The sequence below is a fragment of the Misgurnus anguillicaudatus genome, chromosome 9 (assembly GCF_027580225.2).
Source record: "Misgurnus anguillicaudatus chromosome 9, ASM2758022v2, whole genome shotgun sequence".
Lineage (NCBI taxonomy): Eukaryota > Metazoa > Chordata > Actinopteri > Cypriniformes > Cobitidae > Misgurnus > Misgurnus anguillicaudatus.
In genome coordinates this window covers 34832132-34944960 of record NC_073345.2, presented here as the reverse complement: position 1 = coordinate 34944960, position 112829 = coordinate 34832132, and the positions used below count along the sequence as shown (strand labels likewise).

Here is a 112829-nt window from a genome sequence, read left to right as displayed (position 1 = left end):
ACTAGTCTAATCCCTGTCTGGGAAACCACACCTAGAAGTTAAAAGTTAAATCTTGAGGACTGACATTGTGGATGTTTGGAAGTCATGTACGAGTTAATAAATATTGATGTAATGAAAATGTTTTTTCTTTAAGATTGTTCCTTTAATGTTTTATTAAATGCACACCTTTCCATTTTAGTTTTTGAAAATAAATAATTTCTATTAACTTGTATTTTTGAAAATGAAAATAATTGTTTGATTAAACATTTCTCTTTGATTGGATAAAGCAAATAATTGTTAATGCATATTATATTTGAAATAAAAAAAAATACTTGATTTAATTTATATCTATTCGATTTGAAAAAACTAAATAAACTTAATACATAGAATTTCTTAAAATAAACTTTTTGTTTTAATTGAATCAATATATTTTTGTTTTGATCAAAAATAGAATTTAAATATATTTACTTTTTTCAACAAGAAAAATATACTTTGTGCCAAGTTTTATAAAATAGTTTTTACAGACATAGTAAATATTGTTTAGGGCAAGTTATTTATTTTTCATTGGCTGAAGTAAAAAAATATAGATGTGAATCATTACCCTAAATTTTTTTAATTGGTTGAACGAAAAACTTTTTACAGTGTATGTTTAGGCTGAAATTAAATACAAAAGGCGTATTATTCCTCCCATCAGTTGGAGTAAAATAACTTTAGTATGATAGAGAAAAAATTCATTTTTCCTCTGTAAGCTGGCAATTGCTGGAATCAAACAAAACTGTCTGCTGGTTTTGTTACCACTCAGGGCCAGAGTTATACACTTTTAAAGACAGACTTTAAAAAAAAAACATCAAAAAGCGCCTATTTATTTTTGTGTTTATTAGAGGACTGACAACACATACAACCATGTTGAGCAGTTTTAACAGTGTTTTATGTCATTTCAAAGGGTTTCCTGTAAAATGATACCAAACTTTTGTATGTTGTTTTTCACTTGTATTGAAATTGTAATTTTTTTATTAAAACCTTTGAAACCCGTCATGGAAGTAAAAAAGCAGGCTTTTAGTTGCTTTAAATGTATGGCTATCCAATATCATCAAAAAATAATTTACAAGTATGTAAGATAAGGTTTGTACTCTAAAAATACTTTATTTGTAACAAACAGGAGATAAAGAATGTACAAACAGCTCTCCGCACGTTTCAGCACTTTGGACAGCGTTTTTTTAGCAAAGAGTTTTTTTAAGCATTACTTAAAAATGTTTCTCATCTCACCATATCCACAGGTACAGAGTAGCATTAAAAAAAAAACATTTAAAAACATGTTTAAAGCAAAGCATTTATTTACTTGCAGGCTGCAGGTGAAGCAGCTCTTTGTGCCTTCTAACGTTTCATAATTAGTCCTCATTTATGTCCAAGAGACTCAATAATAATCTTTTACATTCAGCATTTTTGTGCTGCTGCGCATTCATGTACTTTGTGATAAGCAAACCCGCGTTGTCCTCCTAGGCGCATATTACTTATGCGCTCTTTAACCCTTGTGCATCAATTAAAAAAAGTTACACATAGGTTCACAGGGGACAAAAATGTCCATGTCCAAAAAGTGTCATAAAAATATTATAGATTTATATTTTTTTCCACTTTCACTGATGCCATTTTTTTTACCAGCATCAGCTCTAATCAATGACCAAACATTCATTAATTTTCAGAATTTTAACCCTTTAAATGCTGGTTTGTTTACACAATGCCACTGCTGTTTTTTATGAAAAAAAAAAGAAAAATTTTAATTATTTTCAATTTACTAAATGCTAAGCAGATTTTTTTTTCTTTGAGTATTACAGCCTTGGATATGTCAATGATTAACAACAACATTAATTTTTATGCATTCATATTTTTTATGCAGTATCAGATTTAAAAAAAAGTTACCTCTCAGGTCCATAAAGGACAAAAATATCCATTTCAAAAAAGTGTCATAAAAATATTATAGATTAATATTTTTTTCCACTTTCACTGATGCCATTTTTTTTAACCAGCATCAGCTCTAATCACAATGACCAAACATTCATTAATTTTCAGAATTTTAACCTTTCAAATGGCTGGTTTGTTTACACAATGCCACTGTTGTTTTTTATGAAAAAAACGACACCTCCTTTGCAGCGGTTGTAGTCTTGGGATTTCCAGTACAATATTTTTTTTTCATTCAAACTGTTCACACACGCACACACACGCACGCTCACGCACACACACGCACATTCTGGTTTGCATGTTTTGTGGGGACATTTCATATACGTAATGCATTTTGTACCATACAAACTGTATATTCTATTCCCCTTACCTACCCCATTCTCTAACCCCAACCATAACAGAAACCATTCTACTACTTCACATTTTCAAGAAACATCATTCTGTTTGATTTATAAGCTGGTTTTCTCATGGGGACCTCAGAAGATGCGTATAAATAGCACGAAGTGTAAAACTCGTGCAATACATACGCCAAATTCCACTTTGGTGTGCATATGATACGCCAGTCCTTCCCATTCACTTAAACGGTGCATCTTTGGTTTATGGTTTAAAAAATGGTTTAAAAAACAAACAAAAAAATGAGAAACCAATAAATAAAATGACAAAAAAAGATGTCCCGTTTAAGTGAATGGGAAGGACTTGCATATAATATGCACGCCAAAGTAGAATTTGGCGTATGTATTGCACGAGTTTTACACTTCGTGCTATTTATACGCATCCTCAGGAGACTGGGTAGGAAAATGTCCCCACAAGGTCACAAAAATACTGGTATTCCTATCTTTGTGGGGACAATTGGTCACCACAACGTGATAATTACCAGGTACACACACACACATAAAATTTTCAGTACAGACATACAAACCACACTCTGACATCCATACCAACACACCCACACAATTATAGCTTCATAATATATCTAATTGGCTCTATAATATGCATAAGCAGAAAACAACAATAAAGCGATAATTTGCTTTATATGCCAAACCTAAAAAAATGACACCATCTGGTAAAAAATAGTAAAAATTAAAATTTTGAAGCCTTGCCAACAGAATGAAAGCCTGTTAACAAAGATTGCATCATTTTATAGTTGAATAGCAACGGGATTAAAAATTGCAGTTTTAATGGGTTTCAATTGGGACATTTTTGTCCAAAAGGTCCTGAGAGGAAGTATTTTGTGTACCTAGTAGAAAATAGATTTTTTAAAGGAAATGAAGGTGAAATATTAAAATTCCAATAAAAATGCACAACTGTGGCAAATGTTATGCAGTTAGCATTAACGCAGGCAAAGTTATCAAAAAACCAAACTGAAAAAGACAAAAATGTCCTCAAGGATGCACAAGGGTTAAATAACATAAAACATATTGCGCCATTGACTTTAGACTTTAGAGCAGGTTTTTGTTGGTCAATGGCGTAGTCTATTTTAGTTGCCTCAAAATATCAACGCGCCAACAATGCGCCTGAACACACCTCGTTTTCAGACCAGAACGCCCATGGGTGCAAAAGGGGGCGCAAATGCATTTGCTATTTAAACAACGCGGCGCTAAACGTGAAAATTAGGGTGGAAACTAGCGAAAGACACTTGTGTCGCGCATTGCGCCGGATGTAAGATAGAGCCCAATATGTTTTGTGAAATACCTGTTTTTTTTTTATTGTGATTTGCTCTGAATGTATTCCAACAGATTCCAAAGCACTGTTCTCATTGTTCTTTCAAATGTGATATACCCTGTCGGCACTTTTGACATAAAGGTTCTTTACTGTGTCTATTTTTTACATTCACACATAAATAACACCAGTAGTCTAAAGCTTCTTGTCCATAAAAATCACAAAGAGGTTAAAAGGTTAAAATTGTCTTAATGCTGGGTTGTTTTAACCCAAATTTGGCCATTATGGGTCAAAAATAACCCAGCCATTTTTTAAATATTTTAAAGCATACATTTGAAAGATAAATAAGCTTTTTTCAAAATTGGAATTTCTCAAAAATTTTAATTTCTATAACCAAAATTCATCAAACATCTGATATGGCCTAACTCAGTCATATGAAAGATATGAAGATAATATTTTCACCAAATATTCTTTACTTTGTATAGAAAGATTTTATTTCGAAAAAAACGTAAATGATCAAAAAAATGTGTCACAAAAACTCCCGGACTTAACAAAATCAACCGAATTGAAAGTTTTACTACCTTAAATCTTAAAATTGTAGGCCTATGTTATTTCCTGGATAATAAATGATCATAATCAAACAATTATAATATTGCAATAAGAATATTGCATATTTTATTGCACAGAAACTAAAATATGCAACCGAAATAGTGCATTTACTACCAACTACTGTGAGCATAGATTATAGACATATAGGCCTACCAACTTGTTTGTAACACATATCCTCAGGGCCGGTTTTTGCTATGGGCAATGTGGGCGAACGCCCAGGGCGCAATCTATGTGAGGGCGCACGAGCGCCCTAAAAAAAAAAAAAACTATATCAAAACCGCTCATTTCCATGTCAAGTTAGTGCTGAGAAACACAGTTGTGTGCGTGTCAGAAGAGGCACGAATGAGGGGGGCGGGGAATCAACATGCGACTGCAAGTCCCTCGCTCGCCTTAAGGGGGGCGAGCGAGGGATTGACTGATCCCAGGCCACACAACACAAACTGCTGCGTCTGCTTCCAAGTAAATTGTATTTTTCATTCCTAAAATTAACATAGACCCATATACCTACGAACATGTAATTAATTGGGTTATGTGAAAAAAATTCTGTAGAGTCATCCCAGCAAACATTGGTCCGACCGCAACGTCGTGTCCCTGGCCAATAATAGTCGCGGTATGACGGCACAAATCGGTGAAAATATGTAACACAGAACATTTCATAAAAATGCATTCAGATACATTTGTACATGTCTATAGTTCTATGGGGTTGCATGTATAATTGTTACTTTGACTTTTACTACGCGTGCTTCAATATTTATACCCTGTTGTGAATCGGTTGTAAGAGGACGTCACTAGGTGACGTCTTTTACACGTGCATTTATAGTCCATCATGACCCTCTATAAAAAATCATAAACCTTCTATAAAGTCATTGTGAAATATGCAAATATGTGCTTACACCTTGGTTAATACTGCAATAATTAATTTAAGTGCAAAAAGTAGGTTTTTAAGAGGTTGTGAATAGACGTCCACTGACGTCTTTTACACGGCTAGACTAGACTAGTAGGAAAAAAACAAAATAATCTTTATGAAATACACGATTTGTATACAAAGTAAATATATTAACTTTATCTTGTTTAAATAAATTATAATCACAAAGTGCCCAGTGTGATTGCAAAGCCACACTGCATTTTAGTCATTATTTCAACCTGTTTTATTATTGAATGTATGCATATAAATGTAAAACAGATACATATCCGGTCACCATTTAGGTCTGAGTTGGATGTAATTTCAAAAACTGTGCTTCCAATATTATTTTAAGAAATATATTACAAAATCCCGCGATATGACAGATCTCGCGAGACAGTGGTCACGTCACGCGTTCTTCCGGAAGTTCACATTCAAACACGAGGAGCGATTACGATGGAGTTTTGTCTATATATCATTCAAAATCTACTGTTGGGTAAGTACATTGTGTATTATTTGATTAACGTGCTTAAGTTTTACTTGTTTGACACGAAGGCTCCGAAATAAACGTTGCCAGAATTGTCCACACTGATCATTGCAAAAATTAGCTAGAAGGCTAAAAGCTAACGTACTTTGAACTTATACATGGTATAAAGTATGTTTAAGGATACAGTCAAAGTAACTTATTAATGTAGCCTCTTGAAAGTCTCTTTCAGAAAGTAAATTATCTGAAAAATAAAAGTTATTTGGCATGAATGGAATTACAATGATTTGATTGCCTAAACATTGCACATGCAAAATATTAAATACTGTTTTGCATTAAAAGTTTAGCAGAAGTGTTTGTTTGATTAACTTCCTTTGCTTTTGTTTTGTACAAAGGAAAAGCAAAACCTCATCCAAATAAAAATAAACAAGCTGTTAAAGGCACTGTGTCCTACACAGACCCTCCAAAATATAACCACCCAAAACCCAAGTCAGGTAAATGCCTCAGTTTGAAAATACATTAACAAATTGGAGTTGTTATTGTGGAGTTAATATCATTAATTACAATTTCGTTTTATTTACAGTTGAAGGTCAACACAAACCAAATAAAGATGTGCATTCTACAAACAAACAAAAAAGGTATGGAAAACTGTAGATATGAATTTTTGTAGATATGGCTTAAACAGTCTACACATTTGTTAATGTTCTAATGTTTCATATGTCCTTGTTTGTGCTAAAGATCAAGTTTTGTGTCCACCACACTTAGATGAGGCGTGCCCGACCCCTGACTTTGTCTACCCTACATTAAGTTGTAAGTTTTTGACTGCTTTGCTTAATACTACGAAAAAACATGATTCTTTCAAAAATGACTTTTATATATTTTGATATGAAACTCAAAAATGTAAATAAATTGTTTTGGAGTATTTTGTTTACACAGGCACACTTCGTGACAGTAAACATCGGTATCACAATGGTGTGATTGATCTAGCAGTGACACTATGAGACGTACGTGCTACTGATGCTTTTTTTCGGTGAATTCCCACACTATACAAACACATTGCTTGGCTCCTAAGTGCATACACTTTTGCCTTTATAATGTCATTCTCATTTTTAGGTAAAAATGTATTTCATGAGTCAGGGTTTTGCCTGAATGTCAACATAATATCCAAAAACTTTGATATAAAAAGTGATTTATTTTAATATTTTACACTACTATGTATTTTTTAAAATACATTGTGCATGTGTATGTTTATTGTACTTAATGAAATTACATGCAAGGTGTCATTTGTGTCGCAGGGTCACATAATGAACAGCCATCTTACAGACAATCGAAAGAGGCATAGTATTCTTTTCTTGTTTCTTGTCTATTGTCATACACCTAAAGAGGATTTTTGTAATCGTACAATTATGGTGTTATTCATTCATTAATGTGTCCTACCTTAAATAACTTATTCGTTTTCACTACTTTTGTTTTTAATGTCTATATAGTATTGTCTACAATCCCAAATTCTGGATTGACGCCCCAATCCCAGAGGGCACCCCAATCCCAGAGGGCACCCCAATCCCAGAGAGCATCCATCTGAAACCAGGTGATGGTGATTTACTACTAATCAAGGAACTGGCTTTACTGACGAGATGCGCATGATATCACATGCGATTTATCGTGCATCACAAGATTTTACATTAGTGACAACACAGCTAGGAGTATAAACATTTACATTTTTCTGAATCTGAGTTAATAGTTACAAATACAGAGCTTATAATATCTGTCATTGCTCAACCACAAAGACCTAAAAGTACAGCCAGCTGATTTCATAACTAATGCAGTATTACACTGTGAAGTGATTTACTGTTAATATTTTACATTATCATATAATTAACACTATTTGTACAGGTGAGGTAACACAACGAAAAAATTACCGGATGGAGACTACCTGATTCTTCACCTATGGCCTCAGCTTCAAATGCAAGAAGTAAGAAATGCTATATGACTGTGTATTTTGCATTATGATAATGAATACATCAAAGATGTTGATAACAAGTTGATCTGCGTAAATTGTGACATAAAGAATATGTATTTATAATTCCATCTATCTTTCTATAACATTATTTCCATTGTTTAGGTCCAGCAACTGTCTGAGTTGGTGGATATTCTGTCAGAGACTGCGTGAACAACGTTATGAACAGGTATGTATTTCTCTTGATTTGTGTAATCCTGCATAATATTTAAGGAATATATATTGATTACCACCATAATTAACCCAGCTATTTATATTACTTCAATTCAGGATTTAATCTGTCACACATCACTTGTTCAGAAGTTTTAATGTTCGTAGTGATTTAAACAGTCAGCCATACTGAAAACAAGAAATCAAAACATAATTTCAGTGTAAGCCATTACTTGTCACCCAAACTTATGGATGAGGATATAGTTCATAGCACTTGTTAAATGGTAAATGAAACAAGTGAAGTTGTGAAGTGTTAACACATAGTGTATGTTTGGACATTGTATACAATTGCTCATTACTGTTAATTGTGATTTATTGACCTTTTAGGTTTTTTGTCTAAGGTGAAGTAATCTTACATTTCTTTCACAGAATGATGTCAAATTGTCTTATGGCAAAGTTCAATATGAGGGGTGGTGGACATCTGGAAAATAAGTCTTTTAAAGGCACACCTTTGTATTATGTTATTCAAGGTAATTTGGGGAATGTTGATCTTAAAAAACTTGTTCTTGTATATTGATGTAATTTTTATTGTTATGCTTGATCTATTCAGGGGACATCACAGCTCACCTGTCTTTATCAGAAATATCCTGTTCATTTTTTGACAATTACACACCTAGTTAAGGGTCTTTCTCAAGGGCACCACAGTGGTTTTGTAAAGGGAGGGGACAAATGCTGTTTCCCCCACAACTGATCTAACACTTATTTAAAGCAGAACATATTTTGTAGAAAAATATATATAATATTAATATATCATTTTAGCTGTAGACCATAAAGATTTTGAAAGTAAGTGCATGTCATTTACCTCCAAATTTTAATTGTATTTATTTTAAAAAGAAACATTCTTCTCTTCCTTCAGATGCTGTGAAGAGGTGGAGCCCAAATGCCAGAGACTCGGAAATAGATGCAGCTATGGCAGATCACCTCAAGCACGCTCCAGGAAGAGCTGGGGGTGGTGGATACAAAAAAGCCAAACAGCTGTGATGTGTTAGAGAGAGTTCACCAAAAAATGAAAATTCTTATAATTTTCTTATCCACATGTTTCAAACATGTATACCTTTCTATTTTTTGCTGAACACAAAGATTGAAGAATGTTTGTAACTTCACAACCCATTAACTGTCAATTTTTTTTACAATTGTAGTAATGGGTTGTGAGATCTGCTTTGTTAAAAACATTCTTTCAAATATCTTTGTGTTCAGCAGAACATAGAAAGGTAAGGTATACAGGTTTGAAACATGAGAGGGAAAAAAAGACTAAATATTAATTTTTGGGTGAACTATCCCTTTATAGAAAGTGTTTTGAAATTGTTATTATAGTTAAATGGTTAAAAAAATAAAAAGTGCTAAATCAGAACATGCTTCTTTTTTGGTTATGGCCACAAATATTGTGTTCTTTACTGTGTTTGTGTAGTACACGTGGTTAAAACGTTTTATGGACGTTCAGGTCTGACTGGACCAATTTTGAACCTTTGTGAATATGTGTTAAACCTCAATACAATTGATTGCCTTTCACGATGTTACACAATGGGTGTATATTCATTTTATATGCATACATTTAAACTATGCAGCAACACATTTAAACATCCAGAAGACGGCACATTTAGACGTCCAGGGACAGGCAGAAAAGACGTGTAATTCACGGCCAAATGACGTCAAAGACGTCCGCTCAACTTTAATTTAGGATATTTTTCAACCGTGATGGGACGTGACGAAGGGACGTCTTTTCAACGGTCATAAAACGTCCACATGTTTGCTATATGGGGGCTTAAAACATATATTTAAACTATGCAGGGACACATTTAAACATCCAGAAGACGGCGCATTTAAACGTCCAGGGACGTGCAGAAAAGACGTGTAATTCACGGCCAGATGACGTCAAAGACGTCGGCTCAACTTTCATTTTGGATATATTTTTCAACGCGGACGGGACGTGACGAACGGACGTCTTTTCAACGGTCATCACACGTCCAAATGTTTGTTGGGATCTAACTTACGTGACTCACGTCACGTGACTCCGGTTGATTGACGGGTAAAACGGACGTTGTTGTTGGCAAAATGTAATGCAAAGTTAATGATGTCGAGTCTTCATCTTCATCATCATGGATCAAATTAAAAGACCAAAGTAGTCATCTCAGTTGCCCGGTTCAGGAAAAGAGGATGAGGAGAAACGGGCAAAAGATAAAGGTATGCCGATTTCTATGAGTGACAACGTGAGTGACGTGACAGTAGGATATTTATATTAGCCTCGCACTCTTGCTAATATGTTGCTATTAGCCACAGAAAACGATTGTATTGGGTTTTAGTTTTGCTGAACTAGCAACTATTAGAATTGAGGCATCATGTCATGCAACTAAATTCACTCTATAGGCAACACAGTCTAGTTTGTGTGTGCAACACAAAAAGTGCAAATTCACACAGACCTCCTGACTGTGTAATTTTTAATTGCTTTACGCTATATGTGTCAACTTAAATAACTTCTAATATACATTGACATGGCATTTTGTAAGCTACAGTGATATAGCTTTTTAAATAATTTGTAGTGTATGCTTATTTTATAGGATGTTAACAAATACTAATAAAATGTGTGTTATGGTCATTTTAATTGGGTAACTGATGCATGTGTGAAATAAGTGTATCTAACTTACATAATTGTATCTTAATTGTAAATTCAGGGGCACTTCTGAAATATTTTAGAGGTAGAGCACCCACTGGCCAAAATGAGGAGTCAGATACTTCCACAGCAGCAAGTGTGTGTGTGTGTGTGTGTGTGTGTGTGTGTGTGCGTGCGTGCGTGCGTGCGTGCGTGCATGAGTGGGTGTTTATACTGTATTACATGTTTTTCTCTGTTCTTGCTACCTTTTTGTATTTAAGATTATATATAACAAAATAATACATGTTGGTGGCGGGTTTGGGGGTAATTCTTTTTTTTCTGGGGGCGGCCAAGGGATGGTTCGCCCAGGGCGTAAATCTAGCCAGGACCGCCACTGCATATCCTGATATGCTATGTAAAACATTAATTTACAATATTGTACTATTATTAAAGGCGGAGTCCACGATGTTTGAAAGCCAATGTTGATATTTGAAATCACCCAAACAAACATGCCCCTACCCCAATAGAATCTGGTCCTTCTGTTGATAGACCCGCCCCACACATACGCAACCCGGCATTTGATTTGATTTGATTGGCTATAAGTGTGTTTTGGTAGTTGGCCTGTCTCCTCTTCCAACGAATTTTTCAAACATCATGGACTCCGCCTTTAATACCGTAGTGTAAAAATCTTTTTTAAGTCATCATGCAGCCTTTGATTAGATTTTTTTAGATGCGTTTGATTAGGCTTGCAGCTGAACTTTGCAGGACAGCGCCCCCCCCCACCCCCGCCAAGGAATGCCCACCCCTGGAAATCCAAAGCAGCACAAAATCATTTTTATGGCACAAACGGACCATAAACGATTGAGACTATTTGGAGTGAATTTGGAGCATGTGGGGGCTGAGTGACTTCAGAATGACCAGTAGATTGTATCATTTTTAAAAAGCAGCACAAATGACTTTTTTACTGCACAAAAGGGATCACAAAACGATAGAATGGCCATCTGCTGGCCGTCCAGATTAATCACCGGTTTGTTGTTTAGCCCTCTTTCAACATGTTCAAGCTCTTATTGGCGTTTCCTGATGTCAGTCACGTGTTCTGCCCGGCGATTGGTCAGTGCGTGGTCTTGCGGCAGATCGCATACAGTAGCATCATTAGCGGCCGTGTCAGCGTTTAGCTTTTGCTGTAAAGGAGTCTTATATTGGTAAGATTCGCTCCTTCCTGAATGTAAATACTGTTATTATCATATAACTCAACTTTACTTTTATAATAAATAGACAAGCGTTTTTACTCTATTTTATTAATGATAAGGTTCACGCATATCACCTAGCTAGTACACTAGCATGCTAAGGTATATGCTAGTAAACACACAATCACAAATTGTTACTGTAGTTTTATGTCGGTTACTCATTGATGCCTTAAAAGTGTAAGTTATTTATTATTTATTTCGTTATGTAGATATAAAGATATTATCAAATACTCTCTGATTTATAAATGTAGGTCATGTTTAACAGTTAATCCCTTTGCTGCTTTAAATGTTTTTAATGACTGTTTATGACATATTATGATGCTGTATTTAAGCTATAATCTATTTAAATGTTTTTTGTTGCACAAGACATTAGTCATAAATTCTGGAAATCTGCTTCATGGTGCACGAGGGATTTTTCAGTTCATTGTCCTCTATTTTAATCAGGTTTTGGTTTTATTAAACACAAAATGAGTCAACAAGCAAAAAGTGCCAATGGTTTTGGTGAAATTGTCAATAAAAAATCTAGAAAGCCAGAAGGTTTTATTCCCATCTGACATATACTGTTTATTTTGACAGAGCGCTATGACGTCATTGGTAGTTAAACAGACATGTCTGTGTACCTAAACGTCTTAATTATATTTTGAATAGGCAGTGATATTTAAACATGTAAATATAACATTTCTGTTTACATGACATTTTTCTGTGTTTGTCATAGTGACTTTATATCAGAAATTACAAATAAAAAATCTTAATGTGATTGTGATACATGTGGCTGTTGTACTAACACCCAACATTTGTTTTTGTGTCAGTGGGAAGTCATGACCACGTTGGACGATAAGCTTCTAGGTGAGAAGCTGCAGTATTACTACAGCAGCAGTGAGGATGAAGAGAGCGACCACGAGGATGAGGAGAACCCTTCAAAAACCATCCGGGATCAGGAAGTGCAGGAGGTAGAAATTGACTACAGTGCAGATGGCAGTTCTGTCAATACTGGTACGTTTGCCATAGGAACACTGCCTCATCATAAAGCCTCTCATTGGATAACATATACATTATTCGGTTTTGTGTGTTTGTGTATATGCAAGTGTCTGCATCTTCTGCATCTACCTCATATGTATGAGACTTTTGGCTGATCTGAGGTTTGTGTCTCCTGTAGGGCCAAAGGGTGTCATCAATGACTGGCGTAAATATAAGCAGCTTGAGAACGAGCAGCGTGTGGAGCAGCAGAAAGAGATGGAGCGGCTGATCAAGAAACTTAGCATGACGTGCAAGTCACATTTGGAAGAGGAGGCCGACGAACAGAAACAGAAAGAGCTGCAGGATAAGATTGCAGGAAAAGTGAGAAACACGCAACATACAAAATCTTATAGCACTTTAATTATATATATATATATATATATATATATATATATTTGGAATTCAGGGCAGCTTTTATTTCACTCCATGATCACGTAAAGCACACACATTTGCACATTAAAACTGAAACATCAAGAATTTTATCTTTCACTATCATGGTTAACTATGTTGCATCGTAACCGGTCTATATCACACTTAAAAGTTTTCAAAACCAGAAGTTTCATGTTAATAAACCGTCATACCACCCTGTGGCTAATTATGGGCCATTCCACCAAATCGTTTTAATTTGCATATTATAGCATTTAACACCAAGGGGTGGTTTCCGGACAGGGTTTAGATTAATCTAGGACTAGGCCTTAGTTATTTTAGGACATTGAAGAAGTTTTTATAAACAAAATTTACAAAAACAATACTGGTGTACACCTTGAAACAAAACAATGGCACTGATATATGTTAAGTGTAAGGTGTTTTTAAATTAATGCAGCTCAAACATGCATTTTTGTCTGGGACTAGGATAAGTCCTGTCTGGGAAACCTTCCCTGAATCTTCTAATAACACAGAGATCATACATATATATTCAAAATGGTTATTCGTCAATCTAAAAAGGTACTACCTAGTGTTTTTATTACATAGTTCTCCAATGGAAGATGGGTGTATTTTAGTAACAGGACTGAGTTTTAGCATACATTTAGCAAATACATTAAATATAGGTGCATGGATTATGTGGTAATAACATGATGAGGCTGATGCTGATGCTGAGCAAATTTTAACGATTTACCGAAAATGTGTTTTTTTAATTTAAAACAAATAACATGTAAGGAATAATATGGGTAACAGGAAAATACATTAAGGTTGACCCTCACTGTTATAGCTACTTATAATAGCTATACAAACTATTATAATATTTTTTTAATAATATTTTTATTGAAAGAAAATATTTAAAACAAAGATAAGATATGGAGTCACACAAAATGCAAAATGAATAGATATCTGATTCTGAAGGATTTTATGCTTTATATGTGAAAGTAAAATATAGAGATAAAGAGCAACGACAGATAACAAATGCTAGTTTTTCAATGTTCTAGGTAGTATTTATTCATGTTTTAAATAACAGTTAAAATTTGGAGTTAGATGAATGTGCTAGATACTGTGATTAATACATTTTTCAAATTAAATCGCATTTAATTGTATGTATATAGCAATTTGCCTTTATCATTGACGTATACAATTCTATCTTTTTAATTTTCTGTCTCTCTTCCTCTCTCAGATGACAATTCGTGCTGATGAAGAGGAGGAGGATGATGACGACGAAGACTTTCTTCAGCAGTACCGCTTGCAGCGCATGGAGGAAATGAGGCGACAGCTGTGTGGTGGTCGGCGCTTTGAAAAGGTCATTGACATTTCGTCAGGGGAGGAGTTCCTGCGTGCTGTTGACGAAGAGGGCAAGAGCACTCTGGTCGTGGTCCACATCTACGAGCCGGAAGTGCCCGCCTGCCAGGCAATGGAGGGCAGTCTGCTGTGCCTGGCAGTGCAGTACCCAATGGTATCTAATAAAGATGTGTCTTTACGTTAGTATCAGATGAATGAAATATGAGTTACTGATATCTCTTTCCCTCTCTGTGACCCACAGGTGAAATTCTGTAAAGTCAAGGGTTCGGCCGTGGGTACGAGCGCTCTCTTTCGCACTTCAGCTTTGCCCGCTCTGTTGTTGTACCGAGGGGGAGAGCTGGTGGGAAATCTGGTTCGTGTGTCCGATCAGCTCGGAGATGATTTCTACGCTACAGACGTCGAAGCGCTCCTGCAGGAATACGGCCTGCTGCCGGAGAAATGCACACAGTCAAACACGCACTCGACTATTCGAAATGCAGCCGTCACTCACGGCAACGACTCAGACAGCGATCTGGATATAGATTAAATGCGTGTACACACACATAGACGTACATTTACATTAAGTGCAGTGCAGTGACCAAACACACAAAGCAGAAAATCTGGTACACACTACTGTAAATACTGCATCTGCTCAATATTCAATAACAGGTTATTTCTGGACCAAATGAACAGACATTCTCAGACTGTATGTAAAAAATCCTCTAGAATTCAGGAGTGTTTCTTTATGCAAAAACAAATGCAAAACCCTTCACAGATTCCTCCATTGATATTTCACTATTTATTATAGTTTAAAAACTATTTGTTTGTTTACTTGTGTGTTTTGTTTGTGCAATTTTAGTTTGCTTCACCCTTTGTTAGTTTCATACATTTTATAAACATTTCCATTAATGATATAAATGCAAATATACAAAACTTGATTCTGATTTTACTTTGTCTTGTAATATGTTTGTGGGTGTTTCTTTGCATTGTGTTTCTTTTCTTTTTGCAAGAAAGTGTTCATACAAAAATGAATAAAATCTCTTTCAAGCATGTATGTTTACTTTATTTGTACTACATGAAGTGTAACATTTCTTCCTCCTACCTTTTTGAGTATTTATTTGTTTAACATCTCAATCTCAGTGGTTAGTTAGACCTCAATTGCAAATTATTTATGTTTAAAAATGATATAAACATAGTACTCAAAAAAACATCACTTACATAAGGGTTTTGCGACTTTCAGTTTTTAAACTGAGGTGGTAAATAAAAATAATTTCACATTTTCAAAATGTAAATAAGAATCTGGCTTGTTTGTGTAATTTGATTTGACAATTGGATAAAAGAATAAAGACAAATAAAAAGAATTATGTTCAATTCATTGATATATATATTAGAAAAAGCCCTCGGAAAGTAGTGTTTTTAATCAATAATAATTTATGTTTTGTAACTTAAGACAGAGGCTTTCTATTTGGGGTCCCCAAAAAATAAAATATTTTTTTTATTTATTTATAAGGTATTAATCTCTCATTTCTTGCTACATAATTTACATTTAATAATAATAACTAATTTATATTTGTACTATTTTTCTTATTAGTTCCCTTTATCTTACTGGGGTTCGTACAGCAAAATGTATTGTAAAGCTGCTATGAAACAAGATTTGTTTGTAAAGTTGCTGCAGTCCAAATAAATATATTTGTTATAAAAAAATATGTAATTTTTTATATTAGATATAGATATTTTTGGAAGGGGTCCCTCACAAAAGGTTCATTATATTTGGGGGTCCTTGGCATTATAAAGTTTGAAAAACCCTGTCTTAAAGAAATAGTTTTTCTCATAATTTTCTAATACTCATATTTTTTTCTGATGAACACAGCAGAAGATATTTTGCTAATAAATGATGGTAAGCACACAGCTGATTGTAACCATTGACTTCCATAGTAGGAAAAACAAATACGATGGAATTCAGTGGTTACAATCAGCTTAAAATATATTATTTTTTGTTCATCAGAGTAAAGAAACTCATACAGGAGGATGAGAAAATGATGACAGAATTTAAATTTTTGGGTGAACTGTCCCTTTAAGATAGTAGACTGATTCAATTACACACTTGTATTACACACTTGTATCACAAGGGGGCGCATTACCTGCAGGCCAATCTGACAGGAATTAATTTGTCTCTACACTTTAACAATGCCGTACTATATTATAATGAAAATATTATCTTTTTAACAAAATTTACACCCGACCCTGCGCAAATTATGTCGGTTATGTAATTTTTACATGTTAATCTTATTACATCATGGGGGCGGAGCTAAGCGGGAATGATCGGTGTCGTCACATGTACACGTCGTCAAGCAGGACGCGATCGGCCAATATGGCGGACAAGTGTCAGTCGCGGTATCCTGCATTTTTCTGAAAACTCATCCCTAGACGCGCTTGTATCAAGTTTTGTTAGTGTCGGCACACCTCGATCGGGGGACAACGGGTAAGAGAATCCCGTTGCTTAGTATGTTTATGGTCAGAAAGATCTCTGGTTCAGGGGATTAACTGTAAGGGTTAGCATGCTAACAGCTAATGGCCCAGTCAGCTGTCATCTGCATCTTATATTTACATGTATATACAAGTTATTTTCTTATATTTATCCTCATGACATTACTTGCCCAGTTGTGTAGTTGTATTAGAAGGGTTAATGGGTGGTTAAAGAGTTTATTTGGGTTGTACGGTTGATTTTTGTCTCTTGTCTGTTTGGTTTGCATTGCTGCAAGATCCCCTGTGTTTTGTTTTGACAGTTTTGTCTCTTGATTTTAAGCACAAATCGTATTATTATGATGTCAGTACTGTTGCGTGTTTTGTTAACGTCGGAGTTTTATAAAGTACACATTTACTGATGGAGTCAATAAACGGGAATTAAAGAGCAGGACGTGACATCAGATCGCGTGGCAGTCCTGTAAGAGGCGCTGTGAGTGTCCGCCTTTGAGCCGGATATCATCAATCGTTTTATCCCAGTGTAATATTGGTTCACTAAAAGAAAAGACTGGTCTACATTAGAAAAACACGATGATCAAAGCTTTGTTTGATTAATTTGCATCACAAGAATATAACATAACTAAGATAGAAATGTCTAAAGCTGTACATCATCAAATTAAAGATCTTTCAAGTAGTGATTATTTACTTTAAAGAAGATGACGAAATAAAAGTTTTAATAGCCAGTTTGCACACTTTAAATACAGAAGTTTTCCCACTAGGATACATTTGTCAAACAGAAACTGTATCCATCACCTTTAGTGTAGATGAAGCTTACAGACACCTGCAGAAGTGAATACCCCTGTTTTTAAAAAATGAATGACAGACAGGTTTCAAAGTTCAATGTAACCTAAAGCAAGTTTCTCCCTTACACCCGACCTGCAACCTACTTGATATCAAGTTTCAGATTAGGGTGACTGTTTATATGTCAAGATAGTACCTACTGCCGTCCTGCTCCTTATAAAACATATGAATGCTAAGATTGTGTATTTTGTGTAATTTGCTGTCTGTCTCTAAACTTTCATGTACAGTCTGCATTATTGCTCTGTTAGGTGTACTTGAATAATTGCTTGAAAACTGGGAGATGGACTTAATGGTAACTTGCCATATAACCTGGCATGAACAATGTGCTATTGAACCTGTTATTGTTGTAATAATAATTATAGCCGTATTTTAGATCTGTTATCCCTAAACAGACCACTCTATGCTTATTTGTTTGTATTGGTGACATTATTGTGTGTTTGTTTTGTGTAGTTTTATAGAGGTGCCAAAGTATTAAAGGGGACATATCATGATAATCTGACTTTTTCCATGTTTAAGTGCTATAATTGGGTCCCCAGTGCTTCCATCAACATAGAAAATGTGAAAAGATCAACCCAGTAACTTAGTTTTTGTAAAACATTGTCCGTAAGCATGTGAAAAAATATGTAATTAAAATTTGCCTTCCCTGGTGATGTCAGAAGGGGATCTTATTATAATAATACCGCCCCTTAACCTGCACTATCCAACCATTTAGTGCAGAGAGAGAAAATAATTGACAGCACAATTGAGTTTCAATTTCAACCAACCACCATTATGGCAATCAGTGTTTTCATTTCATCGGCTCATTTCCATTTAAAAGGACACGCCCAAAAATGGCATTATGCATTAAGGCAATTGCAGGCACCATATAGCACGGACCTTGTTACTGGAGGCCACATATTTTAGTTCCAACCCCAATCAAACACATATGAACCTGCTAATCAAGTTGTTCTGGGCTACCCAAAATTAGAGGCAGGTGTGTTGGAGTAGGGTTGGAACTAAAATATGGAGGACAGGTGCCCTTCAGGAACAACATTGGAGACCCATGCTAGTGGCCTGTAGCTGTTAAATATCTGTATTTGTTCTCCCACATTTTCCCCTCATTCTGACCTCCTGCGACTTTCTCGCTTCGTGTTGCCCGTCTCTTTCAATGAGGCGTTTTAAAATCTGGTTATCATAACCAAATAAGTACCGTCCACTCCAGTAACTGTCAAGAGAAGGATGACGTTAACTCCACTGCTTCGCTCCCATTGGTAGTCGCTCCTGAAAATGGCTCATCATTTGGATAGTAAAAAGTTTAATTTACTCTCATCGCTGGACACGCCCATCTGGTCATCAATGGACACTTTCGCTCGTGTCACCGGAAGTCGCCAAGCTTCCATTGAAATGATTGAGATGACGTCGCTCTGCTATTCGGTCTGAACGGGGCCTTTATGGTTGTGGGTAGATAGGATACAGCAACTGCTAAAATCTTGTGAAATCTTGCCGAATGAGCCCTGTTTTATTCAAATCCTGCCACAAACCTAACCCTTAATCAAACATTTCACGGGATTTAGGCTGTAGCTGTATCCCATCTAGCCAAAACCTGCTTTTATCTAAAGCGACAGACAAAAGTGAGTGGTGTTGACCTATTGAAGGTAACTCAAAAAACCTGCATAAATTTGTCTTGTTCATCTTTATAGGGAGATCTCCAATAAGTGTAGAAGCTTTGAAGGCTTGTGAGAGTCACCTAAGATGCAGCCTCCTCCTCCTCGAACCACCCCGCCTGGAGCTGTTGGACCTCCACCTTCCTCCAGTGGGGCTAATGCCTTTAGAAGAAATAGACCCCACAAGCATGGGGCTGCAGCTGCTCTCCCACCCACCCAGCTAGTGACTGATCCTCTTGCCTTCGGTTGGTCTCCAATGGCTGGGGGCAGCCAAACTCCACACACAAACAGCAACCCACTTCCTATGCAAGCCCCGCCTATGGCAGGGTTCAACTCGACTGCTCCACCGCAAGGGCCACAACCAGGAGCACAGGCAGCCTCACCAGGGCCCCCACCAAGAATTTTTACCCCGCAACCACAACCTTTCCCCCAAGGTCCACCACCGGGGGCCAACCCTCCCTCTACAGAACCAGGATACTTTAATTCCCAAGAACCTATGCCCTACATTGCACAGTTGCCTAACCCATCCCCTCATTTAAATTTTAACCCATCACATCCTCCTTCCACAGCCCCAACACCCCCGGTTCAAACTGCAGCTCCATTCCAGTCCCAGCCCACACCGCCTGTTCACGGAAGCCGGCCACCTTCGGTTCAGAATTACTTTCAGCCAACCAGTGATCTGCCATCTCAGCCTTTTCAACCTCAGGCTCCACCCTCTGCACCCTCTCCACACATGGCTCCACCTTTGACACAACCTCAGAATCAAGGTATGCCAGCTCCACCAAATACGACTTGGCCGACTTCAACTCAGCAACAGAACTCCCTCGTCCCATCTCAAAGTTATTTCAGTCAGTCTGTTGGACCCTCAGAGCCATGGTTCAGTCAGAACCCATCTCAGCATGCCTACCCTGTGCCCTACCCTGAAGCCCCCAGTGACCCTGGAACCCTTTCAATGTTCTTTGGAGGTAATGATGTGGAAAACGAGGAGACCCTTTCAGGGGAGGGGCGTGTAAACGGGGTTACACACCCTTCCCATTCATCGGTAGAGTCGTCTGGTCCATATTTAAATGACAGTGGTAACATTCGAGCTGGGACAGGACCGTGCGATTCAGTGGAGAATTTGGAATGTGTACCAAACCAGGAAGTGCTGCCTAGTGAAGCACCACCAGGCCACGCCTTCGAGGCAGGGCCAAACTTGGAGACACCGGACACTGCTCCACGTCCAGCCCGCTCTGCCAGCGTGTCTTCCAGCTACAGCAATGTCAGTCACAGCAGTGGACATGGTCCTCACAGTGGCGGCCATGCCCCTCGGCGACAACAAGGTGTAGTGGGAACGTTTATCCAACAGGAGAGTCCTCGGCCACCAGATCATCCTCCCTTGCACCCCTCCACAGGTGGCTACTTTGAACAGATAGACTCAAACCCAGCTGCAGAGGCAAGTCCTACTTTTCCAACTCCTAGCCCTCCAAAACCAGTTGGTGTGTTCCAGGCAAGTGCAAACTCCTCTTTCGAGCCTGTTCGCTCGCATAGTGTAGGAGTTCGACCTGCTGAGGTCGATCGTGCACGTATGGTTGTGGAAAAAAGTGGACATGTAATGCATCCTGGCAACCTGGAACAACCCCCAGACAACTTGGAAACTATTTACTTAGCAGAACGTCGACCTTCATCTCGAGCTCATGTAGCACAACGCCCCAGTGAGAGCCCCGCTACTACGCTTTGGGCTCAAAACGACCCTGCCAATCTCAGTGCTAACATTCTTTTAGCTCCTGCAGCCCCCTCACTGGCTGCATCGTTCATCCCGGCTCATCCAGCCGAAGTCATCCAACCACCAGAGGATGGCCCTCTTGATTTACATTCAGCTAAGCCACACCCACAGCCTCCCTCTGAAAACTTGGAGAACCCACCAGACTCCAACTCTCAGGCAGGTTTGGGATACGCCTCCTTGCTAGTGGCCACACCCCCTGTGGAATCCTTAAACCAACCTGTGTTGATTGCCCCACCTTCCTCTAATTACAATTTGGTTTCCTCTCAAAATTCTTTACAACCATCCAATCAGATAAGTCCTCAAGAGACAGCCCCACCTGCTCACCCGCCATCTCAGTCTTCTGCGACCAATCAAATTCCTCAGAGTTCTCCTCCCACCAATCATCCGCAGCCTCTTTTCTCTCATACACCAGTAAATCTTAATCCTTCTGCTACTCAAGGTGTTTTAAATTTAGCACGAGAGGTAAAAGATGATCCGTTCTCTGTTCAAGCAGCCCGACCTGCTCTCTCTCGGGCAGAGTCTATTAAAGGTGATAGCCAGACTCTTCCACCGCCTGTTTCTCTAGCTCCACCTTCATCTGCTGCCACTAATCACAATCAACCTTCAAATTATGAACTGCTTGATTTTTCTATGCATCAGTCCACAAATCAGGTATCAGGCCCGGCCGTGTCTCAGTCAGTCCAGCCACTGGCCCCTGCAAATAACACACCTGGCTTTTACCTGCAGGTCACCAAAGATGCCCAGCAGAGTGGGCAACCTGACAGCGAGGCTCAGCCCCTTCAACAGATCTTGAACCCTTCAAGGCCCTCAAGCAATCAACCCAGCAGTGAGCCTGTTCGCCCCTCCCACCCACCTCAGTACCAACCTCTTCCACAGGTTCCACCCATTCACCCTGGAGCCCCCCCGACCGGAGCTGGATCTGTCCCGCCCTCTTCTTACCCACCGCAGTCTGTAAGCTCTGCTCCCCAGCCACCTCAAGAACCCCAGCGACCTCCTTCTGCTCTAAACAGTCAGCCTGGTTACGGTCTTACCCCCGCAGTGCCTCCTGGTCCCGGCTATCCCGGCTACTACCCAGGTGCCTACCCGGAGTACCAGGATGGAAGACTACCATATCCACCCCAGTACCCTGTGGACCCAAGAACTCAGAGCTACCCTCAGGTGCAGTAATCTAATGTTGGATGTATTTTCCCTCTAAGGAAACCAAATGTGACCCTGTCCTACTTAAAGTACATTCTGTGAAATTATAACCTTGATATCTTTAAAATTGACTAAGACCAGGTCAAAGACTGAAATCGATGTGAACAACTTAAATTAAACTTTAATTCTCCTAATCTCATAATACGATTGAAACTTTAGCCTGGATCTCACAGACAGGGTCACAAATATCAAGATAAATTCTGAATGATTTAATTGCACTTTCTAAAAGCAAAGACTGTTCTTATTGTCTTTGTTTTTTGTTTTGATAATTTGTTTGTTTGTTTGTTTGAATTTAGCAAGAAGATTTCTACCGTAGAGCAGATCCTCGATATGGCCGGTATGATGCTCAAAATTCCAGTTTCAGAGAAGCTGAGCGTCAACCAGAGAGGCCAAGTTCAAGGACCAGCCAGTACTCTGACAGACCCAACTCCAGGTGAGGGAGTAAACACTGAAGTTCATGTTCCACATTCACGGCGACATGCTGATGTGGCATTTGCTTGGTCTATAATGCCGTTTTGACACTGCATAGTACAGCTCGATACGGCTCACTTTTGGGGGTTCCACTGTTTATAGTACCAAGTACCTGTTTGTTTTTTACTTGTGAACGTGCACGAAAAGTCGAATGCACACCCTTGCAAAGCATAGTTTTGACTTGTATGCCAAGAAAACAAGTGATGTTTTCGTCTATGCTTTGTTGTACAGGTACTCCCTTTTTAGTGGTGACCTTAGCCGCTACAGTCTACATAGTGCACCTTTAACAAACCATTCTTAGAAATCAAATTCGGGTTTCCCGGACACGGCTTATCCTACTCCCAGATTAAAATGCATGTTTGAGATGGCTTAATTTAAAAAGACTTTGTACTGACATATCTTAACATATATCAGTGCCATTGTTTTGTCTCAAGATGAACACTAGAATTTATTTTTGTAAGATATGTTTGTAAAAACGACCTTAATGTTCTGATATTACTAAGGCCGAGTCCTGGATTAATCAAAACCAGGAAACCGCCCCTATAAATTGTAATGTTATTCTTGTAATTTTTATTTTAAGGCAGGGGTATCCAGAAGACTACTCTAGAACCAACCGTAGTGCCTATGATGAATACTATGCAAACTACTACAAGAGACAATATGAAGCCTATGGAGGTAAAAGCTGTTCTGCATAACGGTTGGCTTCTCTCTATGCTTTCAACGAGGTTTTAACTTTCTGTTTGCGTTTAGATAGGAGCAGGTGGTATGATCCAAATGCTGCGTATGATCCACGCTACAGAGCCTACTATGACCAGCTATATGGCTGGTACAACTATGACCTCGATGCTTACAGAAGCTACAACCAACAATATAACAGGTACGTACACTCTCACAAGTGACACAAAATAATTCACATCCCATCTCCCTAACCAATTGCCTGACTGTTCCATGCTAAGTGCTGCTAGGGGAAAAGAGGGGTATGACGATCAGTGGCGGTACTACCCCGGTTACGACACCAGCTTTGATGATGATTACCGTCGGCGTGAGCCGTATGCTGACGACTTCGACCGGCGTTCGGTGCACAGTGAGCAATCGGCACACAGCGTGCATTCGACACACAGTCGACGCAGCAGTTTTAGTTCACGGTCACAGCAGGTCAGTGCTTGTGTGTTTTTGTGTGTGTAGTGTGTGTATCTTGGTATTGTTTGACATTCTGTTTTTGGATTGTAATGCAGAGTCAGGTGTACAGGAGCCAGACAGACTTGGCCTATGATCCCACAGGAACGACTCTTCCTGTCGATTACACCTATAGCCAGTATCCAGATCCTTCAGATGCCAGTCAGATACCTTATAACCCAGCCGACACCACCTGGACGGCCCCAGAGCAACGTAAATATTGCACACAAACACACAAATGTTTAGGTATGGCACACATAACAGAATTTGATTTTGAGACCCTGGCGCCATTCTGCACCCCCCAGTTTAGGACCACCACCTTGGGCAAACTGCTAATGATTTTTTCTATTGTTTTGATGTAATTGTGAATTGTTTTTTTCATATAAAAGGGACCTGGGTAAAAAAAAGGTTTCTCATTCCATATTTGTATAAAAATGTACATGAACTTTCTGTGTTTCTCTCTCTCTCAGCTCCCCCAAGGCCGTTAACGCCTGAGAAGTATTCGATTCCTCATCGTTGCGCTCGGTTTGGTCCGGCCGGTCAGCTGATCCTTGTTCAACCAAACCTGCCTTCTGCTGGTCAGCCCACACTTGTGGAGATCCACAGCATAGAGGTGAAAAATATTCTTAGTTTGATTAGATTGGTACAATGCTGTATTGATAAATAGTCAGACTCAGTCAAATAAATCATGTCTGATGTCTTGGTTATGATGTCATTGCAGACGATTCTTCAGGACTCTTCAGAGCAGGCTGAACTGCGTTCCTTCCCTGGCCCACTTGCCAAGTAAGTAGAGTTTATCTGCTTTTACAAAGTGTTTGGACATAAATGTGTGTTAGCAATGTGTGAACACAACAACTCTTCAAAAAGATTTGTTTTAATCCCCATTAGACCAAAGCAGTCTCATTAGACATGCTGTTTTGATCCCTTGATAATGTGACATCACACTGATAAAGCTGGTTAATTCTACCCAAGCTTTTTGTTACCCAAAAATGTGTTTGTTAGCATGCTAATGCAGCTAAAGATGCTGTTGTCTCAGATTATATTCACAGAAATCTGATCTGTTTTTAACGAAAAGTGCTCATTGTCTGTAATGGAGGGAGGAGCTGTAGCTTATTTGCATTTAAAGGCGGGGTGCATGATCTCTGAAAGCCATTGTTGACATTTGAAATCACCTCAACGAACACACCCCTACCCCAATAGAAACTGGACCATCTTTTGATAGGCCTGTCCCACACATACGCAACCCAGGCAGTGATGTCAGTTGGTAGACACGCCCCTTACTGCTGATTTGCTACAAGTGTGTTTTGGTAGTCGGTCCGACCATAGACTGTAAAAAAGATGGACGTAGTGTCCGTGACATTACCTATTGGTTTCTAAAGATCGTTTTTGAAGCGTAAAGTAGGCATTGCCTGCCATCGCCATCTTTGCCCCGGGTCACCTGCACATCATTTCGCGGATATCCGAAAATGAGTAAAGAGGCAGGACATGGGTGAAGTTGAGAGGTGGCTGGATGCTGAAACCACGCCCACCTGGCTCGATTCTAGTGACAGCAGTGGCTATTCAGCCCTCACTTAAGTGGCCACGCCCTTAATTATGCAGAACTTTAAAGCTTTATATAATTTTAATGGAGGAGTTACAAAAAAATTCAACTCCCTCACAGTTGTCATGAAGGGCAAAATTAGCTATACAGACCAAAACCACTTTTTGTACCAGGCTGTAAACACATAATTTTCTACTGGAAAGTTGGCCATTTTAACATGGAGGTCTATGGAAATTGACTCCCTTTTGGTGCCTCTAGTGGCCAGTCGATGAATTGCAGTTTAAATCTCTTCAGTATTGGCTTTATCAGAGAGATCGGAAGGTTCCCCTTCGGGTCCGACTCCCTTTTCCAGAGTGTTTTTTAAAAATCATGCACCCCGCCTTTAAATAATGCCCAAATAAGTGCATTTTGGATATACTATAAAAAGTGATCTGTTGGGTATTTTTTATTAAAAATGGATATACTATATGCCATTTAATGCTGTACTGTGTCCTTTTAAAAGAAGGGTTTGATGTTGCCATCGTAAGTGAGCGAATATCCAAATATTTCATGAACTGATTTGCTAGCATTTGTCGCACACATGACATGACCTCTGAACTAAAACATGTTGTTAAATTTGTACACATGAATCTAGTCATCATCATGTATGTTTTTAGGGAGGAGACACATAAGGTGGATGTTATAAAGTTTGCTCAGAACAAGGCCCAAGAGTGTTTAAGAAATGATAACCTCATGGACAAAGACTCCGCCTACCTCATCTGGGAGTTCATCGTGCTGCTATGTCGCCAGAACGGGGTGAGTTTGGGTGTGAAGAGTGTGTACTGTATATTTACAATAAAGTTATTTCAAAGGTTAGTTTACTTGAGGGATGGTGAAACAGAATGAAGGTTTTTTTTTAAACTCACCATCTTATGCTATTAATTCAATCTTTTTGGCATTTTTCAGACGGTAGTGGGTACAGATATTGCTGACCTGTTGCTGAAGGAGCATCGCTCGGTCTGGTTGCCGGGTAAATCCCCCAATGAGGCGAATCTCATTGACTTCAACAATGAGGCAATAGAGCATGCCGAGCAAGACGAGGCGGGGCCAATATCTCTCCTATCAGACACTTACATGGGCGTTCCTGAGAATGTCGGCAAGGAAACGGAACGCTTCAGAGAACTACTGCTGTTCGGACGCAAGAAGGCACAACAACACACTGACACCTTCATATACGAGTCATGTATAAATCCTAATCATTTACTCACCCCATGTCATCAAAACTGAGAAATATTTGTATTGGTCTGTTAGGATGCTTTGGAGTCGGCTATGAAGAATGGGCTGTGGGGTCACGCTTTGCTACTGGCCAGTAAGATGGACAACAGAACCCATGCTCGTGTCATGACCAGGTAATCTGTACATCGTTACCCCTGTCTGCACAAGGCCTTTTTATAGCCACGAATAATGCTAACGTTATGTTTTTAATTTGTTTTCAGGTTTGCAAACAGCCTGCCTATTAATGATCCCTTACAGACGGTTTACCAGCTCATGTCAGGACGAATGCCAGCCGCTGCTACTGTAAGACAACAGATTGTGTGTGTTTGTTAATTGTGTTAGTATCTATGCTCATATCCGTTTCTTTCGCAGTGTTGTGGTGATGAGAAATGGGGCGATTGGCGGCCACATCTAGCCATGGTGTTGTCCAACCTCACGCACACTCTGGATCTCGACACGCGCACCATTTCGACCATGGGTGACACATTAGGTACATAAATACACATGCAAGTATTTATTTCATGTGTCAACCTTACATTTTTGCTAATGCATGTTGTAGATGCAGCTGCTGGTATAGTCTTTTGACTGGCACTATGTTTTTGTTACAGCTTCTAAAGGTTTGGTGGACGCAGCACATTTCTGTTATCTGATGGCTCAGGTGGGCTTTGGCGTTTTCACCAAGAAAAGCACCAAAATGGTCCTCATTGGCTCCAACCACAGGTGTGTATTATGACATGCAGAGGATCAGATCATCGAGCTACACTTCTTTGTGCTGCATACACACCAAACGCCAAGCATTGCGATCCTCGCTCTAGATTACTTGCAGAATTTAACTTTTCCGCTTGAGTTAAATATATTTTTAAATTGCACAGAAGATGCATTTGAAGCAAATAGCATAGGTTCGTTGCAATCGCACTGCCCAGTTCGCATCAAGCAAATGTAACTATTTGCGCAAGTAAATTACATACAAAGTCAGTGCAAAGTTGCGAATAAACACATAATTGGGCACCGTGATTGCCGCAAACACTCGCTATTTGCTTCAAACACATCTTTCGCGAAAGTTGAAAATATTCAAATCAAGTGAAAAATTAGCATGAGACGAAGTTAAATCCCGCAAGTAATCTAGACCGAGGAATGCAATGTTTCGCATTTGGTGCATACGCAGCATAACTGTCAAGTTGCTGTTTTGGAAATAAAATCAAATAAAAAAAATGTAACGAACTATACTGAAACTTTGTAACAAGGCCACACAGTCACACTGTGTGTAGAATGTTACATTTGTAGCATCATTAAATTGATCTCCATCTCACAAGCACGCACAATAAAAAAACACATATAGCACTAACATCACTGCAAAAAATGACTTTCTTACTTAGTATTTTTGTCCTTTTTTCAGTACAAATATCTACACATTTTTAAATTAAGATTTTTTCTTAACTCTTTAACCGCCAGCGTTTTTTAAAAAAGTTGCCAGCCAGCGCCAGCGTTTTTCATGATTTTCACAAAAGTTCAATGCCTTCCAGAAAATGTTCTTCTTCAAATATATAAACATACAATATACCAAATAAAAAGAACAGACCCTCTGCTTTCAAACAAAAAAAAAAAAACGTTTCATCCTACCTTTAGTTGTTCTTTTGTATTCAGCTTTTGAATATGGGTAGGTTTCTGCAAAAACACCACATTTTGAGCAAAAAGCAGAGATAATTCCATTTTTGTGACGGACTTTTCATAGTGATCCCATTCAGAGCGATCTTTAAAACAGACACGGACATGCAGCAGGTTGTCATAGGGCAATACTTCCGGGTTTAAAAAGTTGCGGAAGGGATAAGTGGATAATAGCGGTATTGCGGAAAGACGGAAAATCTCGTCATTGGCGGGAAAGCGTTTTCTCTTAATTGACGAGATATCTCGTCAATGGCGGGGAAAGAGTTAATGAGCAAAATGACCTAAGAAAATAAATTTAGTTTTTAGACCAAATGTATCAAATTTAAGGGAATTTGTGGTTAAAACAAGCAAAAAATCTGCCAATGGGGTAAGCAAATTTTTCTTGTATTTTTCTTGAATTAAGAAATAAGTTCAAGATTTTTTGCTTACCCCATTGGCAGAATTTTTGCTTGTTTAATCCACAAATTTACTTAAATTTGATATTTTTTGTCTTAAAACTAGACTTATTTAATAACTTGGGTTATTTTGCTAATCAAAAAAAAACAACATCTTCATTTAAGAACTTTTAGATATTTGTGCTTAAAACAATACAAAAATACTAACTAAGAAAGTCGTTTTTGCAGTAATTAAAGGGGACATATCATGAAAATCTGACTTTTCCATGTCCCCAGTGCTTCTATCAACCTAGAAATGTGAAAAGATCAACCCAGTAACTTAGTTTTGGTAAACCATTCTCTGCAAGCATATAAAAATAGGTCATTAAAATTTGGCTCCCCTTGTGATGTTAGAAGGGGATAATACTGACCCCTTAATCTGTACTATCCAACCACGACACTGCCATTTAGGAGAGAGAGAGAATAATTGACAGCACAATTGAGATTCAATTTCAACAAACCACCATTATGGTGATCAGTGTTTGCATTATCATCAGCTCATTTGCATTTAAAGGACACAACCAAAAACAGCACATTTTTGCTCACACCTACGAAGTGGCATTTTTAAGATGTTATAATTAATTATCTGTGGAGTATTTTGAGCTAAAACTTCATATATGTACTAATTTTTCTCTTACTCTTTCAGTTTGCCGTTTTTGAAGTTCTGCTCAACAGAGGCAATCCAGCGGACAGAATCGTACGAGTATGCTCAGTCCCTCGGCTCTCAGCCTCTCATACTTCCAAATTTCCAGGTTAGAAAGATGCATACACAGACCTCAGCGGTCAAGCAAATCAGATCTAGAGGTCACTATCTTTATCCTTTGACCCATACAGGTGTTCAAGTTCATCTACACGTGTCGCCTGGCAGAGTCGGGACTTTGTGCGCAAGCTTTCCATTACTGTGAGGTCATCTCTCGCACTCTGTTGAGTTTACCAGAGTACTACTCACCTGTGTTCATCAGTCAACTCATTCAGGTAAACAAGCACAACACAATACTTCAGTCTCTGATTAAGTTCACATTTTGTGATGTTTCATGTACTTGTCTTGTTCCAGATGTCTGTGAGGTTGCGGTTCTTTGATCCTCAATTGAAAGAGAGACCTGAGCAGGAGCTGTTCATAGAGCCTGACTGGTTACAGCATCTCCGACAACTGGATGGACAGATAAAGGTCTGTGTCTGTTTTATTTCACTACCACCCGATATAAGGTTTATAAAGAAATATTCATCAACACTAATCAATACAAATAAATAGAATGTATGTATATTATTGCCTTGTTCAGGATGGTGTGATAACTTATCGCCCGGACCGCTCCACACCACAGCTGTACCCCTGCAGTTCTCCCAGTATAGAAGACCACAACAGCCCACCAGATCACTCAACTTTAACCTCTGATCCCCACAATCCTCTCATGACCTCTCTCATGCCACCAGCAGGCGTTCAGCTCATGCCACCAGGTGCGTTTCGTGTGTAATGTAAGCTTTAAATTTCATAAAAAAAATTCTTTTTTGAGTTACCATGTACTTTGTGTCCTATAGCTCCTCCCACTATTCTTCAAGATGGAACAGTCCCACAGCCACAGGCTCCGCCTCCTACCGAAAGCGTTCCGTTCTACCCAGGGCCACCACAGCCAAACTATGTGGCACCGTACCAACCTGAAACTCAGGAGCAATATATGCCAGTGCCACCCCAACAACCGCCCACACAGATGCCACCTTATATGTCTCAAACAATGCCTGGTCAGATGCCTGGTCAGATGCAAACACAAATGCCTGGTCAGATGCCCCCACCAATGCCTGGTCAGATGCAGACACAAATGCCTGGTCAGATGCAGACACAAATGCCTGGTCAGATGCAGACACAAATGCCTGGTCAGATGCAGACACAAATGCCTGGTCAGATGCAGACACAAATGCCTGGTCAGATGCCCCCACCAATGCCTGGTCAGATGCAGACACAAATGCCTGGTCAGATGCCTCCGCCAATGCCTGGTCAGATGCCCCCACCAAGGCATAGGGCAGAATCTGGTTCTGGCCAGTCTTCTCCTCAGCAGTTCCCCCAGTCATCTCCAACATTCAGTGTCCCACCTCCTCTTCAGGGAAAGGACTTCTATGATGAGATGGCTCGCATGGTAAATTTAAAATAAAAAATTATGAAACTCAAAAAAAATATTATCGTAATGACTTTTTAATTGTATTTGTAGATAATTACTTAAAAAGTCACTTGGGTATAATGATGTAAATTTTAAAAGTAACACGACTTTACAAAACATAATCTGAGCACATGATGCATGTTACTCAACACTGGAAACAACTTGTTGGAGTGCTTTTCTGAAATGTTTCAACAAAGTGTTAAGTGGTGGTTCTTGTTGTTGTTTTCTTTAAAGGGTGCGGGCAGAAGATCTAGAACCACTTCACAATCATCATCAGTGCAAATGGTAAGGTTCCTCTATCTGTTCTACTTTTCTCTTCACACTTTTAAATAGGGCTGTCACAACGATTAAATAATCGTCTCATCGCAATTGTTTCACCTCATCGCGATGATTTCAGATCACCGCAATGATTGCACATCTCTCTAAAAAACACAAGGGGGAGCTGCAGCACCTGTATAAACAAGACCATATCAGATTACTTTTAAATATGTGTTATGTGTATTAATATTTACTGCCAGATAAACCTTGCAAAAGATTTAATATAAATAATCACAAATATGTTTAAAAATCATTTCATGAACAAACAAAAAATGTATGAGAATTAAATGTCTAAGCAATAAAACAGGCAATTAATCAACGCAATTTTACCGGCAGCCAACATTCATATTCGTGAATGCTCTACTTTTAAAACTCTAATTTTGTGTTTCAGGCTCCAGGCCGTCGTTCTCGCACCGTGTCCGAGTCGTCGAATCATTCAGGACGAGAGCGCAGCAGCTCCATAGTCAGTCAGTGCTCTCCACCTCCCCCTCCCATCCCAGAGTCTCCGCCCCAGGAAGAACCCAAGAAGATTAGGAAAGATTCTCCTCAAAAAGTCAGTACACACTTAAAATACACTTCAAACTGTTATTGAAAGGAAACATGTTGGCTAACAAGATACGGGCCAGAAAACCATTTTGAGAAAACAATTTGGGAATAATTACATATTTCTGCAACCTTTACATCACACATCGTCTATGAGCACAGTTCAAAATTTTAAATGGGACATATTATGAAAATCTGACTATTTCTATGTTTAAGTGCTATAATTGGGTCCCCAGTGCTTGTATCAACCTAGAAAATGTGAAAAAGATCAACCCAGTAACTTAGTTTTGGTAAACCATTTTCTGCAAGCATATAAAAAAATAGATCATTGATATTTGGCTCCCCTTGTGATGTCAGAAGGGGATAATACCGCCCCTTAATCTGCACTATCCAAACACAGCACTGACATTTAGTGCAGAGATCAGCTCATTTACATTTTAAAGGACACACCCCAAAATGGCACGTTTTTGCTCACACCTACAAAGTGTCAATTTTAACATGTTATATAATAAATTATCTGTACGATATTTTGAGCTAAACGTCACATAGGCACTCTGGGGACACCAAAGATTTATTTGTCATCTTAAAAAAGTCTTGTGCAATGTCCCCTTTTAAGCAAATTGAATTTCTAATCTTTCTCTCTTCTCTGTCAGGCTGGTGGTGGCGGATGGCTCACCTGGCTGTATCCAAAGCGTAAGAATGAGGCACATCTCCCAGATGACAAGAACAAATCCGTGAGACATTTGTAGTTCGTCTCCATAGCTGAATTCTGCTCATTCCTCTTCATGAGATTTAATATCTCACGTTTTTTTCCAGATTGTTTGGGATGAAAAGATGAAGAAGTGGATTAATCTGGATGAGCCAGAGGAAGAGGTACAGCGTAATATTGATTAGACATTGTATCCACGTTATGTTTGTATTGTATTGAATAACCTGTTTGTGTTTTTCAGAACAAACCACCTCCCCCTCCACCAACCAGTTTTCCCAAAGTCCCAATGGGCGGTCCAGGGGCAGGTCCACCAGTCGCAGGTGGTCCAGGGGCGGGTCCACCTGTTAATATGTTCTCTAGGAGAGCAGGTATGTCGTCATTTTGCAGTCACGCAGGATCCTTGACTCATTTATTGTCTGCAACAAGACCGTGAATACATCATTAATATTAAATATATCACTCGCATGTATGTGTGTGTTACAGGCACTAAAGGTCGTTATGTAGATGTGTTGAATCCTGGTCGTGGAGGTTCAAAACCCGCTGCTGCAGTACCGCCACCTGCCGACCTGTTCGCCCCGCTCGCGCCAATGACCATGCCCGCCACTCTCTTCACCCCAGCGGCAGGTATGTATCTGTATGTGCACATCACTGAGTTTGTGAGCATTAGTGTGTTTTTCATGGTGTCTAACTATCCGCTGTTCAGGCCCGGATGAGCAGCCGATGGAGGGAAGTGTTCCAGATGCCGGTGGAGAACAAACGGAGCAGACGAATGCCACGGTACCACAGGTAAACACACAAGCATACACAGACATGCACTGCAAAAATTGACATTCTTACTTTCTTGGTATATTTGTCTTGTGTTCAGTACAAATATAAATGTAAATATAATTTTTTTTTTGTGAATTTGTGATTAAAATGAGAAAAAATTGCTAATGGGTTAATGGGGCCTACACACCAAACATATCTTGCTTGGGGCGATTCGAATGACGCGATATGGGCGGTATGTTTGCCACGAAAACAAGCGCTATTCGCCTCAACGCGTCTTCACTCAAGTTGAAGAAATTCGCATGACATAAAGTTAAATCCCATGAGAAACGTGATGTCCTGCATTTGCATAACCAAATTGTTCTTGAATATTTTCTTAAATTAAGTGTTTAAAAAAAATTATTAAGCATAAATTCACTTAAATTGTATTTTTTTTTGTCTAAAAACGAGACTTATTTTCTAAGTATTTTCGTCTTGTTTTTAGTACAAATATCTAAAAATTCTTTAATCAAGATGTATTTTCTTTATTAGCAAGATGACCTAAGAAAATATACAATTTCAGTGAATTTAAGTGAAACAAGCAATATAACAGCAAAAATATTTGCCAGTAGGGTAAGAACATTTTTCTTGAATATTTCTTGGATTTAGTGTTTAAGAAAAAAGTTCAAGATTTTTTTTCTTACTCCATTGGCAGATTTTTATGCTTGTTTTATGCACAAAATCACTTAAATTTGATATTTTTGGTCTAAAAACTAGTCTTATTTTCTTGGGTTGTTTTGCTCATCAAGAAAAGAATCTTAATTTAAGAATTTTTAGATATTTTTACTGAAAAAAGACAAAAACTAAGAATTTTTTTTACTAAGAATTTTTTTTCTTAAATCATTTTTTGCAGTGTAAATATAGTAAAAGGGACATTCTGAAAATGTTACTTGTGCAGTGGATGTGAAAATTGGCAAAATAATTAGGAAGATAAAAAAGGGTATTCGGCCTTCGGTTGAGTTTTTAATTTTATTCAGCTTCAGCCAAGAATTTTCCTTTCGGTGCATCCCTTGTTTTTAGTACAAATATTAAGATGTATTTTCTTAATGAGCAAAATTACCTAAGAAAGAAAGGCATTTTTGCAGTGTTCTCCAAAACTTAATTTGTGTTTCATGGAGAGTAAACTGAGAAAGCCATAAATATTTCTATATCATCCAAGGAACTTTATTTTGAATTTTTATTTATTATTAAAATTCATTATACAGTCTAGAAAAAAATGCAGAAAACCATTTTGATTTTGTTCTTTATATTTGTACTTTAACAGGTTACAATAATATAGTGTATTGTTGACTTTGTTTATGTATTTAATGATAAAAAGTACAGAATACATAACTTTTGATTTGTACATTGTTTTAATGCACTTGCACTATAATGATGAGTGTGTTTTTCTGTCTAGATGTTTAATCCAAATGCTTTGCCTCCTGGTCCAGAGGGAAGCCAGTCAGGAGAGGTCAGATCTTTCTTTAAATATTTCCTTTAAGATTGCATCATTTCATATCCTGCTAATACACTTATAATGACACATGCTTGCATACACCCTTACTGTTTCTAAAGCAAACTCTTTATCTCTCTTGATCTTGCATTTCTGACTGTCTTCAGTTATTATGGGCTGTGATTATAATCTCACATCTTGTAACATTGGGCTATAAAGTGCATGACTGTGAGCCAGTATCAGTTATTAACTTTATTAAAACCAGGGGGTATTTTCAGGGACTTTTATGAAGTCATAGTTTTTTGGACAAAATAGTAAATTTACACTTGCACCAAGGTTGGCGCTGATAAATAAAATAATTGCCTCTTTAGATTATAATACCCGTTTTAAGATTTGGAGATGCTGGAATGGGACGCATACCAAAATAATGATTTTATGTTTAAAAAAGGTAAATCACAAAAAAGTTTTTTTTTACGAACTGGGTCACATATATGTCATGTCAGGTGGCTGGTTAACCAAAACCTGAGTCCTGGTTAATTTCTGACTCTGGTGTGTGTGATGCAATCCACTCTGATCGCCATGGAGACTACTAATGTGATGTAATGGTATTATAATGATTGACAGAGACTTGAGATGCACTGCATGGGATTAACTGGGGTTTGTGGTGTTTTTTGTTTGTTTGTTGTATTTATTCCCGCTGTTCTAGCTGTCACGTTCTAGCTCAATGAGTTCGCTGTCTCGAGAAGTGAGTCAGCACTTAAATCAGGTACCTTCAGCTGGTTATTATCTGAAACACACACACAATCATTTCCAATATTTCCAATAGCCACAGTCAGGACACACAAGCACGCTTACTATGCACATTTGCATGATTCTAACATTACAACTGATGGCCTAAAGCCACACCTCCAGCACGACACCTCATATTTCTCAGCCAATAGGAAGGGCTCTTGATGACTGCGGCTTTGCCACTTCTTGCTGCATGAACACGATAACCAGTGTGCTGCATGCTAATCGTGACTTTCATTAGGCATGGCTGTCTGTGTATCCATGGAGATGGTGGTGATGCTGCCCGTCTCTTGTTCCCATAGTAACCAGAGCTGTGTTCTCTTAGGTTCCTGCTCAGCCACCAGCGCAAGGAGCTCCACCCACAGGAGGCGTGACATTCTATAACCCCTCCCAGTTTGCACAGGTATGACTCCACCAACGTTGTGTTTTTGATTTCGGTTTTGCTCACCATCTAAAAGTGTTTTTCTTTTTCAGTCTGTTCCCCCAAGCCACGCTCGACCCGGTCGGCTGGGACAGAGAGGATACCCAACAGTGAAGTAACGATATCGCTTGTAGTTCTAGATCTAATTGCGGTCCTGTACCAAATCGGACTAACGTTTGGTTCCTGCTTGGATTCTGCAAGCCCTGGAAGCACCGGCATCTCTTGAAAACGTTGTCCTGCCATCATAATCATCGTAATTGTCATAATTTTTACATCTGTTCTGAACTTTGAGCGAATGGATTTGATCCAAATAGACTCAGCCTTTGATTCCCAGACATCATGCGGAAGAGCGGATCTCCGCTTCTCCTGCCGTACCCGTGACCTCTCACGAGGCTTATATAAAAACTGTTCACATTTCCTTAATGTGAGCGTTGTGATCACAAGTGCAATATCGCGATCGTACCCTGTGTAGTTTTATTCTCATAGTGTGTAGTGTGCTCATTTCAGCAGGGTGTGTATGAACGTGTGCTTGTGTGTGTGTATGGTGTGAATGAATGGCGGCCAGTGCATGTCAGGGGCGATCTGATCTGTTGTCATGGGAACAGGGCGGCATACCAGAATGTTTTAGATATTTATTGTGTTTCCTATCAAAATGAAAAAGTCGAAACAGACCTACTGTCACAGACAAGATCTGTATATCAGAATGAGTTTAAGCGTAGCCATTATGTGCAAACCGATCTCTTTTACTGACTTGTGGTCGCATTGATTTTGCCAATAGCAAAAAGGAATCATACATTTATATGATTTGATCGTTTGCGTGTCGCCGATTTTGCTCATTAAATATTATTATTGCTTTCTCGACTTCATCTCACTCTGATTTCGTTTCGTGTCTCGTAATCATCAAAATCGTTCCTTGCTGGTTTTGGGTTCTTGTTCCCATGGTAACAGCGGGATTTTGTAATTCCAAAGGACAGCTCTGTTTGAAGGAAGCTTGGACTTTTCCAATGTGTTTAGAAATTGACTGTACAATTCTTGATAAAGTGATAATAAAGATATTTTTGAGCTCTTTAACACTTTTAGGTTGTGGTTTTTACATGTATGTGATTATATGTGTGCACTTATTTGTATTAGGTCTTTTAAACCCTTTAAAACTTATAATTGGAGTTTTGTGGATGTTAGGTGTGCTAGTTTTGGATATTTAGTAATGACTCATGGATGTGACTCGTCCCATAACGGTCTGTTATAAATCTGTTTTAGGCCTTATAGGTCTATAATGAGATTTGGAGCATAAAAGTTTAATTTCATTCATTGATTTTAATCTTTGACTTGACCTTACTTGCTTAATATTAAAGATAGCAAGATTATACACTAGTCAACATTCAAGTGGATCAAAACCTTAAAACCATTCCCTAATACCCATTCTTGATAAACCTTTTTGATCCACTTCAAATGTTGACTAGTATATTTTCACAAAGTGTGACTCAACAACATTTTATAGGGTCAGAAATAGATCATTATATAATACAGTATGATTTGTTTTGTGGAAAAATGCGTTTAAACTATTTGCCATTTAAAATGGGACATATCATGAAAATTTGACGTTTTTCATGTTTAAGTAGTATAATTGCACTGCAAAAATTATTTTCGAGAAAAAATTCTTAGTATTTTTGTCTTGTTTTCAGTAAAAATATTTAAAAATTCTTAAATTAAGATGCTTTTTCTTGATGAGTAAAGTTTTTAGACCAAACATATCAAATTTAAGTGATTTTGTGCATAAAACAAAATCTGCCAAATTGGTAAGCAAATGCTTGTTTTAAAAAGTCAGTATTTAGAAAATCTAAATACTAAAAAAACTAAATTTCTTAGTAAACTTTACTAAGAAATTTAGTTTTTTTAGTATTTAGATTTTCTAAATACTGACTTTTTTCTTGAAAATCATTTTTTGCAGTGTGGGTCCCTGGTGCTTCTATCAAACTAGAAAATGTGAAAAAGATCAAACCGCACTGCAAAAAAAGACTCTTATATTTTTGTCTTTTTTTAAGCACAAATATCTAAAAATTCTCAAGTCAAGATGCATTTTCTTGATGAGCAAAATAACCTAAGAAAATAAGTCAAATGTAAGTAAATTTGTGGATTAAACAAGCAAATAAATCTTGAACGTTTTCTTAAACACTTAATTCAAGAATAAAATCAAATTTGTTTTTGTTTTTATCCACAATTTCACTTAAATGTGGTATTTTTGGTCTAACAACTGGACTTATTTTCTTAGGTCATTTTGCTCATCAAAAAGAAAGGCATCTTGATTTAAAAATATTTATATTTGTACTGAAAACAAGACAAATACATTTTTTTGCAGTGCAGTAACTTAGTTTTGGTAAACCATTCTCTGCAAGCATGTGTGAAAAATTGTCACTATCCAACCACGGCACTGCCATTTAGTGCAGAGATCAACTCATTTGCATTTTAAAGGACACACACAAAACGGCACATTTTTGCTCAAATCTACAAAGTGGCAATTTTAACTTGTTACTATAAATTATCTATGTGATATTTTGAGCTTAAACTTCACATACATAGGCTACTCTGGGGACAACAAAGATTTATTTGACATCTTAATACAGTTTTGTGAAATGTCCACTTAAAAATATTAATCTAAACAATTTGTTTTAATTATGTCAACTCATCACTAGATAAAAACTTAAAATAGTAGGTCGAATTGACTCCCCTAACCATTTTTTTACAGTGCGGCAATAGCTTTACCATCATACAGTTGAGGAACTATGGTAAATGTTTATAAGGGCTAAAACAATGTTTGAATGAACTGTATTTGTGGATCTGGACCTTCATGAATTATTGACCAAACTAGAATTCTTGTTCTCATGGTCACAGCTTTTTTGAAGCTTGCACTTTTCCATTGCGTTTAGAAATTAAAAGTACAGTCAGTTATCGATAAAGTTAACATGAAGATATGCCAAAAACATGCCAAACTGGCTTCTTATACATGACTTCAAATTCATGTCTGTAAGGATTAAGGCCGTGTATATACTTGTATAGGTAAAGAAAATGAAGTGCTTTAAACTATTTCATGGTGAATCTTTCATGGCTGAAACAATAATCTAATTCAAAATGACATAGGTGACATAATAATAAGACACATGTTGTCTGAATTGTATCCTGCAATTCCATTTGCTTACTTTATTAACAGAAAAAAATTAAATATTAAAATCTATAAAGACAGACAAGAATGAAGCTAATTACCATTTGAAATGTTCAAAAGCCCGGGGAATGTTCATGCAAGAGATGCAGGTTTCAATCTATCTATGTTGAATTTGCAGGCAAATTGTTTTGTTTTATTCTCTATGCATATACGGTCACGTAAACAGCGTCTTTAGTTGTGCAAAAAATCATACAGCAGTTTGGGCCCAAGAGTCCAAAGTCAAGTTTCTCTGACTATCCTGTATGTGCAGTCCTCTAGGCCACATGGTTTGTAGAGATGCAAAGCCTCATTTTGACATTTCTAATGGTCTTTGGCTTGCAGCACTCTCCTGTGAACACAGAACACACATATATATTTTTAACTTTGCTTAAAACAGTCCAACTTTTTCACCAACAGCTCTGAATGTGTGTTAATAGCTGCTTGGTGATTTCCAATTCACAAACCTCTGATAATACACATCACGTGTGAGTATGTTGTTGTACTGGCAGTGTTGGGATGACAATTTTAAGTCTCAAAATGAGATGCACACTATTGAGATAACAGTCTTAATAAAGAAAAGTTTGATGTAATGTACCAGTGCACTTTTTGCTTTTTTAACCGCAACCTCCAGCATGGTCCGGTTGGCCAGAATCTGTTGCAGCGTTCCAGAATCCATTTCCAGTAGCATCCCTACACACAAAAAGCTTTACATACTAACACAAACTGTATCTCACAGTATACGCCAAACTACTTACAGCCAAATGATGTAACTCAACTCACCTGTGATGTCAGCACAGTGGGCGGGGTCTAACTGCTGCACGACACTGAAAAGCGCCTCACCGATGTTTTCCACTTCCTCTGGGTCAGAGCCGTCACTCACGTCCGTCACCTCTTCACCCTGCCTACACCAGAAAACAACACACGTTATAAAACCTGGATTGTTCACTTTTCGTAATCTTTCACTTTCATAATTTTTTTCTAATTTCGCATAAGCATTTCACTGACTGCATGATGTATGATTTTGTATATGACAAATAAAATTGAACTTAATCATAAACTTTGAGAATGCTGTGATGACATTAAATATCAATGACGCAATCACCCTGCTCTTTTAAAGTTTTCAAAGCAATCTTGACTTGTTCCTCGAGGAGCGTCTGATTCGACAGGAGCCGAAGCACCGCATCCTTTTTCTGCTCTAATAACATACCTGCACAAATGTTATAGTAACAATATTACTGCATACTTTAAAGGGGACACATCATGAAAATGTAACTTTTTCCATGTTTATGTGCTATAATTGGGTCCCCAGTGCTTCTATCAAACTAGAAAATGTGGAAAAGATCAACCCAGTAACTTAGTTTTGGTAAACCATTCTCTGCAATCATGTGAAAAAATAGCTCATTGAAATGTGTCTCCCCCTGTGATGTCAGAAGGGGATAATACCACCCCTTAATCTGCACTATCCAAGCAGGACACTGCCATTTAGTGCAGAGATCAGCTCATTTGCATTTAAAAGGACATTGCATTTAAAATATCTTGTGAAATGTCCCCTTTAAATTCCCGCTTTTGGGAGGACAGACAGATTTACCTGTAATTTTCTGTGTGTGTCCCGTGTTTAGGAGGTCAATGAGGTCATACAGCTGTTCTCCCAAAGAATCTGAGGACACAGATGCTCCATCATCAGTCTGAGACACACCTTCACTGGGAAGAAAAATACAGATTAAACATATGCTGTGTTTATAAATGTATACTAGCATACTACCTATAATATCCTATTAAGAGTACATACTTAGTGTAAAAATAGTACAAGTAATATGGGAGTATGCTATTTGAACATCTGCAGATATTATCTGTGTGTGTGTGTGTGTGTGTGTGTGTGTGTGTGTGTGTGTGTGTGTGTGCGTACCTGTTGTCCGATGACGTCAGAGCATTCAGAGCTCTCTCTGTTGCTTTATTCAGCAGAGCTTCATCCTGTAGCATCTCATTCACTACAGAAGCAGGCAGCTCGAGCAACATACCTGCAGCCAATCAGAGAACAGAGAACTGCAGGCCAAAAAAATAATGATCCACAACACAGTCCATATTGAAATAGCCACACGCGTCACAAAAAAGTTACAAAATCCTGCACATATCACCTGTCAGTTTAGGTGTCATGTCTGTGTATTTGGGATGTAGGACATTATACAGTTTCTCTCCCAAAGTGTCCACATCTTCAATGTTGTCCATCACTGCAGAACGAATGATGATTTAATCATCCCAACGCCAAATTAAGAACTTCCCGTGCATGGGACTACAGTCAAATAGTTGAAAATAAAATGTATAAATAGTTAAAAATGTCCTAAGTTAGTTAAAGCATCATATCGCAACGTTTACAGCAGACGTCAATCTGCAGCTAAACTCTGTTGTGCTGAGCGAACACATGAAAATGACGTAGAACGCATAGTGTGAGTGACGTGACAAATCTCATCACTCGCGGTTGACCGCTTCATGTTCATCCGCACGGTCCTCAAAAATATAATCCTCTTTTGAAAACGCATTAAAATGCGTATTTTGGAAGAAACTATAAATAATTTGTACCAAAGTGTTCATTGAGACATTTCAAGCATGTTTTTCTTTATCTTAACACTGAAACTGATGGTTTTTTTTATCTTAACACTGAAACTGAATGTTACTAATCCTCATAGAGGCGTAAGAAACTACGTAAGCTCCGCCGGAACCGGGACTCCTTCCTTTCCCTCTCTCTTCCTCTGCTGAGAAGAGTAACGTGGTCGGCTTCTGTTACTTCTTCAACGCTCTGTTTAACAGTTTATAATATACACGTCGACATTAAATGTATATATAAGTGTATAAAACACGCTAGAAAGCAAGAGGGAGCTGTATGAACTGTTGTTCCGTGAATAAAAGCGCTAATATTTAGCAATGAGCGCTGTTGGCTGCGCGTCGCGAGGCCTTTAGTGAGGCAAACATCACATCTTATAACGTTAACGTTAGTCAGAATGACATTTTAAACTGCAAATAAAATACTTAAGCTCCATGATTCGTGTGAATGAAACAAAACATCGTATTAGTTATACAGCGAATGTTTATGTATGTTTATGTTTTATTGGGGTCTTGATATGCGGGTCTAATAACTCCAAGACTTGATTTGCAAATGTTTATATTCCTTACCATGCAAGAAGGACACGTGTTTGTGTGACTCGAGAGAATTATATCTTAAGTTTGGATTATTGTTGTCTGTATATAGGACAGTTATCATGGCTTCGTCTCATCTGCAGTGGATGGTTATCAGGAACAACTCATGTTTCTTAATCAAGAGGAACAAACAGACCTACAGTACTGTAAGTAAATGTTCACTAAAAATCTTGATTTAGTGAAATGATGTACTAAAATCTTAACAGTCTGCATGAGTGTTTTTATTTACACACTAAAGTAGGGCAACGTGTATGTTCTTATGTTTTATGCGTGTATATAAATATTGATTCAAGGAAAATAATAGATGTTACTACGAGCTTTGATCATTTCAGAAAGTTTGCAGGGTTAGAAATGTCAACAATGACTATAATTGATACAGTACACTAGTGGTCCTCAACATGTTGTCCTTTTTATGCATGTTAACATTTTAAACAATGATAAAACATATCAACAGGTAAAAAACAAGTACAACAAAACAGTTTTGAGTAGACTATATCAAAAAAGTAGCCCTCCACATTGTTTTGTACATATTGGCTCACAAAAGGTTGCAGACCCCTGCCGTACGCATTGACACTTTAGGATTAAGTTGCATGCAGGTTTGTAAGGTGAATTACTCTGATGTTTAATGTTGTTGTTTTTTACCTTAAGGAGCCAAACAACCTGAAGGCCAGGAATGCTTTCCGCTTCAATGGCCTCATTCATCGGAAGACTGTCGGCATCGAGCCGGCCGCTGATGGCAAGGGTGTGGTTGTAATCCTGAAGAAGCGTGCAGGTCAGGGGCTTAACTAAATTTCACTGATAAACTACATCACCTTCAGTGTGATGTTTGTCTTCTGAAATGTAAATTTGAGTTTTGTTCGTTTTATTGAAGCTGTTTCTGGGAGATGCCAGTCAGAATCTTGAAATCATTTGTTAGTGATGCGTTTTTATTAAAAGGTTGTCTGTGTTTCAGGTCAGCGTAAACCTGCCACCTCATTCGAGAAGATCACCATCAACAAGAACTCTCGTGCCACCCTCACCAGCATCAAAAACATCATCCGCAAAAATAAATACAGGCGGGATCTGGGCATGGTATGTTTACTCCTGCACTTCTATCACAAGTGTGACGCTTACACAACTGATTGTTTGTTATTTATTATTTCTACAGTTTACTGTGTAGCTTCAGACATTTTTCATTTGAAAACGTGACTAGCACAAAATGTAGTTTTTATGTAATTCATCAGGTCCTTAATTCTCTACAGTGGGTTTGGATACTTTTATTTTGAAATGTAAGTAAAGGGCTTTTAATGTTGTGTAAGTAATAATTGATCTCTCTTTGTCCTCCAGGCTGCTCTGAGACGCGCTAGTGTCATCTTGAAGAGCCAGAAGCCTGTGGTGGTTCGGAAGAAGCGCTCCAGGACTCCCAAGAGCTCATAAATTCAAGCAGCTTTTGACTTAATAAAGTGTTTTTGGTCAAACGTTATTTTCTGGTCTCAGGTTTCCTTTCTGGTTTCTGGTGATGTTTGGTGGATTTGTGATATGGAAAATGTATTTAGCATTTTGTACGATGAGTGTACATTAAATTAAACCCAGGGGCAAGTTAATCAAAATAATTTGATTTGGATCAAAATTAAAAATCCTATGTTTTTGCTATCCAGGATAAGGTATAACTGTTCTGGTTTTTTGAAGCAAGATTAGATTGATCATTCTGATCCAGATACACACTTGTTCAGATTAGCAAATCTGGATTACTAGTGTTTTAAATGGGATTTTTTTTAATGGGATAACATGTCAATGTTGACTTTTAGTTATGTAAATAATCAGCAGGTAGTTTGGTCAGTATGGGGTCACGAAGTGATTTTACTGGAAGTTAAAAAAAAAGTACACCACAACTGTCCCATAATTGTTTTATTTCAACTTTCAGTCTGTTCTTCTGGCCCACAAAAAATAATATAGATTATACACAACCACATGCATTTTAAGTCATAAAGAAGCTAAATGTACCATACATTTATAAAGATGTTAGTTGTTAAAACTGCTTTTGACTGGATGGTCTCTGAGGATTGATATTGTAATCAATATACTGTACAGTGCCGAATGACAGTTAAGCATTACTTTTGTTAAAAATAAATGTTAAATATTTATATAAGGGATTTATATGACTGGAAGGTTTAAATCAGAATTGCACAAACTAGGGACAAAGTTGGCCCGCAATGACCTTTAATTTAGCCTGTCATGCCATGCGAGATAAGGAAAAGGATAAATGTCATTGATGCAGATGTTCATATTTCTAATTAAACATTTTCTAACATGTAATTTGTTTTATTTGTACATTACAAAAATGTGAAACTTAAATTAAATGCAAAAAAAATAAAATTAATAAATTTTTTCTTAATGTACAAGCATACTTAAAAGTGTATAGCATGTGTTACAAAACTCAACAAATTCGGGTACTATAGGCTAATAATGGATTGGTTGAGACAGTGGCACACAAACAAAAGGAAATAAAAAAAATTGGCAAAAGGATTTCAGTTATCTTTGAAAATAAAACCGCATTAGTTATGCATAAACAAAGATGTTTGCTTATTGTTTTTTAAATATTAGAAAATTGTAGATTAGGAGAATCAGTGGAACTTTAATTTTATATAACACAGCAACACAGCCCTCAGTCAGGTTTGATTTTTTTGCCCTTGATAGGAAAAAGTTTGGGCACAGAAGTAAAAAAATGAATACATTTTACATGATAGAAATGTATTGTAGACTAACCAAATGTTTATAAGTTTTAGTACACTTTTAAAAAATATATATTACATTTTGTTTTTGAAATCCACCCTTATGCTGGGATCAGAATGGTCCTACATTTTTGGGATCAAACAAATCCCAATCTTACTAAAAAGTTTTGAACAGTGAAGAATACTTTTGAACAAATGGCCCAGGTGTTTGTCCACATAGTAGATTGGTGAATTGTAAATTAAATTTAAAGCAAAATCATCAGTGTACATTTAACAGTGATGATTTTGCTGTGCATAATTTCTAGAAATGAAAAGTTCACATGAAGTTTCTCATCATCTGAAGGCTGGATAATTAGGCTTTTGATGTATTGTTTGTAAGGATAGGAAAATATTGGATGAGATACAACTATCTGAAAATCTGGAATCTCAAAATCACCTTTAAAGTTGTGAAGTCCTTTGCAACACATATTACTAATGATAAATACACTGATATATTTATGGTAGGAAATTTACAAAATATCTTCATTGAACATGATCTTAATATCCTAATGATTTTGGCATTAAACAAAATGTATCATTTTGACCCATACAATGGCTATTGCTACAAATATACCTGTGCCCTTATTGTTACTGTTTGTAGTCAATGCTTGTCTAAGAAAAAAATAAGCCATGGTTTTTTGTGAATTGATTACTATTGGAAAAACCATGGTCAAGTTATTTAAGACTTTTTTAAGATGTCAAATAAATCTTTGGTGTCCCCAGAGTACCTATGTGAAGTTTTAGCTCAAAATACCATATAAATAATTTATAATAACATGTTAAGTGGTGTGAGCAAAAATATGCCGTTTTTGGTTTTGTCCACTTCTGACATCACAAGGGGAGCCACATTTTAATAATCTATTTTTTCACATGCTTGCAGAGAATGGTTTACCAAAACTAAGTTACTGGGTTTATCTTTATCACATTTTCTAGGTTTTTAAGGGTTTAAGCATTGTTTTCAGGGACCAATGTTGCTACATACTGCAAAAACTGACTTTCTTACTTAGTATTTTTGTCTTGTTTTCAGTAGAAATATCTAAAAATTCTTGAATCAAGATGTTTTTTCTTGATAAGCAATATGACCTAAGTAAGTAAGTATAGTTTATAGACACAAAATATACAATTTAAGTGAATTTGTGCTTAAAACAAGCAAAAAAATCTGCCAATGGGGTGAGAAAATAAATTGTGAAATAAGTCTTCTTTTTTCTTAAACACTTATTTCAAGGGTAATTTTCTCACCCCATTGGCAAATTTTTTTAAGCTTGTTTTAAGCACAAATTTACTTATATTGTATAGTTTGTGTCTATAAACTAGACTTATTTTCTAAGGTAATTTTGCTCATCAAAAAAAAAAAACACTTTAAGATTACTTTTTTTTCTAATGAAAAAAAAAACTAAGTAAGAAAGTCATTTTTTTGCAGTGCAAAATATACTCTTTACTTAAAGTCAGGTGCATGGCCTGCCCCATATAAACAATGATTAGATGTGATCTTAAACATTTTTTAAAGTGTTGTTTGTGTAAAACTGAATGCACCCTTTAAAAGTCTTAAACATTTATCCAGTTATGCTCAGCTTAATTTCACTCTCTAGTGTTCGTGGGATTTTTTGCACAGCTAAATTGATTTCACATCATTTCCACAAGCTTCAGTAGGTCAGCTGCTATTTCTGTCCTTTCACACAGACAGATTTTATGTATGAGCAAATTTAATACCAAATTACAATAAACAAACTTGTGCACCCACATTAAAGAGGGATTGCTGTATTAAATACTGCAATGTTGCCTGGGCAGTTTTCTCGTGACACATCACTCAGTGTAATCTATGAATGTTTGCACGTGCATGAGTTCACCCACTGCTTAATGATTGAATTGATCAGAACAGCTCTCGCTTTCTCTGTCAGTCTCTCTCTCTCTCTCTCCGTTTTTAATCCTCACACTGTATTAAATGGACAAATGTGCCCGGACAGGGTCTATCGCTGTGTGTTGGATGAAGATGCTATTATTTCTGATGTTGTGAGCTGTATACGTCCTCAAATGTGTGTGGATGATGCATCAGTCTCAGTGTTATGTGTACGTATTTGTGCTGCTGTGCGTTTGCTGTCAAGCCTTTGAGCTGCAGGACACGATACACGCGCTGATCGAGGAGAACATCCAGCTTCACGACCGGCTGGAGAACCTCACCAGAGCTCTCAGAGAACTTCGCCAGCTATTGTTTCACCACAGCGATGGTACAGAACCCATCAGGAACCCCTCCTGTGCTGGTCTACATCACTTTCTGCTCTTTAAATTCATTTTTATCACAATCTAATGTGATTTTGGGCTTTGTCAGTCTTTACTTTGTATAATTATTTAGAGGAATGATGTTTCACATTATGTTTCTTGTCATGAAATCAAACGATGATGTGTTTAATCTAGATCAACATCATGATCAAGATGAGGAACTTCAGCATCTCTGGGATGAATGGTCACAACATAGTGAGTCCCTCACTTTCTACCTTATTTACATCTTGAAAAATACTTTGAATTAAACAAATATGTTAATGTAGTTTAATTATTTAGGTTTTTAGCTCAATTTGGTCGTTTTAGCCCCGTTTGTAAATCAACAGTCTATATTGATTCACTGTGTAATGATGGAAAGAGTGGATACTGCTCATCAATAATGACAATAATGTTTTTCCTTTGACCATATAAGGATGAAAGGCATTGATTGGTTCTGTACTTAACACCCTGGCAAGACCATTTCAACATCTTTTTCTAGAATTGCTAAAATTAAACTGTTTTTGATACTTAGAAAATGACTGGATACCATTTACTAAATTAAACCAGTAATGTGATTAAGGTCAAGTGCCAACAAGGTTCCCAAACTGGGCTTCGTGAACCCCTTGCGGTTAGCGGGGGAATTGCAGGGGGCTCGTGAGCGAATCATTAATTACAATTAAATCATAAATGTAAATAATAATAAAACCCTACAAATTCGATCACTAACAGAAAATGTTTATATTTTATTTTTTGCTGCATGTCAGGTGATAACACTACAATAGACTCGCTTTATGTACCGATAAAAGAACAAAAATAGCTATTTACGTATTACTGATATAAACTTTAAAACGGATGAACAATAAATATTTGTGTAGTTAAACCTATGAGTTAAAAATGCAAATGTACTATTTAATCATTAAAATAAGTAAATAATTTAGGTCAAGGGGTTGAGCTGACAAAAAGCGTGCTGTCTTGTGCCTTTCCGCCTTGAGAGATATTGCTTTAATATATGGTAGCTAACAGGTAGAATATGAAAATAGATTTTTTTTAAGGATCTTAAAAGTTTTTAGTAATACCCATTGAGTCCAAATATGTATTATTATGCTTATGTGATGAAATGTTTGTTTGTATTACAGGCATAACACCCGAGACTCACCTGCTCTTGGAGCATGCGCTCTGCGGACATGACCTCCACGACTCCGCCCCCTCGAACTTCGGACGCGTGGATTATTTACTCTTTCTCTTAATTTTCCCAATGCTCGTACACTTTCTCAAATAAAGCACACGCAGAGAATTACATTTTCTGAATGTTTTAGTGGTTTTTTTTACAGTCTATGTTTTTTTACATTATGCGCTACAAGCATGTAGCCCCAAATCAAAATGTATAAGGAGTCAAGTGCGCAGGTTCTGCTGAGCAGTAATGCATTTGGTTTGTTTTTTTCTTCTAAAAGCTCAATTTGTAGAGCAATGTGTTAGATTGTGGGTTAAATCCGAGCAAACACATACACATACACGCTGGCGACACCTGCTGGTCAAAATGTTTAAAGGCAGTGATATTTAGGCCCAAACACTTTCTACAAAAAAACGCAAATATGTAATGCTTTCAATATCATTTATACATTATTAAATGTCATCAATTTTAGTTGTATTGTCAAGTGATTACATAGACCTAACAGTATTGGTTTAAACAAAAAAAGTCAGTGGTCAGTTACCCATTCAGTCCTCAGCAGGGGCAAGTTGAGCCACAAGAGCACTTTTTTTGAGAAGCCACCTTTTCAAAGCCATTTGTTATTAAGGAATTCTTATCATTTAATTTCACAGGAGACATCCTTAAATAAACTTTGCTGTTTTTGTTTGACTTCTCTGTCTCATTTTTTTATGCAGAGAAGGCAACATCAAAATCAACTCATCTTACCCCACTCTCCCCTATCATGAGCCTCAAGAGGATTGTTTCCTCCTCCTTATATTAAACTTGTGCATGCAAAATACCGCTGGAAAACAGACCAATCTCAACATAACAACAACTGTGATGCTACAGTCGAGATGTACGCCCAACATTAAATTAAATACAATGTTGTTACAATGCTAAAAACAAAGTTGTGACTGCTGAGTTAGCGCTATATGCTAGTTAATGCTATATGCAAACGTTAAGGCTGAAGTTCTACTTTTGACATTACAGCTACGTTTTGCAGGTCCATACTGAAAAAAACAAACAAACTTAGCACTCAGAAACATCCATTAACAATCTCCAAACAATTGATTATTCCTCAAAATCTGATACAGGCTCAAACATAAGATCTGTTTATACACACACAGAGCTGCTCTGAGAAACAGCCAATCAGAGCAGAGCTCAACATTATTATTCATGACCCTTTCTAATAAAGTAATAATAGACCATTTAATTCTAAAGGCAAATCCTAGGGTTATAAATGGACATGTTAAACCATCTCTTGATCATTTTTTGCACTTAATAAAGCCACAAACCTTCTGTGTAGATATCAGAGACAATTTAACAGATTATTACAATGCATTCTTTGGCACCTTTAAATTTACAATGTCACACCAAAGATTAAAAAAAGTACATTACAAAATTACAACAAATAGTTTTTTTTTTTGAGAAAGCATTTATTGATTTGTTGAATTAGAAAATACAAACTTTGTTGTAAGAATTTTTTATTGGGTATGTAAGCATTAATTCCAATTCTAAATCCACAAATTTAACCGAGTATTGAACAATGACGAAATACAACATTAAGTAAGACTTAGGACGGTGTTTTAAACATAAACCTCTTCCAAACTGACAGATATTACTGAACAATACAAACAAAACCGGCTGAGTATTGAGGTAATCGAAACTTCTGAGTGTTCACATGCTTTCCAAATAATGTTAAACACACACCTGTTACAGTACAACGTTAATGAATATAGACAAACTTAAACAAAAAGGATAGAAAAATAAAAACAGACTGAAAAAAGCAATATATCGTATTCTCTGAAAGCCCAAATTTACACATAAAATAGAAATCTATCAACTGTAAGAGCAGTTGAAATACAGATATTTAAGTTATCTGGAGAGACTCTGTTACAACAGAGAATTGGGTTAAAAGCGCGTTTTTTAACATTTAAATAATATTAAATTAGCAAGAGGAACTGTATACATCAAAGCCTGCAGAACTTTATACAGATCGTTGTGAAGAAACATCTTTTCTTCATTTCTTGTAGGGAACTCAGCATTTCATCCAAGAATGATCATTATTATTGTTGTTTAAATGTTATATTTACTTAAACACATATATCTACAAAAATGCTTCCCTTACAAACCCATCAGTTATTGTGTTGCTGTCATGAATGTTCTCTACCACAGCTGAAAGCACTTCTGCATGTTGCATTGAGCTTTAAAGATGTACATTTCATCAGATGTGTTTCAATGGCAGATCTACTGACCTTTAACCGATTGCATTGTAATAATGACTTCATGAGCACCTTCACAAATTCACAATAAAATCACAAGACACTTTACAACAGATTTAAATTAGCACCATTGTTACCCAAGAGTGAATCTCATGAAACCGCTCAAGAACATATATTTTAGGTCATATTTCACTCTTTAAACAAAAGAAAGATTTTTTTCAGTTTCAAAAGAAAATGAAAATGTATATATATTTCTTAGTCTTAAAGGTGCAGTGTGTAAATTTTAGAAGGATCTCTTGACAGAACCAATGGTGAGGCTTAACGACAAAGACAGGGTGACGCGGGAGTCAGGAAGTATATCGCTATCTGAAATATTGCCAAAGACGGCGTTACAGGAAGTATGGCAAGGGAGACGGAGCGTCTCGTTCACTTCTCAGGGAACAACAATTACATATGTAACCACAGACGTTTTCATGTGTCAAACACAATATGCAAAGAGCATTTTGGTATGAATCAACATTCACATACAGAAGATATAAACATTTAAAGCGAACAGTTTAGCACGTGTGCTTAAAAAGTCTAGAATTTTTATGATATTATCCTACACTACATTGGGAATAATATGGATTTTTTTTCCCAGAAAACTTCTTGTATAAAATAGATTCAGACTTCCCAGGGCCTTGAATTTTCCCCCAGGTTCACAAAATTTCAAAGATTTCAAGGACCTGTGGGAACCCTGTATAAAGACCTTACATAATGAATTGTATTGTTTTTATTAGCTAAGAATGAGACGTTTTTATCTACATACACCGCAGGTTCCCTTACACGGAAGTCGCCATTTTGCGCTGCCACATTTCTACAGTAGCCCTAAACGGACAAACTGCTCTACATTTTGTTATGATGTTGTCTCAGACAATAACGTGTTTGTCCTGTGGCAGCTACCGTAGCTTCACTATGAGGGGTAAGCTGAAAAAAGCGAGGGGTAAGCTGTGGACTGAGCCATTGGTTGCAATTCACAATCTCACCACTAGATGCCGCTAAAAGTCCCACATTGCACCTTTAATGGACCAGAAATATGCTCTTTAGGTGAAATATACTTTTTTATTTTAGTTTCCAGTAAAAGTGACCTGGACATGTTTTCGAGAGGGATTCACGCTTTATACACCTCTTTAAACAAGACACACCCATGCTAGCTAAGACACGCCCCCTCCCTTAAAGTGACAGGTGCACCTCAGTCGGGCCATGCATGTTGTGCACAGGTGTGTCTGTTTAGTGATGAATAAGACACCGGTTTAAAAACATACACACATACATATTCACAGTCCACTGTGATATACAAACACACACATTCACACAAACACACACACTTCCCTGTCTGATGGAGTGTTATAATGTATCTTTAGAAGGAAAACACTCCTGAAAAGCACACACTTTTTAGCAATATATAATCAATTAGCATTTTTCTTCGTTTTCTTATTGCACTTTTTTCTTTTTTTATATTTGAGAACATTACTGTATAAAAGATCAGATAAACATTAAGTATACAGCGAGTAAAATAAGTATTGCATTTGATTACATATAACTTCATTTTTTAAACTGATTTGTTTTGATTTCTTTGTATGTATGGATTATTTGGGTTGTTACGGACGTGTTCAATGATGACGTGTTTATTTTACCCGCTGTACACTCTCAGAAAAAAGGTACAAAAGTTATCACTGGGGCGGCTACCTAAAAGTTGCATACTGGTACCTCAAACCTTTGAAAAAAATATTGGGACCTTTTTAAAAGGTACCATCCCAGTGACAACTATTGTACCTTTTTTCTGATAGTGTATATATACATAAAATACCTCTCGATGATCTCTGCAATAAACCAATATATAAAAGTATTACAATAACTTATTATTTTTATAAATTTGACATAGCAAGCAAAGAAATATGCAGAACCGCTGAAAGACTGAAAGAGAGAATTCAAGACAAATTTTTCCCTGACCCGGATGTCCTGAGTGTTTGTCCCTGTGAGATGATTGGCTTAAAATGAGTCAAATCTGATTGGACATCCATGGCTGGTAGGGGCGGGATTTCTTTTAGACTGCTGGAGTCTTTAGTGCTAAATCCCCCTTAGCCCCACCCACAGCCCCTCTATCTGTTTCTGCAGTCCAATCAGTGGCTGATTACCGAGGGGGGCGGGGCAGGGGCGGAGTGTGTGGCGTGAGCCCAAAAGCAATCCACACACACGCGTGTGCTCGCACACACACTACAGGAAGCATACAGGTCCGACTTCTAGGTGAAAGCGTGATGTGGGTGTTGTCTTTGGTAGATTGCTCAAGCGTACAACAGGAAGTAGAGTTGGGTCCGACACCCGGAACAGGAAGTGAGCATTTTGCCAGCGTCCATTCAGTTGCTAAGCAACAAAAAATAAGCAACACACAATCAGGGGAAACAAGTGCATAAATATAAATGATGGGCATGCTTACTAGACTACAATTACACAAACTTTTATATTTTATTAAATAAATTGCCCATGCAAGGGTGCCTTATGTATGCTTCAGTAAATACCACATGTTTTGGGTATGTGCAAGGCATGCTTACCCAACAGGTATCTTCTATCACATCTGGCTCCAGCGTCTCGCCGCTCCAAGCGTGAAACCGAACGGCATTCTGGGATGGGGGTCGGGAAGGGGCGTGTCTCCAGATTGTCACGTTTAGGCAGTGTATAGTGATTCGCTGCTCAGCTCCTGAACTCAGCAGGTGTATGAAGTTCATCTGGACTCGCCTTACAGTGAACTCCAGCTGCAAGCGGCCAATCAATAATCAGTCATTGACAATAAATGAGTATTAGCTGTGTATCCCGAATGATTATTCGTCGGATGGATGAATGTTTTGAACCTTGGTGGTCGTGATGGGTCTGAGGCAGGTGCGTCCGCCTCCTGTGAAGTTGCACATCACTTCAATAGAGTCCGAGGAACAGCCCAGGTTGGGGTCGATCCAATAAGTGCCTAAAATACAACCCATAAAAATATTTACAACAGAAGCCTTGCATGCAATCTGGTTTACATTCTGCGTACAAGAGAGCGAAAAATAAGTATTGGTGGTCATTGAAATTTTCCTAAAACAACAAAGCTGGCAGTGGCCTAAGACTTGCATATGTATATTATACACACACACCATCGTGTAGTGTGTTCTCGCAGTTGTGCAGGTCCTTGCAAAGTCGAGCCGGGTGGTCTCGTGTGCCCAGTGGGTTCTTCAGGCTGTGGACCAAAGTACTCAAGTAATGAAGAGTCCTGAGGATCTCGGGTGCCTGATCTAACATGGGCATGTCCATCAGACCTCGACTCTGTAAAAGAGATTCAAACATTTATGAGAAACACAATGAATAACCTACATTAATAATAAGGCATGTTGGATGTGTGTTACGGTGTTTATTTGAATGCTCTCACCTCAATTGTCTGTGTATGTGTGTCTGTAAAAGCTGGAAGAGCCACACCGAGACCAACATGTTTCTGTTAAAGCATGCACATACATAAGAAAACTTATATAAAACAATAATTGTGTAGATACCATATTTGGCCCCAAAACTATTGGATAGCCATTGTATTAGATAATAAAACATTCAATCTATATATGTATTTTATCAGTATTAAATCTATCATTATTAGATAAAAATAATACGGTATTTAATGAAAAGGCATTCATGCATCAGTGACAAAAACAGTTTGGCAAGATAAGAAAAACTTGTTTTAAAAGCATGCATCAGGTTTATTCAATGCATATTGTGTATTTATGTTAAAAAATGACATTTGCACCATTTTTATGAAAGTTAAGAATGGACCATAAAATGTCAAATGGTGTAACCGCCAATTGCGCCAAAGAATGAGAAATATAAAATATTTTATCCACCTTGATGGCACGTAATCATAAAAAATCATTTTAAAATAACATTTTATTAGTTATTTCTAAATGTACATTTTAATGCTTTCTTTGTTGTAGTATTTGTCCTGGCATATGCTAAAAACAGCTCTGTTTTCTAAATAATCTTTGAAAAATGTTGTAAAAATGAATGTAAAAAAAGCATAGTCATTAAACTAGAAGATAATATTTTATTCCACATTTTTATGAATATATTTATATTTTAATTATAAAAAATACTAGTTACACCAATTGACACAAAATTATCCCCAAATATTCATTCAAAATTAAATAAAACCAGAATTTGGTCCTCAAAAAAGAGAATGTATGCAATTAATCAGCAAATTTATTTTAACCCTTTTATATTTAATTGAACCAAATGGACACAAAATAATTAACATCACGTCATTGACCCACATATTTGTAAATGTCATAAGGGGTCAAATACTTTTAAAACCAACTGAACATTGTTAGTAAAAATACTCACATAAGGGACTCTTGGTGGACCCTTCAAAGAAGGAAACAACAATCAATCAGCAACAATTAGATGGAGATTATAAAGAAATACTAAAGATTATAGAGTAAGCATGCATGTGTGTGTATGAGAGATAATGTTTGTGTTATACCGGAGCTCCAGGAGGGCCTCGTGGTCCAGGAGCACCCTGAAAAAACACAAACAGTGTAAAACAGGGCAATGTCTTTATAATAAAGCCAATATCTCAATGATTAGATGTTTAGCATCTGTATGAGTCAACACTTACTCTAGGACCCTGTACACCCTGTGGGGATAAAAAAGAAAACATTTATAAGAAATGATATTCTATGCAATTTAAAGTTTTGCCAAAGTAAGTAAAGTAATATCTCACCATTTCTCCTTTATTGCCAGTATCTCCTCTCAAGCCCTACAGAGAGACGTAAGTGAGAAATCAAAGATCAGACAGCAGTGTCACTATCACAACAGCTCTGTGTTAATGTCACATATACTCACTGGATTACCAATCGGGCCAATTACACCTACAGGTCCAGCTAAACCAGTCCTGCCCTGTAAACAACACATCAGCATATAAACAGATAGACAAGAAGATAGATAGTCAGACCGATAGACAGACAACCAAATAGACAATCAGATAAATAGACAGATGGACATACAAGTAGGGAGACAGATGTACAGGCAGACAGACAGATTGACAGATAGACATACAAGTAAAAAGACAAACAGATATATAGATAAACAGACAGACAGACAAGTACATAGGCAGACAGACAGACAGATAAGTAGAGAGATGGATAGTCAGACAGACAAGCAGAAACAGACAGATAATCAGACAGACAGATAAACAAACAAGTAGAGAGACTAACAGATAGATAATCAGATAGACAAGTAGACAGACAAAAGGACAGACAGACAGACAGACAGACAGACAGACAATTAAAGAGACATACAGTTAGACAGACAGACAGACATATAGATAGATAGATGGAAGGATTGGCAGACAGATGGATGGATAAGTAGAAAGACAAACAGACAGACAGACACACAGATGGATAGACAGGCAGACAAGTAGAGAGACAAACAGACAGACAGACGGATGGACGGACAGACATAAAGATAGAAAGACAGATATATAGACAGACTGGCAGACAGAAGGACAGATAAGTAGAGAGACAGACAGACGGATGGACGGACAGACAGAAGGATGGACGGACGGACGGACAGACAGACAGACAAGTAGAGAGACAGACAGATGGACGGACAGACATATAGATAGAAAGATGGACAGTTCGGCAGACAGATGGACGGACAGACAGAAGGATGGATGGACGGACAGATAGACAGACAAGTAGAAAGACAGACAGACAGATTGATTGACAGATGGGCATACAAGTAGAGAGACAAACAGATAGATAATCAGATAGACAAGTAGAGAGACAGAAGGAAAGATAGACAGACAGATGGACATACAAGTAGAGAGACAGACAGATAGATAATCAGATTGACAAGTAGAGAGACAGACGGACGGACACATATACAGACAGACAGACAGATGGACAAACAAGTAGAGAGACAGACAGATAGAAAAGACGGATGGACAGACAGACAGACAGACAGGCAGACAGACAGACATATAGATGGAAGGATTGGCAGACAGATGGATGGATAAGTAGAAAGACAAACAGACAGACACACAGACGGATGGGTGGATGGACAGACAGACAAGTAGAGAGACAAAAAGACAGACAGACAGACGGATGGACAGATAGTCATATAGATAGAAAGACAGATATATAGACAGATTGGCAGACAGATGAACAGATAAGTAGAGAGAGAGACAGATGGATGGACGGACAGACAGAAGGATGGACGGACGCACAGACAAGCAGAGAGACAGACAGATGGACGGACAGACATATAGATAGAAAGATGGACAGATTGGCAGACAGATGGACGGACAGACAGAAGGATGGATGGACGGACAGACAGACAGACAGACAGACAAGTAGAAAGACAGACAGACTGATTGATTGACAGATGGGCATACAAGTAGAGAGACAGATAGATACTCAGATAGACAAGTAAAGAGACAGACAGACAGACATACAAACAGACAGACAAGAAGAGAGACGGACAGATGGACAGACAATAGAGAGGCAAAAAGACAGACAGACAGACAGACAGACAGACAGAAAGATAGATAAACAGACAGACGGATGGACAGAAAAGTACAGACAGAAAAACAGATAATAGAAAAACAAAAATACCGACAGACAGACTCACCACGCTGCCCTGAGGTCCTTTAGGTCCCTGAATCCCCTTCGGTCCTAAGTCTCCTGATGGTCCCTAAATCAAACCCAAACAAATACAGCACTTTTAATATTAGCATTAATGCTTATTAATATTTATGTGTGTATCATCATCAACACATTTATGAGCTGGAACATTAAAGGACCAAAGACATCATAAACATATGAGGATATTTATAACTCCAGCACTGGTGGTCTTCTTTAATCCCCCTATAATTCTGCTTCAGCATCTAACAGTCAGTCTGTATGTATTAGGAGCAATGCCATAACCAAAGCAGACAAAAGACTCTTTATGTTTCTGTACAAATATATACCACAGCTACAGATGAATTATGATGCTCCTTGAGTGTGCGCATGAAAACAAGCTTCCCCAGAGATGGGATACAGTTTAATGAATGATAAATCCAAACCCTGTTTATTTATCTTGGGCACTCGCACTGCTGTTAATGGACTCACACCATGAAGACGCAGCCTAATCCATTACCTTCTGATGGGAAATAAAACTCACCTTTGGTCCAAACATTCCAAAGACCCCTGGAAAGCCGGTTTCTCCAACATCACCCTAAATCAAAACTTGAAATTAATGCTTTTCCAAAATCATTTCTGGCTCTTTGCTAAGCAGGATGTAGTTATAGTTCACTATGAAGATGAACAGTATTTGTGTTTTTGTTTGTGTGTAATACTCACAGGTTTTCCCTTTGCACCGCGGTTTCCCTGAGATCCAGGCAGGCCCATTCCACCCTTAAAACCTTTTTTTCCTGAAGGGCCAGGGTGACCAGGAAGACCCCTCTCACCCTATTCATGAAAATACAAACAGACACAAACATCAAGAAACATGGTATCATTTTAGTACCTTTTATAGTTACAGCATGCACCATACTACATATAAAAAGGTGTTACATTCATTGTCGGTGTCATTTTCTGACCTTTGCACCATATGAGCCCTGATCTCCTGGTAACCCGGGAACGCCAACTTTGCCAGGGGCACCTGGTTTACCGGGCAAACCAAACTCACCATCATCACCTTGATCACCCTGAAACAGAGAGATTCAGGTAACAGGTATGGTACTAGTTGATCATAGATCAAGAATATCAAAATCATTCTTAATTGATTAGTTTATTCTTACAGGTATTCCCGCACTTCCGTCTTTTCCCGGGACTCCATCTATGCCGGGAACACCCTCCTGTCCTTCTCGCCCAACCGTGCCTTTCGGCCCGGGTAACCCAACAACACCCTGATGAGACCAGATGATTCAGTCAGTTATTCAGTATGAAAGAGAAGATGTTTAGTTAAATGTGAAAAGGTACTACTGGGTGACTCATGAAAATAGTCAAAAAATCTCTGGTTCAGATTTCACAATAGCCTGGTTTTTATTACAGACTTGTGGAAAACTTTTGCGATATTTTCTAAATATTGATCAAAAAAACTTTAGCAAAATGATGTTTTCATTAACCAATGTTATGCGACTAAAATGTATGTGAAATCATCACAAAAATCTTGGTGAAGGATGTTAGAAGGTTTACTTATATCTCAGCTACGGCACTAGTCATTATTTTTAATCAAAGAGAGGCAGGCGTGTTATCCATGCACCAATGCTGAGGTAAGCACTTTATAATTGGGAGCAGTTCCATATGAGGTGTTTCTTATGGAAGCCCATTGCCGCCACATAAGAAAAAAATCATGCCCTGGTAAATCAGAATTATAAAATAAAAAGTTGAAATTATGACTTTAAAAGTCAAAATGATGAGATAAAAAAGTCAAAATTATGTCATTAATATAACTTTAACTTTTAAAGTCATAATTTCAACTTTTATCTTATGATTATGACTTTAAGTCATACTTTTGTCATTTTATCTCAAAATTATGACTTTAGAAAGTCGTCATAAAACAAAATCTGACTTTACGTATTTACAGTGTTCCCTTTAAATTGCCCAAATTGAAATTGCGAATTTAAAATACACCAAATGGAAATGCGTTAAATTTCACGCATTTCCATTTGCTGTATTTTAAATTCGCAATTTCAATTTGTGCAATTTAAAGGAAACACTGTAAATACGTAAAGTCAGATTTACTTAAAAAAATTATTTCAATTTGGTCAACATCTGATCAACACCTAAATAATGTATTTTTTACTTAAATTTTATCACTGAGTGACACAAAGATTTTTTAGGTGTTACCAATTGAAGTAATTTTTAAAAGTTTTTTCACCCTATTTTTCACTTAAAGTGAGAAAATGTAAGTTTATAAACGTTTACAATTTTTAAAGTAGATTCAACATTCACTTTTTTATAGTGTAATGGAAATGCAATGAATGTCAACCAAAACGTAAAAAAAAATATTATTGAGCAAGAAATTTAAAATATTGAGCTTTGAATAGTTTGAAAATTTCTCAAATTTCTCAAATCAAATTTCTACGATCTTTTTAAGATTATCAGAATTTTTTAAAAACTATTCATAATTTTGATTTTTCATTAACCTGTGAACCCTTGAATTACTTTAATGCTGAAAATTAAAATGCTTAATGCTTAGAAAAAAAAGTATTTTCTAAAATTCATTCTTCTTACGTATCAGTAACATCAATATGTTATTTTCTTTTACAATAATAGGAACTTTTGTTGCCTTTCACAATCATTATTTGTGACCCTGGATAGCCAACAATACATTGTATGGGTCAAAAAAAATTTTTTTTAATAAAAATCATTAGGATATAAGGTAAAGATCATGTTTCATGAAAACATTTCGTAAATGTATTATGGTAAATATTTAATAAACATATTTATCATTAGTAAAATGTGCTGCTAAGGACTTCATTTGGACAACTTTAAAGGTGATTTTCTCAATATTGATTTTTTTTTTTCAAATAGTTGTATCTCTGCGGAATATAGTCATATCCTAACCTGCCATACATCAATGGAAAGCTTATTTATTCAGCATTCAGTGATCTCAGTTTCAAGTTTTTTGTGAGACTTTGCTTCTAATCTAATGAACTGATGCTACATAGAAAGAGAAAGATGTTGTATTAGCTTACTGGTGCTCCTCTACTGCCACGTTCTCCTTCATGACCCTGTTTACCCTTCTGACCCTTTAAAACAGAGAATCACAGAAAGTATTTCAGAGACTGTAGGTTATGAAATCTGAATTAACTCTTAAAGGAATAGTCTACTCATTTTCAATATTAAAATATGTTATTACCTTAACTAAGAAGAGTTGATGCATCCCTCTATCATCTGTGCGCGTGCACATAAGCGCTGGAGCGTGCTGCGACGCTTCGATAGCATCTAGCCCAGCCCCATTCATTCAACGGCACCAATCAGAGACAAAGCCAGAAGTGACCAAACACATCAACGTTTTTCCTATTTAAGACGAGTAGTATTACGAGCAAGTTTGGTGGTACAAAATAAAATGTAGCGCTTTTCTAAGCGGATTTAAAAGAGTAACTATATTTTATGGCGCAACAGCACCTTTGGGAGCACCTCGACTCGGCGCAGTAACACTCTCCCTCTCCCATTATGAGAGTGAGAAGGGGAGCGGACTTTTCAGGCGAGTCGAAGCACTCCCAAAAGTGCTCTAAATGGCACCATTGAATGAACGGGGCCAAGCCAAATGCCACCGAAGCGTCGCAGCACGCTCCAGCGCCCACGTGCACGCACACAGACGACAGAGGGATGCATCAACAATTCTTAGTTAAGGTAATAACATATTTTAATATTGAAAATGAGTAGACTATTCCTTTAACACAATCTTAAATTGCAATCTCATCTTTACCCGTTCTCCTTTGGATCCTTTGTGTCCCTGTGTTCCACGTGGACCAGGATTACCCTTAATGCATTTAAAAAAAGTGTATGAGTTGAAGTTTATGCATTTTTGTAATATTTAATATGTCAATGTACTTACAGGTAATCCAGGAGCACCGGGTTTGCCTCGTAAACCATCGACACCTTGCTGACCCTGTATATGCACACAAAAGCTTTTAGCAAATCCATTGTGTTTTAAATCAATGTGTTTTCAATCAATTATAGGCTATAACAACACATACTACATGTTAAACAACAGTATACTTTAAAAATATCTCACCACATATCCTGGATCTCCGGGTTCACCTCTGTCTCCACGCTTTCCTGTTGGTCCCTGAATATACACAAACACACAAATATTTCCAAAGAGATCACGATGAAAACCACAGACGTGTTTAAAGAGCGAAGAGGACAGACTCACTATGATTCCTGGAGGACCGGCAGGACCCTCCACCTTCCCATCATCCCCATGTTCGCCCTAAAGCATTAAACATAATGCGAAACATTAGATGGTTACAGAGAAACCACAAAGCGTATCTGATTCAAAGGTGTGCATATGTATGTTTGCATGCACGTGTGTGTGTTATGTATTTGTCAACACCAAATATGTCCAGGAATTATGTACAGAAAATTCCCACATGTACGAATGCTTTGGATATAAGTGGCTGTCGAATGCATAAATGTAAATGTAGTATACAGTGCAGATCACATTTTAAAAAGAAAAGGTGAAGGGTTAGGTTACCTTTTCACCTTTTGGTCCCGGGGGTCCAATTGGACCCTGAGGTCCCTGGTGACCCTGATAGAAAAAGAGAGAAATAACACATCTTATAAATGCATCAAATGAAATGTGATAACAAGCATAACACATTTATGGAATGATATTGACGATTGACTTTCTCACCCCGTATCCTGAGATGCCTGGATCACCCTGAAGCCCCATTCGCCCGGGAGCACCCTGATGCAGATGAAGAGGATAATACAATGACTAAACGCCTTATTTATTACAATTTCTTAATTGTATTGTTAGCTCTATCTGTTTACCACATGTCCAACGGTTCCTCGCGAGCCCTTTGGTCCGGTGGTGCCAACTGGTCCGATCTTTCCCACGGCGCCGGTCTCACCCAGGTGACCAATGTTACCTTTGGCCCCCTACAGGTAACAAAGTGTCATCAATATGAGATAATTCATTTTTAACAAAGTTATGAAATACACACATACATGGACTACAAAACCTGTCATAAGTCGCATGGTTATATTTGTAGCAATAGTCAACAATACATTGTATGGGTCAAAATGATAGATTTTTTAAATGCCCAAAATGATCAGGATATTAAGTAAAGAACATGCTCCATGAAGATATTTATTTTGTAAACAATATAAAAATGTATTTATCATTAGTAATAAGTGTTGCTAAGGACTTTATTTAGACAACTTTCTCAATATTTGATTTGTATGCACCCTCAGATTCCAGATTTTCTAATTTTGAAAATATTTTAGATGATGTATAAATACCAATTTCAGAAAATTGACCCTCATGACCCTTATGGTTTTGTGGTCCAGTGTCACACATATATATGCATAACAGTCTATAAATGTAGTACATCTCACCTTAAACCCTGGTTTTCCTCTTTCACCATGTTTACCTGATTTTCCTTCAGGACCCTTAAAAAGATGAAAGACTTCAGCTGGTTTGCATCAGGTTTGCATTATCTACTACAATGTTTTATAAATAAAGATGAAGGACTAAAATACGAGTACTCACTCTGACACCGGTGAGTCCGGGGTCGCCCGGTGGCCCTTCTTTGCCTTTGATTCCAGGGTCACCTCTGACCCCCTGCTCACCCTCTGCACCCGTGTCACCTTTATCACCCTGTCCAAAAACATCAAATCAACATTAACATCAACAGCATCTCTTTGCATCCTAGTGGATATCTATCATCATGACGTCAGTAGATTGTAAGCGTCAGTTTTTGTTTTACCTTTGCACCATCAGGACCAGCTGGACCAGCCTCTCCTTCTAAACCCGGTTCTCCCTGTATCAAACAAACAAAAAGCTGTTTTGGTCCATTCATGGGTGTCACAGCAATGCTAATGTAATACTTATATATAGGTGTAGCAAACACACACACCCTTGTTCCGATAATTCCCGCCGCCCCAGCGTTCCCTGCCGGACCGAGTGACCCCTGCAGAAACAATGAAGAAATTCAGAGTCCAAACACATACACACTTTTATACTTTCTAGCAAGTTTAAGATCTTTTTAATTACACACGAATCCAGTTTGCCAACTTGCAATTATAACCAATGTTGTGTGACGGCATAACTGTGCCAAGCTCAGGGTGATATATTATCTTACTATAACAGCGCTCATTTAAACCAAATATACCTATAAACTTTTTCTTCTCAAGCTTGACAAAATATGCATTGTTTCTCGTTGAGCTGCTGATAGCATTTGTAGCAAAGGTTATTTTATGGAAAATTTATTTTACCTTCTCTCCCGGTTCTCCTGGAAGTCCGAGGTCACCGAGGTTTCCTGCAGGTCCCTATAAAAAAAGAGAAAAAGAGACAGACGGATGGAGAATAAAAATATCAGTATAAATAGCATTTAAACAGAATAATTTGAATTCAAGCATTAATAAATCAGAAGTGACAGGAAAATCTGGGAAATTAGTGGAAAATCTAAGATTTTTTTGTTTGATGAGTGTTTGTGTTTGTTACCATTGGCCCTGGATTTCCAGGGGGTCCGATTGTTCCCGGCGGCCCTGAAGGACCCTTATCCCAAACAAACAACATCAATTATCAGTAACACAATGATATAAACATAATTCACATACATTATAATTCATTTCCAATGATGAAAATGTACATAACCAGAAACATTCAACAAACTAAAACTGAATGTGTTTGGCCAGGAAATAAATATAAGCTGAAAACTTAAAATACACACTAAAATCACAAAGACAAACAATATTTACAAGACACAAGGCTGATATTTTATTTGATGAATATTTACTGAAATAATAAGATATAACTAACATAGTTTTACTTTATGTGCATGGAGAGAAATAAAGCATCACTTACAGGCTCTCCTGCTATTCCTTTGTCGCCTGTGGCCCCTGATGGTCCTTGAACTCCCTACAGACAGATTATTTCTCAAGTAAATTACACAGACTAATGAAAAATATTTTTTATAAAAGCAACATGTTAAAAATTATAAGCACCAATAATAATTCTATGTAGTTAATGCATAATAAATAATTACATATCAAAATAAATAAACCTTATTAGAATTGTTTAAATAATTCACATTAAAATTAGTACAATATAGATTTATTATTGTAATATATTCAAAAGAGTGACAAACCGTAAATCCTTTTGGCCCCGCCTCCCCAGGCTCCCCGATTTTTCCCTGCAAATTAGACATAGTGACTGTTACCATAGCAAACCAAAATTGAAGAAAAATAGTGACAGTTACCATAGCAGCACAACCAGACATTGAAAATACACAGTGACTGTTCCCATAGCAACGCAATTGAAGATCGAAAAAGACATAGTGACTGTTACCATAGCAGCACAACCAGATATTGAAATACACAGTGACAGTTACCATAGCAACCCAACAGAGATTAAAAATACATAGTGACTGTTACCATAGCAACCCAATTGGAGATTAAAAATACTTAGTGACAATTACCATAGCAACACAATCAGAGAATGAAAATACACAGTGACAATTACAATAGCAACCCAATCAGAGATTGAAATACCGTGACAGTTACCATAGCAACAAAATCAGAGATTGAAACAAAAAATAGTGACAGTTGCCATAGTAACACAATCAGAGATTTAAAATACAGAGTGACGGTTACTATAGCAACACAATTAGAGATAAAAGAAAAATAGTGACAGTTGCCATAGTAACACATTTAGAAAGAGATTGTCAAAGCAGTAAAGAGTTTTTACCCCTTGTCCTGGCAAGCCAGCTTTTCCTGGTGGACCATCAGGACCCTGTGAGGTGAAACAACATAAGACGAAATGAGACATATTAAAGTCAGATGGAAATGTGTACAGAATTTATCTGCGGACACCAGGATTGTGTTTCTTACCTTTTTACCTTCAGACCCGGGTTCACCTGTCACACCGTCTAAACCCCGAGGACCCTGTAGCAGAAGCATAAATACATTTACAAATCCTCAAAAAATAAAATAAAATGAAATCCTACTGCTTCCTGCACATAGAAATGGCTTAAAATAAACCTCACCACTAGAGGGAGCACCACAGGGTTTATATATGTGTGTGGAATAATCAGGAGAGTTATAATAGATATAAGGACTGTAAATGTTATTATAAGATTTGATACATAACCAAAATTATGTTGAAATAGCATAAAACAGTTTCCTATAGACAGATACAATACTACAGATTGATTTTGTACATAATGTATCTATCTACAGAATGTAAACGATGCAGAAAAACACAGCTGGTATTTTATTTGATGAACTTTCACTTAAAAGTTGGTTTAAAATCCATGTCGCTGTTTGGCTTGTCTATGGAGTTACTATGAATGAGAATAAATCACACAGACTTCATTAAGAACAGACAAATATTTGATTGCTTCAATTATTACACAAATATAAAGTGGGTGTCCAGACAGAATACATTAAACTGATGAAATAAAATCATTATAACTCTCTCTCTGTCTGTTTCTCTCTCTCTCTCTCTCTCTCTCTCTCTCTCACACACACACACAAACTGTTATACACACTTTATTACACAAGCACTGAGGTCACTCAGCAGATCCAATACCAATTATTGTTAAAAAATATTATGACTAGCATCCTTTAACATTCATAAAACATGACTAAATAAAGTGTTTCATTAGCCTTCAGTACCTAATAATGCTGTGATTTCATTATAATGGCACTTCGTTTTACAAGTCCCTTGTGTTGCTACTGAACCGAGTAAACTCAGCTTCTGTTCCTCGAATACATAAAAAAATATCCAAAATGACTTACAGTATACTTCAGGGCTTTTGTTTTATTGTGCATCAATGCCAAATGTTATGCTTATGTTCAGTAATTTCACTTTATTGGCAGTGAAAAGGTTATTAGTCAGTAATTGAAATGCCTTATTTTCAAAAATCTCACTTTAGTCATTTCATTTGTATTTGACTGCCTTTCACTGCAAAACCCTCTAAGTACATGCAAGCTGTTTTGCAAAAACCCCCACTTTTAAAAACATCCACTTCTTTGGACATAGTAAACAGTTACAAAATCACTAAAGATGCAACTAGAAAAATTGCAAATGATCAGTCAGAATGTAAAAACGAAGAAAATGATGCACACATTAGGGGGCGCTGTGATCCATGTCACTGACACATATGGGCTGTATTCAGGTCCATGTATTTAGAAGTTTGAATGTAATCCACATTCGTTTTGTGCACCATCATTTATCAATTTTTTTAAATTAAGCAGATTTGAAGCAAAAGTATTTGATGAACATTTAAAATGTGCTGAGAGCTTTTGTTAATATCATTTTTGATGAAGGAGGTGTTTAGCGGCTATTGCATCTGAGCTTCGCAACTGTAGCCCAACTTGGCCTGTATGATAAAATGTTTCTCAAAGATACCTTTAAGTATTTTTTAATAAACATACTCAATGATATCTGACTGGGTTCTTGTTTGTATGTCACCAGTAACACAAACTCTCTCTCTCTCTCTCTCTCTCTCTCTCTCTCTCTCTCTCTCTCTCTCTCTCTCTCTCTCTCTCTCTCATTTCAGTAAATGTGGTTAAGGAAATGAGGTTAAATGCTTCACTAACTCAATGAACCATTAACCTGTGATGTACAGAATCAGTGAGTCTGTAACAAAGTCCAGACAGCATCATAGACACGCATAGATTACTTGTTCACTTACTTTGTTAACCAGTGTGAGCATGTGAGCTAACACACAACCTGAATATGTGCTCACTGATCAAAAAACTAACAATGCTGATTTGATCCATGTACTGACACTTAAAACATCAACTAATTGACTGTTTACTCAAATACACTCACACACACGCGCACAATGTCTTACCCGTCTTCCCTTAGGTCCTTTTATGCCAATGGGTCCACGTGATCCCGGCGGGCCCTATAAAAACACACACCGTTAAGTACACACAAACACTTCAATGTCTGGGTCTCTTTGAACACACTGATGCTGATGGTTAACGACAGGGGAGACTGACTTCTGTGTGTGTTCAGACTAAAATCACAGAGGTGTAGGACAGATGACAGACAGAGGACTAATCTGACGACAGCGGGTGATGGAGGTTTACCAAAGCTACCGTTCTGTTACATGATCCACACACTGATGAAGACGTACCGGACTGCCGACTGGACCCGGGGGTCCGCTCTCTCCAGGGGTTCCTGGGTGTCCCTGTAAATGAATGGAAACAAATAAAAACTTTAATTCATCTACACACAATATAGGACACACAAGATATACATATTGTATAAAATAAATATTAAATATAAAGTTAACTGTTGTTTTATTTTTGTATCTGTTTGTAAATTGCTTTAATAATGTTTAAATAAATAATGTTTTGACACATTTTGTGCTCACAAATGAAATGTATATGATTTAAAAGGTGGTGTATCGTACCGTTGAGCCTTTCTCTCCCGGAGGCCCGGGTGAACCCGTCTCTCCGCGATCACCCTAAATCAATCACAAAACATTTACACGTTACATACATATACACGACTACAAGCCATTTTTATTTCTAGCTATTCATTTGTTACATAATCGTGACTTTAAATAAGTTTATTGTGTTGATTTTATTCTTACTGACTGACAGAAACATGTACAACAATCAAGAAGTAACAATATCAACAATAAAACTACTGAACACATCACCCTTCTCTCCAGCTACTCCGGCCTCTCCGGCAGGACCGATGAAACCAACAAGACCCTAAAAACACAACACAACCAGCATGAGGGTCAGACTGTGTGTTTGTGTCTGTGTGTGTGTGTGTGTGTACAGGAATAACTCATTCATGATGTACTTACTCTCTCGCCCATAGGCCCTGATTTTCCTGTGACACCCTGCTCGCCCTAAGACAGATCAGAGAGAGTTTGTTTCAGTGTGTGTGTGTTTAAGAGATTTGTGTGTGTTTATATTGTGTACAAATCTTACTTTGAGTCCTTCAGGTCCAGTGGCTCCAGGGAAACCCAAACTGCCCATCAAACCCTGATGCAAAGTAAAGACACTGTTATGTTTTGAGACAAATGAAAATGGCAGGCATCAGATTGTATATTTAAACACATAGACATTTCACACAAAAACATTATTTTGCATGATGTAGTTTAGGAGCGTAAAAGTCTTTACATTGTTACATTTTTATCTAGGCACATTTTCCTTATTACTGTAAAGAGAAAATATTTTTTTATTATTATTATTAAAAGCAAGAACCCAAATGAAAACATGTGGAAATTCTCACAAAAAAAGAGTCAGCAAGCGATTGAAATGAGTAAAACAGATACCTGTTTGAGGGAAAAAATGATGGAAAACATCCAGAAATGTTTGCAGTTTGTTCCAGAAATGCAGTGTGTTTAGTTAAACAAGAAAAGATGGAAAGAAAGGAAAAACTTTGGGAGATTGGAAAATGAGCCATGTTATGCAACATAGACTGTGCACAGGGGACCATAAAACTTTCTAGGAAAAATAAAGGTTTTCTTTTCTTCTGAAGAGAAGATGTCTTTCAGAAAACATCCCACAAATCTTTTGTAATAAAGATTCATTAAATCATAAACTAAAACTGTTTTAAATGAACGTCTTGCATTACGCCACCTAGTGGCCCACTTCGGAATTATACACTTTTCTACACTTACTGTAAATGTGCAAGTAAAGGTGACAAACATGAATGAATATGAATAGATGACATAAAATTGAAGATTATTTTTGCATTGTGACATAATTTTCATGACAATTTGTAATTTGTAATAACACATTACAATGAAAATGTGTGATGCATTACTTAACACATAATCCTCATACAGACTTTGTTTTATTAACTCTTTCCCCGCCATTGAGGAGTTATCTCATCAATTAAGAGAAAATGCCTCCCTGCCAATGAGGAGTTTTTACAGCGATCCATATTTCCACTATTATCCACAAGGAGGTGCTCTTACACAACTTATAAAACACTGAAGCATCCACTGATCCAAAAACAGTAAAAACTTTGTTTAGATCATCTTTCTGAATCTGATCTTTAAAAAAGTCCTTTACAAAAATGCAATGATCTCAGCTTTTTGCTCAAAATTTGGTATTTTTGAACAAAACTAGGGTCTGTTTTTTCACTTGATATTTTGTATGTTTTTATATTTCTAAAAAGTGTAATCATTTGTGAAAATCATAAAAAACGCTGGCGCTGGCTGGCATAAAACTTTTTTTAATAACGTTGGCGAGGAAAGAGTTGAGCAAACATCTTATTATATTTTTAGAGTCAAATTTAGTCAATAGAAATTAATATTTTGTTTAGTACTTTCCAAAACAAATTCCTTGAACCGCCAACAAAAACCCTACTTATAAACAGGTAACCATCCCATATACACACACAGAGACAATCGACAGTAAACGCTAACAGTTTTCATATGCAGTGTATTCTAACTTACCTCGAGTCCTGCGGGTCCTGGTGGTCCTAAAGGACCCTCGTCCCCCTAAAAATTAAAATGAGCCACATTTATTCATCACACTTCTTTTAGTCCAATAAAAGGCGTATCTCATAAAAAATACAAAAACAGACCTGACGGCCAGCTGCACCGCGAGGACCTGGCAACCCTCTGGCTCCGAGTTTGCCCTAAAAACAAAAAATGAAATCACACATACATGCTTGCACACATACAGAAAATAGTTAAAATGTTTGCATCTGTCACCTTTGGGCCTTCAGGTCCATTGTCTCCAGGTTTTCCGATGTCTCCGGGAAAACCCTGTAAAATCACAAATTAACCAATCAGCATCAGTTATAGTTGATTACATAACAGACCAGTACAAGTTTACACATTTAGACGTGAAGTTTTTTACGGTTTTAAAATGGTAATGAGATGTTAAGTTTTACCTCAGGTCCTGGCGGACCTGGCACTCCACTAGGCCCTCGTTCTCCTGGTTTGCCCTAGATAACACACAAAAACAGATATTATGCAAGCAAATACACAAATCATATAAACTAATATGGTATTGACAGCTTTTAAAATCTGGTACATGCATTACTCTTTACTGTTATAAGTAACACACATACTTTATTAAAATAAGAAATAAACAAAAACACACCTGTGGTCCTGGCTTTCCTCGAGGTCCTGGTAACCCTGGCAGACCCTGAATACCCTGAAACCAACACACAAACAGATACACAATTAGTAAACGTATTAGCAGAAACAGTCAAAGACTGTAACATACACATCAGGGTCATCCATTGTTCTGACAGGGTGTATATGTGTCTGTGATAGGGGTAACTTTTTAAGGGTACCTTGTCACCCTGAAACCCGATCTCGCCCTGCTCTCCAGGAAGCCCCACTTCACCCTGAGAGAAGGTGAAAGAGACACAAAGTCAGAAATGACAGAGAAGTTAATGAAGTGGTGAAAATACACAGTTAGGGAAAGTTCACATTTCGCGTCTTTTGCTGCACAAATACATTATCTTGAACGTAGACGCGCGGCAAGTGCACTCAAATAGAGAGCGGCATGGTCACGACGTGCTCTCTTTTTTCAGGCGTGGTTGAAAATACTTTCAACCTTTCGAAATGCCGCGTCAGATAGAAGAAGGAAGCGTTGTGGTCGCGGTTTTATATGCGAAATGTGAACCGCCCCTTAGAGAGGTTTATATAGTCAATTAAAAGAAAACATTTCTCCTCCAATGATGCTTTCCTGACAAGTTTTTACGGTATTCTGTAATTCTGCTATCATCCACTAGATGATGCTGTTACCCAATCAATTTTTTTTTTTTAAATCTGCCAATGGGCTAAGCAAAAAAATCTAAACACTAAATTCAAGAAAAATTTGCTTACCCCATTGGCGGATTTTTTTGTTTGTTTTATGCACAAAATCACTTAAATTTGATATTTTTGGTCTAAAAACTAGACTTATTTTCTTGGTTGTTTTGGTCATCAAGAAAAAGCATCTTATTTTAAGAATTTTTAGATATACTTACTGAAAACAAGACAAAAATACTAAGAACATTTTTCTTGAATTTAAATGTTTTTGATCATTGTTCTGAATCTGATCGCTAACAAAATTCCTTTCCAAAAAGGCAATTATTTCAGCTTTTTGCTCAAGAGGTAGAAGAAAATTTTCATGGAAGGCATTTTGTGAAAATCACAAAAAATGCTGATGGGTAACTTTAAAAAAAATTGTGCTTAAAACAAGCAAAAATATCTGCCAATAGGGTGAGAAGTTTAAGAAAAAAGAAAACTATCACCCCATTGGCAGATATTTTTGCTTGTTTTAAGCACAAATTCACTTCAATTGTATATTTTTTTTGTCTAAAAACTAGACTTATTTTCTTAGGTCATTTTGCACATCAAGAAAAGCATCTTAATTTAAAGCGTAACTAAACCCCTGGTCAGAGCGTGACTCCACCCACTGGCAATATTTTAAAAATGCAAGAAAAGCGGGCAGATCACAACGGAGAGAGAGGTTACGAACAAGTGTGTGGTGAGATCGTAACAAGGGCGTGGTGAGCTTGCTTCTGCTTTCGTCACGAGTCATTTTTTGGACCCAACATCCAATATGAAAATTCAACTTCAGTACCTACCGTTAAACCTGAAGAGGGCAGCACTTAGACGTTTTTACACCATATATTGCAGTTTTGAAACACTTTATATCCAAATGTCAAAAAACTGACTACAATCAATGACCAGCACTAACAAAGCATCATTCTTACAGATCATTAACTAAAAAAAGTTGGTTAAGGGTTTAGTTACTCTTTAACTCTTTCACCGCCAGCGTTTTTAAAAAAAGTTGCCAGCCAGCGCCAGCGTTTTTCATGATTTTCACCAAAGTTTAATGCCTTCCAGAAAATGTTCTTCTTTGAATATATAAACATACAATATACCAAATGAAAGAACAGACCCTCTGCTTTCAAACAAAAAAAAAAAACGTTTCTTCCTACCTTCAGTGGTTTTTTTTGTAATCAGCTTTTGAATATGGGTAGGTTTCTGCAAAAACACCACATTTTGAGCAAAAAGCTGAGATAATTCCATTTTTGTGACGGACTTTTCATAGAGATCCCATTCAGAGCGATCTTTAAAACAGACACGGACATGCAGCTGCTTGCCATAGGGCAATACTTCCGGGTTTAAAAGTTGCGGAAGTGCGCCACCTAGTGGATAATAGCGGTATTGCGGAAAGACGGAAAATCTCGTCATTGGCGGGGAAGCGTTTTCTCTTAATTGACGAGATATCTCGTCAATGGCGGGGAAAGAGTTAAGAATTTATAGATATTTCTACTAAAAACAAGTAAAAAATACTAAGTAATAAAGTCATTTTTTTGCAGTGCTCCAGCACACACACTGCAAAAATGATTTTCAAGAAAATAAAATCTTAGTATTTTTGTCTTGTTATCTAAAAATTCTTAAATTAAGATGCTTTTCTTGATGAGCAAAACGACCCAAGAAAATAAGTGTAATTTTTAGACCAAAAATATCAAATTTACGTGATTTTGTGCATAAAACAAGCAAAAAAAATCTGCCAATGGGGTAAGGAAATTTTTCTTGAATTTAGTGTTTAAGAAAAATTTTCACGATTTTTTTGCTTAATCAATTGGCAGATTTGTTTGCTTGTTTTATGCACAAAATCACTTAAATTTGATATTTTTGGTCTAAAAACAAGACTTATTTTCTTGGGTCATTTTGCTCATCAGGAAAAGCATCTTCATTTAAGAATGTTTTGATATTTTTACTTAAAAACAAGACAAAAAACTAAGAATTTTTTTTCTTGAAAATCATTTTTTTGCAGTGCTCATACTAAGACCTATTAATGCGTCTATTTAGCAAACACATTTAACGAAAAAGTGTGATTTTTATAACAATAGTGGCACCAAATGAAAACTGACTGTCTGTTTGTCTGAGAGGCCTAACATTAAAGTCAGTGACGTGAGTTTAGGTGGGACAACCTGTTCACCCAAACAGTAATTTCATAGACAAGGTGAGTTTTAAAACAGTCCTGTTTAAATGTTGTGATGCTGCTAATGTTACAGAAATGACACACACCTCATCTTTATGTGCTACTAAACAGTTAACACTTTAAAATGCATGCTTAACAGTGGCTGGCCAATGGGGAGAGAGAATTTCCATCACATGCTGCTGTATAACAGGCCAATAACAGAGCATTTAGATCACCTTATCACCTTTCAGACCGGGCTCGCCCATGTTTCCTGAGACACCCTGCAAAAAACACAGACATACACAGACTGAAATTGCCGGCGAGTGATTAAGTGATTTTATGCCGAAGGTCGGGTGGGGGGGTGACTTACTTTCAATCCGTTTGGACCTGGTAAGCCGATGATGCCAGCCGGGCCCATATCGCCCTGCAAAAGAGAAATGCATTACTATAATATTACACTAAAATCAGGTAATGACTTCATGATTTACTCACCCTCAGGCCATTCCTGATGTATATGATTATCTTTTTTCAGACGAACACAATCTGAGTTATATCAGAAAATTTCTTGGCTGTTTCAAGCTTTGTAATGGTAGTAAATGGTGCTTTTGATTTGAAGCCCAAAAACGCCCATCAATTCTTCACAGAAGTGATCTACAGGGGGTTAATAAAGGCCTTCTGAGGGCAACTGATGGGATTTTGTAAGAAAAATGCCTAAAAATATTTAAAACTTTACAAATTAAAATAACTAGATTTCGGTAACAATCGACGCACGTTCACGAGAGAGTGATTTTCCAGCGTATAATATAGTGTATGAGTATAGTATAGCGTACGAAGTGTAGGCAAAAAACCCTCAATGTCCTCTTGTCTAATATCAAAATCCTCTGAAATTTTCTTTTAAATCCCTGTTTTAGATTTCTGTTTCCTGACTGGTGTTTTGCTCTCTGCGCAACCGCGCTCATCCTTACGCCACTACGTCTTGTAGGCTATATTATACGCTAGAAACGCACGCACTCTCTCGTGAATGCCTGTCGGTCATTACTGGAAGCTACTTATTTTAGTTTTAAACTAAAATCACGTTGATTGCCCTTTATTAATCCCTCTGAAGCAGTGTTAATTACTTCTGTGAAGGATGGATGGACTTTTTTGAGCTTCAAAGCTTGCTTTCATTATAAAGCTTGGAACAGCCAGGACATTTTCTAATATAACTCAGGTTGTGATTGTGTTCGTCTGAGAAAAGATGATAGTATACATTGAGAATTGAGGGTGATCATGGGGTAATTTGTATTTTTGGGTGAACTATGACTTTAACCAAATTTAAAAAAAATGGTTGGTAAAACGTCTCAGCAGTTGCAAATTCAAATGTAGATTTTATATGAACAGCATTTGATCCGTACAAAAACTATACATTTGTTTCTAAGCACTATATATTTATATTTGAAGAGTTTCGTTGCAAAACGAGATTACCACCATTTTTTTAATTGTTCAGAAATCTCGTTTTTTGGTTGTGCATTCCAATTAATTTCAATGCAACTGCAGTTGGTTTGTTTTGATTTAAACCTTCATAACTTAAAAAATACAACTAAGTAGCACCATAAAACAAAATAATAACATGATAACATAATAATAAACATGTTTTGACAAAAATGTTAAAAAATGGATTTATCTCGTTTTGCAACGAATCTCTTCATTTATACCACGGGTCTGTTCAATTCTGCATTCTGATCAGAGCAATCAGAGGAATGTTTGTGGTAACTGTGGTATAGGTGGAATAATTGACTCTGGTCCTTTGAATTATTTGAAAATAATGCACACCCACGGTGTAGCCTTGCATTACCATCTTGGGTGTGTATTATTTTCTTATAATTCAATGGCCCGTCATCAATTATTCCTTACAAAAATTAGGGCTGGGCACTATTTACCATGCAATAGTATAAATGAGAAGAGCTTTTGATATACAGTGATCATCAATGGGTGAATATATTTGTCTCACAGAAATAAATTTTACTCACAATCAAACCAAGGACACCAGGTGGACCAGGAGCTCCAATAACACCCTGATAAAAACAAAACAAAATGACAGAAAGAGTGTTAACCTTTACTATATAATCCAATACTTTTCATACTTTGCAGCAGCACCAAATTGGACAACCTTATTTTAACTTTAGAAGGAGAACATGAAAAAAGAATAAATTGTTATAAATATTTGGGTATATGGTTCGTTTAAAAATATTAAACAAAGTTGCTTCCTCTCAGTTTTTGATTATGGTGATGTATATCATGCTGCCCTACGTTTTGTGATGGGTGCTTCTCTGCGCACTAACCATTGCACTGAAAAAAAAATGACTTTCTTACTTAGTATTTTTGTCTTGTTTTTCAGTACAAATATTTAAAAATTCTTAAATCAAGATGAATTTTCTTCATAAGCAAATGACCTTAGGAAATATGTCTAGTTTTTAGTGAAAAAAAAAATCAAATTTAAGTAAATTTGTGCTTAAAACAAGAAAATAAATCTGCCAATGGAGTAAGAAAAACGTTTTATTTTTTTCCTTTTATTTTTTTCTTAAAATTTCTTTTTTTTTTTGCTTGTTTTAAGCACAACTTCACTTAAATTGTATATTTATTTGTCTAAAAACTAGACTTTTTTCTTAGGTCTTTTGATCATCTTGATTTAAGAAGTTTTAGATATTTGTACTGAAGACAAGACAAAAATACTAAGTAAGAAAGTCATCTTTTGCAGTGTGTTTTTTATGATTTAGTGGGATGGACCTCTTGTCTCAAAGGAGAAAAGTAATACGCCTACAAACTTACTAGATAGTAAAAATAGAACAAACTTACAATGTACTAATTTAAAGGAAACATGTGAATGTTTTTAAAACTTACAATTTTTATTGTATTGATTTTGTTTATGTTTTTATGTGATTATGTTTTATGTGTAACTTTTTGTACTGCCATTTTGGCCAGGACTTTCTCCTTGGAAGGAGAAATTTTCTCAATGGGACTATCCTGGTTAAACAAATTAAAATAAAAAAATAAAACACAGTCTGTTCGAGAGTTCAAGAGTCAATATGCACTTCTAAATTTGGGTGTGGAATGTGTGGCGTTTATAATATTTGCTTTGTAAATGGCTCTTTTATAGATTTATAGATGTTAATCTGCCTGCACAAATGAGTGTTTTTGTAGAAACAGAGATGGTCTGTTGTTGGCTTCTCTATAGCGTTCGGGAATCATTTCCTCTCTTTCCCCTGGTGTGATGAAAGGATGAAAGAAGTATTTCACTCTTCTCTTCAGGACAGGGAACAGGAAATGAAGGGACTCATAACTTCCTGTTTTCACAGTTACACCGAGACTCACAGGTGAAAAGAGGCAAACTTTAACTTAAACCCTTGAAGGTAACCAATGAGAGATAGTGTTAGAAACATAATAATTTTTGAAGCACTGACTGTTCCTTTAAAAACAATAACGATGGCTTTACTCGAAATAAAACCACTTTACTATAGTTAACTCTTTCCCCGCCAATGATGAGTTATCTCGTCAATTAAGAGAAAACAATGACAAGTTTTTAGGGCAATCCGTATTTCCACTATTATCCACCAGGTGACGCTCTTACACAACTTATAAAACCCAGAAGCAACCCCTTAGGCTTAACAGTAAGGATGTGTATTAGTGCTAGGCAAAGATTAATCGCATACAAAATAAAAGTGCATTTTTGCGTAATATATGACTGTGTGCTGTGTGTAATTATTATGTATATATAAACACAAACACATACATACATATATACATTTCAGAACATTTTTATTTATATATAAACTTTTGTGTTATATATATATATAACAATATATATAGAATATATAAAAATATGTATACATACATGAATGTGTATGTATTTATACTGTATATACATAATAATTACACACATCACACACTCACATATTATACAAAAATGCACTTTTATTTTGTATGCAATTAATCGCAATTACCAAAAATTAACTATGGTTATGCTACAGTAACCATACATTAGTTTAACCATGGTTTTACAAATGTAGTCAACATGCCAAAAACATTGTTACTGCACTTTAACTATAATAAAGTCATTGCGAGACAAATTGGTCTAGTGTCCTGTTCAAGCTGGTCTTTTAACGGGATTAGGAGGTGTCCCAGCATGACTAGGTAACACGTACCGCCCTCAAACGCAGATTAGCCTGACTGCCAGTACTAACTATTAAACACAGGATTACTAGTAGACATTGACCCCTCAGCTTTGTGTGCATTCATGATAAATTCAATACGGCTCCATACCAGCCTAAAGAGAGAAATCTTAGGAAACCGTACACGATATTTAGCTGTTTGTGTGTTTACATGTGGTGCATGGAAAACTTTTGTAGAGCCAAGAAAAATTGTGGGTTTTACGCCGCACACATGCACATCTTCTTAAAAAATATGCAAACACACATGAGGTCATTCTTCGCAAACATAAACACAAATATAAAGAGAAAACATTTGACTCACAGGTTCTCCATCAAGTCCTGGTAGCCCTCTCTCTCCGAAATCACCAGGAAAGCCCTGACATAAGAGAGAGAGACATTAGAAAACTACATTAATGCAGTCATTTATGATTACAGATCAGTGCTTCTGAAGAACATGGGAGCGCTGCGTGGCCATAAAGTCGCCTCTCCATGATTCTCCATGAATCAGTCACATGATTTGAGGTATTATTTACTCCTGTAGCACAGATGATGTGGAACGAGTTATATACTATAAGTTTAATACTTAAGCATAACTTAACCACAAACTATATAACTAACCAATAATAACTATCCTGACATCGCTTGGGTAACATGCTGAGCTTTGCTAAGCACAACAGGATGTGTATGGGGTCAGAGGTCAAAGGTCATGGTGATTGAGGTCTGTGCGTAAGTCTATTGTGTCCCAAGGTTAAGGGGAAATGATCCATGATTAAATAAACCCTCTCTCTCTCTCTCTCTCTCTCTCTCTCTCACAGACACACAGACACACAGACACACACACACACACACACACACACACACACACACACACACACACACACACACACACACACACACACACACACACACACACACACACACACACACACACACACACACACACACACAGGCAAGCAAACTCACATCTGCATCTATAAAGTATGTTGAGACAAAACTTTACCGGCCTACCCATCTTGCCCCTCTTCCCTGGTGGACCAGGACTACCCTGAAAAAAGAAGAAACAAAAAGATAAAGACATTAATACACACAGTATTTAATTATAAAGTCAACATTAGAAAGGAAATACTGAGAAGACACTATGAGAGTTAGATCATTCAAAGCCCAACTCTGTGCGAGTTTGTGTGTGTTTGTGTACTCTGTTATCTTGTGACTCATCCAAACACACTCAGTTGAATGCCAGGTCCAGCTGGAAGCAGTTTCCACTTCCACAAGATCAAAACACACACACACACACACAGATGCTATAATGTCTCAATAATAGACGCTACTATCACACATTGACCAGCAGTGGGCAGCAATTGATTTAAAGTGAGCTGTGAGAGTCCACAAAAATGTCTTCCAAAATATTTACATTTATGCATTTAACTTTTATTTTAAGCTGCTTACAGTGGCATGATTTAATTGCAGTCTGCTTTTTAAAATGTTTTATTTTTTATTATTCATCATGATCACAAGATGTTAAAGTCCATAACAATATTATATTTTCTGAAAAAAAAGTCTTGTATAGTTGAAAATCATAATTTCCTGTTGTCCAAATTAGTAATTTCTGTTACTGTCAACTCTGTTACCAAGGTACTGTATAGTGTTGACAGTCATAACAAAACTAGCAGTAATACATACAATTTCCCTCTCTCTCTCTCTCTCTCTCTCTCTCTCTCTCTCTCTCTCTCACACACACACACACACACACACACACACACACACACACACACACACACACACACACAAACACTGTTAAAACTGTTAATACTATTACTCACGACTGTCAACACTGTTACTTGTGACTGTCAACACTCTTACTTGCGACTGTCAACACTCTTTCTCACGACTGTCAACATTGTTACTCGCGACTGTCGACACTATTACTCATGACTGTCAACACTGTTACTGAAAACTGTCAACACTGTTACACACAACTGTCAACACTTACTCATGACTGTCAACACTGTTACTGAATACTGCCAACATTGTTTCTCACGACTGTGAACACTGTTACTCGCGACTGTCAACACTGTTACTGAATACTGCCAACATTGTTTCTCACAACTGTGAACACTGTTACTCGCGACTGTCAACACTGTTACTCATGACTGTCAACACTGTTACTCATGACTGTCAACACTGTTAATGAAGACTGCCAACACTGTTACTCACGTCTGTCAATGCTGTTACTCACAACTGTTAACACTGTTACTTACAACTGCCAACAATGTTACTTGCGACTGTCAACACTGTTACTCATGACTTTCAACCCTCTTACTCATGACTGTCAACACTGTTACCCATGACTGTCAACACTGTTAATGAAGACTGTCAACACTGTTACTCACGACTGTCAACACTGTTAGGACTGTCAACACTGTAACACATGACTGTCAACACTGTTACTCACGACTGTCAACACTGTTAGGACTGTCAACACTGTAACACATGACTGTCAACACTGTTTCTCGCGACTGTCAACACTGTTACTCATGACTGTCAACACTTTTAATAAAGACTATCAACACAGTTACAACTGTCAACACTGTTACGCACGACTGTCAACACTGTTACGCACGACTGTCAACACTGTTACTCACCCACTTTGGAACAGAGTTTTACAGTAACAGACTTGACACTGACTAAACAGTATGATATTGTTATGTTCTGTAATATCTTGTGATCCATGAGGAGTACCAAATTATTGAAATAGTAAAAAATATTAGGAAAACAGAAAGAAATATAATTATTTGGATTTTATAAATCACCCATGTGCATTTTTCGGGACTTGCTGTGATGCAAACTCTACAAGTTGAGCTACAGGAAACATCAATTAAAGATCAGGACCATCCATTAATGGAAGTCTGCAGGATGTTTTCATCCATTTTATAGTCCGGCAGGCAGAAAATACAGCACAGCTCTTCCCAAGGATTTAAAGCATTAATCATCACAAGCGCTGTGGAGTTATGTGTTTGAAGTACATTAACCGCATTACACAAAGGCTGTTTGCTGGAAAATTAGTTCACTGAATGTGGTTGTGATCACATGATTGCTGATAACTGACTTCGTCATTGAGGTTACAGATAATTATTATATAATTACACTTAAAACTCACTCTTTCACCATCAGCTCCAGGTAAACCAAAAAGTCCAGGGATTCCAATGAAACCCTAGAAAGAGAGAGAGAAAGAGAGAGCGAGAGAGAAAGAGAGAGAGAGAGAAAGAACGAAAGAGAGAGAGAGAGAGAGAGAGAGAGAGAGACACAGAGAGATGTACTTATTTATTGAGCATAGTTTAGAAAAGAAACAAAAATTATCTCTTTAATAAACAGATATCTAATGGATCATTCTGTATCCCTCTATATTTCCTAAAAACCTTTTTAATAATCAAGCACTTCCTCATAATGTCTCAAACTGTGCTCAGTTTCACCAAGCTACGATAAAAGATTTTAACCCTTTCCCCGCCATTGACGAGTTATCTCGTCAATTAAGATAAAACATTTCCCTGTCAATGACGAGTTTTTATGGCAATCTATATTTTGCTGTTATCCACTAGATGGCGCTCTTACCCAATTTATAAAAAACTGAAGCATCAACTAATACAATAAAATTGTAAAATTCATGTATGTTTTGATCATCATTCTGAATGTGATCTCTAGCAAAATTCCTATACAAAAATGCAATTATTTCAGCTTTTTGTCAAACATTTGGTATTTTTGAAGAATGAAAATGAAAACAAATGAATATAGGGGATAGGGGACTTTTTTCATTTTTTGTTTGTTTGAAAGCAGATGGTCTGTTCTTTCATTTGATATATTTGTATGTTTATATATTTATAGAAGAAATTTTTCCTGAAAAGCATTTTGTGAAACGTTTGTGAAAAACTTTAAAAAAAGGCTGGCTATGAATTTCCATAGGACTCCCACATCTTAACTTTCCACAAATTTCTTATTACCTGGGTTCTGGCTTTTAAAAATAATTTCACAGTGAGTGTAAATAGAAACATACATTATGATTTTAATAATTTCCATGACTTCTCCAGGAAATCCCAATTTTCTTTAATTCCCAGTTTTCCATGTCCGCACAAATCTTCTCAAAAACCAAATGACATGAGCTATGCATATACCCCTATACTCTTAATGCATTTGTCAACACTGGACTATACAACATATTTATACGTTGATCCTAACATTACATTAAGTCTCCTTTACCATAAAAATCCAACATGTATGCAAAAAAAAAAAACATTCGTCCGGATGTGGTCGTCCTGATGTTAAGACAGATAATCATTAGCATCCAATGGTAGTCGTCCATGATTCACACACACAGATGAATGAAGATGAATGAACGGCGTCTTCGTGTTGATGCAGGCCATGAAGTAAGTGTATATGCCCATGGACTGCATGGTGCTGGCCTCCACAATGTAGTCCAAGGGCACATACGCTCACTTCAGGGAACAAGAGATGCACAGACAACATGCACATACAAAAAACACAACCGAGACACATGCATGTATGATAATGTGTGTGTGTTTGTGTGGTTAAAGACGGCAGGGCCTCAGTGTGATTTTAAACAGGAAATTCCAGACAAAAGGGGCGGGGCTTACCCCGATAAAGACCCTTTAATACTGCTCGACTACAAACGCGACAGCAAAGTAGCATAGGGGTTCATATATGTTTAGGGGAGGGTTTGTGTACGCTACTGTATATACCCTGATGCAGCTGTGATATAAATAGACCAAAAAGACAACAGGGTGATAAATGACAAATGTGTTTACGTGTGAACTTGCTAAAGTGACGGGAGGTGTCTAAACTCACACAGACACACACTTACGGCTCATGCTGCTGTCAACAGCAAATTCATCATGGTTATCAACGTATGCAAAGACATCTTAGATAATCACCAGACCATCACAAAACCGCAAGTTTCCTAGCTACTCAAACAGCTTTAATATAAAAATGACATGGTTGTAAGTTGACGTCCAAAATGCAAGATGATGAAACAGGTAGTTGTGTACACACCCGAGCACCTTTCGGTCCGGCAGGTCCTATTGGACCGGGCAAACCCTGGAAGAGCAAAACAGAGAGGGATCTTTAGTAAGTTTATAATCCATACACATTAATGGATCTCACGTTTGTAAATGATATAATAAAACAGGATAAATATCCAAACATATGCCCACAAGAACTAACATCCAAGCAGAAGTAATATTTACGGCTATATTTGGTTAAGTCAGTTTAGGCCAGACTGTACCGTAAAAGTAAACCTAAATCACACTTAAAAGGTTTGTTTTACAATAATGACTATCAGCTTATTTAATAAATAAAGGACATGAAATATGTTGAAAATGTTTTATTTTATGTGTGCAAAGGAACCGAAACTAGCATAAATTTGGTGGGAATCGGTCACAAATAGTAATACAGTTCAGAAATCATGATATAATAAATATGCAAATGCTTTAGGCCATCAAAATCAACTATTCCATCAAGATCTGTAATGAGTTCATATAGTTTACATAAGAAGCCGTGGAAAGAAATCATGGCTCGTGGCTACGTTTTTAAACGTATCGGTTGCGCTGATCAAGTTTTGGAACGAGTTTTTAAAACAATATGCCAATAAGCTCCGTTTCCATAACACAAACATTTTGCTTTTCAATCACGGTGGCCCCCAGATACCTTCAACAAGAGTCTGTATGTGTTCCAGGGCGACATGTTGCTAAATTAATGACATATTTTCCACGAACAATCAATGCAAAACGCAGCACAAAATCCACACGTATCCATAAACAATCACACGCACACACTTCACAGCAGAGCAAGATCTACTGCACCTGCCTGCCAGGATAGCCTTTGGCTCCAGCACTCCCTTCAGGTCCTTGTTCTCCCTGTCGAGAGAAAGATGCATTAACAACGTCACACTTGTAATTCGGCCGTAGACACAAAGCTACATGTAAAACCCCTGTGCTGATATATAGTAAAGTGATAAATACAGTATAATAATAATATGTAGGAGTGACGTGGTTGTGTGTACTGTAAGTGTGTGTTGGTGCATGATGTACATTGATATATTAACTACATTTGATGTATGCAGCACAAAACACGCAGTGTGTGTGTACTGCGGAGGACGCATTAATCGTATATTTTTCATCTTGACTGCATTTTTAGCAGTAATGGAAAAATCTGAAAGCCGTCCGTCATTTTGTCAGATAACACTGAAAGTGTTTTATTGTAACTTCACTGTAAAAAAAAGGAAAGTTGTAATGCTGCATGAAAGTTTAATCAAATACTATTTAATACTATTTAAAGTTTTTGACTGGTGATAAGTTGACAACTTATAAAACAAGTTGAAATTATTTAATTTATTAAGTTAAAGTAAAACAAAAACTTTTTGATATGACCGTATTGTTGTGTTGTTACTGTAATTCCCATCCATGTCCAGTTGGTGGTGATCGCGCATAATGATTAGCCAGTAGGTTTATGACTTCCCACAGCGCAGGCTGATCGTGTACGGTGTAAAAGTAGCGCGAGAGCAATTAGTAAGCATGGGCACAAAACGCTCTTACGATACTTCAGGTTCAGGTTATTTTTATGCGTTTTGTTCATATTTTAATCGTAACTGTATATTGTAGTTTTCTGTTGTTCATATTTGCCTGTTCAGGCAAAAAAGGTGTATTCTTCTGCATCATGTGATGTTAAACATGTAATGTGATGCACAGTTGGATTACAAATAAAAACGCATATTCTAGTCTATATGCTCAGCCTGTAAGTTTACAATTGAAATTGTAAATGTGAACGTAACAAGCTTTTTAAGGTCTTATCAGCATTAAAATATATTATACCACGGGTCTGTTGAATGCGGTATTCTGATTGGCTGAGAAATGTTCAGTGGGTATGCATTAATTTCTGATAACCGCACACCTAACTTGTCAAATGCCTTAAAAATAGGCACCAGAGCAATGTTTGTGGTAACTGTGGTATAAGATAAATAATTGACTCCAGTACTTTCAATGATTTGAAAATAATGCACACCCGCGGTGTAGCGGCACTCCGCTTCGCGTCCTGCCGCATTGCACCTTGGTTGTGCATTATTTTCTTATAATTCAATGGCCTGTTGTCAACTATTCCTTACTTATTTGGCCTGTAAAATCCAGGCTTAAAGGGGACATATCATATAAATCTGACTTTTGTCTATATTTAAGTGCTATAATTGGGTCCCCAGTGCTTCTATTAATCTAGAAAATGTGAAAAAGATCAATCCAGTAACTTAGTTTTGGTAAACCATTCTCTGCAAGCATGTGAACAAATAACTCATTGAAATTTGGCTCCCCTTGTGATGTCAGAAGGGGATCTTATTATAACACCACCCCTTAATCTGCACTATACAACCACAGCACTGACATTTAGTGCAGAGAGAGAAAATAATTGACAGCACAGTTGAGTTTCAATTTCAACAAACCACCATTATGGCGATCATTGTTTGCATTATCATCCGCTCATTTGCATTTAAAAGGACACAAAAACGAAAGGCCTTTTAAAAGAAAAACAAAACTGGCATATTTTTTGCCTGCAGAGTGGCAATTTTAACATGGTATAATAAATTATCTGTGTGGTATTTTGAGCTAAAACTTACATATATGCACATGCATATTTATTTTACATCTTAAAAAGGTTTTGTGAAATGTCCCCTTTAAGTCTCATAATCTAATGATGAGATTTGGAGCATCAAAGTCTGATTTCACATTAATTTCAATCTTTAACATGATCTTAGTCAATATTTAAAATATCAAGGTTATATTCTCACAGAAATTTCTTTACATTATGTAGGATGATTTTATGTAAAAACAGTAAATCACAAAAAATTACTTTAGCTGAGTTTTCACAGCCAGGTTAAAAACAGATTATGATTGAGATGTATTGGTTATCCGAAAGTTGAATAAATAAGTTTTCCATTGATGTATGGTTTGTTATGACAATATTTAGCCGAGGTTTGGATTGAAATGTAAAAATCTGAGGGTGCAAAAAATGTTAAATATTGAGAAAATCGCATTTAAAGTGGTCCAAATGATGTCCATAGCTACACATATTACTAATGATAAATACATTTCTGATACAAAATATCTTCATGGAGCATGATCTTTACTTAATTTCCTAATATTTTTTAGCATAAAAATCTATCATTTTGACCTTTACAGATATACAGATAAGTGTAACTTATGTCTGGTTTTGTGGTCCAGGGTCACACATTTCATTGCTTTAAGACAGCAACAATACGATTACTGTAGATGGAAAGCAATTTAAGATTTTGTTGAAGTCTGCTCCTTGCGAGTCTCCTTTAGTTTCAAATGAGATCTCAACAATGTCAATGATGAAGTCAACAACTGCGCTCTGAAGCAATGGACTTTTACTGAAAGTCAACCATTGTTTCACTTCTGTCCTTTTTTATTTCCCTTAAGGAATTTTAGGAGGTATCTGTTTTCCAAACAATGGAACATTGGGAAGTGTTCAGGAAAGATATATCTTCACAGTTTATTTTGATGAGACGAGAGTTATAAAAGAGCAGTATTTCAGCAAATAAACATCGCTCTGGGTGTTTGTATGTGCTTGCATTTACTCTCTCTAAACTTTGACGTCCAATTCACCTTAAAATCACCTTTAAATAACATTAAGCATTAATTAAGTTTTTTATATTTGAAAGCGAGTGTGTGTTTGAAAGATGAACGTGTGTGTACCTGTGTGTGTTTGATTGTTTGTTTGTGTAAAAGTGTTTGTATGTCTATTACTCACTGGTTCCCCAGGGAGGCCTGGTGGTCCTGGATGGCCTTTCTGCCCCTGTACAAAAGACGACACATGATGACTTAGTAAAAAAAGTTTTCACACAAACACACACGCATGCACGCATGTCTCCTGCAGAGTATCCGCGTTTTACAGATCCATTAATATAGACAAAATTCATCTGTAGTCAATCTGTAAACATTATCTATCATCTGCGTGTGTGTACATCTGTATAGTATGTTAAACTCAAGTTTGTGTCTGCATGCATGCATGTGTGTGTGTGTGTGTGTAGTAAGTGGGTTTCAATGACCAAGCGTATGCGTGTGTATATATGAAAGATATAAATGTTTTCCTGCTGGAGTCAAGCTCCCACGAGTAACACAGACACAATATTGTGCTGACTACAGCAAGACGTTTACACCGAACGGAAAATACGCATCAAAGGTGGAACAGAGAGCGAGAGACAGAGAGAGAAAGAGAGAGAGAGAGACCTTACAAGCAGGGCAGTAGACAGGAAAGAAAAAAAAGGATAAACTGAGAGAAAGAAAAAGAGGGAAGATTTTCCGTGTTGTGGTTACACACAAACCGCACTGTGGATTTGGTTCTTATTACAACAGTGATGTGCAGAACATGTATTAATCCAGCTATGTAGCTTTTACAGAGACAGACAGACAGACAGACAGACAGAAGGATTCATGGACAGACAGATAGAATTCACATTAAAACATAAAACTAACACTCAATAAAACACATGCTCTTCTCCCTGCCAAATGTGTGAAATCCTACCCGTCATACTCCATGTTACAGGGAAATCTGTTTCTTCCATTACATTTGTTTGTGGGAAATCCAAAACCCTAATTCTTACATTTACCCCCCTCCCATTCCAGTGAACAACCACAAACACGTTAGCATGCATGAATGCACACATCTACGGTTCAAAACAACTTACAAGTTAGTTCGTTTTGTATGTTATTATTTTGCATTTATAGGAATATTCCACTTTCGTAAAAAATACATTCTGATAATTTACTGACCCTCATTAAAAATTCCAGCATTTTCTCCATATAGTTGACTTTAATGATTTACATTTTCAATGCCACTTCAAAGGACTCTAAACGATCCCAACCAAGACATAAGGGTCTTATCTAGTTCAAGATTAAAGATAGTTAAAAGTCATTTTCGCCAAAAAATGTGTACTTTTAAACCACAACTTCTCGTGTGATGCGCCAGCGCAACCTTGCGTATTATGTAATCACATTGAAAGGTCACGCATGACGTATGCGAAAACTACCGCTCCAGTGTTTACAAGTGTGTTAAAAGAGGAGCGTTCAGACATTGTTGTATGTGGATTGATACTAATTCAGATACTAACCATTTAAAATGGTTGGCAAGAGTGCGTTTCACATGTGACGTCTGACCTTTTGACGTGATAACGTAATACGTAAAGTCGCACTGGTGCATCACACAGCTAGTGCAAGAAGAGAAGTTGTGATTTAAGAGTACATATTTTTATATATTTTTTCGGCAAATTTGTTTACAATTTATTTTTAAACCACAAGTTCTCGTCTTGCACTAGCTGCATGATGCGCCAGCACGACCTTATGTATTACATAATTACATTGAAAGGTCACGTATGACGTATGTGAAACTACCGCTCCAGTGTTTACAAGTATGTTAAAAGAGGAGCGTTCAGACGTTGTTGTATGTGGACCGATACTAATTAAGGTCTTTGCGTCGGTAAGTTGTTTAAAATGGTCCGCAAGAGTGCGTTTTACATGTGACGCGTGACCTTTCAATGTGATAACATAAGAAGTAAAGTTGCGCTGGTGCATGTTTTCCTCAAAAAAAGAATTTCTTTCAGGAAGAAAGACATAAACATCTTGGATGACATGGGGATGAGTAAATTATCAGGATTTTTTATGAAAGTGAAGTAATCCTTTAAGGGTCCTTTTAATTATTCATTTACTACTTGCATCATTTATCACATTGGTGTAGGGAAGAATCTGTGTGCTAAACCATTCTGACTTACTAACCCCGTTAAAGGGATAGTTCACACAATAAAGACTTTATTCAGCATTGTCTTCCCTTCCGCGTCTGTTGGGAAGGTCATGCGTGAGACTAAAGTCACGTGACTGCAGTGACGCGGACATCGTGTTATCCTCAGAACTGTTTGCAAAGGTTTTTATCCAGCTCCTTTTTTTGCGTCTTCCTCAGACTGTAAACGAAGCCCGGGCACACATAAAAACAAAGAAAGACAGCTGGGGCGCAACAGATAACACGTCAGCCACGTCATACGTCATCCACGTCACTGCAGTCACGTGACTTTAGTCTCGCGCATGCGCTCCACAACAGACGCGAAGAGCAGACAATGCTGAATAAAGTCATAATTTTTGTCATTTTTGGACCAAAATGTATTTTGGATGCTTCAATACATTCTAACTGACCCACTGATGTCACATGGACTACATTGATGATGTTTTATTACCTTTCTGGACATGGACAGTATACCATACATAGATTTTCAATGGAGGGTCAGAAAGCTCTCGGAATAAATCTAAAACATCTTAAACTGTGTTCTGAAGATGAACGGAGGTCTTACGAGTTTGGAACGACATGAGCGTAAGTCATTAATGATATTATTTTCATTTTTGGGTGAACTATCCCTTTACAGAGTTTGATTCCTCATGCTAAACATGGGCAAAGGTTAAAAAAGCAGTTGGACATGTTTTCTATGCCAAACACACTCCTCCTCTTTTCTACAAGTTTTTTTCTTTTCAACTTTTTAATCTGTTTTGTAACGAGTCCCGGGAGTACAGTGGAACTCCTTATACGGACACTTTAACCGGAATAGCACGCACACACGCACCAACCAAGAGCTGACAAGAAATTGAGGTTTTGTTCACAATCGGCACACTAGTGCATATATTGTAAACAACACGAACATGTCGTGAATCATAAATTATCTAGAGATAGTGGGATGAGCGTTTTGTGACTCAGGTTTATTTGGAAAGTATTGGTACAGTAGTGTTTTATAAATCTGATAAAACTAAACACGTCATTATACTCCATGTATAGTGTCATTGTAAACCACGTATACTAGCACACACACACACATCCATGGTAACACACAAGCTAAACACACATACACACACACACACACACAAAAGTGTGGCAGTCATTGTCAACCAGTCTAATTGATTATTACTGACTTTATCCATCAGTTGTTTTTAGCTCTAAAGGAAAACATGCTCATGACCTAATGCAATTGTTTACAGTTTTCTAGCAATCCTCCAACACAAACACACACAGATACACAAGAAACTGTAAGCAATGTTACAGTGAAACAGCTGAGTTTAAAACTACACTAATCATACACAGCTGAGATGCAAACACACACACAAACATAAATGAGCGTAACACAGTTACTCATAGTGCATCACTGTATGGTTTTCAATAGTCTAGTGTAATGTGTGTGTGTTTTAGTAAAACCATGTGATGGACGACTCATTGGGGATTCCCTATAGTATTTATACTGGGTTTCCATGGACAGAAGATTGGGTGGTTTTGAGTGTTTGTGTGGTCCTGTAAGCAAAAATCTAAGCAGGTTGTGTTTAAAATATGTGTGCAAAATGTAAAAAATAATGAAACCAAAATGAAAATCGAAGAGGATGATATTAGCAATGCATAATAATCTGAGTGTTTATTTATATTTTACCTTGCGGCCTTCCACACCAACTAAACCAACAGGACCGAGCAGACCAAGATCTCCCTGCAAACACATCAAAACACACAAAAATACATTAGGACCCTAAAAGAGGTGCTGCTGTTGTTTATGTCTTTGTTTGTGTGTGTGTGTGGTCCTGTCATATTCCTAAAGTTCAGCAAAGAACATTGGGTCTCATTCACTAATAATTGCGTATGTTTTCCTATTTATTTAACTTCTCACGAAAACTTTCAGCCTAATTCACAACACGTGCGTACGCACATGAACTTGTTCCTATACTCATTCTTACGTTAGTAAATTTGGACCGTTCAACATGAGTGCCCGCGCACCTGAGGTTGTCAATTTGCATAGAACACGCCCAAACCAGCTCCATATAAGGGCTTTCCGCAGCGCTGGCCCACAGAAAGTTTAAGTGCAGCTTGTCACCGAAGCCATTGTACCATTAAAGTATTGGATGCAATAACAAAGACATTTATTCATATGACATGTAATTAATATGACAGAAATCTGTATCTAAAATAAAACAGACGGGAGATCAAGTGGTTGATGTTTAGACTTTTCATTACATCTACATAACGTTTACATTAGGCATTAAGCAGCACTTTCATAAAGAGATTTAAAAAGTGAGGAAGGAAAGCGTGAAGATTTGTCATTACGCACATCTTCTTTTATAAGTAATATATATATAATAATGTATAATAGAAATGGAACTTGTCCAGACTGATAGTTGTAGGGGGCGGAGTTAACAGTGGCTCCGCCCAAGCTGTCTAGCTGACATCATCAGAGAAGGATCGCCACAAGAGGGCGGAAGTACATTTTCAGATTTTGATTAAAGATTATGAGAGCACATGAATTAAAAAAAGATTGATCGTACCAGTTTAAAACGGTAAAGGTGATTGTTAAAACAAGACTAGCTAAATACCAGTTTGGACTAGTTATAGGTGCAGTGTGTAATTTTTAGAAGGATCTCTTGAAAGAAATGCAAAATAATATACAAAACTATATTATCAGTGCTGTATAAAGACCTTTTAAAATGAACCATTATGTTTTGATTACCTTAGAATGAGATGTTTTTATCTACATACACAGAGGGTCCCCTTACATGGAAGTCATCATTTTGTGCCACCATGTTTCTACGGAAGCCCTTAACGGACAAACGTTTATACTAAGTTGTCTCTGACAATGAAATGTTTGTCCGGTGGTGGCTATTGTAGCTTCTTTATGCATTTCAAAAGTGAGGGTTGGGCAGTGGACTGAGCCTTTGGTTGCAATTTGCAACCTCACCACTAGATGTTGCTAAAATTTGCACACTGCACCTTTAAATCAGCTAGCATGTACTAAAACTCAGTGAGCGGCTTATACTGGACTTGCATATTTTTTTTAAAAAAAGTTGTAGTATAACAATCCCTTAACTAATGTTTCACAGGAGCTCATCTTTCATCATGTGTAAAAATAAACTTTAATATATTTCTAACTCGCTGACTATGACATTGTGGAACAAGTTTATGTGTTTTCTTACTTTTTCTCCCTTTGGTGCTTTTCCAGGAGAGAGTCCAGGGTCTCCTTTCTTCCCCTAAGATAATAATTGACAGAGAAAATAAGAGGAATACATCACAGAGCAAGACTTTTACAGTTTCTAAGCAAAATGAGTAATGATTGTCTGAAGTCTGGTGGATTTTTCATCTGTTTTTAAATGCTTGCAACTCTTATGACCTGAATTTGAAAAAAGTCGTATATATGTTATAATAAGTAAGAGTTTGTGTTTACATGTTGTAGCCGTGTTTGTCACAGACAAAAGATATGTTGAAGAGCATGTTGCAAGTTTAACCTTAGGCTGTTATACCTTAACCAGGTTAGTCTTTTAAGCCTGCCTGAAATAATGAATTGCAAACTCATACAGGCCTACTTGGCTGTTTACCAACTTTGTTTTATTTACAACCATGAATGGGTCGAAGCAAACGCCCAGCAGGACACTGCATGCTCAAATACACATACTTTTAGTGTAGTTGTCTTGGTTTATGGCCCCTCCTTAATATTATATCATCGGAAAGACTTTCCAGGGCCTGCTGGGTTTCTCTTAGGTCCAGATAAATCAACATATTTGCATGCAGGAGTGTTTGACTGATCTACTTTGTGTATAGGCCAACAGCAGCAGGTGATCATGTGATGAGTATAACAGAAACACACGGAGATAAGCAGGCCAATACAAAGGTTTATCTGACAGTAGGTGAGGTTTTCTACCTTAAGCCCTGGAGGACCTGATCGACCTGGCTTGCCATGTGGTCCTGGGGGTCCCTACAGGAAAAGACAAACAAACAAAACACATTTAAGAAGTAAACAAGCAACCAAACATGAAGGGTCTTTGATTCCACACACTTCATTTAGGAGTGACCCAAAACCAATAATTGTTATTCGAGATTTATACATCACCTAAAAGCTGAATAAATAAGCTTCCCATTAATGTATGGTTTGTTAGGATAGAACATTATTTGGATGAGATACAACAATTTGAAAACCTGGAATCTAATCAAAATATTGAGAAAATCGCATTTAAAGTTGTCCAAATAAAGCAACACATATTATTGGGAATTATGTTGTGAGTAAAGAAAATAAACTAAAGCTAGGTAATATTTTAGGATCTTTACTGTGGGTTCACACCAGCCGCGTTTGAGGTGTTAAATTTGCGTCTACAGCGTCTAGTTTGCCGCTTTAACATTTTACGTTTAATTCTAGTCATCGAGACATTCATACGGAAATTTGCGTCATGGAAGGGTATTCTGCGACTTCGCTCGCTTCCTGTAATCACGTCACTACTAGAGCAAGCTCCTGATAGACAAATGCGTCGCGTTTTTTTGGCAAAGTAAAAATTTTTCAACTCGCGCGTTAGCGGCGGCAACGCTCAATTCGCCATTCGAGCAAACTAGATGCACGAATGAGGCGGAATTACGTCTATCGTGCCGCGCTAAATGCCTCATTCGTGCCGCGAGACCTTCAGACGCACGTCAACTTCACATTGACTTTACATTGAAATCACTCGCGCTTTACGCATCTACCGCGGCTGGTGTGAACGCAGCATTAGAGTAGTCTGCCTTTGTTTAAGATTTGTAATAATGTTTACAGTACTGTGCAAAAGTCTTAGGCCTCAATGGACTTGTTGTTTTTGGTATAAATGAACATATTATTTCTCAGTCTCTTTATTAGAATACAATCAGAAAAATACTTGTTTGAAATAATAAAGGGCAAAATAAAATGATAAGCTAAAGTGTGAAGTATTTAATGTGAGCTTCTCTTACACTACACAATAGCATAAACCTGCAGGATCTCTTAAACCTAAATGAAATTAAATCCTAAGTTTTAATCGAATGACTTCTTAAAAAGCAGATGTGTTTAGTGCCAAGAAAGGTCAATACCAAACACTGACTTTTACCAGAGGACATTTTGTTAAAAACATATTGAACAGAGATCAGACTAGTCCTAGACTAAAATAAATGTAAGAGGTGTCCAAACTGAAATCAACTTGCACTGACCTATCTTAAAATACATCAGTGCACTTTGTTTTGCCTCAAAATGCACACAAGTAATGTTTTTAATAAGGTATGTTTGTTAAAACTAGTTATATCCTGGTTTAAGCTAATCTCTGTCCGGAAAACCACCCTTTTTTTACATTTTGGGTATATATGTCATGTGTTTTTGTTTGTATCTTCGTAAAGAAAGCGAAAAATAAATTTGAACAGTCATTAAAACCTTGCTAAGACAAAGAAGATGGTGGGGTGCAAGACTTTTGCACAATACTGTACTGTGCATACTTTAAATTTATTTAAGGAGTTCCCATTTGCTATTTTTTCTGCATTTCATCTTCGGTCCAAGTCAAGCATTTCTAAAACATTTGTCTACTATAAAATTTTGTTTGTAATGAAAGAAATAATGTTGGCACAATTATATTTTTCTATAAAACAAAATGTAAAACACATGCAAGTTTTAAATGCTGCATGCAAGTTTCATCAAATTGGTTTTGCAAGTCAACTGAACCTACAATTTTAAGTTTTTACTAGTATATAAAATATCTTTTAAACAAATGATTTAACTTAACTTGATACGTTAAAGTAAAACTTATGTTGTGTAGATGTAAAGATTTTTTAAAGATCATGAGTAACATTTCAGTCAAATGACCTACTATATACACATACATATACATACATACATGTTTGGGTGCTATGTTTTGTGCTTTAAAAGTGTTTTCATAATGTTTGTGGGTGTGTAAATGTGTGTGAGCCTGGCTTAGTCTTGGCTAACCCTACTGAAAGTCTTCTTTGTTTAACTAACAAGAACACACACAGACTAACGTATGCATTTAACGCGAGAAGGGTGCCGGCTGAACAAGGCCCTGCAGTCAGACTTTATAACACATGGTCTAAAATACTAACACACACTCATTCACACCTGCACACACACACACTACACAGAGAGATCTCACGGCGTTCCTTTGACGCGTGAACACTACATGCTGACTACGCTTGCTAAAACAACACTTCACATCCACACCATCCCATCAACAAAGGTCAAAGTCCATGCAAAGTCTCATGGGTCTACAGGGGTTTGCGTTTGATGATGCTAAAAGAAGATCCTTCTTAAATATACTCTCTACCAAATACTAAAAATCATCTATGTGAAATTAAATGACTACTCACATAATGCAAGGCTTTATACGACACACAGGTCATATGGACTTCATTGCATTATACGGAGCTTGTTGTAGTCACCGCCACCCACTTTGAATCATTTTGCGTGTCACTAAAAAGTTACAGCTGACACAAGGGTTGTTTTGTTTCTTTTCATCTGCCACCCAAGGGAGAAATGACAATAAAACCTCTTGACCACCACTTGACCTTGTCACATCTGGACACGGGTCTCTAAATAAATCTCATAGGAGTTTTCCCTGCTCCCATGTGGAAATCCCAAGTCAGCACATGATCAAAAGTGTAAACTAGAAAAGTAATTTTTTAAAGTTTACATTTATGTATTTGGCAGAGGTTTTGATCCAAAGTGACTTATTAAAGCAATAAGCCTCAAGAAGCAGTGGTATTACAGTGCATTTTACAACAGCTAAGAGGCGTTGTTAGGCATGATGCCAAGCGGAGTGCCTAAAACCCTCTTAGCTGTTATAAAATGCTCTGTAACACCACTGCTTCGTGGGGCTTATTGCTTTTATAAAACGGTTACTTCATATGCATAGCAGGATTTTATAAAATAAAACACAAATAAGTTGTAATTATATTTGTAAAAATATTACTCTTCCGCCAAATAAAGTAGTTCTCTTATTACCTCTCAAATTTTTATCTAAATGCTGAGATTCAATTTTTGTGAATAACTTTTGTAAGAGATCGGATTCAGAGCCATAATTCAAACTTACACAGTGTTTTTAGTGTTGAGTGAATGCGCAAGTTTTGAAGTTGGGTGAGATCGCCATCTAGTGGATAATAGCGGAAATACGGATTTGAGGTTAAAGAACAATAAAGAGAAGCGTTTTCTCTTTATTGACAAGATGACTCACCAATATTTATTGACATTTATCTGGATATCGCCATTAATTGTGCAATTGTAGAAATATTTAAAATATGATTAACGACTGTGGTGTTTATTTTCATAAATCAGTAGCCTACGTAGCAATAGTGGCGCAGTGATACTTATGTAATGCGGTCTGAACCGTGGGGTTACCAGGGTATTTTATCATGACTTAGAACGCGTTTCAACCAATCAGAATGAAGAACCAGAACTGCCCATTTTATAAAATGCATTACACTGTATATTTTAATCAGTATGTGTTCAAACCCCTGACCTTTTGCGCTGCTAATGCAATGCTCTACCACATATAGTCATACAGGACCAGTTTAAATTCAAGAGCAGGACAGAAAATAAATAAGAAACTGAACTAAACATAAAAATAGAGACAGACAGACTGGTTTGTGTTTCATTCATAGGTCAGTTTGACCTGCTAACCAGATCAAATCCAAACATACAGTAAAAAAGATCAATGAAACACAACATGTATACCGTGTGAGATGTTTTATAAGGGACAGCACTTTAAATACTTCCTGTTTATATCTCGAGGTCAAAGGTCAAGGCTGACACACACACTCACCCGAGGTCCTCTCTTGCCTGGCTGCCCTGGTTTTCCTGGAGGTCCCTGAATTCCCTGTGAAACACAAGAAGACTTATCATACACACTTTAATAGACCCACAAAAGATTGACTGTGTCTTGGTATAGGTGCACCAGCGCTGCAGGTCTCTGTTACTAAACATGGCAACAGGAAACAGGAAGTCATTGCAGGGAATTTCCTTTTTCGGATAATGCGCTATATACAGAGACACTGTATCCAACTGTGTGCGTTTAAAGGGACGTGGGGGGGTCTCTTTGGCCTATTTTTGCCTCAACCCATAAAAAGAAAAATCTCATCTATTTCTCCTCAACATCAAGGAGATGAAATAGAGAGCAAATGGAAACTTCGGCTTAAGTCTCTCCTGTATCTCAGATATTATACCCGAGTTGTAGAAAAGATCTCAACAACGAGCTCAACAACAAGTTTGCATTCAAAAGTCAATATTATTGAAGATTATAATAAGAGCTCAAACATTTCTCATCATATCCAGATTATTTAACCTATACAGTGTCACATTCATTATATATATTTCATTTCTTTTTAATGTTACTTCTCTTTACCAATTTTAGGAGCAACGTCCGCGATGACACTTAAAGGGGACATATCATGAGAATCTGACTTTTTTCCATGTTTAAGTGCTATAATTGGGTCCCCAGTGCTTCTATCAACATAGAAAATGTGAAAAAGATCAACCCAGTAACTTGGTTTTGGTAAACCACTGTCTGCAAGCATGTGAAAAAATAGGCCATTGAAATTTGGCTCCCCTTGTGATGTCAGAAGGGGATAATACTGCCCCTTAATCTGCACTATCCAACCAAGGCACTGCCATTTAGTGCAGATAAAGAGAGAGGGGTAAAATAATTGATAGCACAACTGAGTTTCAATTTCGACAAAACACCATTATGGCGATCAGTGTTTGCATTATCATCAGCTCATTTGCATTTTAAAGGACACACCCAAAAACAAGATTTTTTTTGCTCACACCTACAGTACAAAGTGGTAATTTTAACATGTTATAATAAATTATCTGTGCGGTATTTTGAGCTAAAATGTCACATATATGTACTCTGGGGACACCAAAGATTTATTTTTTCATCTTTAAAAAGTCTAGTAAAATAAAACACAGCTGTTCATTGAACATGATCAATGAAGAGCAACATCTGAGCAATAAAATTGGATATATTTACTTGATGTTATGGACTTTAAGCTAAACAATTACTATGGGAGTACTAGATGTTTGTATCTAATAATACAAAAATACGGTTGTAAATACATTATGTCATGAAAGTAAAATAGTGTTGGGCAACGATTAATCGCAATTAATCGTATACAAAACAAAAGTGAGTTTTTGCATAATATATGAGTGTGTGCTGTGTGTAACTATTATGTTAATATGAACACACACACGCACGCACACATTCATGTATGTATTTAAGAAACACTTGCATATATATTTAATTATATTTTTATATATTCTATATTATAAACATATTAAAACATTGATATATAAATAAAAACTCTGAAAAGTATTTGTGAAATATATTGTGTTTAAATATACATAATTATTACATACAAAAAACAACCAATACATTTATTTTATGAAAAAACTCCCACCACTATACTAACCAGATTTGTACTGTATTATATTGCATTCAACATTTTAAAGTTACCAGGCTTTTGACTGACCATTGCTCTAATTGAAAAATTATCATATGGCCCAGTCCTAACCAGTACACAATATATAAATATAGTTAAAAAATAGTCTCTCTCTGACCCCACCTCCACAGGCACAGGATGAAAGACTTCCATTGAGAACAGAAGATGTGTGAGAGAGCTTGTGTGTGTGTTTATGTTAAGAATCTCAAAAGTCTACAGTCGTGCCTCTGTTGATAGAGGAGGGGGGATGGAGGTTTCTCACCCACATATACATACACACCCACCCACCCACAGACCCCTATGTACGTGGACACATCCTCAAAGTGTTGAATGAACACTGAGATTCTCCCATGATGTAATATTGCTAATGTAGTATACACTTTTAAAAATAAAGGTGCTTCACGATGTCATAGAAGAGCCATGCATGGTTTCATATAGAAACTTTAACATATGAAGAACCTGAAGGATCCTTAAAGTGGAAAAGGTTTCTGACTAAAAACATTTTACTAGACTATACAATGTTAGGGAAGAAATTTGGAAACCAAATTTTTACCCCAAAGTGTATTACTCTTATTACATATATAGTAAGCAGCATGCTTAAAAGCACATGCTTGAACATATAAGTAGTACTATATGCCTTTTCATGTTGAGTAACCAGATTTGTACTGTATTATATTGCATTCAAAATAATGCTTACTAAAGCATGGAATAATATGTAAAATATGCACATTTTCTATATGGTTTAACATATTATTTTTGGCAAAATGTTGAAAATACGATAGAGATTTATCCTAAGTCCTTTCATTCCCTATGTGAGAAAAACTGGGAATGAATGCCATCTCTTCTTTACATTTTCTTGAGACTGCAAAGATTAGTTTTTTTGACACAAAATTGAAATAAAAATTACTGAATACTGTCAAGAGAAATGGTCAAAATATGTACCCCAGCTGTCACTGAGGCAGTACCCTTTCAAAAAGTACAGCTTTGGACCTAAAGAGTTCATATTAGTACCTCATAGGTACATACTGGTACCAAATCCATACATATTTGTACCAAACAGCAACTTTCTGGTCTTTCTCCAACACGGAAGTGACTTAAACTGCAATTCATCTATTGGCCACTAGAGGCAGGTTTCAAAAGGGAGTCAATCCCTTAAACCCCCATGTTAAAATGTCCAATTTTACAGCAAAAAAAATATGTATAGCCTGCCAAAATGGCGACATCCAGCTCCGCCCACTTTGGGCTTCAAATGCTACATATTCAAAAGGTACACTGTAAAAAATACTTTGCTGCCTTAAAATTTTTTGTTAAATCAACTCAGATTAACAAGTCATGTCAACAAAGATGATTTGTCACAACTTATAAAATATAGTTGAGAAAAGTCAACTTAATTTTATAAGTTATAACAACTCACCTGTAGTTATAACAACTCATCTCTAGTCAAGATAAATGATAGTAAGTTGAAATGACTTGTAAAGCCGAGTTAATTCAACAAAAAATTTTAAGGCAGCAAAGTATTTTTTACAGTGTACATATTAGTACCTTTTACTGCCGAGTTAGGGTGTATGTGACGGACAAAATGTTCAGTGCTTCCCCTGACCTTTAACCACACATAAAAAGCACAAAACTCAATGGATCTCTCACTGAAAGTAATGCAGGTATCTGTAGTAAATCCAAATAAATGATTCATCCTTTAGGGAACTGTTAAGACATCTGAAAACTGGACGCTGATGTGCTTGAATCAAGGCTGTAACCGCATCTTGAACATCGGAGAAAAATATTCAGGACTATATGAATGTATATTAACCCTTATGGGTTGTTGAGGCCATTTTGGGTTTTTATGTGTCTTAATTTGGCCACAACTTTCTCTGTGTTTTAGCAAATGGAATGATTTTTGGTGACAAGTAATTTTTTACAGTGTACATATTAGGACCTTTTACTGCCGAGTTAGGGTACAAATTTTGACAATTTTTTATGCAAAAAAGTTTATGAAAAGTCCAACATTTTTTGGTTAAAAATAAAGCAGTAAAAATCACAATTCAAAACTTTCCTCCTACCTTACCCTAATTCACAAACAGCAGTAAACTCATATTAACTCTTTCCCCGCCATTGACTAGTTATCTTGTCAATTAAGAGAAAACATTTCCCTGACAATGAAGCTTTCCTGACGAGTTTTTACGGTAAACTGTAATTCCGCTATTATCCACAATTTATAAAAAATGGAAGAACACATTTTAAACCCTGTGTATGTTTTGATTCTCGTTATGAATCTGATCTCTAACAAAATTCCTTTACAAAATGCAATTATTTCAGCTTCGAAAAATGTTGTATTTTCGAAGAAACCTATAACCTAAATGCAGATATGATGAAAGTTTTTTCCCGTTTTGTTTGTTTTTTTGTTTAAAAGCAGAGGGTCTGTTCTTTCATTTGATATACTTGTATGTTTATATATTTATAAAAGATATGCCTTTTCCTGAAAGGCATTTTGTGAAAATCACAACTTTTTTTAAAAAAGGCTGGCAGGGAATGAGTTAATAACTTTAAATCCGAGCTGTGTCTGGTACAATTTGGCAAGAAATCTCAGTTTGACTTCAACCTATGTAAAAAAAAATGAATCCGAGAGTAACATGCAATTTTATGTTTCAACACTGTTAACCCAGATATTGTCTTTACTTAAACAATCAAGTAAACATTACTTAATATTTTCTGTTTTGAAGCCAAAGCTTGAAAAGTTTAGTTGATTTAACTTTTAAGCTTCCAAAATCCATTAAACTAAAACATTAAAGTAAAATGAACTTAAAATTATTAGTTTATGTTGTGAGAAATACCCATAATCCTGAATATTTTGATTATTTACTGCTTTTTCAAAGAATAAGAACTGATAAGAACTTTTACTACTCAAATATTTGTTAATAAAATGTCATATAGGTTCAAGCTCTTATATTATTAATTTTGTTTTGTTGTAGTCACAGTTCAGGTGATCAGTGTTTCCGTACATGAACCCTGTTCAGAACATTTTATGGTATTTCTCTCCACAGTACCGACAATGTATGTCAAAAACACAGTTTTGTGTGTGTTTCTGTGGAGAATCACATTTATTCAATGATTGACTTAAAGTCAGTCATTCATTTTGTGTTATAATACCATTTATAACATCAAAAGTTATAAATCTAGTAATTTCAACTAATCCGGGTTAAGAGTGCAGGAATATTGGAAGAAATTAAAATATTAAGTCTATTCAACTTAAAATTGTTGTTAGAACAACTTATATGTTTAAGTTAACTTCACTTAAAGTTTAAAGTAATCATTACTTCAATTTTTTAAGGCAACGGCAACGAGTTACCTTCATTTTTTAAGTAAACTCAACTTATCCGGGCTTACAGTGAAACAGAGATGGTGATAGAGCAGCAAAAGTTACGGAGTGCAAAAAAATTGGCATGCAATGTAGATGACAGCATGCAATTTAAAGTATATACTGCGCTTGAACCAAAACATAGGTATCATGCAGCAAACAGTTTTTTGGTCACTGTAAAGTAAAGTAAAGCTAAAGATAACCATTACAACTCATTACCTGTGAGTAAATTGTGTCCTGCAGGGTTTAAGCTGTACATAATTGTAGACTAAACGTGTGTGTTTTCAGGGTATTTTAGTGAAGTACCTGCAGAATGAGTCTTTATGGTGGATGACAGCAGCTCGTGTGTTATTATCCTCTGCTAATAACAGAGAACAATCTGTGCTACACATACACACACATACCTGTGAGCACCCCGCCTAATTGCACACACGTTTAGACGCACACAGACACACACAGTGATTGTCTATGGCAGACGGTCACCACAGTGATGCCCCGATATAAACATACACAAGATAAAATAGCGTCATTGTTCGAGATTTCGTCTTCGTGCGGTCAAGTTTAGTCAGTTTTGGAAAATGCCCTCTAGAAGGTCTAAGCGTGTAAATGGTCATCATCATGACATCATCAAAGGCGTTCCCTTTGAACATCTGTTATTGAGATATCAGAACATCACCAAGATATTTCATCTCCCTATAGGAACTATGAAACTGTTTAAACATGTCTCGCACTTAACATGGGACTTGTAGTAACTCTCTTCTGCCTATTTGTTTTAGGGGTCAAAGGTGACTTCTTTTGAAATTCAGTTTCTTAAACAAGCAGGTTTAAGAGCTTTTCAATTCATCTGATTGAAATTCCATGCCTTGTTTTTCATAGATGAGACAGAATTCCGTGCCCGTAAACTTGTGTGTCTGTGACGGACAAAATGTTCACTGACCTTTAACCACACATAAAAAGCACAAAACTCACTGAAAGTAATGCAGGTATCTGTAGTAACTCCAAATAAATGATTCATCCTTTAGGGAACTATCAATTCATCTGAAAACTGGACACTGATGTGCTTGATTCAAGCTGCATCCTGAACATTGGAGAAAAACATTCAGGACTATATGAATGTATATTAACCCTTATGGGTTGTTGAGGCCATTTTTTTAATGTCTTAATTGGACCACAACTTTCTCTATGTTTTAGCAAATGGAATGATTTTTGGTGACACATCTTATATTGACACATACTTTGGGAAAATGCTTTGAAATTTTTCAAAGGGCAAATTTACTACCCTTTCGGGTTGTTCGTGTACAAAAAAGCCACTAAATTAAATGGATGTAAAAATTTATCAGATTAAAAATTTTTCCAATTATTTTTTTCATAAATCTGTTAATCACCTTCAGTACTAATCAAAACTACCAAATGCTTATAAAATTTCCATCATTTTAACTCTTTAATTGCCAAATTCATAAGTTGTGTCACTGATTTGATGACAAAAAACACACAAAATTACAGATTTTCAATATAAAAAGTGATTTTGGACTGGATTTTTTTTCCTTTTTCACAGTCCTTTAAATGCAAATGAGCTGATCTCTGCACTAACTGGCAGTGCTGTGGTTGGATAGTGCAGATTAAGGGGCGGTATTATTATAATAAGATCCCCTTCTGACATCACAAGGGGAGCCGGATTTCAATGACCTATTTCTTCACATGCCTGCAGAGAATGGTTTACCAAAACTAAGTTACTGGGTTGATCTTTTTCACATTTTCTAGGTTGATAGAAGCAATGGGGACCCAATTATAGCACTTAAACATGTCCCCTTTAAGAAAAAACAATCAGATATAATGCCAGCATCTGATAAAGCACACACGGGCACACATGCTGACACACAAAACCACACACAATCGTATATACACTACAATGGCTGCCATATATAGAAGAAGACTCCTACCATTGGCCCAAGATCTCCTTTTTGTCCAGGTGGCCCAATCAGACCCGAAACGAATGTTGGATCTGCCTCCAAACTCTGGAAATCCTCTAAAGATGGAGGGGTCACAGACTGGGTGGTAAACCTTGATGTTGCTGGTGTGACAATAGACGTTTTTTGTTTGTTGGGAATAATTTTTGGGGATGGCAAATTTTTCTGGAGTGTGTTTGGGGCGACGGTTGTGAAAAGTGTGGATTTGGGCGTTGAAAGGTTTTTTTTGGGCTTGTTTGGGGCAATGGTAGTTTTCAGGGTTGGCGTTGTGGTGTGGGGCGTGGATTTGGGTTGAAGTGGCTTTTTGGTTGGTGGTGTTGAGGGTCTTTTGGAGGCGGTTGGATCCAGTTTAAGAATACCGTTTTGTTTCTTGTCAGGTTTACCAGATGGAGTAGATGTTTTATTGGTTGGGTTAATTTTGGTGTTTACTTGCAACGTAGACTTTGGTTTGTTCACCGTGGGTTTCACGACTGTCGGCTTTGCAGTTGTGGGTTTGACGGGCTTCGTAGGGGCAGGTGTTTTTAAACTTCCGGGTCTAGATGTCGGTCTGGCGATGGTGGGCTTTGGAACGGAAGACTTTGTCGTAGTTTTTCCCGGAGTGGGTTTGGGTTCACTTGGTTTAGTGGGGGAAGGCAAGACCTTTGCAGGCTTTGAGGCAGTCGGGTTGGGGCTTTTGGGTGTCCTGAGTGTAGGTTTGGGGGTGATGGAATTTAAATTTCTCTGAGATAAAGAAGGTCCTGTTTGTATCAAGGAAAGGGGTGGAGGTGTGGCAGAGAAGGGCTTAGATCTTAACCCTTGTACACCGTCACTCACTTTAACAGCAGAAGACCCTCCTGGCCCCACACTTATGGACGTCCAAATGAAACTAGTGGGAGTGGGTGTGAAAGTGCGATTAGGCGATATCGTTTGAGCCAATAGTGGTGGGGCATGTCTGGGTGGAAGAGGAACGATAGCAGGGGCGGGCGCCGGCCTATACGTATCGTTTTCTCTGCACTGCCGCCGAATGGCACTGCAGAAATTCTGCTGCGCCTGCGCCGAGGGCACCACGTCAAACTGGCAAACCGCCCCCTCGAAGGGTACTGCCCCCGGGAGCAAAGCGCTGCTACCACCCAAGCGGAACGTTCCGCGGGGATTCAGGCGTTCTGGAAGTACGGAGAGTTTTTGCGTAACTCCCTTGTCGCTCTCCGAGCAGGGAGAACGTAAGGTCACCGACAGCCCATTTAGAACGAAAGCTAGATGGTGCCAGCGTCCGTCGTGGAGGTCATAAGGGAAGGTGGCCACATTCCCAGGCCCGGCATGAAGCTTTAGCTTGCCCGGCGAAATTTCCAGCCCAAGCTGAATCCGATTCCCAGACAGAACGGAGAAGAGGAAGGCTGAGTTCAAACGGTGGGATCGGACGCTCAGGACTATAGTGTAGTTCCGAAAGAGTTCCGATGGGAACACGGAGCGCGTCGCCTTGGTAACTCGTGCTCCCGTTGTGAGGATGACGCCAGAGCGGAGGGAGATAACACCAGCTGGAACGGCACGAGAACCCAGCTCGGAGCGCAGAGCCAAACGCTGCAACACGTCCACATCTGCGACATAAACACCAAAAAAGTCTAAGTTATATTACATTATTTAAAATGGCAGTAACACATTGAGATAAATAATTCAATATCTGACTAGTCTATTAAATGACCATCATGCTTTTTTAATCATTATTAAAAAAAATTATCTTCTCTTATTTCTGTTACAATGATGCATTTGCTGCAGTTTATACTCAAGGTTCGTGTCTTCCCATTACATCATTCAAATCTGTTTTATACCATATGTGTTCAATTCCACCATGAACCAAACATCCTTTGAGACTGTAGGCAACTATTGAACTAAGAAAGCCTATGTTTAATGCCAAGACTCTTCAGTGCCAAGACGTGTCTTTTAACAAGGAAAATGTAGAGAAATCGCATGTATATGTGCGTATGCGTTCATTATTGGCTTCATAATGCCGGGGCAGAGCCAAAAGAATGAGAGCAGCCCCAAAAACTCCTTCATTCACACCGAACCCGACGGGACAGCCCCGAACGATAAATTTGCACATAAAACTGGGATAAGAAAAGATCCTTGAAATCCAGCTTCCAAGACAGCATACAAACTGTCAAAGAAGCTCTAGGAACAGATTTATGCATTTATAGTTTTCTCTAAAGTGATCTGCAGTGCATTTATCCATGCACTATTTTATCAATTTGTGTGGGAATCTAACCCATGACCTTTGCACTGCTAATGCAATGCAGCCATTTGCTCTTTTTGAATGATACATGCAATGCTGTCAGCTTAACACGCAATTATTTATAAAGCAACCCTAGCAAGCATTGCACTCGTTTTATGTCTATTTCAAGCTTGATTATTGTGTCAGCGTGCCATATTTGAGGGAAAATGAGCTGATGTATATATAAACTACTTTTTATCCTGTTACATGCAATGTCAGGATGAGCAGCATCTTTGCTTTGGATGACTAGATTTACAATAATCTTGTTCCCAGACATTTTTGCGTGTTTGACTGTCAAGACTTCGACATGAATCAGCAGTCAAAAGGGAATATGATGTCATTTTTCTATTAAACACACATTCATTCATATAACAAGGGTTGGAGTAAAACTGTGCTTCAAATAAAGGAAAGTCCTTGAAACTTGAGTGATGGTTTGGCAGAAAAGCAGGTGATAAATTAGAGAGGAAACCCGAGCATGTGTGGTTAAGCTATAAACAGGGGGCATGTAAGTGTATAAGTACAAGAAACTTAAATTAAAAATAATTCAGTGGCCTAAATGCATTAAACAAATATTGTCCATTCATACGTATGAAACACATGCATATATAAATGAATCTTTAGGTGTCTTACCTTCAAAGAGTTCTTGAGTGAAACCAAAAGAAGTACAATAAAGTAGAAAGCACAGAAGAAGAGCTCTCCTGGAAACAGACAGAAAAACCAAGAGTTACTCGCATGGATCTTGACTGTTTTGGGGCAAAAAAAGTAAAATGGTGAATCAGGCTTTTACATAACAGAAGCCACTTGTCAAAACATCATCATTACAATAAAGGTCCACATCTCAGGCTTTTAGCGCTGGCTTTAACCCAAACTAGTGGAAAGTTTTACTGGCAGAAGCGTCTTTCGGTAGCATCTGGATTGAACCATCAAACCAGCGTATGATGCTGCATGGTTAAAGTCATTAGCGGTGTTTACAGTGAATAAGAAAGTGGCGTGCAATTTCAGTTCTTCTGTTTGGAAAGCGCTCAAAACAAACCAATAAAAGCAGAGAGCTAAATTACTCATTACTTCATATGCTGTAGGCAAAATGGTTTTCCAATTTGAGTAATTTATGAACGTACTTTATCATGCTTATGAAAACTTAATAGCATGAATTATAAAGAATATCCAGTGTACTAGGATCCGTCTTAATAAGACATATATTTGATGGCTACCTACAGCAGTTAAAGCTTAGCAAAAAAAGTAATCCAAAGTTAAAGGGATAGCTCACCAAAAAAATAAACACGGTCATCATTCACTCAGCCTCAAGTTGTTCCAAACTTATAATAAAAAATAAAAAATAAATGTAAGATTTGGGGCACCATTCACTACCATGGTTTATTTATTCCTACAATGGAGGTCAATGGTGCCCCATATCTGCTTGTTACAAATATTCTTTAAAATATCTACCTTTGTATTCAGCAGAACACAGACATGTATACAAGTTTGGAACATCTTGAGGATGAGAAGGATGACAGAATGTTCATTTTCAGTGAAATGTCCCTTTAAGGTAAGGAGTTTATTCAAATCCTTCATCTTAAAGGGATAGCTCACAAAAAAATGTAACTCATCATTTTCTCCCTCAAGTTTTAAATTTCTTTGTTCTCCTGAATACAAATGAGGATATTTTGAAAAATGTTAGTAAGCAAACAGATCTGGGGCACCATTCACTTCCATACTATTATTTATTCCTACATTGTCAATGGTGCCCTAGATCTGCTTGTTTACAATTATTCTTTTAAATATCTTTCTTTATATTTAAAAGAACAAAGAAATGTGTACAACTTGAGGGTGAGAATGATGACAGAATTTTCAGTGAACTATCCCTTAAAGGTTAGGAGTTTATTCAAATCCTTTATCTTAAAGGGACAGCTCACTAAAAAAAGGTAACTGTCATAATTTTCTCACCCCCAAGTGGTTCCAAATTTCTTTGTTCTCCTGAATACAAGATATTTGGTAAAATGATAATAACCAAACAGATCTGGGGCACCGTTCACTTCTATAGTATTTTTTTTACTACAATAGAGGTCAATGGTGCCCCAGATCTGCTTGGTTACAAATATTCTTTAAAATATCTCCCTTGTATTTAACAGAACAAAGAAATGTATAAAACTTGGGGGTGAGAATGATGACAGAATTAAAAACTTTTGGTGAACAATCCCTTTAAGGTTAGGAGTTTATTCAAATCATTCATCTTAAAAAGATATCTCACAAAAAAAATGTAACTGTCATCATTTTCTCCCCCTTAAGCTGTTCCAAATTTCTTTGTTCTCCTGAATACAAATGAACATGTTTTGAAAAATGTTAAGAACCAAACATATCTGGGGCACCATTCACTTCCATAGTATTATTTATTCCTACAATGGAAGTCAATAATGCCCCAGATCTGCTTGTTTATGAAAATTATTTTAAATATCTCCCTTTGTGTTTAACAGAACAAAGAAATGTATACAACTTGAGGGTGAGAATGATGTCAAAATTAAAAACTTTCAGTGACTATCCCTGAATATTTTCAAATCTTAATCTTCTTAATCTTTTCTTAGAAAACACCACTAATAATACTAAAAACTGTTCAAACTCATATGTGAGGGTACCATAGAGAAACAACAGAGGAGCTTTTTGTCAGACTGACCCTGTTGAACTGTGATCCCTAACCTTTGATTTCACATGCACATGAAGGTGGAAGTAGATCTCAATTATGATTGGCAGTGTAGACAGAGCGCCCTGAACCCCCGCTGCTTATTCAGACATGTTTGTCTGTGTGTATTTGTCTCGCAGCTGTTTTAATCATTACCTGGTGACCACAAAACACACACATCTACACACACACAGACTCCCTCAGGATTCACATACCTGAGTCGGGAAGTGAGGTATCTCACCACAGACCTCTTTAACCACCAATCAGAATGCCAAAAACCCGGCCAGCCTGACCTCAGAGTTACTAAGTTACCGTAAACAGATGAGTAAGAAACATTGTGTGTGTGTGTCTCTGCTGAATGTGCGTCTTTTCCTGTTGTGTGTCTGTGTGTCAGCAGAAGGTGAATCATAACTGTGTCAAGCATCTCTCGGGTCTCCTAAACAGCATGCGATTGAATATTTCAGCGAGCTATGTGAAGGACATTGTAGAGTTGCAAAAATAAACAAAGACAGAGTGATCGTCTGGTTTTATTATTTCGTGACAGTGTTTATATTTTACACTTATTCAAAAATCTTGAGTTTATTCGATTAAATATGTATTAGTTAAACGTGTTACATTTTACGCTAATGGACTTACGCAAAAGGACTTACAGTGCATTGCAATTTATACGTGTGGTCTTTGGATTAGAACCCATGACCTTTTGCACTGCTAATGCAATGCTCTTAAGCTACACAGGAGTGAATTGTTTATGTAGTATCAATAAAACACTTTTATTTGCAGCTGAAAGCAAAATCAAATAAGCCAATTTATTTATTAAACACACATGCAGAGGTTTATGAATGATAAGCATCTCCAGAGTTTTGGGATATTCATGCTAATACGCTACAAGGATGCTGTAATACAAAAAATATCCGAAAACCACTTGCACATTGTGATATTATATTTATTGTAGTTGTGCACTTAAATTATCCCAAAAGTTCATAATGATTTGTAAAATCCTGTTTTAAAAAATGTCTCATTTCTTCAATTGTGACTTAATATCCATGTTATCCTCTGTTTCCGGTTGCAGAAACTGTACGCAACACGAGTGTACAAATGCAGAAGTGCTGTTATACAGCATAATACGCAGCAGTTGTGGCATGCAGCTAATTCATTACAATTGCATAAAATAATGTAATCAAATGAACCGGTAATAAAATATTAATTCATTACCTCATTCATGAATATTACATCTCTGGATAGGGAAAACAACGTCTCCCATAATTCCACTCTCCTTTGTTATTGTGTAATAGTGACCTCTAGTGGTGAAAATCTACATATTGTGGCTTTAACTGAGTTTATAGCACAAAATAGATGAGAAATCAAATAAAGCAGAATGAAATGAGAAATCAAAGAAAGCAAATGTGAATGTTTCTTTTGAGTTTATTATACAAAATTGAGCTAAACAAACCTTTGGTAACATCCGCAACTGAAAAAAACATTTTGTAAAACAAGCCCTACTGATTATTTTACTCCTATTACTTCAGGCATTATACTAGTTAGCTATATATACAAACAAGACAAGCCATGGTATGTCCTCATTTAGACAGCTCAGTAAATGTCTGTGTTTAAAATAGTGTATTCAGCTCTCAGGTCTCCTCTTCCCAGCACCTGCGCAGTCATTTACTGTGGAATGTCCTCAATGGCAGCCACCACACACAGCCACATACAAATGTGCAAACTCACACACTATGTACACAGATGACTAAAAAGACCCATGCGTACAACAATCCTTCTCTCTCTTTCTCTCTATTTAGTACTGGGGCGGTGGAAAATTCCTTCCGTTCGGCACACACTGATGGACATTGATGAGGAAGAACATTACCCTTTCCTTGTAACTTCTTCCCACTCTCTCTCTCTTTATATCTCTCAGTCTCTCACTAACTTAGAGGACTTTGTATATTTGTATGCAATCTGATAAACGCATAAAGACAGGTGTTTAAAAACACCAAATCATTTCCCAAACAGAGCCTACTAAATATTTTTCCCTAACTGGCCTAAATTTAGAGTATTGTAAAGCGCATCCTGGCGGACAGATGAGGAAGCGCAAGGTATCCTGTTACGCGCTGCTTACAGTTTTAAACAGAGCATCTGCATCAGAAAACAAACAGAGCAGACCGCACACGAGCCTTAAACCAGAGGAACTATTAAAATGCATTTAAAACTGATAGTTGTCGGTCAATACAACAATCCAGCTGTGCTGTAAAACACAAACGCAAAACACCTGTACACAAATGTGTTTAGATATCAACGCGCGTATTCATTTAAATGCCAGGTACTGTATCGGAAGCTTATTATCATTTTAATGAAATTAAGATTGATGTTTTTATAAAAGGTGCATAATTCTAACTATGATAACATTCACATTTGCTATCCATATAATGAACTTTTTAGGAGAGCAGTTTATGCCTGAATAAAACCAGCAAATAATTTAGTAAACATTAAACAAAAACCTCCCTGCAAGGTTACAAACTGGCTCCCCACCAAAAAACAAACAGGAACCATACAGTGACAAGATTATATTTAGTAGCTCTTTCCCGGCTTCTTAAAACTGAACGGGTTCGTTCATTCATTCGTGACGCATACGCGCGCACATCGAACATCACAGAGCCGCGGTTGAGGGTGTGAGCAACGGTAGCTCTGTTTATTTAACGTCACTGTGCGGTTTTCACTGTGATCCTCAGCGGCAAACACACACGTACAAACGCACACTGAAACTCTTTGAACGGACGCGTCCGAGAATGTCATGTTTCCACGAGCGCACCGCCGCCACGGACCTGAATACGCAACTGAATGAATACGCAACTGTCACGAACCTGAAGCGCGTTTCCAGCACACAGGACGCCTTCATGTGTTTGAAAACCTCGGAGCGCAGTGTAGTGGAACAGAATATCTGCGCGTATTTTCCAAACACGGCGTGGAAACTGTAGCTTCATGGTAGAGCATTGCGTTTGCAACGCAAAGGTCATGGGTTCGATCTCAGGGAACTCATTGATATAAAATTAATTGAATGCACTTGGATAAAAGCGTCTGGCGAATGAATACAACTAGAAAAAGAAAGGCAAAACGCGACACAACATCCAAATGTAATGGATGTGTACCTAAAATAGCAATTAAGAAACGCAAGGCAAACTGAGCACAAGAATATGTCCTGTGCCTGCTTACCCATACAAACAATAACGTGCACGCAAAACCCTTGGGTTTTAGATTAAAATGGTCTGGGGTTTGAAACTCTAAAACGCATTCAATCTATATCCCTTTTATCAATTAATGTGTTATCTGGGAATCGAACCCATGACCTTGGTCTGACAGTTAAGCTCCAGGAACTCATGAAGATAAGTTTATTGCGCGTAATGATGATGGAAAGGTTATAATGCCGCCTTGAGTGCCTCTTTCTCTCGGTACACCTGGAGCCTTTCAGTTCAGGTTCTGTTCAGTTCTGAACTCTGGCCAAGCAACACACAGGTACCGCGGTGCGCCCTTAACAAGCGCCCATTCACCCGGCACCAACACAACCAACCCAGTGCGCCCTGCGCAAACATCCAGTAACCAAGCGCTCTTTGTCTCGGATAACGGTGGTGCCCGACCTGCGCTACCCATCAGGACCCACCTGGTGCAGTAAAAACTGAAACTTACTTTGCTACGAGACGAGAGGTTCTGCGGTCTCTCCTTCGGGTCGCTAAATTCATTTGTATTCATTTGTCCCGGCGTTCAAAATCCGGATCCGTTAATCTCTGCGTGACTGCGTCGCTGCCCGAGAGCGCGAGCCGTCGTCTCGTGCATCGGATAAACCGTGTTGCGGAATGAACGCGATTCCCTGCCGGTCTGTTGCGCGAGACCACCATAAATCCCTCCTGTGGCGCAACGGGAATAATCCGCGGGCGATTCTGTCCGGTCCTGCCCGGGTGCTGTAGGCATTTAGAAGGAGCCGGCTTGGCAGAAGCTGATGGGGCTACTGGATGTTTGGTGCTTGGGGGGTTTGAGGAGTCAGGAGTGGATGTTTCATACTTTTTCCTTTTTTAAATAGCAGTTTGGAGAGCAGCTGCAGCTAGCGCTACGCCACGGCGGGTGTCAGGTTACATGGCGGAGCGCAGTAGCCGCGCGTAACGCCCACTGTGGGAGGGCGCACCGGTTCGGGAGATCTTCAGATCCAGCCAAGGTTAGGCTATCCGACGGGCTTTTCACACTTGAAATTTTGCAGCGAGAGTTTTAAAACTGGATTAAGGGAATCCCGGGTTATCTTGTATTTAACATATTGAAACATTTTCTACCCTTTCTCTCCATACACTTCAAAATCCTGTCAATTTCCTGTCAAATTGATGCATACATTGTCCTTTAGATCTTATATATCCTCATAATTAAAATGAGTTAAGAACAGGGTTATGTTCTTTGTGCCTTCTAAAAGTCCAATGTCTTGGCTGGTACCTGCGGAGATCAGCAGATCTCAGAAACACAGAAACACACTATGTGCAAAGTGAATTAGGCATGGAAAATCACTTGTTGATCACAGCAAACATTTGAGGAGAAAATAACTTCTTTGAGTTTCTCTATGGCCTGTTCAGA

General features: G+C 37.3%; 5 protein-coding genes across 8 annotated transcripts; 3 read left to right on the top strand and 2 right to left on the bottom strand.

Moving 5' to 3' along the window:
• The first annotated feature begins 11445 nt into the window (after positions 1–11445).
• On the top strand, positions 11446–15423 carry pdcl (phosducin-like). Its single transcript, XM_055180835.2, has 5 exons — positions 11446–11604; positions 12459–12642; positions 12806–12987; positions 14273–14548; positions 14636–15423. Exons 2-5 carry the CDS (start codon positions 12468–12470, stop codon positions 14918–14920), a joined length of 918 nt encoding a protein of 305 aa, XP_055036810.2. The 5' UTR covers positions 11446–11604; positions 12459–12467; the 3' UTR covers positions 14921–15423.
• Positions 15424–16696: 1273 nt separating this feature from the next.
• sec16a (SEC16 homolog A, endoplasmic reticulum export factor) lies at positions 16697–37079 on the top strand. 3 transcript variants are annotated; one of them, XM_055179256.2, is made up of 32 exons: positions 16697–16855; positions 19377–21261; positions 21832–22263; positions 22599–22735; positions 23354–23448; positions 23524–23650; positions 23730–23928; positions 24009–24162; positions 24420–24562; positions 24671–24732; positions 26146–26284; positions 26435–26674; positions 26780–26877; positions 26965–27046; positions 27116–27233; positions 27352–27463; positions 29489–29594; positions 29677–29817; positions 29897–30010; positions 30123–30297; positions 30379–30971; positions 31227–31277; positions 31702–31863; positions 32507–32587; positions 32670–32726; positions 32804–32930; positions 33046–33186; positions 33266–33348; positions 34763–34816; positions 35505–35564; positions 35913–35990; positions 36062–37079. In XM_055179256.2, the coding sequence occupies exons 2-32, from the start codon at positions 19429–19431 to the stop codon at positions 36125–36127; spliced, it is 6060 nt and encodes a 2019-aa protein (XP_055035231.2). In that variant the 5' UTR covers positions 16697–16855; positions 19377–19428; the 3' UTR covers positions 36128–37079. The 3 variants fall into 3 exon arrangements, with proteins under 3 accessions (XP_055035231.2, XP_055035229.2, XP_055035230.2); XM_055179254.2 differs by having other exon boundaries at positions 19377–22263; XM_055179255.2 differs by lacking the exon at positions 35505–35564 and having other exon boundaries at positions 19377–22263.
• A 2096-nt stretch (positions 37080–39175) lies between these two features.
• Positions 39176–41626, bottom strand: LOC129424208 (uncharacterized). 2 transcript variants are annotated; one of them, XM_055180809.2, is made up of 7 exons: positions 41340–41626; positions 41111–41247; positions 40793–40905; positions 40312–40411; positions 39985–40106; positions 39800–39894; positions 39176–39553 (listed from the first exon to the last, which is right to left on the bottom strand). In XM_055180809.2, exons 2-7 carry the CDS (start codon positions 41218–41220, stop codon positions 39512–39514), a joined length of 582 nt encoding a protein of 193 aa, XP_055036784.1. In that variant the 5' UTR covers positions 41221–41247; positions 41340–41626; the 3' UTR covers positions 39176–39511. The 2 variants fall into 2 exon arrangements, with proteins under 2 accessions (XP_055036784.1, XP_055036783.1); XM_055180808.2 differs by having other exon boundaries at positions 41111–41222; positions 41340–41625.
• A 276-nt stretch (positions 41627–41902) lies between these two features.
• On the top strand, positions 41903–43858 carry rpl28 (ribosomal protein L28). The gene is made up of 5 exons (XM_055180810.2): positions 41903–41962; positions 42449–42542; positions 43045–43168; positions 43349–43467; positions 43723–43858. Exons 2-5 carry the CDS (start codon positions 42459–42461, stop codon positions 43810–43812), a joined length of 417 nt encoding a protein of 138 aa, XP_055036785.2. The 5' UTR covers positions 41903–41962; positions 42449–42458; the 3' UTR covers positions 43813–43858.
• Positions 43859–51359: 7501 nt separating this feature from the next.
• col27a1a (collagen, type XXVII, alpha 1a) lies at positions 51360–112334 on the bottom strand. The gene is made up of 61 exons (XM_073871570.1): positions 111903–112334; positions 106184–106251; positions 103282–104882; positions 96315–96368; positions 92417–92470; positions 91695–91748; positions 90167–90220; positions 86464–86508; positions 83511–83564; positions 82702–82746; positions 80798–80851; positions 78641–78685; positions 77963–78016; positions 75463–75507; positions 73824–73877; positions 73690–73734; positions 70821–70874; positions 70625–70678; positions 70413–70466; positions 70231–70284; positions 70101–70154; positions 69970–70014; positions 68492–68545; positions 68365–68409; positions 68207–68266; positions 67960–68013; positions 67681–67734; positions 67393–67446; positions 65423–65476; positions 65280–65324; positions 64681–64725; positions 64398–64451; positions 64035–64088; positions 63806–63859; positions 63448–63501; positions 63298–63351; positions 63081–63188; positions 62927–62980; positions 62360–62467; positions 62220–62273; positions 62061–62114; positions 61740–61796; positions 61599–61652; positions 61419–61472; positions 61290–61343; positions 60553–60606; positions 58651–58758; positions 58450–58557; positions 58211–58318; positions 58032–58085; positions 57498–57560; positions 55710–55763; positions 55588–55623; positions 55483–55500; positions 55348–55383; positions 55209–55229; positions 54253–54315; positions 53981–54149; positions 53702–53811; positions 53405–53605; positions 51360–53216 (listed from the first exon to the last, which is right to left on the bottom strand). Exons 1-61 carry the CDS (start codon positions 111953–111955, stop codon positions 53070–53072), a joined length of 5376 nt encoding a protein of 1791 aa, XP_073727671.1. The 5' UTR covers positions 111956–112334; the 3' UTR covers positions 51360–53069.
• Between the last annotated feature and the right edge of the window lie 495 nt (positions 112335–112829).

What these genes read in the sequence shown, in the direction of transcription:
- col27a1a (XM_073871570.1), bottom strand. Translation starts at nt 111,955, where the DNA reads ATGAATTTAGCGACCCGAAGGAGAGACCGCAGAACCTCTCGTCTCGTA. An exon ending in GCGGTGCAGCTGGCCGTCAG is followed by an intron (nt 70,015 to 70,100) that starts GTCTGTTTTTGT and finishes TTTAATTTTTAG; the next exon opens with GGGGACGAGGGTCCTTTAGG. An exon ending in GTGGCAGTAGAGGAGCACCA is followed by an intron (nt 58,759 to 60,552) that starts GTAAGCTAATAC and finishes TGGTCTCATCAG; the next exon opens with GGTGTTGTTGGGTTACCCGG.
- LOC129424208 (XM_055180808.2), bottom strand. Translation starts at nt 41,430, where the DNA reads ATGGACAACATTGAAGATGTGGACACTTTGGGAGAGAAACTGTATAAT. An exon ending in CTGACGTCATCGGACAACAG is followed by an intron (nt 40,906 to 41,110) that starts GTACGCACACAC and finishes TTTTCTTCCCAG; the next exon opens with TGAAGGTGTGTCTCAGACTG. An exon ending in ACACACACAGAAAATTACAG is followed by an intron (nt 40,412 to 40,792) that starts GTAAATCTGTCT and finishes ACATTTGTGCAG; the next exon opens with GTATGTTATTAGAGCAGAAA.
- rpl28 (XM_055180810.2), top strand. Translation starts at nt 42,459, where the DNA reads ATGGCTTCGTCTCATCTGCAGTGGATGGTTATCAGGAACAACTCATGT. An exon ending in AATCCTGAAGAAGCGTGCAG is followed by an intron (nt 43,169 to 43,348) that starts GTCAGGGGCTTA and finishes TCTGTGTTTCAG; the next exon opens with GTCAGCGTAAACCTGCCACC. An exon ending in ACAGGCGGGATCTGGGCATG is followed by an intron (nt 43,468 to 43,722) that starts GTATGTTTACTC and finishes TTTGTCCTCCAG; the next exon opens with GCTGCTCTGAGACGCGCTAG.
- sec16a (XM_055179254.2), top strand. Translation starts at nt 19,429, where the DNA reads ATGCAGCCTCCTCCTCCTCGAACCACCCCGCCTGGAGCTGTTGGACCT. An exon ending in TGGATGAGCCAGAGGAAGAG is followed by an intron (nt 32,727 to 32,803) that starts GTACAGCGTAAT and finishes TGTGTTTTTCAG; the next exon opens with AACAAACCACCTCCCCCTCC. An exon ending in CGAATGCCACGGTACCACAG is followed by an intron (nt 33,349 to 34,762) that starts GTAAACACACAA and finishes TTTTCTGTCTAG; the next exon opens with ATGTTTAATCCAAATGCTTT.
- pdcl (XM_055180835.2), top strand. Translation starts at nt 12,468, where the DNA reads ATGACCACGTTGGACGATAAGCTTCTAGGTGAGAAGCTGCAGTATTAC. An exon ending in TGGCAGTTCTGTCAATACTG is followed by an intron (nt 12,643 to 12,805) that starts GTACGTTTGCCA and finishes TGTCTCCTGTAG; the next exon opens with GGCCAAAGGGTGTCATCAAT. An exon ending in AGGATAAGATTGCAGGAAAA is followed by an intron (nt 12,988 to 14,272) that starts GTGAGAAACACG and finishes TTCCTCTCTCAG; the next exon opens with ATGACAATTCGTGCTGATGA.